Source organism: Oreochromis niloticus, linkage group LG22 (genome assembly GCF_001858045.2).
Source record: "Oreochromis niloticus isolate F11D_XX linkage group LG22, O_niloticus_UMD_NMBU, whole genome shotgun sequence".
NCBI lineage: Eukaryota > Metazoa > Chordata > Actinopteri > Cichliformes > Cichlidae > Oreochromis > Oreochromis niloticus.
In genome coordinates this window covers 3347893-3453420 of record NC_031985.2, presented here as the reverse complement: position 1 = coordinate 3453420, position 105528 = coordinate 3347893, and the positions used below count along the sequence as shown (strand labels likewise).

The following is a 105528-nucleotide window of genomic DNA, read 5'->3' as shown; positions in this document are numbered from 1 at the left end:
GTGTTTTAGCCATTGTTTTCTGTTCTTTAGGTGGTGCTTTTTGTTCGTCCTGCAGTACAGACAGTCGAATGGTGTGATTTTCATGAGTTGTTAATAAGACTGTGGTTTTTATGGCTGCTGCTGTTTTTTCAGCTTTGTCAGCAAAATTGTTTCCCTTTGTAATTTCAGAGTCATCCTTCTGATGTGCTGAACATCAGAAGCATATTGCTAAATGTCGTATCACATGACGAGTTTTCTCCCATGTAAACAGATGTGTGCCATGATAAAATCTTCCTCCACACACTAGAAACAAGAAACTAATTTCAACCCTCTGTTACGTTTTATTATTATTATTTTATACTTATATACTTATTTTATAATCCAGTCATTTTTTCAAATCTAGTATCAATCAACTAATTTGCATATCAGCTCATAATGCGCTAAGTTGATAGGTCAACAGAAATGCACGTTCAAAGAGAATTTCCTTCATACAGTAAATTACTTGTTTTTCATCAATCAAACAGAAAACATTCCACAATTTATTGTATTACCAACTAAATTTATTGTCTGATTACTGCTTGGTCATATCAGACTCTCTGTGTCTTTATTTATTCTTCTCTGTTTTCACAAACGTTTCACCTGTTGTCAAGCTGGAGAGTTAAATGTCAGCGGTGGATAAATTCAGCATTTGATAACAAAACTCTGTTAAGTTTTTCCTGCTTTAACACCAATGAGAAATATAGACGCATGTATAGTGTGTGCTATAGTATAAGCTGTCCTTCATTGCATGTATGTGTGTTAGTAGCTTGCATGCAGGGCCTCTGGGCCTCTCTCACCCAAAAGAGCATTTTCTTAACAGTTGCCTTTCTCTTGTGTGTGTTCAGAAAGGCAAATGTGCTTGTAGCAGTTGTGAGATTATTATGCTGTCATATATTACATTATACCTGTAATCAAAATGAGTGAATCATGATACTGCTGTAGGCCACATCATACTTGTGTAATCAGTATGTAGTTTTAGTTTGCATCACACTTCTGAGTTAAAAGAATGTGAAAATCATTAGATTTATTAGGTTTGTATTATCCTATACTGCTGATTTACTGTGAGTTACACTGTTTCATGACATTTCATACTGCTGAGTTATAAAGACACTATTGTGTTCAGAGAGTCAGGGCCTTTTTTCCCCCTTTTTTTTCATTGTAGAGACAACAGAGCACATTGCACGGGGGCAGATAAACAGGGAGCCAAGGTCATAACTCAGGCTCACTGGGAGTTAGAAAGAATGTGAATGCTTAGTTTTGTGGCTGTGGCGCATTTTGTATGGCTTCTTTTCTTTGTTTAGTAGCTTTCTGCCTTCACCTGAGAGGGTGTGCCCTAAGCATGTGACTTCAGGTCTCCATAATTAGAGTTCATTTAAAGATAAATAAGATGATTTCATTTATTGCTCGCAGATCATGCACTAAATGGTATTTTGCAGTATTAGCTTTCTTCACCACTTAAACAAAACATCACTCTTTGTTTGTTTTATTATTATTATTATTATTACTATTGTTATTATTTTAAATTCTCCTTTCTCAAAAACAAAATGAAATTGTAGTTGTTCTTGGCTGAGAAACACAAAACCTTTTTTTTCTTTTTTTCTTTTTTCCCCCCAAAACAAGAAACTAAGTTAACTTTTCTGCCTTATCACCTAAAACAAAGCAGACAACCAGCTCTCAGCTGGCTCTGGACTTATCATCATCAAGGTCACATGGTGAGAGCTACTTCAGAAGTCAAAGTACTCCTCACTCAAGCAACACGTCAAAAAAAAACAAAAAACAAAAAAACCTCAGCTCACTACACAGAGAACAACAGTAAAGACACAACTGAAAATGCTGTTCTTCTTCGTTCTCCTTGAATTTTAGAATAAACTTCACCTGCATTAGTAAATCATATGCCTAATCATTATGTGTCACTGTGATACACAAGTGTGATCACAAATTTTTTTTTTTCAATTCAACAAAACAAACAAACAAAAAGGCTGCTGCCAAAAACAAATCAGAAGTATGAGGGAAACAAACTGAGCTCACAGACAGCTGCATGTTGCAGCTCCTGCTCTAAAAACTGTGTAACCTGCTCATCAGCTTACAGTGACCACATATTTAATTCAGCTTCTCACTCTTGTAGCTTTAGCTGTTATATACAGGGTTTAGCTTGTTAGTTGTTAGTATAGGTGTGCTCTATATTTCAGCAATGTCTCATCTAGGATGACAGGTTTTCAAGCAGGTCAAGTGCTTCTATGCACTTAAAGAAAATATCTAAACTAATTATTTTCTTCATCTCATATGTCATTGTACTGAAGTTGAGCAAACCTTAAGCTTGATGCAGACTACTTTTAGCAATTATCCACCTCACATCATAACTGACTGAGGTGCCTCTTCATATTAATATTATTTCATTATTAACGCTGTTATCTCTTTATATAACAGCAATAGTATATTACAATATTTATTTATATTTTATTTGTATCCACCAAGGGCTGCAGGTGATCTGCAGTTTCACCCCTTCCCAAGCTGGAGACATTTACCTTTTCACACACTTTCCTTGGCTGAACAATGACACAACCTTAATATACCTCATGCATCTCTCTATTTCATTTAATATGTGTTTGTGTGAATCATCCTGTTCATTCTGGGCATGGTCTTCATCCCAACTATGTGTCATTGTTAATACCAGTTTACAGGTTGTTATCCTTGCTATCATCAACTTGAATACATTACAGTTAAGTTCTAAATCAATTTAGCCTTTTGTTTATTTTTACTTTATTCCTCTTGTATCTATATGTATTCAGTCGGGTCTGTTTCCAGCCCTTTTTAAACTTCTACTTTGATCTTGAATTTTTCACTTGGTGAGGGATTATTATGTTCTTCCTGATCTGAACTATTCTCTTCACGCTGAGCTGCTATCCTGTTCTGAGTCACTGTCTTCTTTGTTTGTTAATGCTTTTACTCTTTTTCGCCTGTCGTCCTCTCCCCTTCTTTTGGATTATTCCTGCTCCGGTTTGTTGTTTTTCTAACCATCCCTCATCAGGTGTTAATTGTGCTTGTTTATTCCCCATTTTTAAAGATTTTGCTGGGCCTTCACTGACACGCTTGACTTCAGAGTGGTTTACTGATACGGCCTTCGACTTCACCCCAGAGGTGAAGCGGTATCAGTTTTATGAGAGTGGGGACCCTGCGATGCGCCCTCTGTTCTTGCACTTGTCTTTATTTATACATAAGAAAAATGAATACATTTGACGTGAGCATGTGCGTATGTGATTGTGTGTGTGTGTGTGAGTGTGTGTGTGTGTATGTGCGAGGTCAGAACTGCTTGTTTGACTTCTTCCTATCGCTGTGAGAAGACTCAGATACAAATAATCAGAACACGTTTTGTGAAGAACAATCAGTCCTGAACAATGAAAATGATCATCATGCAGCATTCTATCACAAGCAAACTTATATCATTAAAAGCTTATACTGACTAAAAAATACAATTTTCTATTGACATTTTCTGTCAGAACAAGCAAGGAAAGCAGTGCTTGCTGATGTAAAGTTCCTCCTTTCTCAGTAAATATGTACATCAGTTCTTTACATTACTGCCATGTTGCGGCAGCAGTTGTGATGAAAGCTCTGCTTGTTTCAGTTTCACAGGAAACTGCAGCTCTCTGTGTCCGTCTCCTGCTAACAGTGACTGCAGCATTGTGGAGAAACCTCTGGTCTTTGACAGTAAACAAACATGTGAGGCAAGCTGCTCCTGGTTTGTCTTCACTGTTCTGAGATCAGTTACAGTCTTTCAACGAGATTCAAAGAGTTTATTGTCATGTGTCACAAGAGAAAAGGCATTTCTCTGTGCAATGAGATTCTTTCTTTGCTGTCCACCCACACGTGCCGATTAATATGTACAATAGAAATAGAACAGATAAATACAACTAGTACAAATGAATAAATGAAGACAGAAAAGAAGACAAAATGTTGAAGGTGAAACAGAGATGTGTGCAAAAGAGCTGTAGCTTAATATGCAGGATGACCTGATGTGCAAAGAATGATTATTACTGTTCAAAAAATAAGTCAGCTGTTCAGGAGTCTGATGGCAGTGGGGACGAAGGAGTTGTTGAGTTGGGATGTTCTGGATTTCACACTTCTGAACCTCCGCCCCAAGGGCAGGAGAGTGACCAGTCTGTGTTGGGGTGTGTGGAGTCTTTGAGGATGGAGGCAGCTCTCCTCTGGATGATGGTAGATGCTCTGCAGAGAGGGCAGCAGGGTCCTGGCGATCACTCTCTGAAGGCGTTGGCTTTGTATGGAAACACAGCTGGGATTAGCAAAAAAATGAGCTTCAGTAATTTATCACATATAATAAAAAAATAGCTTTTTTAGGTGTTTTTGATTTGTATAAATTGGAAACATTATGCATCAATGAGTTGACTAATATATTATAGAGCATCTCTCGAGAAATACCAAGGGCTCAGAGAAGAACTCGAGAAGATGTGGAGGGTGACGGTGACGGTGGTCCCAGTGGTAATCAGAGCACTCGGTGCAGTGACTCCAAAGCTAGGCGAGTGGCTCCAGCAGATCCCGGGAACAACATCGGAGATCTCTGTCCAGAAGAGCGCAGTCCTGGGAACAGCTAAGATACTGCGCAGGACCCTCAAGCTCCCAGGCCTCTGGTAGAGGACCCAAGCTTGAAGGATAAACCGCCTGCAGGGAATTTTTTATACATACATATACATACATAAATATATATATATATATATATATATATATATATATATATGCTATGTATATATATATATATATACATAGCACTGAAGCTGGCACGTTCCCTGAGTTTTTCCAGCAAGATGGTGCACCACCACATTATGGCTGCCAGGTCCCAGCATTCCTAGATGAACAGTTTCCTGGAAAGTGGATTGGTCGTCGTGGGCCAGTTGAATGGCCCCCAAGGTCTCCCGATCTGACCCCCTTAGACTTTTATCTTTGGGGTCATCTGAAGGCAATTGTCTATGGTGTGAAGATACGAGATGTGCAGCACCTGAAACTACGGATACTGGATGCCTGTGCTGGCATTTCTCCTGCGGTGTTGCTATCAGTGTGTGAAGAGTGGGAGAAGAGGGTTGCATTGACAATCCAACACAATGGGCAGCACATTGAACACATTTTATAAGTGGTCAGAAACTTGTAAATAACTCATGAAAGAATAAAGTTACGTTGAAACCAAGCACACCATTGTTTTTCTTGTGACATTACCAATAAGTTTGATGTGTCACATGGCCCTCTTCCTATTGAAAAAACAAAAGTTGTATCCAAGATGGCCGACTTCTAAATGGCCACCATGGTCACCACCCATCTTGAGGAGTTTGCCCCCTCACATATACTAATGTGCCACAAACAGGACTTTAAAATCACCAACCATTCCCATGTTATTACGGTGTATCCATATAAATGGCCCACCCTGTATATATTTATATATATGAAATGAGCACTGTTATCTCCACACAAACCTATATCAGCTGGTTGTTGCTCAAGTGTGCAGAAAGAAAAAAGTATGTTATCTTTTTTCAGAAAACTGAGGGACAGCAGCAGGTAACACTGTGACATTAATGAAATATGTAATGTGATTACAGTAACTGTGCATTGTAACTGTTATTACCACATTATACCCAACAGTGAACATGAATTCTGTCCAAATGTTGCTAAATGTTGAGCTAACACTAGCTTGATGATATGAATGATGGCCTCAGGTCACCTCACCACCTGTGTCCAATAAATGTTGTGTTTTGTTCACATTCTTGTGAGAGGTTTAGTGAGTTTAGAAGCTTAATCTCTTTGTTAACAAAAAGTACACCCAATAAAATCACCCTTTCATAAGCCTTAGACCGTTCCCATGATGGAGCCCTATGACTGTAGGGCAGTCTAAGATAATTAGGAAGGGTAAGCTAAGGTTTAGGACACAAATGATTCTTTCAATTGTGGAGAAAATGTCTCGTGTTTGTTGCCAGTTGAGTCCATGTTCAGCTGAAGCATTGAGGGAAAAGGTGTCTTTTCATTCTTCACCTCAGCTCCCAGATGTGCTTTTAAAAACCTTTTGTTTTTTAATTGGTCCCCAGGGTGCAGCTCCCACCCTCCCACCCTTCTGCTCACCAGGAAACCAATCACAGTGGATCTCACCTGTCCTCTGAGCCTGCTTGTTTACAGGTGTGTGTCCGGGGCGTCACTGGGGACAGACCAGTGATCCGAGGCGGGCAAAGCGATTGGCTGAGAACGAGGTGGAGGCAGGTCTCATGTCAAGGGAAACCAGTCCCAAAACCACGAGACAGGTGGCTGCAGAGACACCTGGAGGGCTGAGAGCGCTCAGGTGGTCCACTGCCTGGAGGAAGAGGCTGAGACTGAGGAGCGTTTTTGTACAAGCAGAGCGGCGTTTGTGGCTTTATGAAGCTGAGCAAACCTCGTCCTTCTTCTTAAAGGGTTTCGAGAGGGTTCGCACAGAGCACGCTCAGTGGAAAACCAACCAGAAGCTTCTGAACAACACAGGTAAGCTCGCTCCATCTCCTCCATCCACCTGCATCGCAAATAAGAGCTGCAGTAATGTTCATTAATTCACATTTCCACCATTTTCTCATTGAATTCATATCTTCTATTGTCCTGTTTTGTCTACTCAGATAATGTTGGTGACAAAAACTGTAAATAAAGGACAAAATAAGCCTTAAAAACATGTGATACATTTCTCAAAGGATGAGTAGAAACGAATAGAAACGAATAGAAACGGCTGACTCGATGTTTGGGACTCTGCTTGCTGGTCGTGACCTTCACTGAGTCTGTTTTTATCGCTCTGATGACGCCTCTTCTGCTTCTCAGTCATGATGTCGCCAGATGACCGAGCCCTCGACGACCTGTTGTACGGCAGCGACCTTGGTGACGCGGTGGAGGGGGCGGAGCTGGGCGGCGGCGCAGAGGAGAGCGCTGCTGCAAATAACGTGAATATTAAATTTAATTATTCAATTATATAAAAATAATATAACATTATTGATAGTAATATTTATTAGTATTATTATTGTATTATTATATTTTTATTCTTATGTTATACAACATTAGTTTTTATATTTTACTTGTATCTACTGTCTACTATGTTTCTTCATGTTGTTGCTGGTTGTGCTGCGCTGACGGCCGATCAGTTAAAAGTTATGATTTCCTTTTGCACACATGGTCTGATTTCACTCGTCTAACAGCTGTTTTCTGACCTTCATACTCCAACATGTGATGATGAGCTCATTCAGACAACTGGATAAAAACACTCCCTGATAGATAAAAACCAAAACACAGCATCTGTATTGCACTGCTCTGGTTTATTTAAAATAAAATACATTAACCAGTAAATAAAGAATATTTCCTTGTTGCTGAATCTGATACAAAAACAGCCATAAACTGGTTACAGCTAAAAATAGTTGGGAGAATATTCAGGTGTTTGTCGGCCTCCTGCTCCGTAACTACGCACATTTTCTCTGATCCAGAATCATGTCTGACATCACTGTTATCAGTAAATATTCACTGACACTGAATCCGTCTGTCAGTCTCAGTCTCCAACAGCTGTGTCCATCCAAGAGCCAATGACGTGTGCCGGATGTGGCGAGCAGGTGCTCGACCGCTTCTTCCTATTGGCTGCGGGGAGGGTGTGGCACAACCCCTGTCTGCGCTGCAGCCAGTGTCAGTGCGAGCTGCAGACGCACCCGTCGCTGTACTGGAGGGACGGAAACATCTACTGCCAGCAGGACTACTGCAGGTCTGCGAGGTCTCGCCTTCCTTTGCTTCCTGTTTTTCACGTTTCTGACTCTGGTGTGGTTTCTCCTCCCGCTCAGGATGTTTGGAGGGGGTCAGTGTGCTCGCTGCTTCCAGCCAATCCCAGCTTCTGATTTGGTCATGAGGTCTGGTGAGCTGACTTTCCATCCTCACTGCTTCTCCTGCCAGGTCAGCCTCGAAGCTTCGTCTTATTATTTTCAGGTTAAAGAATTCTGAATAGATGCAGACAGTCTGTCCGATGTGTTGCAGGAGTGTGACGTGAAATTAATGCCGGGGAACTTGTACTGCATGCAGGGCGCCAACCTCTACTGTCAGTCTCATTATCAGAGTGACGGGGGCGTGCAGTCCCCCCCTGACCTGCAGCCCAAACACCATCTAGATGGTGAGTGTGAAGAACTTCTGGGGCCTTTATGTGCATCTTATTTGTTTTATCTTGTCGAGCTCTCACACTGTATTTGGATTTAAATGTCAAATACTGGGAGTTCAGACCACTTGACTTTCATCACTTTAAATCAGCTCCTAACAGCATTTGGAGATGTTACTCCCAGCTGGGAAGTCCTCCACTCACTTCACACATGACAAAAGCGTATGTGTGATGAGCCCGTTCTCACTCATGGAGCTTTAAGTATTGCAGTCAAAGCTGCTGCTGTGGTTCCACTGTGGGAGCGACGCTCCGGCTTTTATGAAACAATCCTGTCACTCATGGAGTCGTTATGTTTACTGCCAAACAGTGAGAGAAGGAGTGAGAGAAAACCAAGAAAAAACCACATTGATGCAGTGTTTGTGTCACAGCCTGAGCACCAAACCACACTGTGTGCAGAGCAACACAACATTCACCCGCTCACACCAGCAGCTTTTCCTCATCTAAGTGCTTTCTAACATTCACATCGGAGGGAAACCAGCCAGGGATCAAACTACCAACCTCCTGATAGATGAGCTGCTCGTGATGCCAAACCGAGTTAACTGGAGCAGAAATATCATGAAAACATGGCGACGGAAGTTTCACGTCCATGGAGGAAAATGTTGGTGTAGAGTCAGCAACCTTTTTATGTTTGCAGTTTTACGCTCCAGCGACCACCGAAACTAAGATGATGTTTCCAACTAAACGAAATATCCAGTCACATTTCAGGACAGGTTAGATTTGTACCTGGGACGACTTCAATCTGACTACTTACCTGCAGGTCACACAAGCCTTTAACGTCCATTTAAACATCCTCCGGATATTAAAGTCGGTCATCAAACAGCTGAACGTACTAACGACGAGATCTGGACGAGTTCAGGATCAAACATAAGTCAGAATAACAGATTCTTTTTAAAAGCCGGCATTTACACTTCACTGCTCCGTAGTTCGCTGACACAGTCACCATGAGAGCACTACGGAGACCAGGGTGGAGGCCATTATTAATATTTATTATCATGAAACCATCAAACGTGATTTAAAATGCAGTTTAGTGATTATGTAATAAAATGTGAACATTTTCAAATCCTTTTCCCAGTCAAAGTTCATTTTGAATGAAAGTTTTGTTCTGTTTTGTCGGTTGGGGCTAAATTCAGCCCAGGTCTCAGGTGAGGGGGAGGAGTCTGTGAGCAGTCCGGAGCCACGATCGGACGACAGGGCGGCAGGTGGGCGGATCCCCAGGAGGACCAAGCGAATCAGGACGTGCTTCCGCAGCGAGCAGCTCAGAGCGTTGGAGTCATACTTTGCCCAGAAACACAACCCCGACGGTAAAGACTGGACCTGCCTCGCACACAAGACCGGCCTGCCCAAGAGAGTCCTGCAGGTACAAACGTCTGGAAGGACGGGCTCCTTCAAGGCCTCCATTTAAAATGAAACGGCACGCTCTGATTGGCTCAGCAGTGTAAGTCTGCTGTAGGTTTGTGCACAGGCTTCTGGAGCGGGCCTCCAGTGGTCATTAGAGGAAGTGCAGGTTTAGTCACTTCCTGTCTGGTTTCATTTCTCAGCCTTGACGTGGCCGCGGTGTTTTCTTCTGCTGCACACAGATTTATCTCTTTCTGGTTGTTCTTGAGCCTTTTTAGAGACATTTCATAGATTTATGCCATCTTTGAGTTTTTGCATATTTTCATGCAATTTTCATCCTTTTTGTTTGTTTGTTGTTTTTTTGTGTGTCTGCAGCTGTTCTGTTTGCAGAGATGTAAAACAACCACAGAGATGCAGATAGACTGTAATCATGTGCAGGTACACAGCTGTGAAACACTCAGCTGTGTCTTTTAGTCGCAGTGTAGGAGAGGTGGGATGCTTCCACTCACGCGGGCTCTTTGTCCTGAGATGAATGGATGGTGTGGTTTACTGTGGATTGTGGGCTGAGCGAAAAACGTCTTCTTGTCCCTCTCGTTGTCCCTCAGGTGTGGTTTCAGAACGCTCGGGCCAAACTCCGCCGTTCCCTTCTCTCCGATGACTCTCAGGTCAACTCGCCCTCTGCTCCTCCGAGAGCTGCCGCCATGGCAACCAGTCCCTCATCCCCGACCTGCTCCCGCCGGACCGGTCGCAGCCTTTTCCCACCAGCACCATCAACCAGCTGCAGCTGTCCCTGCTCACCTCCCCGCTCAGCGAGCAGGTCATCAGCCACCCCTCCCAGGAGCTGCTGCAAAGCCCCAACTTCTTCCCAGACTACGACTCCCAGAGTGCACCGGGGTGCATGTCCACCCTGGAGGTCCACGGCGACTTTGGGGAGGCAGGAGGTGGAGAAGTTAACGCTGATGCTTTTGGTCCACATTACTGTTAGTCAGTGAAAACACGGTAAACACTTAAATGCTCAGCAGGTAGACGGAGTTCAAACTGTGACGAGCTGTTGGATTTGTGAGGTTGATAATAAATATATTGTTCACACTAAAATCCAGTTTTCATGTTTTTCCTGTGACGTGTTGAGTTGTTTGTCTGTTTATCATGAACCTAAAAGCTTGTTGAGTTCTTGTCGCTGCTCTCACTGATGACAGGCTCATGGTAGGAACAGGACACCAACATGAAACATTATAACACGGTGACCTCGCCTGTACATCAGTTTATGATCTGAAACTGCATATTTTATTTTTACCATTCGTTGGCATCACATCCTGATCACATTCACTGTTTTTCTAATGACCGATCGACTTCTTGGTGTTCCTCGAACTACTTAACGAGTGCATGTGGTGGAAACAGTGACAGACTTTCTTCTTTCAATCATTAAAAGGCCGGAGGTGAAACATTTTTCTCAGAAATCAATTCTCAGGAGATCTGTGGTCACATAATTGGCAGTAATTTGACTCAGAGCGCAGCATCGTTTGGTCTGAGGTCTGGATTCGTCACAGAGATGATTCCTCATCATGAATGACATTCTTTCAGGTGTGTCTGTGTTTCCCCAGCGAGCTGACATTCATAACGAGCGGCGATAAAAGGAAGGAATCCCTCACCGTCCTCAGAAATGTCCTAATGAGTCACCCTCAACAATCAGCGATAATTGTGATGACTCGCTGGGCCTCTGCGATGAAGTGGGTCATCGTTTCTCAGAGGAAAGTATGAAGGTTATCGTGGTCGGCGCTCGCCTTCTCATGCGTCAGAGGGCCGAGTGACCAATGGGTGACGGCGGGGCGGCGGAGGAGAGCGGGCAGTTTTTAAAAAGGTCAGAGGTGGAGATTCTTCGAGGAGATAGAGCAGGTCATCACACACGGAACAAGGTAAGAGACGGCTGCAGGTTTCTGCTGTGTGTCTTCTTCGTTGGTGTTTTCAGGGAATTATTTCCAGATTGATTCAAGAAACAACGTTTCAGTCAGTTTAGAACTTTTCATGCAGGTTACTGAAATTCAGTCAGCTTTAGAGATGATTGATGATTAAAAACAACAAACATGCATCAGAAGATGATTGTGTTAAATATTAGAAATATATCAAAACTATTAAAAGCAAAGGTTAGACTTTATCTTAGTCTCAGACACAAACTGCTGTGAAATATTTCTGTGAGCTGTGAACGAGATCTCTCTCTACTGTGAGCTCACTATGGTATGTCGAAGGCTTTTATTGTGAAAGACAAACGGGAAGAAGCCTTTTTCACATGTGCAAATATAGTTACTTTGTTACTGTACTTAAGTAGAATTTTCAGGTATCTGAACTTTGAGTACTTTTTTTCTGGCTACTTTTTACTTTTACTCCCTACATTTTTAAACAAGATGTATTTTCTACTCCTGATGTTTTACACATCAAACTGATTTGAGCCTAAACAGAAACACATGAGAGGAAATCCTGTTTGTTTGTTAATCACCAGGTAAAATGAGATGAATGAGGAACAACTGTGGGAGCTTTTATTTATCCATATTTAACCACTGCTGGTACTTCAGCATCTAGCTAGCTCTACAGAAGAGGAGTGAGCATGAAGGGAGTGACGATTTTAAAGTGTCAGGTAATTTGAAAGGCAGCGTTTCTATGAGCTCAACAAACATCAGCAAACACACAAACTGTGTGTGTGTTTGTCTCACAGTGTGTTGCAGCTAAAGTCCAGCTGCTTATCTCAGGGGGAGAAAGACAGAGAGCTGAGTTCACTCAGAGATGGAGACAGATGATAAAGGAGAGGAAGGAGAGAGCTTAGAGTTAAAGGAAGGATGCTCATGTTGTTAAATCTGTGTCACATGATGTTTTTCACAGTGTGAAACCTGCTGCTGAACAAACTGAGGCAGGATAACTGTGTCACTTAAAAACTGCAGGGTTAGTTTGCTGTACTGTGATGGAGTCACAGGTTCACAGGCGGAGTCAGCGTCTACCATGTAAAACAGAGCTACTGTTTAGCTTTTTCTCTGCTCGTGTTCTTTTATTAGAATTAAAATTTAAACTGAATTAAAGGTTTTATTTCTACTGATATTATTTTTTTACTTGAGAAGTATAATCAGTACTTTGACTTATACTGCAGTATTTTTAACACTGGTATCTGTACTTCTACTTAAGTACTGAAGATCTGTCCTTTTGCCACGTCTGCTGAACAAATGAAACTCATCAGATTGAAGAAGTTTGTCTAAACTTTGTTTATCTGGTTACTGACAGCACTTCCTGTTTACTGGGCTGAGGCGGATTCAGGGTTTGTGTGTGTGTGATGAGACAAACTGAATAACGTTCACATTTTTTTCTTTTGGTTTTTACTTCAAATGCAGTATTTTTTCCATTTGTTTAACCTCCTAGGACCTGGCGTCCACATGTGTGGACATCACATTTTGGGTTATTTAGACCAAAATATTGAATTTTGCTTTACAAGGGCCTGATACCCACTAACGAGGACATTATACTGCTACTGTTCTATCAAAATTTCAAATGAATATCCTCATATGTGGCTCTTATTTTTCTTAAAAACAAAAATAAGGTAAAAAAAAAAAAAATCTGGTAATTCTTTGTTTTTACATTCATCAGGCCCCAATGTGACCAAATATCAAAGAGAAATTAAAATTGCATGCTGTGGAAGAGTTCGGGTCTTAGGAGGTTAATAATATTTCAGTTCCATTATCATCAGCTGATCAAAGCTAATAAACACAATAACCTGCTGATAAAAGTCTGTTTCTGTTTCCAGATGAGACTTTCTTTTCATCCCGGTGCCTCACACCTCGCCCTCCTTTCCTTCGCCCTCCTCTCCTCCATCCCACGCCCCGTCACATCATACCCCTATCCTCCCACCACCGTCCTGCCCACAGTGGGTGGATCTGAGCTGGAGTCTACCCTCCTGCACCTCCAGGCTGCTCTGGAAGAGCCGGGGGACGTCCGGAGTGAAGCCTGGGCTGAGTGGCCTCGAGACATCCAGCCAGGTGAGGAGAGTGAGGAGGATGACGGGTCGTGGGAAGAAGAAGCTCTGCTGCGGGCCCAGAGAGGAGACCTGATGGTCCGGCCGTTGTCGCCCTTCCCTGAGGGTCACTCTCTGGAGAGCATGCACTACGAGGAGGGGGGAGAGGGGGAGGACGGGTGGAAGAGGAACGATGCTTTGACCTCCATTGCGGGAGGACTCCAAGCTGTCAGTCGTGAGAAGGGAGGGTTTGGTTTCCGCTTTGGGAGGAAAAGATGGACAGACGGGGAGTGGATGGAAGGAGGAGAGGGAGAAGAGAGGAGGACAAGTGGAACCGACGAGGACGGAGTCTCAACAGGGACGAGAGACGAGAGCGATGAAAGAAAGAAAGGCTGATACGCTTCAGAGGTGACTGACAGATTATAGCACACATCATGAACTCTGTAAATGTGACACCTTCTAATTTCATTTTCAGAACAACGTGGCACAAAAGTAAACACATATCTGCATAAATGTGGTAACCTGAGAAACGAGATTTTATCCTATGCTCTTGTTTTCCTTCTGAAACAATACGAAGGCTCATTTTACTGGATGTACAGAACAAGCGCAGCTCGTCGTGTCTAATCTGAAAGTGTAATATAGCATGTACACGGAGCTTCTGTGTTTGTTTGTTGGCTTAAACATGACTCATGAATAAAGAGCTGGGAGGTGCAGCTCTCGGCACAGCTGTAAAGGCTGGACGTTGTCTTGTTTTCACTCTATACTCTTCAGAAGCACCTTTACCTCAGGAATAACTGCACCAGCTCTTCCTGAGAGCAAAAAGGAAACAGCACCACAGCCTGAGTCTTCCTGCTCAGGCCACTCCCTCCAGGTGACATCACCCGCCCTTCATCATCCGACACACGTCACATTTTCAGCTCCCTCCTCTGCTCTGAGAGAACTGCATCTTTGTCCCTTATTGACTTGTTTTTATCTTTAAGTGATGACGTATGAATCCTGCCTCTGGGTACAAACTGCTCTCTGTTTATTAAGGCTGTTGTGTTTTTATGTGTTTTAATGTTTTGTATCTTGTTCTATTTAATCTGAACAAGCCCCTAAAAACAGTCAGTGATCACTGTCGGCCTCTCACAGTTTTATCACCACTGTTCATTTTAAAGCTCAGTTTATAAACCCTTACGATGTAACTACAGCCCAGCCCATGCAGCAGTATATTAATGACTAACCTCGTATTGTGGATGGATTATCTCAGTTGTTCTCCTGACTGACGTTTGGTCCGTTTACAGCATCCTGCCATGCGATTGCATTTGTCTCTAACCATCGGGAACCCTCACATTAACTTTTATCCAGTGGAAAAAAGTCACAACAAAAGTTGCCTCAAGGCGCTTCATAGATACAGAGAAAAACCCAACAATCATATGACCCCCTATGAGCAAGCACTTTGGCGACAGTGGGAAGGAAAAACTCCCTTTTAACAGGAAGAAACCTCCGGCAGAACCAGGCTCAGGGAGGGGCGGGGCCATCTGCTGCGACCGGTTGGGGTGAGAGAAGGAAGACAGGATAAAGACATGCTGTGGAAGAGAGACAGAGATTAATAACAGATATGATTCGATGCAGAGAGGTCTATTAACACATAGTGAGTGAGAAAGGTGACTGGAAAGGAAAAACCCAGTGCATCATGGGAATCCCCGGCAGCCTACGTCTATTGCAGCATAACTAAGGGAGGATTCAGGGTCACCTGGTCCAGCCCTAACTATATGCTTTAGCAAAAAGGAAAGTTTGAAGCCTAATCTTGAAAGTAGAGATAGTGTCTGTCTCCCGAATCCAAACTGGAAGCTGGTTCCACAGAAGAGGGGCCTGAAAACTGAAGGCTCTGCCTCCCATTCTACTTTTAAATACTCTAGGAACAACAAGTAGGCCTGCAGTGTGAGAGCGAAGCGTTCATCCTCCAGCTTCACTGTGTTTATGTTATGCTAACATAGCTGTGTAGCAATCATGTAGCACATCATTATATGAATTCTTTCAGAAATCTCTCAGTCAGAACATGTTTAGGTGGAAGCTAGCGAGCTAACTTCCTGCTAACTTCTAACTCCGTTAAATGTAATAAATTCTGTTTTCATGGATGCCTGGATGTTAAACTTAATTGTTACACCTGATGAAGCAGCAACGCTGATCATTTGGAAGAATTTAGACAGTTTGTAACTCTCAGTGGTGCTGCAGTGATCGTTTGACTTTGGGACCTGAAGCTGAGTTTGGACCTGGGAATGGCTAATGACGTCAGACTCAAGGACCGGATATTGAGCCCAACATAGGGGCATAACAGCATGTTGCCCTGGTAACAGAGTACAGGCGTCCAGTTCAGCCTCCACATTAAGGTGGTGTGAAAGCTCAGCGGGGCAAAGTAGTGATCAATTTTCTGTCAGTGTGTCAAAGATGGCAGACTGTGAGGATAGTGAGGGGAAGGACAGGACTATTCAGACACCAGGGTAATCAGGGAAGTGGAAACAGGAGGGTAACAGGACACAGCTGTAGGCAATCAGGACAATCAGACAGAGGAGGAAGTAGTACAGACTCGGAGTGCCAAACAAACACTGGGAAACTGAACGAGGATTGACTTAGAGGAGAGAATATGACTACAAATATTACTACAGAACAAAAGATTCAAAACACCAAAGTATGAATGAAAATCAGTCACTAACAACAGAACTAAGAACAAAAGCAACACAAGAGCCCATAAACACTGAAGCCCTCAAACACAGGGATGGAGTCAGGGATTGTGACATTAATCAAAGGCTTAAAACATTTCTGCCTTCCTCTCAGCTCACAGTCTCCCTGCTTCCTTTTATTAATTTTTTATTGTTTTTTTTCTCTCAAAGAACTTTATTTAGAACAATAACAATGACAATCTCAAACAGACAAGCGATATATTCAGTCATTCAGAAGGAATGATTCCTTTTTCTTTTCTCCCAATCAGAGGAATACACATCATTGCGCTTCCTTTTCTTACTCACACCGACCAACCCCTCCTTAATGTAACTGCTGTTAGTCGCTGGGTCATTTTTAACCTGCACTTTCTATTTTTGGTTCTCCTAAAATATTAGTTTCACTTACATGCTTGTGAGTACAGACTGTAAATGAGGCCGATGATTTTACAGTACACTGTGCTTCATACGTGACGACTACAACCACACAGAGACACACAGAGACACACAGAGACACACATTAACACACGTTTGCATCAAAAAATGTCAAACCTATAAAAAGAGACATCTGCAGACTGTGGCTACAACATTTCTTATCACACAAGCTCTGATCCACGACATGCGGGATCAATGTGCTGGTTTTTACTTTATAACAAGTCTGGTATACAATAATTCAAACAACAAAGATGAAACTGCAGACTGTAACATTTGAGACTTTTATTTGCTTTTTGCAAAACGAGCGTGAAATCAGAGACGTCTGAAAGTTAGAAACAACAAAACAGCAGAGTTAAAATAAAAGACTCCATCAGACACTGCAGCAGGTTATATATTCACACATAAAAACTAAAGTAAAAATGAAATTTAAAGTTAAAAACAGTATGAGTAAGACGGACGTTGTGTAAGAGAGAAGTGCAAAATGCATCCATAAATATTAAGTTCAATGAATGACTGCAAACACAGCCAGCTCTGACTTAAAGATTTATAATCACTTTAAGTCTTTATTCTAAAAAATATTTTCCAAAATAACTCCGTCTGTAAAATATCTGTAGTGGAGTAAAAAGTAACGACTAGAATGAAGCAGTGTTAAAGAAACGCATCATTAAATACCTCAGAAGATGTTTGGGGCAGAATCTCATCGATTTTACTTTGTTAGTTATAGAAAATAAAAATACAGAAGCATTAAAACTCTAACATTTGTTTAATGCCTCCTAAAATATATTTAAATATTTAACAGTGGAACAAAAAATTAGAAAACACAACAGTAAAGTTATGTTTGTTTATTCATCATCACCTTTATTTATAAAGCACTTTAAAACAACCACAGCTGTATAACAAGTGATCTGAACACAGAACAAAAGTTGGTCCCTTTTCTTTAACAAAAACCCTAAAACAGAAATATTAATGTTCATTACATTTTTCAAATTAAAAGCATTAAATATTAAACACCTGTCAGTCCTGCTTTTATTGACCTCGTCATTATTCTTCATCACACAGTGAAACACAAACTCATACACAGAGTCAGACAGCAGATACTTCAGTTTTATTAAACATGAAATCAGTGTCATTAATTGTGTTTCCTGTTAACATTGTCACCCTCAGCTGCCTCACTCCAGCATTAATGTTGATTCATTCATACTGTTTTCTAACTGCTCACCCTCATGATGGCGTGACGGTTAGCGTTAATGACAACACAGTGACGGTCTGTATGTTAGAAACAAACATCTAATGTGACACATGAAGATGATTAAACTCAGTACCTGTGCCGTCTTTAGTTATCAGTTTAGAAAATACTGGCGGCAACATCCTACATCACCTCGTTCTCGAGTTCTCACAGCCACAAACATGTGCACACGTGGCCCGCCCAACCATGTGATGACAGCACATCATCACCATTTTACAGCTGTGGGTCAAAAATGTGTAAACTTAAAGCACGAGTATATTTGTAGCATCATGTCAGACCAAACATGTTCTCAGGCTCTGAGCTGCTTTAAAAGTGTTTGGTTCAGCCTGTGACCTCCGTTCAACACTGGCGTGTGACTTAAACTCTGATACTGCCCTGAGACGTCAAACGCACTGCAGCTTTAAAAACATCCATCTGCTTCTCCTTTTCAGGGTCGCGGGGGGCGCTGCAGCCTATCTCAGCTGCCATAGAGCGAAAGGCGGAGTACACCCTGGACAGGTCGCCAGTCTGTGGCAGGGCTGACACACATAGAGAAACCATTCGCACTCACATTCACACCTATGGGCAATTTAGGTTAATCAATTAACTTATCCTTACAAACTGCATGTCTTTGGACAGTGGGAGGAACCCACACAAACACAGGGAGAAGCTTCATACAGAAAGACCCCGCCTGAATTGAACTCAGGACCATTTTGCTGTGAGGCAACAGTGCTAACCACAATGCCACCGTGCCGCCAGCTTCAAAAACACAACAAAAGCAGAAAAATCGCATCGAGGTGACTGTTGTTGTGATTTGGTGCTATATAAATAAAAATGAATTGAGTTGACCTGCTCTGCCCCCCAACAGCAAACATGTGTTACATGATTCATGTCATTAAAACACACATTATTATTATTATTATTATTATTATTATTATTATAATATTATTATTTTTCACAGATTAACCCCTTAAAGCTTTCTTCACATCTTTTGGTTTCTGTCACTTCCTCAGCCGGTCCGTCACATTATTGCGTCCCCAGAAACACTGTAGTTGTGCTTTGTTTGCTTCTGCAGTGTTTTCTGTTTTCTGTTTGCTTTTTTTGTTGTTGTTGTTGAAGTTTGACCTCTCAGGGCCACTGTAGATTTGGCTGCAAGGGGCATTAACAATTCTTTAAACCCATCCATTGAATTAAATGGAATCCCATTTAATGCTGATCCATCTGTAAAGTGCAACAAATGTTTCTGTTGTTTCGGTAAATCTGGTCCCACCGAGTCTCGCTGTGCTTCTGTGGAAGCTCTGATCTCCTCTCGCTGCAGGACTCATCCGGCTGGTTCTGATCCATCTGCAGGGACGAACACAGCAGCGTTATTTTACATGTTCAGTTACTGGTAACTAGCAAACCCCATTGACTTTAGCCCAATTTGAGCAGTGATGGGTCTCAGAGTCGGTTCAAGGTAAACAAAAAAGGCTGGAAAAGTTTGAGTTAAAAGAAACAGCTGGAGGAACAGTTTGAAACTCATCAGGTTAACTGGTCAGTGACATGAGCCAGCGTTCTCCTCCTCCTTCACAGGAGAGGTGAAGAAGAGCAGGGTGTCAGGGTGATGGCAGCACGAAGTTTAAAGACTGTGGTGAGACCTGCCACACCTCCAGGGGCATCAGTGCCTCTGGGTGTGGCAGCTGGCACATCTGGAAAAGCTCCATCAGTGCTGACAGGTAGGTAGCAGTTAGAGCATCCACCCAGACGATGTTTTCATGTTTCAGCAGACTGCATCTACTCCTAGGAGAAAGTCCACCTGCAGTCCAGACCTCTGACCAGCTGTGAACATCTGGAACATCATGCAAGCAACAACAGGAGGAAGCAGAGTCAGGACAGCTGCTGTCCTCAGCTCAGAGGAGGCGACAGAGACGGTGATGGTGTCGTGCTATAACTCACTCTGAGCCTCATTCACTAACATGTGCACATGAAACATAAATACACTGTGCAGAAAACAAGCGCACACAAATCTGCCCCTGGATCCATGAAACATGCACACCGCCTCAGTGTGTGCTTCATGTTGTGAGCCTTCACTGTGACTCGTGCACGCTCGGAGGCAGTTACACATCTGAGGGCAGAGAAACAACACATGTAGGTAATAAAACATCTGAGCGTGCGTGCACACTACAGATTACTGCAGGCTGTTAGTGAAGGAGGCCTGACCTCATGTGACTCAGTGCAGAACGATGAGAGAAACTCACTGTTACTCCTGACGAACATCATTCAGCTTCTGTGACTCTGGTGTCGGTGCGCTCCTCCTGCCTGCGAGCACAGACAGACAGCAAGTATTAAAACTCATCTGCTGTGTTTCTGCATGCATGCAGACACACACACACACACACACACACACACACACACACACAGAGTGGGTAAATCAGATGCTTTTGTTTGATGGTCTCATTCTTGGCGCCATCGCCACAATAATCACCCGGTGCTGACACACGGGCTGTTCGTTCCACCTACCATTAATGCGTCTTTTACGCAGGACCAGCAGAATCACGCCGACACCGATGAGCACGAGCAGGAGTGCTGCCACCAGACCAATGACGGCAGATCCATCGTCATCAGGAACAGGTAACATGCTGAGATCTAAACACACAAAACAAGAACATTACTTTACGTTTGGTTCATTACTCTTTACTGATGACTACACTGAGGGAAACAGCGCCCCCTCTGAATGTCAGGTGGTGCACAGTATTACACTGCTGTGGTACTGAGGCAGGCCAGGCTGCATAAACTGACCAATCAGATGACAGGACAGGAACAAACACACACAGTGAACAGCAGAGTCTGTTTGTGTTTCCAGCTCCAGTTAAAATAACATTTTTAAAACCATGACAGTTTCTTACCCCAGCTCTCAGACAAGCTCACATTGGTCGCCTTGTGAAAGACCTCACAGCTGTACGGAGACGTGTCAGACTTTAAAACCTCCACGTACTCTCTCCTCTGGAACGTGTCGTCGTTATTGGGGAGAGGTCCCGAGCTCTTCAGACCATCGTCTGCAGTCAGAACACGTCCGTTCCTTCTGATCCTCATGATGACGTCTTTGGGGTAGAAGCCCGTGGCGAGGCAGGTGAGGACGATGTTTGTCTGCACTCTGGAGTTCTTTGCAAACACGTGCAGCTCAGGTGGAGCTGGAGGAGGACATGGAAAGTGATAAGTGTGTGTGTTACTGCTGCTTGGTTTGAAGTTTATGTGGCGTCTGGCACACTGTGTGTGAGACGAGGCAGACGTGGTGAGGCTCTTAGTTTGATGGTTTTTGTGTGTTTTGGTTCAATTTGTCTCAAAGGTGCGTGACTGGTTTGTGCCGTCTAAGAGACCCAGTGACGGTGGAATATGAGCTCATCCACGCTGACACTGGTTTGTACTTAACAACAGTTTAAACTGAAGTTTGCAGACGAGAATCAAAATCTCAGGTTTAAGTTTTTGAATTGATTTCCACACATGAAGCTGAATGTTATCAGTGATCAATGACATGATTGTGTTTAAACCTGCACAATAATCCATCAGTGAAGGCGTTTCTATAAAACTGACCAACAACACAATAATGATGTGAGGTCATGTTACCACAACTAATTCTATGAAGTCTATTAACAATGTTTAAAAATAACTAAATGATAATATTATTTTATTTTATGATAAACATACATTTCTTTTTGAGCTGCTGTTGTCCATAATTCACAAACTTGCTCAGCCAATCGATGCACTCGTTCTCCAGGTATCCCTTGGTGTACTCTTTCAGCACCTGGACATCGTCCCACTTCCTCTTGGTGGGTTCTGCCTCAGGAGTCGGAGCGACCCAGACTCCGTTTTTATCATCGAAGGACAGGAAGTCGCCTCCGTCGTAGCTGTACATGTCCATGCCTCGGACAAACCTGAGCGTGCCGTCAGAATTTGTTTCACCCTCACAGCCGTGCATCCACTGAAGAACATGGAGGTCTGAAGAAAGAACAGTGACAGAAATGAACAAGGTAACAGAAGAACAGAGATTGAGAGAGGACACCATGATGTTTGGGTCAAGATTAATCATTCACACTGAGAAACAACTTACTGTCTGAGTCATTCTGTCTCATTCGCTCCATCAGGATGCCGATGTTGACCTTGAACCACTGCTGCTTGCTCTTGCGGGACTGTGTGCCTTTATCCCAGTAATCAGCAGGTAAACGCTCTCTCATCCACTGCTGTTTGGGAACCTTTGCCTGATTCTCGCTGTCAAAGTAGTCGATCATCCTGTCGTCCAGCAAACCCATGGCTGTGAACTCGTGGATGCCCGGGAGGCTGACAGGTTTGGAGAGCGCCGTGTAGATGTAATGGAGGGAGTGAGTGTCTGAAAGTCACAGAAGGATATTTAATTAAACACATGTGAGAAGCATCAGCAGATCTGACTCATGTTTTTGAAATAGGCCTCTATTTACTGGGTGTGTTTTATGAAACATAAAAGACTTATCTGTTCACCTCAGCAGTAGGAACAGAAGCCTTACAGTGTTAAAAACAACTTTCCCCACATGCTACACTCCATAATTAACCTTAATTAACCTTATGGAGTGTTTCTGTGCTGTGATGAGCTCTGAAACCTGACTGAAACTCTTCAAATAAGCCATTCCTCTGCAGATGATCTGTTAGCTGTTTGACAACTACTCTTTCAAGGATGTTTGATATGAAAGGAAGGTTGGAGATTGGCCTATAATTAGCTAAGACAGCTGGGTCTAGAGATGCTTTTTGAGTAAAGGTTTAACTATCAGATGATACACAGGGTCTGAGTGTGTTCTGTTTCCAGCAGTGTAACACAGACTCATCTGCACATTAGCATCATAAGAACAACATTTAAACATTTCTGCGTCACTAGATTCATGCATGAACTGACGAGACGCCGCACACTTCATTCAAAGGTGCTGCTGAACACGCTGCACACACACAACAGAACATCTGCACTGAACAATAAAGGAAGCAGTGAAAACTCTTCCTGCTCATTTTAAACCAAACTCTCATCATCTAGCATTAGTTACCATGGTGACGGAGCAGGTCAAACGAGGCACTTTAGTGACCCAGAAAACTGTGACTGAGCTCAGCGTCAGTCGTTGATTATTAACCTTTATAGAGCAGCACTCACACCACATCCTCACACTGATCACAGATCAGTTCTAAAAGTAGAAACAAACTAACAGCAGAGTGTCGTCTCTGTGCTTTTAAAGCTTTAAACTTCTGTTTTTGTGAACCAGACCTTCAGACAGCTGCTTCAGGTGGAGGAGTGAGGTGGTGCCACCACAGAGTGGTGTCTGAGGCAAAGCGGGTGTCATGTTACTGCTACACAAACTGACACCGTGTGCTGCGTCGATCCTGAGTCTGCTCTCTCTTTGTTTAAGCCTCTGTAGAAACCGACACTTCTCATTAAACCGTTGGTGATTTCCTTTTTCACGTTTCCTGCCAGCGAGGCGACGAAACTGCAGCTGTGAACGGAGCCGAGGTACCGATACCGATCAGCCTTCATCTGTATTTTACTCAGACTGTGTGTGTGTGTGTGTGTGTGTGTGTGTGTGTGTGTTCCTCTTGTAGAGAACAGATGTTGAATCCAGCAGTGACAGCTGTTCTTCAGTGTAGAAAGCGTTAAAGCTGACTGTGTGGGCTCCAGTTATCTGTGCACATGATGTTTTTCAAAGACTTCCTTTGTTATTTTTATTTTGAGCTGCTAGTTTTCATGTTTTCGTGGGTAAAGTTGAATCAGTATCAAGTATCAATATCAAGTCAGTCTGAGTTTGTATTTCAAAATAATTGCACTTTGAAATTGTACAGAATTTCAAATGGCTCTTATTTTGAAATCCAAACTCAGACTGAGCTGATAAGGAGCCAAAAACTTTGTGTTTTTATGTGTAATGTTTTCACTTATATTGGTAAATAGACTTCAGTGAACAGGATTTACAGGCGTTATATAACATTTGAAAAATAGTTTTTCAAGTATCTTCATAACTCTGTGTTATTGTACTTACATTATAACCAACCCTGAACTACTGTTATATTCGTTGCACTGTCAGCTGCACAGATTACTCTTAAACATACATTTTTAATGCCAACAAGATTATTTTAAAGGATATATGAAAGTCACTTTGCCAAAAACTGACTGCAGCTTCGACTTTGTGACAGGAATGTTGTTTGTGGCTCAAGGTGACCGGATATCATCATGAGGGAAACAGCTGACATATAAGATATTTATAGCAGTTTAAATAAGAGCAGCACAGCAGCGGTAACACTGTGAGAGTGTTCACTGTCAGTCTGTTTCATCTGTTTCTGCTTAATGTGGACATTTATGTGTTTCTCAGTCTTTTTGTAGTTTGCCACCTTTACCGTGACACACAGTATAAACACGCAGGCTGTGCGCTGTGAAATAATCACGGGTTATTTCCGGGTTCCTGGGCACTTGTTTCCACATCACCGCTCAGAGGAACGGCGTGGGAGTGGGACCCCGCTTTGTTCACGACGTTCAGTCGGGAAATAACGTGAAAATTCAAGTTGAACTGACATCACGAGCGCGGCCGCCGTTACCGTGACGTCATTTCTAGATGTCGGCGTTAAAGTTTGAAGTTACTTCCGGGTCTCTGTATCGATCAGGATGAAAATTAATCTGATCTGAACTTTATCGATGAACAGATCGATAAAAATAAAATATAAATAAGGCGCGAAACCAAACGGACGTGTGCGCGCGTGCAGCTGATGCTGAATGAGTTTCCGTTAACCACGTGTTACCACGCGCACAAAGACTGCTGCTTCTCCACAGTAACCGTCACACGTGTCTCGGTAAAGACTCTGTCCGCCGCCCTCCGGCTCGGTTCCGGTGCCGGTCGGTAGACTCCGGGCTCTCATTGGCTGAGCTGGTGTCTCAGGCTCGTGCCCGGCTCAGGTTCACTCTCTTTGTTTTTCAGTAAAACAAAGCGACCCACAGACACGCGGGACTAACGGCACAGCCTGCTTTAACCCGCCCGGTGTTAGAAACGCGGACTCACCGGCGCTCTCCGTTAGTCCTGGATCCCACAGCAGCAGAAAAGCCACGATGAACATTTTAAATCCTTTTAAAGCCTCAGTTCGCTGATCACACCGAGTTTATCCGAGTTCACGCTGCGTGTCCGACAGAGATGCTCTGAATGAGGCAGCGCAGAGTCACAGCCCACGGGGGAAAGTACCCTCACGTGTGCGGATGACAGAAGTATAACTGAAAGATGAGCTATGTGTGGAACTTGCTGAGTAAAATTAACCTTTGATGTGAAACCCTTTCTGTTTATAACAACACAAGATGAGTTTTATTTTTACATAATTTAAATTTAAATAACTGTGGTTCAAAGAAACTGTTTGTGAAATATATTTTTATTATTGTTTATGACATTTTAAACTCTTCTGTCCAGGTCTGATCTCAGGATGTTGTTTCCATTTCTGTGGGTTTCTGGTAAAGGTTTATTATATTTGATGTAAACCCATGTGATGACTAAAGTATCATTTTAACCACACTCAGTAAGCTCGGGTCAGGATGGAGTGAGGCAGACCAGGTTGAAGCCGTGGAGGTGGAGTCATACTTCCTGCTGTCAGGAGAGGAGGTGGGCCACGTGGCGAGAGCTGGGAGGACAACATCCAGGTTTGAGGAGCCTGAGAAGGAGCAAAGTCCCCCGTGGATGAGCAGTGTCGTGCACGCCCGGACTCTGAAGTCCTGGCTTTGGTTCCCAGCTGTGAAACACGACTCCGACCTGTGAGGAGGATCGTCTTCCCGTGACGGTCGTGGTGCAGAGGGTTTTATTACTTTGGCCTCTGTCAGAGACATCCAGATCATTGCTTCCTCTGGTGCTCTGCCTGATCTGGGAGAATCTGGCTCGACTTATTGAACTGGCTGAAACCAGGAAGCAGCAGCCAACATGAATCATGCTGTGAGCGCAGATTCAGCTGTAGAGCCCTCAGACAGGAGCCCCGCCCTCTGGTCTGTGACCTCAGCTGTTTCCTCTTAAGCCCGGTTGCCTGTTTTCTGTGTGATGTCATCAGAGCAGCTGTTTGGTGGTTGTGGGCAGCACGCTCCTGTTTTCATGTTTCATTAACCAGTTTCAGCTGAAACTGAATTTAGATGTGGAGCTCTCAGACTCGTGTCAGAGGACACACTGACAAACTTCCACAGACCCAGGCTGGAGCTCTGATTGGTCGTCTGCTTTAACCTGTACTACAAAGCTAACACACACATGTAGAAAATAACACGTATGAGAGAGAGTGGAGTCTGAAAGTGATCGCCCACTTTGTCACGGTAGGCTAGCTGACTGTAGCTGAGCATGTGAGCACGTCTCTCTGACCCTGTAATGAACACGTGGATGACAGACTACATAAGACTGTATGTAATTCAGAGACCGAAGAATCTAAAACAGTAAACAGAATACGACAAATATGCCTAAAAATGTTTGATCTTGCTCAAAAGTCAAATAACAAAAACACTGCCAGAACATCTACAGTGTGCCGTGACGCTGTGCTCCTCACCTGGAAGCTCGGCGCTCCAACACCGACGCTTCAGAAAGAGCTCAGTGTTTGTAAAGCTGCTGAGCTGCACGTGTTTAAACGGGGTTTTAACAGGAAGCTGCGACGTTTGGTACATAAGAACAAATCTTTATTTATAAAACACTTTAAAACAACCACAGCTGACCCAAAGCGTTGTACACACTGAATAATAAAATTACATCAGATATAAATAAAAGCCAAATAAAAGAAAAAAGTTAAATAATAAATTTGTTTTTCATGTAATTAAATTAGTTATTAATGAAGTCTCTGTGACGTCAAAAATCAAAGAATAAAAATGTGTTTTAAACGTAGACAGTGAAGGGGCCTCTCTAATGTGCAGGGGTAAGTTATTCCATCATCTAGGAGCCACAACAGAAAAGGCCCCGCCCCCTCTGAGCTTCCTCCTGGATCTCAGTACTTCCAGGAGCAGCTGGTCAGCTGACCTGAGAGGTAGCAGGGTGTGTGAGGATGAAGACGCTCAGAGAGGTAAGGTGGGGCGAGACTGTGAAGGCGTTTAAAAACAAACATGAGAATTTTAAAATGAACTCTGAAGGACACAGGCAGCCAGTGAGGCCAGCACAGGGTTATGTGCTCTCTTACCACTTCCTGTTAGCTCTCAGCTGCAGGCGTGAGAGCAGCGACTGACTGACCCAAACACTGGGTGAGTTACAGTCGTCCAGGTGGGAAGAAATAAAAGCATGGATCGCTGTTTCAAAGTGCTGCCAAGAAAGAAAAGATTTCACTGCTGCCAGTCACCTTAAATGATAAAAACTGGACCACTGCTCTGATTTTAGTCCAACTTAAAACCAAAGTCAGTAACAACAGGTTTAAAATAAACTTCCAGGAGTCCCAAATCTACAGAGGAGGCCTCACAGGGACCACTGGGTCCAAACACCAACACCTCTGTCTTCATTTAAATTTAAAAAGTTGAAAGCGAAACGAGCTTTAATGTCAGAGAGAGGTTTTATGAAGATGCCATCCTTCTGCTTCATTGCCAAATAAATTTGGCAATGAAAAGATGCCATCTCTTCTAAGGAGGAACCCAGAGGCCATAAATACAGTAAAAACAGCAGTGGGCCGAAATCCCTGGACACAGATCCTAATGGCTCCTGTGTTCTCTGGGATCATGGAAGTAAGATCCACCAGCAGCAGCCACCAGGCCCAGGATCCTACAGCAGCTGCTAGGCCCAGGATCCTCCTGCTCCACCAGGCCCGGGATCCTCCAGCAACCGCTGGGCCCAGGCTCCTCTAGCAAGGCACCAACAAGTAAATCGACAGTGACTTCAACGGGCCATCACAAGGTAATACCAATCTCACCATTTTCAAAATGCCGCCTAAAAAAGCAAACCCAGGAGTTGAAGAGGAGTTGGAGGAGATTAGGAAATCGCTTAATTTCATGTCTGATGAACTGAGCAAAGTGGCTAAACAACAAGGTATGCTACATGACCTAATGGATGAAATAAAACAACTAAAAAACTTGATAAAGGAGAAGGACAAGAAAATAGACGACTTGGAACGGCGACTCGAGGACCTTGAACAGTACACAAGAATGGATGACTTAGTCATAAGTGGACTGGAGACGCAACACCGAACCTACGCCAGAGTAACAGCTGGCGGAGGTAAAGACGGTGAAGATGCCCCGGTAGAGGAGCTGCAAACGCTTGAACAGCAAGTGATAAAATTCCTTCAAACGAAGAATGTAAGTATTCAGAGCCATCATATCGCAGCATGCCACACGCTCCCCAGAAAAGACAGTAAAACAAAGCCAGCAATCAGAACTGCTCCCAACAAACACAGATGTTTACATCAGCGCTGTAACAACTTTTACTGTTACAACTGCACATTACTTTTCTCAGCTTATATATACACTAACTTATTGAAAGTTACATGTTTACTTTTTAATGCACGGGTACAATAAACAATCTGCACTTTTCTAATTATTCTAAATATTCTTAACTATTTAAACATCTTTCAGTATCCTGCTATGTTTGCACACTATGTGTACACTAATTTAAACAACTGTACTGTACTCTGCTCTGGTAACTATTGTCCATGATGTAAAGATGTAAATATGTAAAAATTGTGCTTCGGTTCTGTGTCCTGTTCTGTTTGTATATGTGTGTTTTTTTGCTGCTGATACAACCAAATTTCCCCTTGTGGGACAATTAAAGGATTATTCTATTCTATTCTATTATTCTTCGGTTTGTGAGTCGCAAAACAAAGATTGAGTTACTGAAACAGGGTAAGAAGCTAAAAGGGACCGGTGTGTATTTAAATGAACATTTAACGAAAAAGACTGCTGAAATTGCAAGACAGGCACGCAGCCTGAGAAAACAAAATAAGATACAAGCGACATGGACGAGGAACTGCAAAGTAATGATAAGACTAAATGGCAATCCCGAAGAAGCGAAAGTTGTGATGATAAGAGAACTCAAAGACTTAGAGCAATATAAATAATCAGGAATCTGCTATGGAATCTATTGGAAAAGTGACGATTGGATAATGAACAATGGGTATGGAAAGTGTTTCTGGCCTTATGGCTCAAAAAACAATGGGAAAAACAAAACAAAAACAAAAAACACATAAATGACAAGTTTGGACACAGATTATAGGTTTCCATTCAGAGATATTGAAGAGGAAGACTTTGATTATGAGAAGGACTGTCAAGGAGGTTATTTTGCCACACACGCTGAGAAAATGAACTTCAAAACGTTTAACTATGCAGAGCACAACATGCATGACCCTGAAACTAACATTGACCCAGATAATCAGTTCTACAATAACAATAATAGTACTTGTGAGTACTATACAGATGACCAATTTAATATGAATATTAAAATGGCAAATGCATTGTCAGTCATACATTTCAATAGTAGAAGCCTGTATAAAAATTTTTCTAAAATTACAGAATGTTTAAGTAAGTTAAAAAAGTTTAATATAATTGCAATATCAGAAACATGGCTCGATAATGAGAAAGTTAGTGAAATGGGATTGGAAGGATACGAATTATTTACAATGAACAGGGTGAATAAAAAAGGAGGCGGTGTTGCTTTATATGTAGATAAAGTTTTGAAATGTAGTCTGATTGAATGTATGTCAAGCACCATAGATGACGTAATGGAATGTGTTACTATTGAAATCCATGTTGAAAAAGCTAGCAATATAATTATAAGTTGCATCTATAGGACACCAGGATCATGCCTTGACACATTCAATGAAAAACTTGCTGCTATGTTTAGCAACCTAAATGATAAAAAAGTGCAAATAATTTGTGGTGATTTTAATATAGATTTGCTAAACCCAAACGGACATCAGAAAACAACAGATTTCATCAATACAATGTATAGTAACTGCCTTTTCCCTGTAATTATAAAACCAAGTAGAATAACAATTGATACAGCTACATTGATAGATAATATATTCACAAATAAAATTGACCATGAAATAGTAGGTGGACTTCTTATAACTGATATAAGCGATCATCTTCCTGTTTTTGCAATTTTTCAAAATTATTTTGGGATTAAAACTAAAAAAAAGAATCAAACATTTGATATGATACGACATAGAACAACAAGAGCCATCGCTGCCCTCCAGGTGGACTTAAAGGAACACAATTGGAATGAGGTTTTTGCAAATGAAGATCCAAATAGTGCATATGATGCATTCCTATCAACTGTAATTTTACTATATGAAAAACATTGTCCTTTAATGAAAATCACTAGAAAGCATCACAGATCAAATAAGCCATTGATCACAAAGGGGATAGAAGATGCATGTAAAAAGAAAAATAATCTATATAAGAGATTCATAAAACAGAGGACGAAAGATGCTGAGATAAAGTACAAGTTATATAAAAATAGATTAGTAAATATTATAAGAACAAGTAAGAAAGAATATTACCACAAATTATTGGAGCAAAATAGAAGTAACACACAAGAAACATGGAGGATATTAAATAGCATAATCAAAAAGGGCTCAAAAAATAAGAATTATCCAGACTATTTTAAAAAAGATAAAGATATTTTGCTTGATAAAACTAAAGACATTGTAAATGAATTTAATGATTTCTTTGTAAATGTTGGTTTTAATTTAGCAAAAGAAATTCCAGAGTCAAGAAATAATAATGACCTAAATAAACATATTACTCAGAATGTGTCCTCCATGTTTATTGGTGCTGTAACTCATAGAGAAATAATTAACATTGTGAAGACATTTAAAAATAAAAAGTCCACTGACTGTTTTGGTATTGACATGATATTAGTTAAAGTATTATAGAATATATAGTGAAACCTTTCGCATACATTTGTAATCTGTCCTTTTGAACCGTTTCCCTCAAAAATGAAAATAGCAAAAGTTATTCCAATCCATAAAAACGGAGAGAGATGTCAGTTTACCAATTACAGGCCAATATCACTACTCCCACAGTTCTCAAAAATTTTAGAAAAGTTATTTGTTGATAGACTTGATAAATATATTGAGAAGCATAATCTCCTAAGTGGTAACCAATATGGCTTTAGAGTGAAAAGGTCCACTTCGATGGCAGTGATGGAACTTGTGGAAGGGATATCTACTGCAATAGATAATAAGGAATATACTGTTGGTGTTTTTATAGACTTAAAAAAGGCGTTTGATACAATTGATCATTCTATATTAATGAATAAACTAGAGAGATATGGCATAAGAGGGACAGCATATAAGTGGATGAAAAGTTACCTGGATGACAGATATCAATATGTTGAAATCAATAATGTAAAATCTAATCAGTTGAAGGTAACTTGTGGTGTTCCTCAGGGCTCTGTGCTGGGCCCTAAATTATTCATATTATATATAAATGACATATGTAGTGTTTCCAAACTGTTAAAATGTGTATTGTTCGCTGATGATACCACTCTGTATTGCTCAGGTAAAGACCTAGAACAGCTTGTGACTACAGCGGAAAAGGAGTTAAATATATTAAAAAACTGGTTTGATGTAAATAAGTTATCATTAAATATAAAGAAAACAAAATTGATTATTTTTGGCACTAGACAAATGAAAAATGTATCTAAAATCAGGGTTAATGGAATTGAAATTGAAAGAGTGTACGAAAATAAATTTCTTGGAGTGATAATTGATGATAAGCTGAGCTGGAAGTCTCATATAAATCATGTGACAACAAAAATGTCAAAGACCATTGCTATTCTCTACAAAACAAAGCATGTCCTGAACAAAAAATCATTATACACACTTTATTGTTCTCTGTTGCTTCCATATATGACTTATTGTCTGGAGATATGGGGTAATGCATATAAAACAAATACTCTTCCTATTTTCAAGTTACAAAAAAGAGCTATAAGAATTATAAATCAATCAAACTATATAGAACCAACTAACATTTTGTTTATTAATCTGAATACCCTGAAATGTTATGATTTAGTTGAATATAAAATGGCACAGATAATGTATAAAGCACAAAATAACTTGCTTTGCTGCAGTATTCAGAAGCTGTTTAAAGTCAGAGAGAGTCAATATGACTTAAGGGGAACAGATGTCTTTAAAAAAAACAAGATAAGGACAAACATAAAGCAGAGATGTGTTTCTGTTAGAGGAGTTAACCTGTGGAATAGTTATGACAGTGATTTAAAAAGGTGTAGTTCATTTTCCTTGTTTAAAAACATGTTTAAAAATAGAGTATTAGAAAAATATATTAATCAAGAATGAAAAGAGCAAAAATAATAATTCTGAAACTCTTGATTGTTTTGCTTTGATGTAGTTACTTATCTAAGGTGGAGAGTTTTTTGTTTGTTTGTTTGTTTGTTTTTGCTTTGTTTTATTCGTTGCTTCGAGCCCTGTGTACAGGAGCTGCATGCAAAAGATTTTTTGTTAAAAGGGTTGGCGTAATAAGCAAATGCTTCAGCCAATACCTTTTGATTAGCCTTGTCTCATGATTTTTTGCTTTGTGGTAATCTTTATTTTGTATTCTGTATTCACTGAGATATTTAAATGCTAATCAATAAAATCAATCAATCAATCAAAACCCAACAGGCTGAGCCTCGATATGAGCTCTCAGCCTCCGTGATGTCTGCAGATGTACACAACACATGCAAGCAGCTTTTACATAAAAGACTGTAACACATTTTAAACACAGCTGTCCTATTTTACAGCCAGGGTCATTTTCAACACTCAACACTTCATTCAATAATGAAGGAAGAGATTTCAGGATGACAGATTTCTTACAGCAGATATTTCACTGACTGATCACTTTTTGAAATGCTAACACATGAGCACATGTTTTATCATCATGTTTCTTCCCCAAACACCCAAACCAGCACAGACCGAGTACCACACCTGCTTTTCACTCAGTTTGCAGACAGAAACAACACGCTGCTTTATTTCTGATGGCAAATCGATTGTAATGAGGAAACAGTCCAGAGGCTACTGTGGCACATAAAATAACATTTTAAATAATGAATTTAAAATAATAAACATTTTTAAAATACTTCCTCCCACCTGGTTTGACACTGAAACTTGATGAGTGATCAGGCTGCGACTCAAACTCTGAGCTGTGAACAGTTCCTCAGGCTCTGACGTTACGATCCATCTTCTTTAAAAGCATTTTGTCACATTTATATGAAGATGAAGCAGATTTAGCATGTATTTTATTCCTGCTGCTGCACAAACCTGCTGTAAGAGTTTGGTTTGAGTGAAGCATGCTGACAATATGTATTTACAAAGCACCTTTAAAAATGATCCGACTTTTTTACCGAGGAAATCTCTTAAACTTTCTTAGAGCAGGCTCATTCAAATGTCCCTGTGATGGAGGTTCAGCTTAAAGGGGCAGGAACACTTTTTAAAAGCCATGTGTTGGATTCAGAGGAGTCACATGACTCTGGCTGTTAGCTCCAACATCTGTGAGGATGAAAGAAATATTAGTTTATATGCTCAGGTACTCAGAATCATCAGTGTCTGCCTGCTCTGGCATCTTCATGCAGTCTCTTTGATGAATCCTTTTACATCCAAGTTTAAAGTGTGAATACAATCAGAATGCAATGATTACAACGCAACACACTCCTGCTATAAACCAGGAGTAGATTTATACAAACACAACAGTCTAACAGAGATTTGAGTTGACAGCAGATAAATGTTGTCTTCAGACTGACAGATGAGGAAACTCTAAGGTTGTTCATCAGGCCCCTCTTCTGTGGAACCAGCTTCCAGTTTGGATTTGGGAGACAGACACTATCTCTACTTTCAAGATTAGGCTTCAAACTTTCCTTTTTGCTAAAGCATATAGTTAGGGCTGGACCAGGTGACCCTGAATCCTCCCTTAGTTATGCTGCAATAGACGTAGGCTGCCGGGGATTCCCATGATGCATTGAGTTTTTCATTTCAACTGTCGCCAAAGTGACGCTCCGTAAATTATTGTACTAATTATTATTACTTTATTACAACATAACACACCTTGAGGCGACTGCTGTGATTTTCCAGTAGATAAAAACTAAACTGAATTAAACTGTGTTAAACACAGACGTGTGAGTATGAACAGTTAGTAACGAGCTACAGTTATTAACCAGTACACCAAACCTTACCTTTTGTTGAGGTTTTTATACAGAAACAGGAGAACCGCGGCGACACCAACGAGCACGAACGGGACGACCACAGCAGCAACGAGGATGTGAACTGAGCTTCCTTCAGAGTCTGGGAGCAGACGATCGTCTGAAACACACAACACTGTGTTTGTTACTGAGACACAGTTTAATGACACAAATCATGAAATCACCTGTGCAGGTGAGGAACATGTGACCCTTAAAACTGAACAGAGCAGCTTATAAACAGACTAACAGCACTGCTCTCTTTACTGATGACTACACTGAGGGAAACAGCGCCCCCTGTGAATATCAGGTAGTACACGGTATTACACTGCTGTGGTGCTGAGGCAGGCCAGGAGGCATAAACTGACCAATCAGATGACAGGATGGCAGTGCCCAGCCTGTGACACCTGTGCCTGTTTTGTGTGTTAGTAAAGGAAACCATGGATATAACTGACTGTGTTATATCCACATACTGGATACAGCAGAAGGTTTCTTACCCCAGTCCTTCACAGCATGCTCATTGGTCGCCTCGTGTCTGACCTCACAGCTGAACACAGACACATCAGACTTTAAAACCTCCACATTGTCTCTCCTCTGGAAGGTTTCATCGTGATTTGGAAGAAGTCCTGAGCTCATCAGGCCGTCGTCTGCAGTCAGGACACGTCCGTTCCTTCTGATCGTCACTGTGAGCTCCGCTGGGTAGAAGCCTGTGGCGAGGCAGGTCAGCACCACGTTTGTATCCACTGTGGAGCACTTTGCAAACACGTAAACCTCAGGCACAGCTGGAGGAGAAGATGTAATAAACAGCTGTTCATTGGTTAGCTGACATGGATCGTGTCAAGACTTTTCACGTTTGTAGTAAATCAGTATAAACATGTATCAGTGGTTTCTCTGCCAAACAAAGGAGATAGCACAGAAACCCCAAACCTGAGAATTGACAACAGAATTTAAAAAATCTACATTTGATTTGAAGTCAAAATATGACTGAAAGTATTTCCACGTAACAAACTGAAGGTGATAAACACTGAAATTACAGTAACCGTCATGAACTCTGAGTAACTGAAGCCTGCACACTCATCCATCTGTCACTGAAACAGCAGCTATTTCATGTCTCACGTACATTTGAGCTTTTCTTTCCCGTAATTCACAAACTTGCTCAGCCAATCGATGCACTCGTTCTCCAGGTATCCCTTGGTGTACTCTTTCAGGACCGTTTGATTGTCCCACTTCCTCTTGGTGGAAAGTGCCTGTGGAGTCGGAGCGACCCACACTTCGTTTTTACCATCGAAGGACAGGAAGTCGTCTCCGTCGTAGCTGTACATGTCCATGCCTCGGACAAACCTGAGCGTGCCGTCAGGCTGAGTTTCACCCTCACAGCCGTGCATCCACTGAAGAATATGAGGGGCTGAAGGAACAACAGTGACAGAAATGAACAAGATAACAGAATAAAACTCCTCATTCACACTGAGAAACAACTTACTGCCTGAGTCATTCTGTCTCATTCGCTCCATCAGGATGCCGATGTTGACCTTGAACCACTGCTGCTTGCTCTTGCGGGACTGTGTGCCTTTATCCCAGTAATCAGCAGGTAAACGCTCTCTCATCCACTGCTGTTTGGGAACCTTTGCCTGATGCTCGCTGTCAAAGTAGTCGATCATCCTGCCGTCCAGCAAACCCATGGCTGTGAACTCGTGGATGCCCGGGAGGCCGACGGGTTTGGAGAGCGCCGTGTAGATGTAATGGAGGGAGTGAGTGTCTGAAAGTCACAGAAGGATATTTAAACACAGGGGAGAAGGGCAGGTGCCTATGAAGATCCATCCAATCATTTAGGTTAGAATAAGTCAAAAGGTTTATGTTGGCAGGACAGTTTAACATCTGGTCTGTTCACCTCAGCAACAAAGGGTGGCGTTCAAATATGAAACAAACCTTCAGGCCCATGTCCTCAGATGGAGTTTACACTGTCAGCAGAATCCTCACAGACACAGCAAAGGTAAATGGACTGGTTCTTATTATCTGTTTGAGCACTCGAAGCGTATCTTACCCAGGGATAGTTTGTGGTGCAGCGATCAATCACCAGGGTGTTCTGGGCAAACATGTCCTCAGAGGTCTGAACACAATTTAAAGGTTCTGGGAGAGACCAAGGAGGAAGCTGGGTGGGGGTTGTAGGTTTATGTGTTTTCAGTGTTAATATAATGATTATGGATACATTTGAGTGATAGTTTTAATTATGAAGTGTAACAGATAAATGCTTACATGACTTAGTTGTATATTGGGAAGTGTGGAAACATCCCTGGGAGGCTACATATATGCAAGATGTGGCTAAACAAAGCAATCAGGGACATGGTTTCGGTTTGAGTTGCTGCTGGTCGAGGCTGTGAGGGCTCCAGAGATGCTGTGTTACGCTTTGATAAGAAAAAAAAAAAAAAAAAGAAAACCTGGCTGTACTGGATCCTGTCTCAGAGCCATGCTGCTGTCATTGCTGCCAAAGGTGCTTCAACTAAATACTAGATCTGGGCCATATCATACAGTTCACGGTAATACCGGTATAATGTTGGGCAACGACAAGAAAATGAAATATGGCGATAGAATATGGGTAAAACGCGCATGTGCAGTGCCTTTGTTTACATACACACATGGCGGCGACGCAGAATGAGAAGAGCGAAAGTGGATCGTTAAATGAAACAGATGAACCAGAACTGGTTTGTAAAAATGCTGCAACTTCAGTGGTGTGGAACTGGTTTAGCTTTCGTCCGTCAGATACACAACAAAGCACTATTTTTGGTAGCGCATGCTAGCGGGCCGTCGTTATTACCGTGTTGTTTGGAAAATACGGCACACTTAAAATCAATCCTTTGATTTTTCTGAAAATCGACAGTGTCCCTTATAATCCCGTGTGCCTTATGTATGAATTCTGGTTGTGTTTACTGACCTCGAAACGATTTTATGTGGTACACGAAAATCTGTCAAACGTTTCAGTCCGACTTTGCTAAGCTACGAAGCCGCACCGCTTGATGGATTGTCGGAGCATTACGGCTATCGTACGCAGGCGCCTCGCGGAGTGATACGTACTGTGCTTCAACATAATATCACCGTATTGTGTGTGTATAACCTCTTTTTAAGTTTTGTGGATATTATACATGGTTATGCTGAGGATATGTCGGCCAATTTCCACTGGAAATGCCTTTTGGTTAAACTGTCCGCAAGGAATTTGCATTTGCACTGTTAAATTTTTATATAACTTTAATGCACATAAAAAACAGCTGCTTGTTTAAGTAAAAATACATTGATGGGGGTTTTTGCACTAACAAAGTTGTGGAGCTGTAAAGTATTTTGTCTTGTGTCAATTATATCGTCAGTTATATCGTTATCGCAAATTTTCAAATGTATATCGTGATAAATATTTCTGGTCATATCGCCCTGCTCTACTAAGTACTAAATAAAGCATCTGATTACTGATGGAAATGTGATATTTTAGTTTAGTTTTTTTCTTTTTAATGAATTTACAAATATCCTAATAATAGTAAGTGAGGGCAGCAAGGAGGGAGCGAGTGATGAGGGCCTGTCCAAAATAATCCAGCGTGAGCTCCGGTGTCACAAACAGCGAGGCAGTTCAGGAAGGGGGGGTTCGATGTACTTTAGATATCAGGGAGAAGTCTTGGTGACATTTTCATAGCACATGCAACATTCAGGCATGAAGCTAACATACTTTGCTATTATCCACACACACACACACAATAGCAGCCCCTCTCGCTCAGTTTTTGCATTTGCGCTTGCTCGCGCTCTCAACATTTCTGCCCGTGCGCGCTCAACTCTTTCTGTACACCGTTATATTTGTGCCACAAAACCAGCCAATCACAGACTTGGATGCAAAAAAACCTGATTGGCTGTTTTGGTCTCCAATCAGCTCAAAATGACGAAATGCAATATCCCAGAATGCATTTGGTCCAAAACTCAAACGAGGCAGTGGTGGAGGAAGACAGAGTGGCAGAGTTTGAAATATTATTCTTTCTGGGTCATAAAATAAACTTTTAAGATATTTTCATGCGAGAATGTTGCTGTGTAAACTTCAGATATCTGCTCGATTTATCAAGACATCACATATTTGCAAAACAGCTCTAATGTTTTCGGAGATGCCTGTTACCCACCAGCTGACTGCAAAGCTGGACTGGAACTGGCCATTGGGCATACCGGATATTTGCCCAGTGGGCCAATGATGATTTTTCATTTTTATGTTTGTTTGTTTTTGTAACGGTATAAACAATGAAAGGTGATGGATTAGCTAACTGGTCATGATCAACTCTGGGCTGGACCAATTACAATACATCCGTATTGAGGGGGAAAAGGAACGCGATTCGTCCCGGACTTCAGCTAGAATGAAAAAGACACAAAGCTGGAGTTATTCTGTCTTTACGCTGCAGCTGCCTCTTCTTCTCTCATTCTCTCCCCTCCCTCTCCTGTTTCTACTTCAATCATGAAACTGATCAATGATCAGCTGATCGTCTCTCTTGTTTGTTTATCAACCACTTTGCGCCAGAAACAGGAAACCAGCGGATGTTGCGCTAAACAACAGCAGCAGCACGTTCAAGCTTGATAAGCTGTTGTTATAATTTATTTAAAATTAATTTCTAGTATCAGCTGATGTTTGCTGGAGCCACAGCTGTGAAGCTGCTGCTCATGATATCGGTTTGGAAACATGAAGGTGATATAAATCATACATATATACCAACAAGACAGTGTACGTCACTGTCACAACAGCGTTTGTTTTAGTTCAAAGGCTTTATGGTTTTTCCTATAATACCTGGTGGTGCAGTTGGTGATTTTTTGTCAGTTCAGCCTTATATATTATGTTTAACCCGAGTGACCACCCGGTCAGCTGGTGGGTAACAGGCATCTCCGAAAACATTAGAGCAGTTATACAAATATGTGATGTCTCGATAAATCGAGCAGATATCTGAAGTTTACACAGCACCATTCTCGCATGAAAATATCTTAAAAGTTTATTTTATGACCCAGAAAGAGTAATATTTCAAACACCGCCACTCTGTGTTCCTCCACCACTGCCTCGTTTGAGTTTTGGACCAAATGCATTCTGGGATATTGCATTTCGTCATTTCGAGCTGGTTGGAGACCAAAACAGCCAATCAGATTTTTTTGCATCCAAGTCTGTGATTGGCTGGTTTTGTGGCACAAATATAACGGTGTACAGAAAGAGTTGAGCGCGCACGGGCAGAAATGTTGAGAGCGCGAGCAACACGTGGAGAGCGAGCGCAAATGCAAAAACTGAGCGAGAGGGGCTGCTATTGTGTGTGTGTGTGTGTGTGGATAACAGCAAACACTGAAATACAGTTTTTGCACGCAGGAATGAATTTTGTTCACTCAAATTTAGCTTTTCTTCGCTCAAAATAAATTTCTCCTCAAAATACAACACTTGCACCTGCAAATTTTTTTTTACGTGCGCTCAGAATAGTGAAACAACAACAACGACATAAGGGCGCCCTTACTCCCAGCAAATGGGCGATAGAAAACAGATTGGTGCCTATGACATCCCCAAAATGGCTGTCACAACTGGCTGATGTCAGGGCTGCGTGCCAGACACGCCTCCTTTTGCTAAACTCCTTTCCTCGTTAGGAAAAATCCTCACACCAGCCTCTGCTGAAATCCTTAAACTACAGTGTGAAAAAGATGGACTACAAAGGCGCTCGCGGTTTTAGATACGGCGACGTGGACGGATGCACAGGGCGGCATCATGGTGGGGATGGCATCACGGGCATCAGCAAAAAAAAGTTGCTCCTACTCATGCTGCCCTGTGGCGAAAGCTGCTGACACAAACAGCTGCGAGTGTGACGCATCAAGTTCATCAGACTCAAATAAAACCGAACTCAGATTCAGGGGGAAATAAGTTAAAGCAGTGCACGTGGACGTCTGCTCACAGTCACGTGTTAACCATTACTGTCTTGAACTGGTTCTTTACAATAATCTGATCCATGTTTGTCACTTTGTCCTCGTGCATCCAGCCGTCTGTGGGACAGACAGCAGGGAGAGACGCCCACGCTGTCGGGATTTACTGTGACCCACCCACTCTCTCTAAAACACAAACATCGTGTAGAATATAAACTTCATCGCCATCGTCCTACTGCAGCTTAACTTTGACCAACTTTGAGAGCTGTGACTCACCGCGGCTCTGCGTCGGTCCCGGGCACAGCAGCGCAAAAAGTGCCAAAGTGAACATTTTAGATCCAAGCATGATCTCTGCTCGTTATTGAGCTGAAACCAGTTATACGCCAGCGGGACTGTGGACGGAAAACACCCAGAACTCTGCGCTGATGGCCCGGATGGATGTAGGCGGGGTGGATCGTTGAAGACAAGTCTTTCAGCCAATCACAGCGCGAGATCTTTCCCGACTAGCGGGCAGTCACAGACAGATGCATGGACGGGAGGATGTCCGGGACTTCCCGTCTTCCACACAGCAAAATCGCCACTGTGACACTGTGAGTGTTAAATTTAAGACTAGAAAAGTGTCTATATGCATCCACTCTTTTGAGTGTTAAATTAACACTTTTCAAAGTGTTATATTTTTAACAATGAGCTAGTGTTATTTTAACACTGTGCAGAGTTAAAGATTAACACTGAACAGTGTCAACAATATTCTACACTGGTGTTAAGTGTTTCAAAATAACACCGAATAGTGTTGATTTTCTAACACTAGTGTCAGTCAACTCATTAATACTGCCAGATTACAATAAACTCCCATTAATCTGTGATATCTCTACTGCTACAATTAATTAGAATGTATTCACAGCTACAGACACTCTACCTATTAAAATAATACAAGACATTAATGTTCCAAAATACTTTGTATTCAAACAGTACAGACACCACAAGTAAACATAGTGCATAACGTTATACAAAACTACAGTATGGGACAATGTACATTTGGTCATCAGTGCCATTTGAAAATTGCCTATTGTAAGGTCTGTAATACACCACATCATCTACACAGATCAGTGCAAAGGCATCCAATCTATCCACAATAAAAAGGACATTTTATTGCCGCTTGTAACCAGAGAACGTGCAAAAGATAAATGAACATCCAGGCTCCCCACACACTCAAAAAAATGAATGAGGTGGATCGTTCAGTGTATATTTACTTAAAATATATGTTTTTGTTAAGTTAAAATATGTCTTTCTAATAAAGTCTATGTAATTGTGTCTATTATTGTCTGTACAGAATACTAATGTGTTACTTGATGGCATAACATTTATGTTAAGTTAATTAGGATAGATATACTTCGTATATCCACAATATAATGCAAAAACAGTTGTAATAAAACTGCTAAGAACAACAAGGTTTCACGGCTTGGGCCTGCTCATGCGCAAGACTTTAAATGGACTACTTGCACTAGGGCATGTGACGTATTTCCGTTTCCAAATACTACCGCTTGGACGTTTCCGGTATGTTTGTTTATCTATCGGTAGCTACGCTAATGTCACTTCAGAATGAGTATAAAAAGGAAAGTATTTAAAACAGAACATTTTCAAAAACAGGAGAAGAAATACTCCGAGCATTGCTGTGTCCCACTTTGTTCGGCTTCAGCCAAATTTAACGGCATACTAAGTTTTCATGGCTTTCCGACCCATTCCGACTTGAGAAGACAATGGCTGGTAAACATACGCCGGGATCATTTCACGATTACCTCTCACACCAGGGTCTGCAGCAGACACTTTGCCAGTGATCAACTCATAGAGCCAACAACCCTTGATGGTTGAAGGCGGCTTTTTAAAGGGGCTGTACCAACACTTTTTGAGTGGAATGGCTATAAAGTTGAACCACCGCAGCGTAGTGTCTGGGAGAGAACGGAGCGACGTCCTGAACTAGTTCCTGCTGACAATCAAGAAGAGCACAGTCTTACCATAGATCATGACTACTGCTCAGTCCCTGAGCCGTCTGCATTAGACATATCTGCATCAGCTGCAGAAGACCTGTCCAAAGACGTGGAGACTCTGAGGAAGGAAATGCAGGAGTTACGTGTCCAGCGAGAATTTGGGTTACAGCGCTTTGCTGGCTCTGACACTGACATCCGATTCTACACCAGGTACACCTAAGCTCTATTCAAGCTAACTGTTTAAAATATACCAAAGTCACCATCAGTTAAATTTCCAAAGTGTTTCAAGTCTTAATGAAAACAAAATAGATATTTACTTTTTCTCTGCTGATTGTATGTTTCATGTAGATGCTTCAGTATTTAAACGATATGCTATTATACGCTATTATAACAGTGTCTAACAACAAAAGTGACATTAGTTAAGAAAACCTCAACTATAGTTTCGGACGACATAAAACACCGTTTAAGAAAACATGTAATGTAGAGAATTGACATCAAATGAAGGACATAGCGGAGTAACGTGCATTTGTCTTACAAGACATGTTATATAGTTTGCGTGCCCTTGTGCTACATTAGTTTTACTGGGTCCTGGATAAGTTAGATATGTCTGCTTTCATCCTGCCAAGCCCTGCCATCGTAACACAGGAACCGTGAGACCACTGGACAGTTGGTATTTGTATAGGTATACATCGTGTGCAAGATTTTTGGTAACAGATGAAGTATGCCCCTCACAGAGCAAACCTGGGCTTAAGATGAAATATAATATTACAAGGGATGAAATTTAGTGTGCCTGTTTATCTCAGGCTATTGCAAACAACTATATTAACTGCTTATATGTTAACATGCTTATTTTGTGCAATGTGTAAGAAACATTTTTATTGTTTTTTGTTTTATTAAGGGATTAGCTATGGGTTCATGGGATTATTTTTTCATTTGCTTTCTTGGGATTCCTTTACTGTAATCTGAGAGTCATAAATATCGAATAGGATAGCATGAAGTTGTGAGATTTAAAATCCAAAAAGTCGAGGGCGAAAGCCACTGTGACACCATTGTTCTGCTCTATCAGTAATCTGTATTATGTAAAAATGGTCTGTAAATACAGCATGTTTCCTAGCGGAGTTATACAGATCAACATAGTTATAAATTACATTTTGTTAAATCACACACTTAAGTTTTTTTAATGAAATTATTCACGACATATGAGTGGGCAGACAATGGAGGCCGACAGACCTGGTGATAATTGCTTCTATAGAAAGTTAGCACAGCAGTGTCAATCTCTTGCTTTTCTTCTGAGTAGTATTTTATTTAGTTGTAATTCAGTCAATAATTTGCTTCTTGAAATTAATTAATGAATTTCTTGTTTTACTGTATAAATTTCAGATCCTGCCTTTACCTGCTCCCTCCTATACTGATGTGGTGTATGTGGTACTGCTGAGCTTGTATGTGGTATGTGAACTGTTATACTGTTCAAAAGAAAACTGTTTTATAAGTTAATTTTTCTTTAGTGACCCATCCCACACCCCTGTTATTTCTTCTTCAGATCTGAACCATTGTAAAGGTTGCAGTTCAAGGGCCTGAGGTATGAAATTCTTTTCAGATCAGCTGTGATCAATATTTTTTGGCTCTTGATAAATAACAATAAAAGCTGTAATGGCTCCATTAGCATTTTGTGTAAATGTTTGTGTTAAAATTATAGCTTTAATGAGGTCTTTCTACATTAGTTTCAGTTATACAGTATGTATATGTGTACATATAGTATGTATATTTACAGTACAGTATGTTGTGTTTGTTGACATGTTTTCAGGTGGAAGCAGAATTTGTGAGGATTACTACTGCTCCACTTGTTCCAAGGCTTTTTGCACAACTTGACCAATACACTGACCAACTCATAAAAGTCTTCAAGAAAAAAGGAGGCGCTGCAAAAAATTAGACAAACTTTGGCTCCAGCCACACAGGTGCGTTATTCTGTTGGTAGCAAAATATTATGGCTAATAAGATCACTTTCAAATTTAAACAGCTAGTGTATGGTAGCTGCACAGTGTACTTACATTTATATTAAGCAAGACAAAGTTTGGTACTCAAAACTTTGGAAAATTAAAATTACCTAAACATAAGTAAAATCTGATCCCTCAATTTCGGGTTAAACCATAAGTGAATGTTTTTATGTTAAAGATCAGTTTTTGAATGCAAAAAAAAAAAAGGTTATGTTTTTTTTGTCTTTACCTCCATTATGGACATATATAATGTGGTGGAAACCCTGCCCAACAGGTTAACTATTCATGTCCATGTGATGATTAGTTGGTCTTGTGTATATGTCTATCTCTGCAGTGAATATGTCATTCATTTTGCGTATAATGTGAGTTTGTGTCATCCTAAAGTATTTCTGTTTTCTCTTCCTGTATCTCTGCCACTCTCTACAGAAGGAAACTATTGAAAAGGGGAGGGAGTGTGTCCTCAGGGCACTACCTTTTTACCTGAATGAAGACCCAAGCATCCTCTTCAAAGAATACCTGGTTGGTAATTTGAGTGTAGTTTTTATCTGTATTAAACCAAATCTTGAATAACTAATGTTGTCACGTGTTGGAATGTTGTTGTTATTATAATTTGCACGTAACCTGCTAAAATGTTTTTGGGAAGCTTATATAATGTATTGTTGAGTCTGGATGCCATTTTTCTATGTTTTTGTGTCTAAGCTACAGCTACAGCTGTTCAGAGGGAGCTGGAACAAATTACCCTTGCTATCTTCACCATCGAAAGAGCTGACGCCAGCACTCCTCCAGCCGATGTGGGTATAACCATCTAGGGTGTTCTGCATGACCTGGAAAACATGGCCTCTGCATGTGCACTCTTACTGGGTTTGATATATGCACTGAATCACAGTTAACCTCGAGACTGAAAGCTTTCTTTGAAGTACTTCAGAAGCTCTTCCTTCATCTGGATGTCAGCAGACTCTTGACCAAGGTACAGATACTCAAGAATAAACTGAACGAATAAGCCAATCCTTAATTTGGATGATGAATGTTCTGTCAGATGGACAGAAGTTTTTCAGAGGCTAAATGGGAATAAAACGGTAATTTGTTGAAAATAGCAGATGAAGGGAAAACCTACATTTGAGAGAAATTTAGAAAATTTGTAAAAGTTTGTAAACTACTACAATTAGAGAGATTTTACTCTTTACTCTTTACTTTACTCATGCCATAATGTTGGCATGTTTTATTAAAGTTTTATTTGGGATGTTGATATAATTTTGTTTGATTGCTAATGTCAGTGGACTATTTATTATTATTAGTAGTAGTATTATTACATTAATTTGTTTTAATTGTGGCTGTTGAGGTGGACACTTCACTTTGCATTGTTAAAGGAAAGCACTTCGTTGGCATTGTGTTACTGGACTGACCCTAAGCAATCATTGCAAATAGCAACTTTGCTATCCATTTTAGACACTTAAAGAAAAAGCACTCCACAGACCTTACTAGCATCACATGTGCATAACTGAAGTGTCATCTTATCAATGTGTTATGTGGTCTTCAATGTTTTTTTTTTTCTTCTATTTCTGGCAGATACAGACATTTAATTTAAAGTCTTGATGTTGCATCAGTTAGGTTAGAGTTAGGGTTACTAGCTAACCCTAATCCTGCTCTGCTTTTTTAGTATTTTTCACTTACTTGTTTGAAATGAAATAGGAAATAATATGAAATGAAACCTAACCTGAAGAGCTAGTAACCCTAACTCTAGTTGTATCTTTTTATTTAGGAAGATATTTCATTTCATATCATTTCCTATTTCATTTCAAACAAGTAAGTGGATGTAGTAAGTAAGATATTTCAGACATTATTCCGATACAGAGGAGGAGATACTGGAATTATAATTAGTATCTATGCATGCATTTGCAATTTCGTTTGACCTTCCCATTGCTCACAATTTGAATTTGTTCACACTGCAGATGAGGAGACTGCTTCTCAACCTAAAAAGAGAGCTTGTTTGGGGACTGAGACAGCGAAAGATGGCACAGTGTGGCGTGAAGAGCAGGTGGGGACCTGTCTCCCTTTCACCCCAATAGAGGCGTACGCTGCAGATGGAGAGCCAACGGCTAAGGCCAGGAAAAGTATCTTGAGTCGCCTTCAGAGCTTCCTGTGTTTCATCATTCTTGACATGCTTCATAGCATTCAAGAATGGACTATTCAACATGCACAGCAAACGGAGGATGTTCATTGGTTCATGGACCTGTTCAGGAAGAGACTGAACAGGCTGATCCGAAGGGCCAGCTCTGTTCTAGGATGCCCTCTGGACCCAGTGGAGGTGGTGAGTGACAGGAGAATGGTGGCTAAGCTGTCATCCCTGTTGGACAACATCTCCCACCCCATGCAGGAGACTGTGACAGCACTGAGCAGCTCCTTCAGTGGGAGACTGCGGCACCCACGGTGTGGGACGGAGAGATTTCGCAGGTCTTTCCTCCCCACTGCTGTCAGACTCCACAACAAAGACTTTTGCAGCTGATCAAACACACAAACCCACACATGTGCAATAAGACTGCTATATGTGCAATTCTTCTTCTGACGAAGTTGTGTTTTTGTATTTTCCTACTCAGTTGTATATAGTATTTGTATTTCTATTTTATTCTATTGTACATAGTATTTTATTTTATTTTATTTTATTCCAGTGTTTTCTAATTTCTGCTACATAACTTTGCACTTTTGCTGTAACAAAACAAATTTCCCACCTGTGGGACTAATAAAGGCCATCTTATCCTTTACCTCCCTGAACTAATGGCATTTATTTCAATTGTCATCTTGCGGGGGGTTACTAGGGTTCCATCACTACGTGACTGCTGGTCAGCAAACCTGGGAAACCCACAGATCATTGGAACTATGCCGCGTAACCGCTTCCAAGACATCATGCAACACCTACGCTTTGATGACAGGTCCACCCGCAGTGATCGAGCAAAGACTGATAAGTTCGCTGCAATTTCCAGTGTGTGGGGATCATTTGTCACCAACTGCATCACGTGCTACAACCCTGGTCTACATATCACCATTGATGAACAGCTCTTCCCATCAAAGACTCGGTGCTGTTTCCTGCAGTATATTGCAAGTAAACCTGACAAGTTTGGGATCAAGTTTTGGGTGGCCTGCGACCTAAAATCCAAGTACATTTGCAATGTCCTCCCATATCTTGGCAAGGACCCCAATCGTCCCAGTGGGGAGAGACTGTCTGAAAATGTAGTGATGAGGCTGATGGAACCATTCCTAGACAAGGGCAGAAATGTTACCACGGACAATTCCTTCACATCGCTTTCACTTGCGCAAAAACTTCTTAGACGGAAAACCACCATCCTCGGCACAGTCAACAAGATTCGCCGGGAAATTCCTCAATCCGCTAGATACTCAGATCGCAATGAATTCACCAGTCAGGTAGGCTGCAGGTCTTTTGTGGTTCTATGTTTATGTGTTTCATTGTGTGTAAAAGTGCTATGGAAATAACAATTTATCTTATTTCTTAGGTGTTTTCAGCCTCTGCTGCCACGCTGACGGCGTATGCGGCCAAACGGAAGAAGACAGTCTATATTCTTAGCAGCATGCACAGCGTGGTTCAGACTGATAACACCACCAAAAGGAAGCCAAACACTGTCACCCTTTACAACACCACAAAGTGTGGCGTGGATGTGATGGACCAGATGGTGCGGGAGTACACGGTCCGCAGAGGAACACGGCGCTGGCCAGTTGCCGTGTTCTATAACATGATTGACATGGCAGCACTGAATGCACATGTGCTGTATCAAGCATGCACTGGGACGCAGGAAAGACGGGTGGACTTCCTGGTGGAGCTTGCAAGAGAGTTGGCTAACTCTCATATGGCTGGGAAGAAGGCAAGAAAAGAACAGTTGCTTCGGCCACAACCCTCCACACCTAGCCCTGGAAAAAGAGCCACGTGTCAGGTCAAACACAAATGCAAGAACAATCATGCCACTGTGCGATGTGTTCACTGCTACAGATACACACCACCTGGTATGGCAACAGCACCGCTTACAACCGCAAAGCTCTCCAGAGAGTAGTGCGGTGTGCTGAACGGATAATTGGAGGTGAGCTTCCCTCCCTCCAAGACATCTACAGGAAGCGGTGCCTGAGGAAAGCGGGGAGGATCATCAAGGACTCCAGTCACCCCAGCCATAAACTCTTCAGACTACTTCCATCAGGAAGGAGGTTCTGCAGCATCCGGTCCCGTACCAGCAGACTGAGAGACAGCTTTTTCCACCAGGCCATCAGACTGCTGAACACGTCATAGACACCTCACCCTCACTACTGGAACTTCAACATTATGCACTCCATACTGTACATTAATGCCACTGTTTTGCACAATATCCAACTACCAACCTCTGTATATTTTATATTTTATATATCTTATTTTATTGTTTACTCTATTTCATTTGTAAAACATGTATATACACACTCACACACACACACACACACACACACACACAAACACGTAGAAAAACATATCTAGTACACACATTCAGTAATGTATATACCTTTATATATGGTACATATATTTATTACTTTTTAGATTAACCATTTTTATATTTTGCTTGTTGCACGTTATTGTATTTTGCACAACTCTGTTGCTTGTGAAGCTTGCACACAAGAATTTCACTCGCATGTACTGTACCAGTGTACCTGCACATGTGACGTGACAATAAAGGTGATTTGATTTGATTTGATTTGATGTAAATGCAGACTACAGATACCATGGCAGTGCCAGGATTGTGAGTGATTGAAATGTACTCACTCACTTTTTATTATTATCTGTAAATATGTGTACAAATGGTTGTTTTTGTAGAAATTGTTTTTGTTTTGTTTTTTTTGTACTGTTTTTATCAATAAATCTTTTGGAGATTTATTTTCCTGGATTATTGAGAATGCATCAAGACGAACATAAAACGAAGTTCACAGCTTTTAGCAGTTCCCCCTCCCCACACACAAACAAAGAGGCAGTTGGCAGTTCGAAATCAGCAATCATTCACACACCCCCACTCCCCTCCACAATTCTCAGGTAACGACCCAATTTACATATGAATTGATGCTAACAGACTAGCCAAGTTAGCTTCCACTTGGCTGACAGAGGGTTAGAAAAGCCTGGGACTTCTAGTGTTAATCCTAAGTAGTTTATTAAAATTAGATGACTTAAAGATTTTTGCTTTAAACTAACACAATGCAATTTCGTGGAACCTGTTGACAAAATAATTTTAATTAAAGTCAACGTTTCATTTTTTTGAGTCCAGGTCAAACATAAAAGCTTTCCTGGGAACAAACTAAGATGGAAATTCAAATGTCTAAATAACATTGAGCAACTTGTTTGGTGTATCTTGCAAATGTAACACATGAACCTTTCCAGTCAAAGTGCTGTATAGTCTTTGTCTTTAGACTACACTGTGACGAATTCTTGCTCGAATTTCCCTGACCCAAGGACTCTCCTTCGCGCTGCCAACATAAATGCCATACACGGTGGTCTGGATAAATGTCTCGAAGTTGTGCTATGCCTCGTCATAGGACACAGCAGATACATGTGCCTTGAAAAGCTCGTCAAAAGCTGCAACTCCCATCTGCGTCACACAGAGAATGACCTTTTGGATCTAGGAAAATGTAGAAACTCTGGATGATGTTCTTTCTTTCTCCAACACACAGGAGGAATGGCTGCGTGGGGCCAGACCTAAGAAAAGTCTCCAAGCTACCTCTCACCTGAAAAAGAGAAAGAATCAAGTGATTCACATTAAACTAAATGGGAAATCTGATGTTGAGTGGCAGCATTGCTGCCTAAAATTAAGACAATATTAAAATGTTTCACTGCGGGTGTACAATTATTTTTGTTCCAATTTGTACATTTAGTTTTAATAAAAACAATGATGTGTCAGTGCTGCAACACCAAGCCTGTCTGGGATAGATATATCTGCTACACATGGGATCCCCTTGCCATCTTAAAACATCAGCCCTTGATAACCTGAATCTGTTCTCATCAAAAGAGAAATATACGGGAGGCGCTAGTGAGCACCGAATGGAGTAGACGTGTTTCTGTGGAGCTCTTCATACTCTCTTCACATTTTGGACTTTATTGTCTTATTCCTCACAATTCTTGGTTTCACTGAAGAATACTAGTTTCCTAACTCATACAGGATGCCCAAATCAAAAGCTGAAAAAACTAAAAAGCAGGATAAGCCTCCGAACGGGACCGACACCGCTCCCCTTGAACCAGTCAACGAAGCTGAGCTAACCTCGGAGCCTGCTAAAGATGCAGACAATGGTGATAAAAGTTTTTTCAAGGTTCTTTCTGAAATTCAGAAAATAAATATCACGATGACTGAAAGGTTTGACGGTCTTGAAGCGTCTCTGGCTACAGCACAGGCATCTTTGACGAGTATCTGCGGTCGGCTACAGGAGCTTGAAAACGCTAGCTCTGATCATGACCATCGTCTTTCTCTTGTTGAGAAAACATGTTTAAAACTCGTCTAAAAGTATTAGATCTGGAGGGTCGGTCCAGATGGCAGAATATTAAAATTGTTGGTCTGCCCGAAAAAATTGAAAATGGACGTATGGTCGAATTTTTGTCTAAGTTTCCCCCGAAACTTTTGGGAGCGGACAATTTTGACAAGCCTTTGGACATTGACCGAGCACACCGCTTGGGCGGTCGGATCCCCGGGGAAAGAGATCATCCCCGGGTAACTATAGCGCAGATTCATCGCGTTCAAGTGAGAGAGAAGATACTACAGCTTGCCCGTGAGCAGTTTCCCTTGAACTATAATGGTAAGGCGATTCACATCTTCCCTGACTTCCCGACGGAGGTGGTGAAACAGCGGCAGGTCTTCCAGGACGTGCGTAAACGCCTAATGGATGCTGGAGCTCGGTGTAGTTTCTACTATCCAGCGCATTTACAAGTAATGCATGGCTCCATGGTCAAAGTGTTTTCCACGCCACGTGAGGCTGAGGATTTTTTGGGAACTATACAGGAAGGCAGTGACTAATTTACAATCTTTGACATCTCATTCGAAACTCATTGCATCAGGATGTGACTATTTCATTTTTCTCTCAATTATGTTGGCACTGAGGGTATATATATACATATATTTTTTTTTTCTTTTGTGGGGGGAGGTTGGAAAGCTCGTCACCTTGGACCGTTTATTTTGTAATGGTCATGCGGACCCTCTGTGAGTATGCGGGGTTTTTTCTTTGTCTGGGAAAGTGGGATGGGGGGGAAGAGGGTTATGTTTTTTGTGTTGTTGGTATGTTGTACTTATTAATGTTATACAAGGGCAATTCATGTGTACACTGCTATTTATTATTTCTGGAGTGAATCCTAACTCATCATCGCTAAGTGGTGGCATTAGATTTGTGAGCTGGAATGTGCGAGGACTTGAGCATGTGCACAAACGAGCTAAGGTATTTTCTCACTTAAAATCGCTAGCTGCTGATGTTGTGCATCTTCAGGAAACACATATGAAACCCGCTAAAGAGAGGTTGCTCAGGTGCTCCTGGGCTAGTCAGATTTTTCAGTCGACATTCTCCAGTAAAGCCCGTGGAGTGGCTATATTGATCCGTAGAACAGTTCCATTTAGACATGAGTCCACGGTTAGTGACCCGAATGGTCGATTTATCCTGGTGACGGGCCATATTCATGCAACCCACGTTACTTTATTGAATTTATATGGTCCTAATTTTGATAGCCCAGCTTTCTTTCGACAAATATTTATTACCCAATCTCTCCGATACTCATGTAATTTTAGGAGGCGATTTTAATTGTGTACGTGATAAACACTTGGATAGATCCACTCAAACCTCCCAGTTGTTTAACGCTTCGACTGTTCTGAATAATATGTTGAGCTCTACTAACCTAGTTGATGTTTGGAGACTGTGTAACCCTACTGGTAGAGATTACTCTTATTTTTCACAAGTGCACAAATCGTACTCCAGAATAGATTATTTTTTGCTTGATTCTAAATTGATGTCTAAAGTTGTATGCTCAACTTATCACAACATCTTGATCTCGGATCACTCTCCAACCTCTTTAGTCCTGGACTTCTGTGGTACGAAACAACAGGGTAACTGGCGTTTTCACTCGTCACTCCTGTCTGAGACATCCTTTTGCCAATTTATGACAACTAAAATATCAGAATTCTTGGAAACTAGTGATAAACAAGACGTTTCTGATTCGATTTTATGGGAAACATTTAAAGTGGTAATGTGAGGAGAAATTATTTCTTTTGAATCTTCGTTAAAAAAAGAACGACGGAAACGCCTGTTCGAAATAGAAACTGAATTAACACAGTTAGAACAGGACCACAAGGCCTCCTCTTGTCCCTCTTTGTTTCAAGACATCATTAAAAGGAAGTTTGAGTATAACACAATTTTATCTAGTCAAGTAACAGATCAGCTATTTAGGATCAGACAGGAGCATTTTGAGTTTGGAGATGAGCCCCATAAGCTTCTTTCTCAGAAGCTGAGAGGCCTACAGGCCAGTAGGGCTATACACAAAATTAAATCAAGATCAGGCGAAATTTTAATCAGCCCTAAAGCTATTAATGAGCGATTTAGAGAATATTATGAAGAGCTCTATATGTCGAAATCTTGGGGCAATATTTCTGATTGGTTAGGGAAGTTGGATCTCCCGAAAATGAATGACGCTGTACGAGAGGCTTTAAACTCAGATATTACGATTGAAGAAGTTTCGAAAGCTATTAAGTCATTCCCCAATGGAAAGTCCCCAGGCCCAGATGGGTTTGGCATTGAATTGTATAAAAAATATTCTGAAAAGGTGGCCCCGCTTTTATTGAGAATGTTTAAGCATTCTTTCCATATTCAAACATTTCCCTGTACGCTATATGAAGCTAATATTTCTTTGTCATTGAAAGAAGGAAAGGATGAAACAGAATGTTTCTCTTATCGACCTATTGCTTTGTTGAATTTGGATATGAAAATTTTCACTAAAATTTTGGCAAACAGATTAAATGGACATGTTGGATCAATTATCCATCCGGATCAAACTGGGTTTGTCCCCCAGAGGTTTTCCATCTTTAATGTTCGAAGATTGATGAATATTATGTATCATAGGCATTGGGGGGCTTCCAAGATCGCAGTACTGAGCTTAGATGCTGAAAAGGCGTTTGACCAGGTCGAGTGGGCCTATATGCTTCGGGTACTGGAGAAGTTCGGTTTAGGCGAACAGTTTATATCATGGGTTGATAGGGCTGTGCGATATGACCAAAATCTCATATCCCGATATTAAGACATTTATCGTCCGATAACGATATAAATCACAAAAATGTAACATTTTCTGTAAATTCTGTGAATCTCGGGCAGCTCGACTTGCCTGAAGTGTTTCCAGCTGGGCGTCGCGTACCTGGAGTCGAGTGTTTTAACTGATGCATGAAACGATACATTTTTAGACATAGGTTGTAACGGCCGCCGTTTTCTTTGTGAGTATTTATTACACAGCGTGCTGCGGGGAAAAGCCTGTTCTAACGTTTGAGTCTAAGGTTTATTTTTTAGCACCTGACGGCTCTTTTTGCTTCTCATCCGTAAATACTCTGCGGCTGTGTCTGAATTCAGGGGAAGGATGCTTAAAATGCCATATTTGGATGCAATGACGTCACAGCTACACGACAAGGACTGTCCGAATTCAAAGAGCACTCAAAATGTGGCGACAAATGCGTCCTACTTTTCTGCGAATTTGAGGCTTAGCTGTGTCCGAATTCAGAGGAAGGATGCTTCGATGCCATATTTGGAGGCAATGACGTCACGGCGATGCGACGAAGGCTGTCCGAATTCAAAGAGTACTCAAAATGTGGCGACAAATGCGTCCTACTTTGCCCTGAATTCTAAGGATGGTCCGATGTATCCTTCATGTCCTACTATATCCCAGGATTCATTGCGGGTCATAGAGGAGATTTGTTTCTGATAACGATGGTGGTCGCAGCAGGAGAGGAAAACACTTTCAAATGTAAGTATATGAAAATCTGGTTGTACAAAAGTTAAATTGTTATAGCGGTCGTTTTGTTAAGCTTTGGGCATCTGCATAGACATGTTTCTTTTCTTTAAAGTAACCGTAAACCAGCTTGTATCGGGGGTCCCGCGATTTTTCATGTATTGCCGCTTACATACAGCTAATTTTGATTTTTTCGAATTGGTGATATGTTGTGGGGAACAAAGACCAAACGGCTTAATTTATTAAAACGAGGAGAAAACGATCACCTCTTCACTGGGGTGAAGAATTGGGCCACTGTGGCGTGGATGTACAAGAATAAATCCATTTACACATCATATTCATATGAGTGCGGTCCTATTAACCCTCATGCTGTACAGCAGCGGTCCCCCAACCTTTTTGCGCCACAGACCGGTTTATGTCAGACACGGAGCCTTTAAGGTATCGCGGATAAATACAACCACATAAAATGATCCGACCAAGACAAAAACTGTGGTATTTTGTAAATATAATAATAAACGTGAATGTACTGTGTAATTGTGTAACTTTATTAGCAGTGTCCTCCTGAAAATGCGCCAATATTGAGAGTAACATCCTCCTCTCTGCCGCTTAATGCTCTCTGGTCGCTATGGTAACATGTAAATATTTCTTTCAAAATAAGACACACAACTACAACAAGGGAAAGACTCAGGGAAACCGAGTTAACGATAAAACCCCTGAAAACCATCAATTTCACACCGGAGCCTTAACTCTCGTGGCCCGGTACCAAACGACTCACGGACCGCTGCTGTACAGAACCTGTGATGTCCAGACGGTGTTCCTCTGGTGTTCTGCTGTGAAAACCTTTGGGTTTAGGGATTAACATAGTTGCCATGGTGTCCTTTCTTCTCTTATTTGTTGTGTGTGATCAGGACAATTCTGGAGAAGATGGACCTGCAGGGGAAAGTCACCCCCTTGCAGGCCAGAAGACATGAGATAACTTTAAAGAATACAAAGTACGTATGTGTGTTATCAAGAAGATAATTCTCAAGAACACAAGTTAATAAATGTGCAATTACTAAGAGTTGTTGTGGTGTTTTTATTTGCCTGCTGTCATTTTTGATTTCCTCTGCCTTTAGGATTGCAAGTATCCAGGCTCAGGAGAGGGGGTCAGTGGGAAGCCCACTGCTGCTACTTGGCCCTGGTTTGCCCTCATGGATGAGGTGATAGGACAGATGCCTTCCATTAAGCCTCCTGTCCTAATTTCCTCTCTCTCCAGGGCCAAGCGCAGCAGTGGGTGACCAAAACGACAGCGATGACGAAGCGGCTCAGCCACCTACGACAGGGAGAAAGAGGAAAAGAGATGATGAGCTGCTAGACCTCATCAGAGAGGACATGAGGCAGCAAAGAGAGGCTGAGGAGAGGAGAGCAGGGAGAGGACGGACAGACTGTTTTCACTTCTAGAAAGATTAGTTCCCAAATGAGTTATGTATTGAGAAATTTATTTATTTGAATATATTTGTTACATTGTTATATGTGTTGCATTAGTTTAAAGGTTTTATGTTATTAATAAATTGATTCAAACAAACAGTAATTGTCACTGAACTCAATTTGATTTACAGGCATTTGTAACATGTATGAACATAACGCTAACTTTGAACAATATTACTTGGATATTTATTTGATAGCAATAAAGTAAATAACAATAACAATTAAACAAGAATATTTCAAATACACAGTGTGTAAAGATGGAAAAACAATATTTTCAGTTGTTCACACAGGATTAACCTGAGTGACCTGTTACTGGACCGTTTCTTGAACAACTGTAATAGATTACAGGAAGTCTCTGGCAGTGTTGCTGAATCTGCCGGAGCAAGATCAGACGTGGATGGGCTGCTGCAACTGAGACCTGCGGTTTGTCTTTTCTGGTGGGCGAGTGGAGAATCACACAGGGTGGTCTGCAAAGCGAGCTTTAGGATGCTTCCTCCCACTGTCCACTGCATCCTCCATCCACAGGGTTTGCAGGGCTCACTCGGATTTGATGCGCTTTCGCCTGCAGTGTGAACGTAGCCTAAAATCTTTACACAACAGAAACATGACATTTTTGGTCAGCATACAAACACAGATCTTTACTCATGTATGAATCACAACCTTATCATTGGGGAGGGGTTTGTATCTACAGGACTCATGTTTTCCACAGCGATGGACCATGATGCCTCCGTCAGGACAGGGTTGGGAGGCTCAGGCCTTGGGGAGGGGCTCATCAGTGAGGGTCTTTGGCCTTGATTGTCATGGGCCAGCCCTCCTGCCATCCACGCGGGGGACCGTAGGAGGAGGACTTGACAGTTGGAAATTTGTGCTTGTGTCATGGTCATCCTCTCTTTGGTGGGGAAGAGCTGGAGCTGATGCATGAAGCTGAGACACAGATACAGGCTCACCTCAGACTGCAGCTTGTGTTCTGGAAACAGGAGAAGAACGATGGGTCGGGTCTCAGAACTGTCACATTAATCAATCCTAGTTTTTCCAGGAACAAAACAAGTTTATCAACTGATTGTTTATCAGGGACTGACTAAAATACCAAAGAGCAAAGCTTCCTGATTCATGGTGGATGTAAATATTCAGATGGTTTTTCTCAGCTGGCTGGAATAAAAACTTCCTCCTGTGTGACTTTCAGAGACTCCCTCCCTCCATTACATCTACACGGCGCTCTCCAAACCTGTCGGCCTCCTGGGCATCCACCAGTTCACAGCCATGGGTTTGCTGGACGACAAGATGATCGACTACTTTGACAGCGAGAATCCGGTGAAAGTTCCCAGACAGCAGTGGATGAGAGAGCGTTTAATAATAATAATGGATTGCATTTATATAGCACTTTTCGAGACCCTCAAAGCGCTATATAATTCCACTATTCATTTAACTACAGTTAAATGCTACAGTTGTAGCCACAGCTGCCCTGGGGCAGACTGACAGAAGAAGACAAACAGAGCTGGGGATCGAACCGGCAACCTTCCGGTTATAAGATGAGCTTCCCAACCCCCTGAACCACGGTTTACCTGCTGATTAATGGGGAAAAGGCACACAGTCCCGCAACAGTCCCACAAGTTATTCCTGCTTCCTCATCTTGTCTCCTCTAAATCTTCATTTCCTTGTCCTTTGTTTGTCCTCCCTTTATTTCACTCTCCTGCTGTCAGCCCCTCATGTTCTTCAGTGGATGCACAACTGTGAGGGTGAGACACTAGTTTCATCTAGTGACATCTAGTTTCTGTATTTTGATATTTATTATTATTAGACTTCATAGAGGAGGCTTTGTGTGTGATTATGGTTCAATAACATTCAGAAATCCAAGAACCTTCAGTTAAACTTCCAACTTTTCTAAGTTCAGTTCAAATAAATGTAAAAGCTTAAAGTTTCCTGTGAGTTAAATGTTTCCTCCTTTATTTGAACACAACAGTCTCATTATGGCAGCAGTAATGCAGATTTACAGCTCAATAAGTGAAAGAACGCACCACTACCTATCAGCAAAATCAGTAATCAGTCATAAAGTGACTCTTCACTTTTTATCTTCAAACTGTAGTTGTACTACCTCGCTGTGGCCTCCCCACACACGGCAGGTGTTCACCTACAAAAACACCTGGTGGATAAAAAAAGTCACAGAGACGAGATAAACGTGCTCAGTGACATTCAGCTCCAGATGTGAGACTACAGATGTGGACAAGGCTAAGCATCAGGCTAATTAAAAGTCTTACACTCTTATTCTTATACTTTTTATTACAGAAAAAAAAGAGTAAACAGAATAACTTTTTTAAAGAAAGGACACAAACTCTAACATCACCTTTAGTCCTGAAACAATTTTTCAACACAATCTTCAAATATACGATGCTTTACAATCCATCATTATTAAACGCCCACACAATGGAAGACATTTCAGGATTACAAGATGAATTTGAGTCTTACAGCAAATATTTCACTGATTCATCCACAGACAGTTTCATTATGTGGATTGAACCTTTTACTGTAAATTTGTTTAAGTACATTTAGAGTTTGGGGGGGGGGCCAAAAAAAATAACTGAATAAAGACAAAACCTGAGCTCAAACTTAAAATCTAGAATATAATTAAAGCATCTTATCCAATCAATAAAGTAATCCTAGTTCTTAATGAATAAAAGTACAAATTACCTCGGGAACAGAACTTTTCAAATTAAGAGCTTACATGTAAATACAAGAAAATACTGAAACATAACATTTTACACATTTCTGCCCTAAATTTCCCACAGAAAAAGTTTCTGTAATTTGAAAAATGTTTCACTGCAAATGAATTTTGAAGGCACAACAAAACAATAAATGTATTTACACAGACAGACTTTAGTTTTTGTAATCATCCAACAGTTCACTCAATTTGGCCAAAAACTCATAAAAGCCATAAGAAAAAAAAGGAGATTAATCAGTAGATTTTTCCACGACCCCGTGACAATGATCACACCAGAGTATCTAAAATCATTTAATTCTCACGAGCACCTGAGGTCTCACTGTTTGTAAAGGTCTGATTCATTAAGCCAACTTACAGTGAAAGGGTTAAAGCACCAACCCTCACATTACATTTTATGCTTTGTTTAGTATCCAACCATTTTATTTTAACCTCCTAAGACCTGAACTCTTTCATGGCATTTTTAATTTCTCTTTGCTATTTGGGCTGATTGGCACCTGACAAATGTAAAAACAAAGAATTACCCCATTTTTTTTTTTTAACCAGAATTTTGTTTCTAAAAAAAAGAAGATCCACATATGAGGACAGGTTTTAAATTTTGATAGAACAGTGGCAGTATAGTTTTCTCGTATGTGGATATCAGGCCCTTGTAGAGCAAAATTTTGTATTTTGGTCAAGACAACCCAAAATGTGATGTCCACATATGTGGACGCCAGGTCCTAGGAGGTTAAAGCACGTATTTGTGTATTTGTATTCACTTCTAAATATTGTGTGATTTTAATTGTATTTCTTCTACATAAAAACATTATATCCATTAACAGACGTCACACTCTAAAACATTTTCTTCCACCTGCCTGGAGATGTTTCCTGCAGAGGCAGCAGGTGTCACTGCTGAGCTCCACCCACTTTATCAGCTGCAGACTTTAGTGTCTGCTTTGTGTCCAATCTGTATGAAACTACAACAAGTTTGTGTCTCTGATTTTATTCTCACAGGTGCATAAACCAGTGACAATGTTTCAAATATTAATCAATACAAACATGTTTTCAGATTTATGATTTACTCTAAAAGTTTTAAACTTTTCAAAACTGGCTCATATAAATTTTGCTGTCATGAATGTTCAGATTGAAGAAGCATGAACACTTTTAAAACCCATTTCATGAAAAGCTAAAGAACCTCATTTTACCATTGATCCATCAGATTTTTAATCTATAAAGTGCAAAATAAACAATTTATATTTATTATTATTATTATTATTATTATTATTATTATTAATTATGCTCTTGTAGCCTGTATGCCAATAATCTAGTTCATGCGAGTCTTTAAGTGCTCTGATGAAACTTGATGTAGCTGAAGATTCAGGATGACTCCTGGGCCTGAGTGAGTTTGTCAGAATCATCTGCAGGGAGGAACAACAGTATTATTTTACATGTAAAGTAACAGCAGGTTCTCAGTGAGGGATGCACCAACCTCATCATAAAATTACAATTAAAGTCTGAATTTAAATATTGCTTTTTTTTCCCTCTTTCTTTTTTTTTTTTTTTTACTTTAAATCAGTTAAATTTAACAAAGACTTCAAAAATAGAAATCTACTGATTTGATATTTATTAGTAAAATAATAATAATAAGTAAAAGTCCAAAAAACCAACTAAAAAGTTGTGAATCACATTCATTTGACCTCATCTCAATTCACTTGAATCGGTCTTTACAGCTCACTTCTCTTATTTACACTCACACTAGTGTCTTCTTTCAAATAAAGTCTCTAAAGTTTGAAATGGAACGAGAGAAACTGAAAGGGAAAGCATCGTCGTCACCTGAGCTTTATACTGACATCAGCTGAGTGTGAACAAAGTTTGCGATACAATAAAAACTTTTGCAAACAGAAAAAATGTTGCAGACATCAAATATTAGCGGTTTTATTAGCAAATGTTAGCAGCACTACACTGGTTTCTAACACATGGAGCAGAAAACAAAACAGATAAATGAACTGAGTCGATCTATTTGCTAGAATATATGATCTGACTTTTTAAGTCAGTATGACACTGATATCAGACTGGAGCATCCCAAACTGTATGTTAACTTTTTACTATCCTGTGTTAAACTGTAAATGTGTGAGGTGCATCAGAGATACTTACAAGAGACACCAGATTCAGCGCTGCTGGAGTTAGACACTTTGTCAAGGGACTCTGAAGGAGGAAAAAAGTATTCAGCTGCAACATGAGCTTAAAATGTATCAGTCACTACCACAGTACAGAATAATGTGACTTATATTATACAACACAGAGCAGCATGTTAGCTGAGGGAGACTTACTGTTGCTGTCTGTCAGAGGTTCGGTTTCCCCAGGCTTCCCATCTTTAGTATCAGCCTTCTTTTCTTTCTTTTCTACTTCCACTGATACACTTCCTGTAAAGACAACACACATTGTGAGCTACATGAAGCAAAACAGCGTCACACACTGATGTGATGTTTGTGATCATTCTAATTTGAGGGTCGTTCCTTTCATTGTTTACTGCAGTTTCTCAGAGGTTATAGTGATAAGTGGTGGTGCCACGTAGTTAAAGAGTGGGAGAGTGTAGACAGGGGTATATTTGTAGTCATAATTTAAACATAAACGTGGTAAAAACGATTTGACGTTCATAAAAACCTTTTTTGTTTCACTCCAGAAAATAAAAAATATCCACCTACCACAATTTCTATTCATCATTATCAATTAAAAAAATGATCAGTTGAATTTGAATGCAATAATGATTAGCACCAGAAGTATCAGAAAACCCTATCTGAGCTCTGGAAACAGTTTTTCTCCTAACATTCAGAAAGTCACAGAAATAAGGACTTACCCAGTGGAGTAGAACTCCTGGAGTCATCTGTTAACAAACAGACAAAAAATAGTAATTTAAAAACAGAATAAATTACTACAGTTTCAGAGTATTTCATCAGTCAGCAATATGCAAGTGATTAACATGTAGTTAGAACTATAACACTGTAAAGTTTAGCATACATCATTGCCTCTTAATCCCACCCACAATTTACTTATAATAAATATAAAAATCTAATTACCATTTATGCTTTTAAAAGCTCTAAATGTTAGTGGAGGAACCACAAAAACCCCTCTATTCTATAGTGAAAACTGAATCATGAAAACATTTTTTTAGTAAGAGAAAATATAAGGGAGGTTATGAAAGTTGTTGTATACAAAACTAAAAGCTGACTGATGCAGAATCTGTGTGATGAAGACCTCAATATCAGTCAAATTTTAGTTCAAGCAAGGAAAACACACATTATCTCACATGATGATCGACAGGATTTCTCTTTAATGTGACCTTTGAGGTTTTCATGAAGTACATAATAAAACAATCTCACACCTTTGACCCTCATAACACAGGTCATGGATATACGTCCTCATTTTTACAGCTGAAAAAACTTGAGGAGCTGCTGTGTGACATTAGTTTGCATGCATGTTATAGGTTACTAACACGAGTTATTTTATTCATGCAACTAAAATGGTGCAATGATATGGCCAGAAAGCAGAGTGTGTTTTTGCTTTTTATGAATTCCTTTTACCCTGATGGATGTTTTTAATATTCTGTCTGCCCTCTCACGCTTGGACACTGCTAGCATAATGGACAGGGTTTTGACGGGGCTCCCACACAAACGTGAAGCAGGAAAGCAGGATAATCACACCGTGACGCCTCTGCCTTTCTAAATGGAGCGACAGTAACTGCCTGTGTGTATGTAAGCGTGTAAAACCTGCAGACAGTCAGATTAACAGTATTGTGTCTCTATCTGCCAGTCTGCATTTCATCTCATGTAAACAATAACGTGGTGCACAGCGTGACGTGAAAAAGGCACATACCTTTGAAACGCAAGAAAGGAGCTTTAAAAATATCAGTTTTCGGTGAGTCCACACACGTGTGGACGAAAGGCCCAAACCCATAGAAACAGCTGCGTTTTCAAAAATACCTGTGTAGGTGCTGACATAGCGTAAAAGAGTTTGTAGTTTATTTTATTACTGCCTGTAATTTATTGCAGTTTACTTGTATTTGCTTAATTGTTTACTAAATGTTTGAGGTGTGAAATAAACCACAGAGTTTAAAAACTCTGTTGAAAACTCTAAAAATATGGGTGTGTGTGGTTGGAGGATGTGTTTGTGTGACATTTTCTTGTAAAAACAAAGGGGGCCCAGAAAAAAAAGTTTGGGAAGCACTGTTTAATGTTTGTGCACAGCTGCACGACATCACTGTAACTGCTGCTGAAGGTAGAGAGTAGAATAAAGGGCCATCAGCTCCCACTGATGTTTAACCAGCAAACAAACATGAACAACAAACAATGAAAAACACAGATATTATATCAGCAACAGAAAATTACAACACAAATAAAACCTACACATAAAGTAAAATACACGCGCTCAGTATTTCACGGCAGCAGACCAAGAACTCTTGATTGAGGGATATCAGGAGTTTCAGAGTTTAATTAAAACGCAGGGGAACACTGCAAAGGCTGCAAAAGCAAGGAGAGAGGGCTGGCAGAAAGTTGCTGACAAATTAAACTCGTAAGTGATCCATGATATTACATTATATCATGTGATATTATATTATACCACAGTATATTATATTACATCATATCCTCTTTCACATTAGAGCCACAACAGGACCCACTAGAACATGGGAACAAGTAAAAGTGAAATATAAGAATATTCTACAGAATGGTAATATTTATCACTTATATTGCTTTTAGTCTATGACAAGAGACCCTGGAATAATCTGTTTGTTTGTTTATAACAGCAACCAAGAAAAGGGCAGAGCAAATAAAGACAGGTGGTGGTCCTGCACCCCCTCGTCACACCCCTTTTTGTACTGTGACATTTATTGACATTGTGGGGTTTTTTGTGTGTAGTTTGACATAACACTCCATCACTTTTACCTGTTCCCATGCAAGGGGTGACTGAAGCATGCACAGTAAGTCGGGAGTAAGTATATACAGTACAGTAAGTATATATATATATATATATATCTAGAGGGAGAGAGAGAGAGAGAGAAAGGGGGAGGAAGAAAGTAAATAATACCCTCACGGGAGAATCGATATCTCTCTATGAGCACACCGTCGCGCTGAGCTAAAGGATCCCGTCTATCCCGCAATATACGCTAAATTCTGTAAACTCTCCTTATCAATCTTGCACCTTCCTTGCTCGCGTACAAACGGACAGGACATGGCTGCGACAGACTTCCCAAATCCACCTTCGCTTTTATAGTCGTGGTCTCTCATCTTGATTGCACGTAGTAATTTACTATTACTACTCTAAAATATGAATTACATCTGACATGATCTACTACATGTAATAGAATGATTAATAGTACATTTCCCTTTTTTTAGGAAATGACCTGTATGTATCTGTATGAAATCAATGAAAGAATCAAATACTGCATTATCTTTAGTTACATTGATAATATTTATTTATGGTAAAACAGTGGCGAAATATCGCTGTTGCTTTCATATAACTGCAGCGGACATACCTGAGTGGCCGCGATCTAATCCTGTTTACATAAAGTAAGCCTGCTCCCGAGCAGGTTTACGCTTACGGATCTGTTGCTATGACAGCAAGTCCCAGATGAGCTTCGGAGAACCGAACGATCCAAGATCACGCGAAATCGTCAACATTCAAATCCGGCTAACTTACTTAGCGAGGTACGAAGAACGGGCCCCAGGACATTTTGCATGTACTTACATACTGTTTCCAAAACTGTTAAACTTATGGTCAAAACAATAACATAATGCAAAACTGAATAAGACAGCAAAGTTCAACAGCAATATTTTATTGAAACACATTTTAAATCTAAAAATGCAGTTTAACCAGCCACAGCTGATTCTCATTGTAGATGAACATCTACACAGGTCTTACTCCTTCAATTTCATTACAAAAGGAGACAACTGCTGAATAGGTTTGTTTTGTGATGTAAACATGGAGCCAGCCAGAAATGGAGAAGTGGCTGAAAGAGGAAGAAGAGTGGCTGGGAGGGGGCGAGGAATACGTATGCGTGGTGGAAGAAGAATACGAGGAAGATCAAGAGCTGTAGTCGCAGATGAGATCAGAGCTACTGTAATTGATCATGTAGTAAATCATGGTCACTCGATGAGAGAGGCTGGTCAGAGAGTGCAGCCAAATCTGCAACGCTCTACAGTGGCATCTATTGTTAGAGTTTTCCGGCAAACCAACAGGTAACTTGTGTTCTGCAAGGGCATTTGCACATTTCAGACGTAAATAAGCTTTTGTGTAATTGTTGTTGGATTTCTGCTTAGGACTCAACGGTTACCTCACACAGGAGGGAGAGGACGGATGTTCACTGATATGCAGGAAACTGTCATTGTTGATATGGTCATCAGAAACAATGGGATAAAACTCACTGAAATTAGACACAGAGTCTTGGCAGACAACGTTACTTTCGCAAATATTCACAGTGTAAGCATAACAACAATTTCTAGAGTCCTGAAAAAACATCAGGTCAGGATGAAACAGTTGTACACTGTGCCTTTTGAGAGGAACTCTGAACATGTCAAGCAACTCAGGAACCAGTATGTCCAGGTAAGATCACAATAAAATACAGATCTGTTTTTGAACAAAACCAAACACACACAAAGACAATTTTTACAAATTTACTACTGTAACAGCTTATGTTGCCTTGTGGATTTATGTTAGAGAGTCATGGAGATTGAAGGCAGGCAAACACACCACATTTTCATCTTTGTGGATGAGGCAGGTTTCAACTTGGCCAAAGCACGGCAACGAGGGAGGAATGTGATTGGGAAGAGAGCCACAGTGAATGTCCCGGGCCAGAGGGGTGCCAACATCACAATGTGCGTAGCAATATCCACTGATGGACTGCTGTTACACAGACCACTAATTGGGCCATACAACACTGAATGGCTCCTTGCGTTCCTGCATGATCTCTATGGAAGGGTTGTCCTAGGTGAGGAAAGGGATGCGGAGAGAAGGAATCAGCCAACATTTATAATTGTATGGGACAATGTGGCATTTCATCACTCCCGTGCAGTCACCGAGTGGTTTGCAGCCCATCCCAGAATGGAGTCTCTTTTCCTCCCACCTTACTCTCCATTCCTCAACCCCATAGAGGAATTCTTTTCCTCATGGCGGTGGAAGGTTTACGACCATCATCCACATGATCAAATGTCCCTCCTGGATGCAATGAATGCTGGATGCCTGGAGATATCAGCAGAAGATTGCCAGGGATGGATCAGGCATGCCAGAAGATTCTTTCCTAGGTGTATTCAGTTTTCAGTTTTATTTGTCATATGCAAGTTAGCACAGGGTCAACATTGCAATGAAATGTGTTTGACGAGCAGCGGTCACTCAGCAGCATGATACAGTAGGAGAAATTATAATAAAATATAATATAATAAAATAAAAAATAGAAAAATAGTAAAGAGCAAAATATTAGAGAGACATGGTAAAAGAGAAAAGATGACTAAATATATATGTATCTATAAATATATGTACACTAGTGATTAAAAGGAATATGACGAGGGGGGGGCAGATGGGATATTGCACAGGAATGAGCAGCAGAAAATTACAGTATTGCACTTTTTAAATATAAATATCAATAACAATAAAGTGAAGTGACCAGTGCAGATTAAACAGAGTACTTGTGAAGCAGCAAAGTAGCTTCTGAGTGTGTCCTGTGGACTGTGTTGTGTGTGTGTTTAAGTGTTGTGGTTGAGGTGTCGTATGGCTTGATGGTAGAAACTGTTTTTAAGTCTTGTAGTCCGAGCAGACAGACTCCTGTAACGTCTGCAGATGGTAACAAGGAGAACAGCTGATGTGCTGGGTGGCTGTGGTCCTTGATGATGCTGTGTGCTTTACGGAGGCATCGCTGGTGATAAATGTCCTGAATGGCAGGAATCCTCGTGCCAGTGATGTGCTCTGCTGCCTTCACCACCCTCTGTAGTGATTTACGGCTGCTGGCAGAGCAGCTTCCGTACCAAACTGTGATGCAGCTCGTCAGCAAGCTCTCGATTGCACACCTGTAGAAATTTGAGGTGATGTTGGCGTTCATGCTAAACTTCCTCAGCCTCCTCAGGAAGTAAAGCCGCTGGCGAGCTTTCCTGATAGCTGTGTCTGTATGAAGGGTCCAGGAGAAGTCCTCAGTGATGTTGACTCCAAGGAACTTGAAGCTGCTGACCCTTTCGACCTTCTCTGACTGGTCGTTTCCGGTAGTCCACTATCATTTCTCTAGTTTTGCTGATGTTGAGAGTCAGGTTATTTTCCCGGCACCACTCGTACAGCGCCATCACCTCCTCTCTATAGGCCGTCTCGTCGTTGTCTGTGATGAGGCCTATGATGGTTGTGTCATCCGCAAACTTGATGATGGGTTTGTAGCACTCTTTGAATGGAGTGTAACAGTGGTCCAATGTTTGATCACCTCTTGTGGGGAAGGAGATGTGCTGATAGTATTTGGGGAGAACCTTCTTCATGTTGGCTCTGTTGAAGTCTCCCAGCACAATAAAGGCAGCTTCTGGATTTTTGTTCTCAAGTCCAGTGATGATGTCATACAGTTCGTCCATAGCAGTAGCTTTATCAGCGTGTGGAGGAATGTAAACAGCTGAAAGGAGAACTGAGCTGAACTCCCTCGGGAGGTAAAAAGGTCTAACTTTAATGGTCAGCAGCTCGAGGCTCTGAGAGCAGTAAGTTTTTAAGATACACACATCTCCAGCCCACAAAGAGTTAACCATAAAGCACACCCCTCCTCCCCTTTTCTTGCCTGAGTCCTTCGTTCGGTCTCCCTGGTAAACAGTGAATCCATCCGGCGTGATGGCGCAGTCGGGGACGCTGGGCTCCAGCCATGTCTCTGTGAAGGCCAGAACGCAGCAGTTCCTGATGTCTTGTTGGTGTTTGATCCGTGCACGCAGCTCGTCAAGTTTGTTGTCCAGGGACTGGAGATTCGCGAGCAGGATGCTGGGGAGAGGTGGCTTGCTGTTTCTCTGTCGCGTTCGGCACAAAACTCCGGCGCGTTTCCCCCTCTTTGTTTTCCCTCAACGTCGCGCAAGTAAACAAGGGATCCCAGGCAGCAGAGCGTCCACGGAGTCAAAACCCGCTGTAGAGTCCGAACTGGCTGACAAACGTAGCTCCAGAAGCGTTTGTCTGTCATACCGAGTGTATGATCGCGCTGTGCGCACAGAAATAGAAAGCAGTACAAAATAAATAATAACATTTTTGCTGAGATGACTGGGAGCTCTCGTCGGTGCAGCCATCTTACGGCGCAACCGGAAGTCAATGGTTTGGAGGAAGTAATTATTGAAGTTAACTCAGAAAGATCAATTGGAGAAAAAGAGTCTAACTTAACATCGATGGTACTAAAAGTAGCTGTAGATAATATTACATCTGTGGGATGATTATTGGTAATTTTTTCTCTAATAATAAAAAATTTTATTTGCGAAGAAGTTCATGAAGTCATTACTAGTTAACGTTAAAGGGATGGTTGGCTCAGTAGAGCTCTGACTGTTTGTCAGCCTGGCTACAGTGCTGAAGAGAAACCTGGGGTTGTTCTTATTTTCTTCAATCAGTGACGAATAGTAAGATGTTCTGGCTTTGCGGAGGGCTTTCTTATAAAGCAGCAAACTATTTCTCCAGGCTAAATGATGATCCTCTAAATTTGTGACACGCCATTTCCTCTCCAGCTTACGAGTTATCTGCTTTAGGCTACGTGTTTGAGAATTATACCACGGAGTCAGGGACTTCTGATTTGAAGCCTTAGTTTTCACAGGAGCTACAGTATCCAGAGTCGTACGTAGTGAGGAGGTAAAATTATTAACAAGATAATCGACCTCTGTTGGGGTAGCGTTCAGATAGCTGCTCTGCTCTATGTTGGTACAGGGCATTGAAGATGATAACAGTGGGTGGATTATATTCTTAAACTTAGTTACAGCACTTTCAGAAAGACATCTACTGTGATAAAGTCTACTCTCCATTGCTGTGTAATCAATTATTGTAAATGTAAATGTTATCAGGAAATGATCAGACAGCAGAGGGTTTTCAGGAAACACTGTTAAATGTCCAGTTTCTATGCCATATGTTAAAACAAGATCTAGAGTGTGATTAAAGTGGTGGGTGGGTTCTTTTACATTTTGAGAGAAGCCAATTGAGTCTAATAACAGATTAAATGCCATGTTGAGGCTGTCATTTTTAGCATCTACATGGATGTTAAAATCACCCACAATAATTATTTTATCTGAGCTGAGCACTAAATCAGATAAAAAGTCTGAGAAATCAGAGAGAAACTCTGTGTAAGGCCCAGGTGGACGATAGATGATAACAAGTAAGACTGGTTTCTGAGTTTTACAGCTGGGGTGGACGAGGCTAAGCATCAGGCTTTCAAATGAATTAAAAGTCTGTCTTGGTCTTTCGTTAATTAATAGGCTGGTGTGAAAAATTGCTGCCACACCGCCCCCTCGGCCTGTGCTTCGAGGTTTCTGGTAGTTAGAATGACTCGGGGGTGTTGATTCATTTAAACTAACATACTCATCCTGCTGCAACCAGGTTTCTGTAAGGCAGAGTAAATCGATTTGTTGATCAATTATTAAGTCATGTACTAACAGAGACTTGGAGGAGAGAGACCTAATATTTAATAATCCACATTTCACTGTTTTACTCTTTGGTTCAGATGTGGATACTGTATTGTTCTTTCTTTGTGATTTTTTATGTTTAAGTTGTTTGTTGCTGGTTTTTAGTTTGTTTTTTGTCTGTTTGGGAGCTGACACAGTCTCTATGGAGATGGGTTTTTGGGGGGGTAGCAGGAGGAGAGAAGCTGCAGAGAGGCGTGTAAGACTGCAACTCTGCTTCCTGGTCCCAACTCTGGATAGTCATATTTTGGGGGGTTTAATAAATTGGTCCATATTTGTAGAAATGAGAGCTGCTCCATCCAAAGTGGGATGGATGCCGTCTCTCCTAACAAGACCAGGTTTCCTCCAGAAGGTTTGCCAATTATCTATGAAGCCCACATCGTTTCTGGGACACCACTCAGACAGCCAGCAATTTAAGGAGAACATGCGGCTAAACATGTCACTCCTGGTCTGATTGGGGAGGGGACCAGAGAAAACTACAGAGTCCCACATTGTTTTGGCAAAGTTACACATCGATTAAATATTGATTTTAGTGACCTCCGATTGGCGTAACCGGGTGTCATTACTGTGAACGTGAATTATGATTACATTGATGATTATGATGTGCATCCCAGAACAGAGCTGGCCTTCCTGATGAGTTTATCCAACCTCTTCCTCTCAGCTGCCGATAAACCGCTGCTCCAACATACCACACTGTAAAAAATGACAGATGCCACCACAGAGTCATAGAAGGTCTTTAAAAGCGCTCCCTGTACTCCAAATGACCTCAGCCGCCTCAGCAGGTAGAGTCTGCTCTGACCCTTCCTGTAAAGAGCATCAGTGTTGTGGCTCCAGTCCAGTTTATTATTCAGGTGAACACCCAGGTACCTATAAGAGTCCACTATCTCAATGTCCACTCCCTGGATGTTCACCGGTGTCAGTGTGATGGGTTTTCCCTTGGTTTTCCCGGCGTTGATCAGCAGGTGGTTCTGCTGACACCAGTCCACAAAGTCCAGAGTCCACTGTCTGTACTCTGAGTCGTCCTCACCTGTGATGAGGCCGACTATGGCAGAGTCGTCAGAGAACTTCAGTAGGTGGCAGCGTGGGGAGTGGAAAGGGCTCTTTGGATTTAATTAAATGTGTTCAATAAATTGGAAATATCACTATTATTTAACATTAAAACGGTTTACAATTGATTAAATCAAATTTAAAAATATTAATTACACCCATAAGATTAACAATTGTAAGTATATTGAACATAAAACTATGAATTAATTTTTAAAAAGCCCATGTTTTATTTCTTAGAGTGTATAGAAACTTTTATCCAGCTGGTTTTAAATGTTTTATTGAGACTATAGAATCTGTTCATGATAACAGTTTTTGAATGCAATGGAAATTGTGTTTTCACAAAAACACAATGTTTTCACAAAAAATGTCCCCCCCCCCCATTTCTGTGTTTCATTCGGGAGCTGCTCGTAAATTAGAAACAACATTTTGCATTTCTGTTTCTGTTTGTGATTGTTTAAATGGAGGGTTGTATATGAAATTATATTTACGTCGAAAGTAATATAATCCAATATTATTTTATTTTTCACATTTCTGAGCATCTGCGTTTCTTCTCTCCATCGAGGAGAAAGAGGAGGCTAGGGAGGATTCTAAGGTGATCCAGGAGTGTAACTTCATGTCAGTGGTATAATTACTCGCTGAGGCCACTGGAGGGAAGAAAACATACAAACAGGTTAAAATGAACAAAGGTCTTAAATGGATGAAATGTGTTATGAAGTAGTTTAAGTGTGGGGAAACAGAGACTGATGGCAGATGAAAAGATCTCACTCACTGAGTTCTCACTGAGAGCTGCAGATCTAGATGTAATTTGTCACTCGCTCCTCCTCACCTTCTCTTGATGTGTTGGTGTAGCAGGTCTCATTTGCAGGCACTGGGGAGCTGGTGGAGCTCGTTTCCCATCAGGACACTGATAAACCCCTCCATACAATCCATACGTGTCAACTACTTATCAAGCCTGGGTCATGTTGTTGTTGGATTCTACCTGTTGGTTAACAGAGCTTTACCTGCACAGGTCAGTGGTCCATCACTCATTCAAAACCTCATACTAGCATGATAAGAATCAGCTGTTATCCAAACATGCACATCTGTGGACTGTGGAAGGAAGCTCTGAGGTCTTCACAGTTTGCACCTCTGCAGCTGTTTGCAGTCATGGTGAGCAGGAGCACAATGTGCTCCTCTCATCTGTACGAAGAGGAGAAGACTCTGTTTCTGAGATCTATCAGTCAGGAAGATTACAGCAAACATATCTACGGGTTAATTAGCTCTGTTAGCTCACTTTAAACCGTCTGCTTCAGTTCAGGTAAGAAAACATTTCTGATTCATTGATTTGTGCATCTGTTTGTGAATGAAGAGCATTAATGACTCAGCACACCGTCTTATCCTGCAGCACCAGAACCACAGCTGCTGTGGGTGCAGCTGCTGCCGAGTTACTTTTCTCAAAATTTTGAGTTAATAAGTCGAACTTTTGAGAAAATAAGTCGAAATTTCAAGTTATGGGTCCAGAAAAACCAAACACGGAAAAAACAGAAATATATAGAGTCACAGCTGGAACAGGGTAATAACCTAGACACATGTTAAATACCGATTTGAATAAAAACTGTCAGTGTGCAGGTAGAACTGCAGCTCTGCCTGCTTCACATTTCTGTTCAATCAATAAAATAATGACAGTTTCAGTGCTGATGACATGAAAACAAGCAGTCAGGTGGTTCTGTGACAGTGGCTGCAATGTTCCCTCTAATTTTTCACGTGTCTGAGCGAACACACAAACTCCCTGAGCGTCCCTTGGACCACTGTGAGCAACAGCAGACGTGTGCACTGTGGTCACGCCAGCATCGAATCCATCCAAGTTACATGGTTTATTAAAATAATGTCATGGTCCTGAGTCTGAGGACTTGGTGTTTTGTGTTTCTTCATATTATTATATGTTCTTGTTTATTCTGTTTTGTCTTTTGTTTAGGTTTGCTATGTGTTAGTGTTCTTGTTTCATGCCTGCCTGTGTTCCCTCTGTCTGTCCACGGTGTCACTGTGTCTGCTCGTGAGTCTGCCTGTCAAGTTCAGTGTCCTGTTTGGTTCTCTGTGACTGTTAGTTTCCTGTTTTATTGTGAAAGTCTCTGTCTTATGTTAGTGTGTGCAGCTTTGCTCCCCCTGTCTCGTTAGTCCAATCTCTCCCAGCTGTGTCCACCACCTGTGTGTAATCTCCGTGTGTTTCTCTGTGTGTATTTAAGTCGTGTCTTCTGTTATTGTAGTTGCTGGTCCGTCTGTGTATCCACCATGTCCCATTCGCGTGTTCTCCCTACTGTCACCATCTTGTACCGTCGTCCACCTTGCTTCATGTTTGAGTTCCGGTTCGTATTCTGTAGTTTAGTTGTTTCCAGTATAGTTTAGTGTGATCTCTGTTTTCCGTTTTTCCACTTGTGCATTGTGCTCATTAAACCACCCTCACTCCTCCACGACTGCCTGCGATTGGATCCTCCTTTATTTTTCCACACGGCTCACTCCACTCGCCGTGACAAATAATCAAATTACAGTATTTACATTTATGTTAGACTACTTCTAATTAACTGCTTTAGCCCACTTACAATGAAAATGTAAAACAAAAATCTTGTTCATGACCTGTGTAGTATGTTAACATTATTGGAAGTAAAAATAACTTGAACTCCAATTTTGAAAACACAACTTTCTTTCTTTCTTTTTTCTATTTATAAAGCTCTGACTTGTATTATGAGTCTGTGGTCTGGGAGAGAGTCTGTAACTCTCAGTAGTATTATACCTGCAGCATTTTTGCCCCCCCCCCCGCATCCCCCTCCCCTATCCCCCTCCGCGTTCATGTGTGCGCGTGAACGGACTTTGTGCGTGAACGGACTTGTGAGTTCAGAGGTCATATGTGTTTATATGTGTTTAATAGCGTTTTATTTAATGAAACCATTATGTGTTTTAATTAAACTCTTTTTTAAAGGATTGTATAGGTCTCAGAGTTCTGTTATTTAGACATAGATGATTTAATTTAACTAGTTTAGGGGTATTTTGCTTTTTTCTTTAGGGCTCTGAAACACACAGGGGGTAATAGTTTCAAACAGAATACCACAAACAGCAGGCATTCCTTTAGAAATAAACAGGGATTCTTAATTCTGCAACAGTTAGACAGAGGGGGGTTACAGTTAGACCCCCTACAGGCAGCAGAAGAGGTCATCCTTATCAAGAGCATCTCAACTGTACATGGAGTTTTCAATACAAACAGTCTCCTTTATCTTATGTCAGAGGTCCGGCGGTGCCAGGTCCATCGGAGCCATCAAAGCTTTTTCACCTTTTATCATGCCATTACACTTTCTACTGACCATCCTCCAAACAGGTTTCACCTATTGTTTACACCTTTATCTCTGCATCTCAGAGGTCAGCTGAAACAAGCCCCACCTATATAAAAGGCCCTAATCAGCCACACTAACCCTTTACAACGGTCCTTGTGAGCATAACACTTCGTTCATCAGCACGGACAACAACCCTAAGAGCGTTCTTTTTAACATGGACAGCATATATGGTAGGTAAAACAAGACTATTAACGGATTCTTAAATTTATACAACTGTATATCAAAAAATATTCAAACTGTTTTCTCTTCTAAACAAAAGCCTGATTTTTAGGAACTTGGTACACTGGGACACCCCACGCGGCACTTACACAAGGTTTGTGCTTCTTCTTCTCACACAAAACAGCTTGTGCCTCATTGTTTAGAAGCAATCTTACCTGTTTCACACATAGTAACATTTAAATGTGTATTTCTCATTCTTTCTACAGGATCACAAAGCTATATAGGGCAAACAACACCTCTAACTAAGGAATGCAGGATGACGTCGGCATCAACCATGACGAACAGCCAGAACATCGCCCAAGCCACAGAAGCTCTAGGTACGTGTACAGGTGTATGTACCCGATGCCCCTCATCGTAAAAAGCAACGCTGTAAAAACGTCGTAGATGGGTCTAAATTTAAGTTAGAATAGCAAGGCAGTAATAGGTATGTGTATACTGTTAAATATAACAGCGGAGCAGTTATACTTCGCGTAGATTGTGGTGAGGGAGTGTTTGGGGGGAGTCACAAGTCATGTTTGCGCTGTCTTGGACAATGTAGACATCCCAGAGATGCTGTATGTTTCCCAGTGGAACAGTCCAACAGGCCCTGAGCTTTACAGTGCGAGGCTGATCGTTTTAACCGTAGACCCGATGACTTTATTATTCTCAGGGTATGTGATGACAGGGAAAGTCTTGTTGGTGCCAGAGGGGTTGAAAACTGGAGGTTAAATCCTTACCCCCTGAGCATAGAAGAGCCGCACTACATGGTTTAAGGATATCGTTTTTATACAGTGGCGTGTGTGTGTGTGTGTGTGTGTGTGTGTGTGTGTGTGTGTGTGTCTATGCAACAAAATATAAAATCTTTTTTATTGTTCCCATTTTCAGAGCGAGACATGCAAGCGTGGGACCTCTCAGACTCCCCACCGCCTGCGCTGCTAATCCAGACCCCACCACCTCCTCCCCCCTCTCCTCAGCTGCTGCAGGATCCTACAGGATCAGGTCTGTGTGAGGAAACCATTATCAACATCAAGCTTGCAACCCATCACCTGGTGATGTTGGCATTAAACGCCTTTCTACAGGAAACATGCTACGGATGTCGAACAGCCCAACCCAGTCAGGTGCAACACAGTTGTTTGCTCGAACTGCCCGAGTATTACTTTGACACCTACTACGACGATGTGATGCTGAGGCTCAAGACATTCCGATTCATCCCTGCCATTCGCCTGTTTGTACGCTCGTACACAGACGATGGGACTAAAACACAATTCAGCAGGATTGCAGAACACACCATGACTGAACTGAGATCATCACAACATATAGTATGCGCAATTAACGACAATATTGCACAGCTGCTAGAAGCAAGTCATTATGCCCGTCGTGTTAAACCAGCCATGCTTTGCATGATTGGTAACTACTGGGCTGGGAGACACCTGGTTTAATGTATGTTGTTCAGTATTCATTGTCTGTGTGAATGAAATAAAAAGACATGTCAACACCGACACCTTAGTCATTTGCGGTCGACTTTGCTTATACAATAGAGAAAAGCAACAATACAGCGTGTTTCTCTGCTCCAAGACATCAGCGGGCCTTTCACACAGTAAGCATGTCTGTTATACCCAGTGCATAAATGTCTGTATGTCAGTGCTGATTATACAAACCCTGTTTAAAATGTGACGCATATGTTGTCCGAAAACAAATCCTCTAAATTTGCAAAGTTACTGATTTAAAAATATATTTACGAATTTTTAGCTGCATGACAAACATACGATAGACTCTTGAGTGTATTTATTTATATAGCTACATTCACAACGGTATAAACGTGCTAAATAAAAGAGGCCCAAGCACCAAAGCACTCTAATGCAAGCCTCTAAACTGTATGTTGATAAGTGCGTGAAGTGTACCTCTACCTCTACAGCTGAAAACAGTTTGTATCCGCACTCTGAGGCTCTGCTGAATTGTTTTTAATATTGCGCTTTTTCACGAACTGCAGATGATGAATTCCTCTTTATTGGACATAGTGTCCTTAAGCTGTTGTTGCTCATACTTACAGAGTTCCCTAGCTACTTCTTTACTATGTCAGTAAACTTTTCGAAAAGGAAGGTGTTGTAGATTTAAAGAAACATCCTAATTGAAGCAAAGGCAAAAAATCGGAATGAATTTTATGTGACTGTTCATATTAAAGCCAACAACAAGTGAAAATCCAAAACCGACTCCAATGCTTTGTATTAATGATCTGTCTGTCTGTCTGTGTCCTCACAGAAGGAAGGTCACAGCAGGAGCTTTTTCAAACGCGTTTCCAATCAATTTTTACAAGAAGTGTAGCTCATATGATGGTATAAATGTATTATTTGCGATACTTTATATATATGAAACTCTAAAGATTTTGAGTTCATGCAAATTGTGAGAGAACATGTTTTATCATCATAAACACTGTGATATGAAGCATCGTTAAAGTGTCACTTCAGTAATGTTTTTAATAGATGACTTTAAAAGACTAAACTCTAATTTCTGTGGTTTATTTTAAGTTTACAGAATATAACATGTGGTAAGATGATGAGTTTTACTTCTCACAGGTCGTGTTATGTGTATCTATTTATCATGTATGCTACTTTGCTCTGTGGACTGTAAAATGTTTCATTGTATTCATAAAATAAACCAGACTTTCACCGTCTGAATCTTTTACTGTTTTTTCTGCTTTTGTTCACTCCAAGTTTGACAAACCCACAGACATCCAGAGTTAACTCACTAACAATGTGGAGCAGTCTCAGTGTATTTAGCTGCTTTTTCCCTAAACCAACTGAGAGAAACGCTTGCAGGCCTCACTTTGGTCATTTTGAACGCTGAAGGAGATTTGTTCCATAGACACCTTATACTAGTGTTTCCTGCACTTAATCCATCACTATGTTCTATTTAAATCCAGATTTCTTTTATAGTTTGCAGTGAAATTTGTTAAACCGTTGCTTAATGTGACAGAAGTACACGTCACTCTTTACTAACACATTTGTAGATAAGTTTATTGCTGAACCACACAGCTAACAGTCTCACTCACTCTTTAGGTTTTTGAAGTTTTGTGTGTAACGGTTTAGTCTATCAAACTTTACCCTTTTTCTCCCAGTATCACAACAGTCTGACTCCCAAAGTACAGATCAGTAAACAACCAATGATTCTAAAGCCAGAACAGAAAGATACAGTTGGAAGATGAATGATTGCGTTTTTATGATGAATAGTAAAACTACCCCCTCTTCTTCTTCTCTGTGTGTGTGTGTGCCTTAGAAGTCAAATAATACATTAGCCACACTTAAAAAAACAAAAAACATCTGAATTTCATTTAGAACTGAGATTCTAAGTTGTAAGCAGAAATCTTATCCTCAGCCACAAACATGTTTCCCCACTTTCACAATGCTGAGGTGTCAAATCCACAACCCCCAACAGATGCTTTGTTACACGCCGGTGTGAAGGGCAAGCTTTACTTACACAGCCTCACACACAGTAGATTTTTAAAGTTTTTGGGTACACTGGTTTAGCCACAGAATGAACTTATACTTTTGATAAAGATCACTCCACCTGTTTATTTCTTAAGAAATTAAGCTCTTATTTATAAATGTCTACACAATAATAGACACTGTGTGCTCTGTGACATTATAGTCTTCTACTGCTGCTTCCATTGGTTTGCATTTTAAACTCCCAACCTTTCAGGTTGTTATGAACGACTTATATTTCTAACATTTTGTGATATAAAAGTGAACCATGTGGGGTTTTTTAATTTCTGTCTGATGGAAGGACTTAAGACACGAGTTATTTAAACAATTCTAAATGACAGTGTGATGGCCATAGTACTTAGTGCGGGTCAAATATGTTAAGGATAATGTTTATCAATGTAAAATTGCAAAGAACCTTTGGATAGATTATAAAATCTTGTAAACAGTTACCTCAGAACCTGTACTGTCAGCCCTGTGTATGTAAGGTGAAACTTTCCACAGTACTTCCACTTAAGTAACTAAACACATAAAGTCACCCTTTACCAATAATCCACTGCTCCTTGAAAAAAAGTAGCACAAACAGACAACTGACTCAGCAATGATGAGTAGAGCTACCCGAGGCCGAGACTCAAGCGGAAGAAAATTAAAAGTTTTGGTTTTTGCGGCTCGAAAAATTAAAGAAAGTATGTTTAACTAGAAAGCAAAAATTTTAGAAGAAATTTTATGTGTGCCTATGCCGCTGCTAATCACTGTAGTTTGCCATTCATACGGCTACAGAGAGCAAAACTCAGAAGAGCAGCCATTCTCCACCATGAACTATGGTAAAAACAAACACCGCTCACGCTTCACAGATGACAGCTTACAGTTTTGTGTAAAGATGAAGTTACTTCGTACAGCGCCGATTTGCAGACGCTGTGCACACAGGTTCATGAGCAGAAGTCCCATTGTACCACGGCAGACCCGACAATGTTTGCATGAACACGCTTTGAAGCATTAGATTATGGACCACTTTTCACACATGCATTCACTTTTTGTTTTTTGTTATTTTTACACAGTGTTCTGAAATACGAACAATGGTCTACAGCCAATCTTGTGTATTATTATACAAACTTTGGTTGTGAGATTCAGATAAGTATTTAATAAAAGCTAAATATTTTATATGAGAGTAAGAAAGAAAAGTATATCTTTGTGTCCACCTTTCTCTGTTAATGCCCTAGCTGCCCCCCCCCCGGTAAAAGCTTTGCTAGATCCGCCCCTGCACAGTTACCAGCTGTCAGCTACACAAAAAAGGAGCTTGGTCTTTGTCTCTCAGAAACAACTCATAACTTCCCTTCAACTCATTCATGTCACCTAAAGTGTAAACCTGTTTCTCCATCACCAGTTCAGCTCTGATGATTCAGTAAGGACATCTCCTGATTTCATCTTCATGCTCCAGCAAACATCAGCTGATACTAGAAATTAAAATCAAAAGAATTCTAACAACAGCTGATCAAGCTTAAACGTGCTGCTGTTGTTTAGCGCGATAAATAAGAGCGAACAGCCGATCATTGATCAGTTTCATGATTGACGTTTCAACACGCGAGAGAATGACAGAGGAGGCTTCGTAACGACAGAATAAATCATAATGTTTTCTCTGAATGTGGGACGATTCCGTTTGTACGGCACGGCAACTCTATGAACTAACCCTAATGAATAAAATAAAGTCCAACCTCAGTAACTTAGTGCGCACACAGCTGTATATAAACTCCCGTGGCAGTACGATTGTAAAAGGTCAACGAAAATAAATTACACCTAAACTCGGTTTATATCTGACCCAAATAGAGTGCAGTTCATAACTTCTTACCTGAAATTCAGTTCACCTCACGCTCCTGCCTTCGGTTTCCAGCATCATCTGCCCATATAAACGAAAAATAAGTCCAGCTAAAACACATACTGTCGGCAAGCGACCGGGTGCTGACACGAGTTTCACCCGCCTCAATATAAGCCAAGCCTGGGTGCTTTTTCACGAAGGGTCGCTAGCGGTGCTAGCTAACTATGCTAGCGGCGCTAGCTAGCTAGCCGGCTATCAGCAACACATAAGAGAACTGCTGCTAAATAAACTACACCTAAACTCGGTTTATATCTGACCCAAATAGAGTGCAGGTCATAACTTCTTACCTGAAATTCAGTTCACCTCACGTTCCTGCCTTCGCTTTCCCTGATCCACGATTGACCTCCGCGTTAGCAAACACCGGTCGATCGGCGGTCGCGGCATGTCCTTTCTGTCATACACTGGTGGATAGCTGCCCACTGTTGTAGCTCCGCATTATAGCACCACCAAACAACTCAGTTATTTTTTCCACATCCAGCTGTAACTCCGATTCTGTGCGAGCATTTGCGAGAGACCGGGGAGGTGAAAGGAGAGAGAGAGTCCCCTCGCTGTCCATTTGCAGCCAAGTGCGGCAGCTAGCTAGGTAGCCGGCTAGCTGTCAGGCAGGACCGAGGTCGTCAGAGCACTGTCGCTAATAATGGGATGTCTTGATAAAACAAGCAGATATTTGAAGTTTACACACCTACATTCTCGCCTGAAAATATCTTAAAAGTTTATTTTGTGACCTAGAAACACTAATAAAAGACATATAAAACGAAGTGGTGGCCGCCATTGTTTACTCTGCAGAGGTGTGCTATGAATTGTGGGATATGGAGTTTTCCACCAAGCATAGAAGCCATTGTGTTTACCGTAACTATTCAATGGTTCGCGCAACCTTAAAGCCTCCAATGGTTCCTGAAAGCAGCGAGGCTGTGCGCGCCATTGATATTGTCATCATTACGGTATCCAAATAAGGGTAGACAGGCTGTACCACTCCCGGCATACCACTAGAGAAAACCAACACACCACAAATGAAGTTTGAAATTTGTTTCAATGGGACCAAAAGATGGCGCCAACACACCACAAATGAAGTCTGTTTATTTGGCGCCAAAAGATGAATTGGCCTAAATTTGCACTAAAATATTAATATTTAAAAAACTATAAAAGTCATGAACACCAAAAGTCATGACATAATAGTCCAGCTCCAGCCGCACAAAATGATCTAACATATGTAACCCTAATGTCAAAACTGTTCGGCAGAGGAGCGCGGGAAAATTTTCACTAAAATATTAATATTTAAAAAACTATAAAATTCATAAACACCAAAAGTCATAGCACACCATTCCAGATCCGGCCGCACAAAATGAGGTACCATGTATGAAGCTTGTCTCAAAACTGCGGGGCGAGATTCGCTGCAAAATTTCAGGCGGAAACTGGATAATAATAATAATAATAACTAGAAAAATTTGCATTTCCTGCGAAAATGCTGTGTGGATGCCTTGACGCTGAAGCTGTCTGCTGAAAAGCTGAAAAAGATGAAAAGTTGCAAAAAGTTGTTGTGGAGAGACGGACAATTCTGCTGAAATGAGCAGAAGCTGCTGAGAATTGTGCTGATAACAGGTGAAAAGGCTGAAAGTTTTGCAGAAAAGAGGTGGATCAGCAGAATTTCTGCAGAAAAGAGGCAAAGAAGCAGAAACTTGCGCTGAAAAGAGATGAATCAGCAGAGTTTCTGCTGAAAAGAGTTTTTTTTTCTGAAAACAGCCAAAAAAAGCTGGAATTTGTGCTGAAAAGGGGTGAAAAAAATGAAAATTTTGCTGAAAAGGGGTGAAGAAGCTAAAGTATACCAAATCAAAGTATTTGTACCAAAACATAGTGTTTCTGCCATATTGTGGTACTACTACATTACAACATGAATACGGATTAAAGATGAAAGAAACTGGCAACAAATTCCTCCACTACAAACCAGTCCGATACCACTTCTTTGCAGTGTTCACGTTTACTAAGGCACTACCCAAAAGGCGCCACAAGAGGGCACTCCAACACAACAGATGACCTATGTACACTGATGCACTTAGTAACAGTCAGCCTCCTTGAATTGGCAGAAATACTGTGATTTAGTAGTAATACTATAACATAACAGATATACTGTGATGTTGCAGACATAGTATGTTTTTGCACTACTCATTTGTAGTGAAAAAAATAGCAATATAAATTACAGGTCTGTGATAGTGTATAAATTTGTAGTGAAAAAAAATGTTGACCAAGGTGGGATTGAACCCACGACCTTTGCGCTGCAGAGCCGTGTCATTACTGATTGCGCCACCTGGCAAGAGGGCAAGCGCCTGAAAAACAAAGATCAGCAATCAGAAATAGATCGCGGTGAGAGGTGAAAAGCGCCGTTTTTTGGAGTTACAAAACGTCGTGTAACTCAAAAACTAGGAGGGCTATCAGCATCAGCAGTTGCTGAAAACAAGCGAAAAAGCAGAATTATCTGCTAAAAAAGAGGTGTAGACGCGTTTGATGGAGATGGCTTTATGTGTAAGGGTACCCTGAAGAGTGTCAAGAAAGCAGAGTGCATGCAAGTGGGGATGATGTGTAGCAACTGTCACAGGTAGGACTCGAACCTCTGCCACTGGGTCTCACAGTAGCTTCTCAACCCTCTGAGCCAAATGAGGTCTGGTCACAAAGGGGGCGGGTGCCTAAAACACAGAGACTTGAGCAGTCAGAATTAGATCGCGGCGAGAGGCGTAAAACGCCGATTTTTCGGAGTTACAAAACGTCGTGTAACTCAAAAACTAGGTGGGATAGAAGCACAATTCTTGTACTGGGTAAATCAGCAGACTTTGCTGAACTTTGACTGCGATTTTCATAGCTCTTTGTACCCCCGTCGCGGAGATATGACGAGAGAAGAAACGGCTTCATTTTAAGAGTTGGAAAACAAACGTAATTTATGGCCCAACAGTAAGATGACAGTAAAAACTGCTCCAACCGTGACTGGCAGCACTGTCTGAAGATGAATTGGAACAAGCTTCTCATCTTAACTTTGCTTTATTAAAATTATTATGGCACATACAAGTCTTGCAAATAAGCACACAGGGAAAGCTTGAGCTTGTAATTCCACCCCAAGCTGGTAGGAGAAGCTTTTTATTAAACACTTGCTTGTTCTACAATGTGCTTCAAGGGTCAATAACAGCATAACAGAACTCACTTATGGTACTGCATTCTTCCTTCCTATAAAACAATAACTGTCAGTGACTTTGTACCATAGTATAAACACAACATTCAAGACAACAGTTAAAAGTAACGTAACCATAAACAATGAAACAAGAACATCTAAACAGCAGCACATGTCCCAAGGCATGATGGGAGAGGACTAGCTGTTCCCCCAACACGCCACATTATTTATGATTTATGATTTGGCAGAAACACTGGGACTTGGTATGATTTACATGAAATACTTTGATTTAGCAGAAAAACTATAATCTAGGAGAAAGCACCTCAGCATAGCAGAAATTCTATGAGCAGAATTACTAGGATTTAGCACAAATGCTATGATTTGTCTCAAAAACCTTTATTTTGCAGTTATATTGTGATTTGGCAGAAATACTGTGCTTTGGAGCAAATACCAAAATTTGGCAGAAATACTATGAGCAGTAATAATATAACGTAGCAGAAATACAAATATTTTGTGGAAATACTATGATACTATGAAAAGCTAAAAACGATGAAAAGTTGCAAAAAGTTGTATGGTGGTGAAAAAGAAAATGCCCCACTGAACAGGATTCGAACCTGGCCCTCCTGGTCTCAAGGTGGCTATTCATTTCCCTGAGCCAAAGTCATTCTTACAAAGAAGAGGTGGAGAGACGGACAATTCTGCTGAAATGAGCAGAAGCTGCTGAGAATTGTGCTGATAAGAGGTCAAAAGGCTGAAAGTTTTGCAGAAAAGAGGTGAATCAGCAGAATTTTTGCAGAAAAGAGGCAAAGAAGCAGAAACTTGCGCTGAAAAGAGATGAATCAGCAGAGTTTCTGCTGAAAAGAGGGTTTTTTTCTGAAAACAGCCGAAAAAGCTGGAATTTGTGCTGAAAAGGGGTGAAAAAAATGAAAATTTTGCTGAAAAGGGGTGAAGAAGCTAAAGTATACCAAATCAAAGTATTTGTGCCAAAACATAGTGTTTCTGCCATATTGTGGTACTACTACATTACAACATGAATACGGATTAAAGACGAAAGAAACTGGCAACAAATTCCTCCACTACAAACCAGTCTGATACCACTTCTTTGCAGTGTTCACGTTTACTAAGGCACTACCCAAAAGGCGCCACAAGAGGGCACTCCAACACAACAGATGACCTATGTACACTGATGCACATAGTAACAGTCAGCCTCCTTGAATTGGCAGAAATAATGTGATTTAGTAGTAATACTATAACATAACAGATATACTGTGATGTTGCAGACATAGTATGTTTTTGCACTACTCATTTGTAGTGAAAAAAATTAGCAATATAAATTACAGGTCTGTGAAAGTGTATAAATTTGTAGTGAAAAAAAATGTTGACCAAGGTGGGATTGAACCCATGACCTTTGAGCTGCAGAGCCGTGTCATTACTGATTGCACCACCTGGAAAGGGGGCGGGTGGCTGAAAAACAAAGACATCAGCAATCAGAAATAAAAGAGATTTCTGTTGAAAACACCTGAAAAAGCTGGGATTTGTGCTGAAAAGGGGTGAAGAAGCTAAAGTATACCAAATCAAAGTATTTGTGCCAAAACATAGTATTTCTGCCATATTGTGGTATTTGTGCCACAAAAGTTACTACATTACAACATGAATACGGATTAAAGATGAAAGAAACTGGCAACAAATTCCTCCACTACAAACCAGTCTGATACCACTTCTTTGCAGTGTTCACGTTTACTAAGGCACTACCCAAAAGACGCCACAAGAGGGCACTCCAACACAACAGATGACCTATGTACACTGATGCACTTAGTAACAGTCAGCCTCCTACTTAGCCATTACGTAATACAGCGATATTACAGTGTACAAATTCACATAAATTTGCAGGGGGAAAAAAACAAAGCAGGAACAAGCCCAAAACAATAAAATAACTGGGCTGCCATAGCTATTGCTAACTAGCACATACGCTAAAGGTAACTAAAACCAATACCAACCAATGTTTTTGCAGAAACACTGTAATTTCACTCAAATACTATGAAATAGCAGTAATACTATGATTTTGCAGAAATACTATGTCTTTGCAGAAACACTGTAATTTCACTCAAATACTATGAAATAGCAGTAATACTATGATTTGGCAGAAATACTATGTTTCAGTACAAATACTATGACAAAGCAGAAATACTATGACTTAGAAGTAATACTATAACAAAAGGGATTCCTCAAAATACTATGAAATTGCAGTAATTATATGATTTGGCAGAAATACTGTACTTCGTACAAATACAATGCTTTGGTACAAATACTATATTTTGATTTGAATACTATGATTTGGCACGAATAGTATGATTTAGTACAAATACTACGAATTGGCAGAAATACTGTGACTTAGTAGTAATACTATAACATAACAGATATACTATGATTTTGCAGACAGTCTATGTTTTTGCACAACTAGCACAATATGGCAGAAATACTATGATTTGGCACAAGTACTATGATTTAGTACAAATACTACGATTTGGCAATAATACTGGGTTTTAGCACAACTACTGAGATTTGGGTGAAATACTATGATTTAGAAGAAATACTATGACTTCGTACAAATACAATGTTTTGGTTCAAATAATATGATTTGCAAAAAATACTATGATTTGGCACAAGTACCATGATTTAGTACAAATACTACAGTTTCGCTCAAATACTATGAAATTGCAGTGATACTATGATTTTGAAGGAATACTATGATTTGGTAGAAATACTATGCCTTAGTAGTAATACTATAACATAGCAGATATAATGTGATTTTGCAGACATAGTATGTTTTTGCACAAATACTACGATTTCGCTCAAATACTATGGAATTGCAGTAATACTATGATTTGGAATACTATGATTTGGTAGGAATACTACGCCTTAGTAGTAATACTATAACATAACAGATATACTATGATTTAGCAGAAATACTATGTTTTAACATAAATAATATCTTTTGACAGAAATTTCTGCTAAAAGGTACTATTTCTGCTTTTTAGCAGAAATACTGTAATTTTGCATAAACACTATGATTTGGGATAAATACTATGATTTGGCAGATATACTATATTCAGCAAATATACTATAACATAACAGACATTCCTCCACTTAGTAGTAATCTCATAACATAAAATAAATATTATGGTTCTGCCCCAAAACCATGATTTGGCACAAATACCATGATTTTTCAAAAATACTATGATTTAGCAGAAATACTATGATTGAGCAGAAGTACTAAGATGTAGTAGAAGTACTTTGATTTAGCACAAATACTATTATGGAGGAGTAATACTTTAACATGGGAGAAATATTGATACTCACACACACATACACAGAGAGCAAAGTGTGCAGAGGCTGTTGAGAGTCTGTGCTTGGTATATCTAGGTCAGCTAAATTGGCTGCACCTGCTGTAATCAGCCCTTACACACAGACACAGAGAGAGCTATGGGTTTTCTTCAGTGTATTTCTCACATTCAGGATTCCTCTCGAACAAATGGCCATAATTTGATAACCGTAGGAGATAGAACGGTCATTCTGACACCGTTTTGTTCAGAAGAGATGGGGGAATCTGCAGGTCTTCATAATTCAGAGATAAAATATAAATTATTAAAGATATATGACTTGTAATACACTGTAACTGAGTAGAGGCGAAGCAAAACTGCCTTGACTTGCCCTCAAACAACGTTTTGTAACTCTTAATCTATATGGAGCATCAAAATCATTCTTTCACCGTAAGAAACAGCAGGCTTTGGTGAACAGTCATGGAAATTTTCAGGTCTCTGTTTAAATCCATCAAAAAGATATGACGAGAGAAAAAAGTGCCTCATTTCCAGAGTTTGAAATCTGAAGAAATCTGAGCGAGGGACAAATTTCCTACCCTCAAACAAGTGTAATTCATGGCCAAATGGTAATAGGTGAGGAAAAAAATTCTTGAATTGTGAGCATCAGGGATGTCTGAAGATATATTGGCACAAGCGTCATGTCTCAACTTTGTTTCGTTAAGGAGATATGACGATTTGAAAATGCCTCTCATTAGAGAATTCAAGCGCTGATTTTGAAGAAACTCTCCATTGAGTTTCTATGGAGAGTTTTGAGACTTTATGTTACTCTGAGGAGATTTGCAAAAAATCTATAAGTCCCACAACAATGATAGTGACATTTTCTGAAAGCCAGCAAAAATACCTACGTTTTGATGTATAATTTGTGGGGGTTGAGTGGAAATTGAGCGAGTAGCAAGAAGTTGTTCAGACATGAAGAGAAAATTCAGAAAGGACGAGTGCACACTCTGAGTTAATTGCATAGCAACCATAACAACGCATGTATTTTCTGAAAAATCACAATTTTGCAACTGAAAACTTAAAGAGGTATAAAATTTAAACGGTAGAAGATCTGAAAAAGCTGAATCAGACAGGAATAGCCCAATAGTCTGAGAACATTTTAAAGTTTGAATGGAGTTTCTAGGTGAAAGTATGACAAAGTAGTTAAGTTTCAAAAACAAGCAAGTTTTAGCAGAATTGTTTCCATTCATTTCAATGGGACAAATTAAAGGAAAAAAGTGTAATATTTAAAAAAGTATAAGAGTAATAAACACCAAAAGTCATAGCACACATTAGCAGAAATAGCAGAACAGTTTAGAGTTTGAAGTGAGAAAATCGGCTGAAAACTGAGGAAGTAGTTAAACGGCAAAAAACGTACGGAAGTCCTAAGAATAATAATAAAGAATAAAGAGAAACAGGAACTCAATAGTGTGGAAGCCCTTTGAGGGCATCCACACAATAACTAGAAAGCGAAAATTTCAGAAGAAATTTTATGTGTGCCTATGCCGCTGCTAATCACTGTAGTTTGCCATTCATACGGCTACAGAGAGCAAAACTCAGAAGAGCAGCCATTCTCCACCATGAACTATGGTAAAAACAAACACCGCTCACGCTTCACAGATGACAGCTTACAGTTTTGTGTAAAGATGAAGTTACTTTGTACAGCGCCGATTTGCAGACGCTGTGCACACAGGTTCATGAGCAGAAGTCCCATTGTACCACGGCAGACCCGACAATGTTTGCATGAACACGCTTTGAAGCATTACATTATAGACCACTTTTCACACATGCATTCACTTTTTGTTTTTTGTTATTTTTACACAGTGTTCTGAATTATGAACAATGGTCTACAGCCAATCCTGTGTATTATTATACAAACTTTGGTTGTGAGATTCAGATAACTATTTAATAAAAGCTAAATATTTTATATGAGAGTAAGAAAGAAAAGTATATCTTTGTGTCCACCTTTCTCTGTTAATGCCGTAGCTCCCCCCCCTTAAAAGCTTTGCTAGATCCGCCCCTGCACAGTTACCAGCTGTCAGCTACACAAAAAAGGAGCTTGGTCTTTGTCTCTCAGAAACAACTCATAACTTCCCTTCAACTCATTCATGTCACCTAAAGTGTAAACCTGTTTCTCCATCACCAGTTCAGCTCTGATGATTCAGTAAGGACATCTCCTGATTTCATCTTCATGCTCCAGCAAACATCAGCTGATACTAGAAATTAAAATCAAAAGAATTCTAACAACAGCTGATCAAGCTTAAACGTGCTGCTGTTGTTTAGCGCGATAAATAAGAGCGAACAGCCGATCATTGATCAGTTTCATGATTGACGTTTCAACACGCGAGAGAATGACAGGGGAGGCTTCGTAACGACAGAATAAATCATAATGTTTTCTCTGAATGTGGGACGATTCCGTTTGTACAGCACGGCAACTCTATGAACTAACCCTAATGAATAAAATAAAGTCCAACGTCAGTAACTTAGTGTGCACACAGCTGTATATAAACTCCCGTGGCAGTACGATTGTAAAAGGTCAACGAAAATAAATTACACCTAAACTCGGTTTATATCTGACCCAAACAGAGTGCAGTTCATAACTTCTTACCTGAAATTCAGTTCACCTCACGCTCCTGCCTTCGGTTTCCAGCATCATCGGCCCATATAAACGAAAAATAAGTCCAGCTAAAACACATACTGTCGGCGAGCGACCGGGTGCTGACACGAGTTTCACCCGCCTCAATATAAGCCAAGCCTGGGTGCTTTTTCACGAAGGGTCGCTAGCGGCGCGAGCTAACTATGCTAGCGGCGCTAGCTAGCTAGCCGGCTATCAGCAACACATAAGAGAACTGCTGCTAAATAAACTACACCTAAACTCGGTTTATATCTGACCCAAATAGAGTGCAGGTCATAACTTCTTACCTGAAATTCAGTTCACCTCACGCTCCTGCCTTCGCTTTCCCTGATCCACGATTGACCTCCGCGTTAGCAAACACCGGTCGATCGGCGGTCGCGGCATGTCCTTTCTGTCATACACCGGTGGATAGCTGCCCACTGTTGTAGCTCCGCATTATAGCACCACCAAACAACTCAGTTATTTTTTCCACATCCAGTTGTAACTCCGATTCTGTGCAAGCATTTGCGAGAGACCGGGGAGGTGAAAGGAGAGAGAGAGTCCCCTTGCTGTCCATTTGCAGCCAAGTGCGGCAGCTAGCTAGGTAGCCGGCTAGCTGTCAGGCAGGACCGAGGTCGTCAAAGCATTGTCGCTAATATGGGATGTCTTGATAAAACAAGCAGATATTTGAAGTTTACACACCTACATTCTCGCCTGAAAATATCTTAAAAGTTGATTTTGTGACCTAGAAACACTAATAAAAGACATATAAAACGAAGTGGTGGCCGCCATTGTTTAACTCGGCAGAGGTGTGCTATGAATTGTGGGATATTGAGTTTTCCACCAAGCATTACCGTAACTTTTGAATGATTTGCGCAACCTTAAAAATTCCAATGGCTCCTGAAAGCAGCGACGCTGTGCGCACCGTTGAAATTGTCATCATTACGGTAATCCAAATAAGGGTAGACAGGCTGTACCACTCCCGGCATACCACTAGAGAGAGCCAACACACCACAAATGAAGTCTGTTTATTTGGCGCCAAAAGATGAATTGGCCTAAATTTGCACTAAAATATTAATATTTAAAAAACTATAAAAGTCATGAACACCAAAAGTCATGACATAATAGTCCAGCTCCAGCCGCACAAAATGATCTAACATATGTAACCCTAATGTCAAAACTGTTCGGCAGAGGAGCGCGGGAAAATTTTCACTAAAATATTAATATTTAAAAAACTATAAAATTCATAAAGACCAAAAGTCATAGCACACCATTCCAGATCCGGCCGCACAAAATGAGGTAACATATATGAAGCTTGTCTCAAAACTGCGGGGCGAGATTCGCTGCAAAATTTCAGGCGGAAACTGGAGAACAATAATAATAATAACTAGAAAGCGAAAATTTCAGAAGAAATTTTAAGTGTGCCTATGCCGCTGCTAATCACTGTAGTTTGCCATTCATACGGCTACAGAGAGCAAAACTCAGCAGAGCAGCCATTCTCCACCATGAATTATGATAAAAACAAACACCGCTCGCGCCTCACAGATGACAGCTTACAGTTTTGGGTAAAGATGAGGTGACTTCGTACAGCCCCGATTTGCAGACGTTGTGCACAGAGGTTCATGAGCAGAAGTCCCATTGTATCACGGCAGACCCCGACAATGTTTGCATGAACATGCTTTGAAGCATTACGTTATGGACCACTTTTCACACATGGTTGGTGTACCCACACAGGCAGCTGTAGCTTTTCAACTCATAGCCCAACACACACCCAAAAAACAGCCGAGAGAGCACAGACTTTACACCCGTGGGTCCACCTCCCCTGCAGCGGCACTGCAGACCACGCCCCGACACACACATCAAACACATAAAATAAATATTCATGCACTTTCGCATTCACTTTTTGTTTTTTGTTATTTTTACACAGTGTTCTGAATGATGAACAATGGTCTACAGCCAATCTTGTGTATTATTATACAAACTTTGGTTGTAAGATTCAGATAAGTATTTAATAAAAGCTAAATATTTTATATGAGAGTAAGAAAGAAAAGTATATCTTTATGTCCACCTTTCTCTGTTAATGCCCTACCTGGCCCCCTGGCAAAAGCTTTGCTAGATCCGCCCCTGCACAGTTACCAGCTGTCAGCTACACAAAAAAAGGAGCTTGGTGTTTACAGGGAGTGCAGAATTATTAGGCAAATGAGTATTTTGTCCACATCATCCTCTTCATGCATGTTGTCTTACTCCAAGCTGTATAGGCTCGAAAGCCTACTACCAATTAAGCATATTAGGTGATGTGCATCTCTGTAATGAGAAGGGGTGTGGTCTAATGACATCAACACCCTATATCAGGTGTGCATAATTATTAGGCAACTTCCTTTCCTTTGGCAAAATGGGTCAAAAGAAGGACTTGACAGGCTCAGAAAAGTCAAAAATAGTGAGATATCTTGCAGAGGGATGCAGCAGTCTTAAAATTGCAAAGCTTCTGAAGCGTGATCATCGAACAATCAAGCGTTTCATTCAAAATAGTCAACAGGGTCGCAAGAAGCGTGTGGAAAAACCAAGGCGCAAAATAACTGCCCATGAACTGAGAAAAGTCAAGCGTGCAGCTGCCAAGATGCCACTTGCCACCAGTTTGGCCATATTTCAGAGCTGCAACATCACTGGAGTGCCCAAAAGCACAAGGTGTGCAATACTCAGAGACATGGCCAAGGTAAGAAAGGCTGAAAGACGACCACCACTGAACAAGACACACAAGCTGAAACGTCAAGACTGGGCCAAGAAATATCTCAAGACTGATTTTTCTAAGGTTTTATGGACTGATGAAATGAGAGTGAGTCTTGATGGGCCAGATGGATGGGCCCGTGGCTGGATTGGTAAAGGGCAGAGAGCTCCAGTCCGACTCAGACGCCAGCAAGGTGGAGGTGGAGTACTGGTTTGGGCCGGTATCATCAAAGATGAGCTTGTGGGGCCTTTTCGGGTTGAGGATGGAGTCAAGCTCAACTCCCAGTCCTACTGCCAGTTTCTGGAAGACACCTTCTTCAAGCAGTGGTACAGGAAGAAGTCTGCATCCTTCAAGAAAAACATGATTTTCATGCAGGACAATGCTCCATCACACGCGTCCAAGTACTCCACAGCGTGGCTGGCAAGAAAGGGTATAAAAGAAGAAAAACTAATGACATGGCCTCCTTGTTCACCTGATCTGAACCCCATTGAGAACCTGTGGTCCATCATCAAATGTGAGATTTACAAGGAGGGAAAACAGTACACCTCTCTGAACAGTGTCTGGGAGGCTGTGGTTGCTGCTGCACGCAATGTTGATGGTGAACAGATCAAAACACTGACAGAATCCATGGATGGCAGGCTTTTGAGTGTCCTTGCAAAGAAAGGTGGCTATATTGGTCGCTGATTTGTTTTTGTTTTGTTTTTGAATGTCAGAAATGTATATTTGTGAATGTGGAGATGTTATATTGGTTTCACTGGTAAAAATAAATCATTGAAATGGGTATATATTTGTTTTTTGTTAAGTTGCCTAATAATTATGCACAGTAATAGTCACCTGCACACACAGATATCCCCCTAAAATAGCTAAAACTAAACACAAACTAAAAACTACTTCCGAAAACATTCAGCTTTGATATTAATGTGTTTTTTGGGTTCATTGAGAACATGGTTGTTGTTCAATAATAAAATTATTCCTCAAAAATACAACTTGCCTAATAATTCTGCACTCCCTGTATGAGAGTAAGAAAGAAAAGTATATCTTTGTGTCCACCTTTCTCTGTTAACGCCCTACCTGGCCCCCTGGCAAAAGCTTTGCTAGATCCGCCCCTGCACAGTTACCAGCTGTCAGCTAAATAAAAAAAGGAGCTTGGTGTTTATTTCTCTCAGAAACAGTTCATAACTTCCCTTCAACTCATTCATGTCACCTAAAAAAAAGGTAAACCTGTTTCTCCATCACCAGTTCAGCTCTGATGATTCAGTAAGGTCATCTCCTGGTTTCGACCAGCCGCTTCTACAGCTGTGGCTCCAGCAAACATCAGCTGATACTAGAAATTAAAATCAAATGAATTCTAACAACAGCTGATCAAGCTTAAACGTGCTGCTGTTGTTTAGCGCGATAAACAAACAAGAGAGAAAAGCCGATCATTGATCAGTTTCATGACTGAAGTTTGAACAGGCGAGAGAATGACAGGGGAGGCTGTCATAAACTCCATCGTGCTAGCTACCACGCAGTACGAGTTATTATAACTGATTGTAAAAAGTCAGCACAACAAAAATAAACTACACCTAAACTCGGTTTATATCTGACCCAAATAGAGTGCAGGTCATAACTTCTTACCTGAAATTCAGTTCACCTCACGCTCCGACCGGCAGCCGCCTGCTTCTCCTGCCTTCGGTTTCCCTGATCCACGATCTACCACCGGTCGATCGGCGGTCGCCTCGCCGCCTCGTTCCCCGCATGTTCTTTCTGACACACACCGGTGGATAGCTGCCCTCGGTTGTAGCTCCGCGTCAGCGACTACCAAACAACTCAGTTATTTTTCCACATCGACCAGCATCTGGACAATCCACCGCCTTTCACTGTTTGTACCGTTACTAAAAAAAAACCCTCATCGGCTCATAAAAACGAAAAATAAGTCCAGCTATGACCCTGAGTCAAAAAGACAGCCAGCTCGGGTTAGCTAGCTACCTGTCTAGCTCTTTGCAGGCACCGAAAACATCAGAGCTAATATGGGATGTCTTGGTAACACGAGCAGATATTTGAAGTTTACATCTGGCCAATCCACCACCTTTCACTGTTTATACCATTACTAAAATGAATAAATAAATAAATCATCGGTCCATATAAACGAAAAATAAGTCCAGCTAAAACACATACTGTCGGCGAGCGACCGGGTGCTGACACGAGTTTCACCCGCCTCAATATAAGCCAAGCCTGGGTGCTTTTTCACGAAGGGTCGCTAGCGGTGCTAGCTAACTATGCTACCGGCACTAGCTAGCTAGCCGGCTATCAGCAACACATAAGAGAACTGCTGCTAAATAAACTACACCTAAACTCGGTTTATATCTGTCAGGAGTTTTCCTGAATTGCAACCCAGGTCGGAATAAAAAGGCTCAGACAGGTTTACGTGTACACGGTCGAGGGAGACTCGCCCCGCTGCAGTAAAAAGGAAGAGTCTTTATTCAGAGTGCACATACAGGAAGAGAGAAAATAGGACTGCAGGCTTCCTGTGTAACTTCCCCATTTAGGAGTCTGCACAGAGTTGCAGAGGTTAAGCTGAATAAGAAAGAGCAAACACATTTAGATAATGAAATGTACTTTTAAGCATAACATAATAAAAATCCTAAAATCCTAAGAAATCCCTTAACATTCCCCCCTGTCGTTTGATCTTTCCTTCTATATATGTACATAGCAACCACTAACAGTGCATCAGTCTATGGCCACTTGCAGACATCTTTAGCCAAGACATCATAAAATAGCGGGTTCTGTGAGTATGTTATATCCAAGTGTCTGTCTCATTATCATCTTCATCATTCTGTGATAGGGTGATGTAAGCATGAATTGAAGCAGTTACCATTTTTGATACCATGTTCTTCAAACAAGGTATGACACATGAAGTGAAAAGACACAATAACAGTATTATAACACCAACAAAACAAGTCCTTTAATCAGCAGGGACTTCCAAGAGCCACGTAAGCCAGTCTTGTTGTTGTGCATCCTGAAGTTGTCTGAGTATTTTCAGAGCATCAGTCATGTTCGGTGAGTGCACATTATCTGGAATGTATGTGCAACATGTGTTGTTAAAGAGGACACCTTTCTCCTTTCTCGGCGAGAATTATGTCCAATGCTACCCTGTGTTGCATTACTGCAATGCACAGAGCGTCAATCTCTTGATCCCGTTCGTCGTTGAATTTACATGAAGCATTCAGAACCTTTTGTCTTTCAGTCCAAAGTTTGAATTCCTCTGGGACATCGGAACCCCATATGGAATCATGCTGCTTGAGGTCTGGGGTGCTTCGTCTTTTCCTTGTTGTTGACGTTGAAGTTGACGTGGCGTCCATGGTTATCTTGAAAGTGTTGAAAAAACATACTGTCTGTCAGTGTATATATTTATATCTTGGCCTGCGTGTGTGAGGATGTCAACGGTTTCGCTTCTACAACTCTATCTGCTGTGGTTACTGCATAGCCTACACAGTTCAACGACACCAGCCTGTGGGGTGCTGTGAAGGTCAGCGCGTGACACAGCATACAGCAATTCTGATGTGTGACAGTGTGAGCAAAATGCCTATATAGGAAAGTTGTCTGGCATGTGTCGAACTTCTGAGGTAGGAAAAACCTTGCATTGCTTACAGTTCATAGCTCACAGCTCTAAAACTAGGCATCAGCAAACAAACAAAAATAAAACAAATTGCCTATGGCCTAAGGCTTTGCGTTCATATTAATTGAGTGTAAGCTGCTTTCTTCATTGCAAGTGTTTATTGCCATAAGGTTTAATTCATGCATCATATCACTGAGTTCTAAGTTCAAATTATCTCTTCTGACCCTTTCCAAAAATAATTTCACATATAACAATTTGAGTATGTGTTGTCTATTCATTCTATTCATAGAGTCTATTCATAGAGTTCTGTTTCTCTCTGTGGGCTGTCTTGACAGACCACAGGCACACATATATATTTATATACATATTTCCTGTTTCTGCAGACTAATCGAACTCTTTTGTTTCTCTTTGTATTCATAGTCTATAAACCCTCTTTAATTCTGCTAAATCTTGATCTAAAACCAATACACCTTTATGTCACGCTCACACTCCTGAATGGAGCCCTTTCAGACATCAGGTATCATCACACACACTCAAACTTCCACTTGTTCACACACTCTACTATGAACCTTTGTAGTGTTATTATTACTCATGTTTTATTATTTTTGTACAAATCACACCCAATCACTCAAACCCTACTACTCACAGCATTTACACAGTTAGAATCACTCAAAATATGCTTTCATACGAGTATTTCAGACATGCTTTTCAAGATATATAGAGGTCACTCACTGTACATCCACAGTAATGTATTCAAACTCTAACTACAATTGTAGTGAGCAAAACCAGCATCTCCATGCGCGTCACCGCTCCTCATTAGCTTGGTAGTGTCCACATATTTAATTCAGCTTCTCATTAGTTGTTAGTATAGGTCTTCATCTTAACAAAGTCTCATCTAAGATGACAGGTTTATGAGCAGGTCAAGTGTCTCTATGCACCTGATTAGTGTAGTTATTTCCTTATTTCCTTCATCTCATATATCATTGTACTGAGTTTGAGCAAACCTTAAGCTTGAATCAGACTACTTTTAACAATCTTCCACCTCGCATCATAACTGACTTAATAAGAGGTGCCCCTTCTTATTAATAGTATGTCATTGTTAATGTTATCATTGTATTGTTTTTCCTTTTTTATAACAGCAATAGTATATTACAATACACTACTTCACTACTAATATACAATAGTATATTAGTTTATATTTTATTATGTATCCATCACGGGTCTGTGCGAATCTGCAGCTTCACACCTTCCCAAGCTGGAGACATTTGCTTTTCCTTGGCTGAACAATGACACAGCCGTAATATACCTTATGCATCTCTCTTTTTATTTGATATATTTTCGTGTGAATTATCTGGTTTCATGCATTCTATTCATTCTAGGCACGGTCGTCATGCCAACTATGTTTCATTGTTAATACCAGTTTACAGGTTGTTAACCTTCCTATGATCTCCTATTATCATGCTTATCACTAGATAAGCTCTACTTTAAGTTAAGTTAACCCTAATTTAACGTTTTGTTTATTCCACTTCATTCCACTTTCCATGCTTTAAAATATTACAGCTCTTGTGTACTCTTTGTTTTCTTTTTAGCTTCCTTTTCAGTATTTATTTCTGCTTGGAGGGTTTCTTATAATTTAGTCAATGCATTTTCCCTCCCACGTGGGACATTTAGGTTTTCTTTGGATTTCTCCATCTATATGCACTAATTTGTCCGGCACCTGGACATTTTTTCTCTAACCACTGCTCGTCAGCAGTGCGTTTTGAAGCTTCATTACCCATTTTAATCCTTTTAATTTTAATACTTTACAACTACACAACTGCGGCACCTTCTCTGGCATGAGAATAGAGAGTGGTAGTTGACACGGCCTTCTACTTTCAAGCTATTCTTGAAAGCGGTGTCACCTTTACGTGATAAAACACGACCTGTTTCTCTCTTTTCACCAGTACTTGGGTGGCCAACAGCAAACAAAATAGTGGAATAGTTCAGCCTCCTTGTTGTGCTGTAAAATCAACTTATTCCACCAACAAAAATAAAACAACGACAACACCTTTTCAACGCGTACTACGTCTTACGGACCAGGTTTATCTAAAATAGCTTCCAGCCCCTTCCAGGCGAGCGTTTACTTCTAGAAACCCTACTAAAATAGCTTCCAGCCACTTTTTCAGGCGAGCGTTTACATTTAGAAATCCCCCTAAAATAGCTTCCAGCCCCTTTTTCAGGCGAGCGTTTACTTTTAGGAATGCTACCAACCCCTCTGGGCGAGCCTAGACGTTTTACGCGAGGTGTCTGAGTGTTAATATTCACCTGGTTGCTGCCGGTCTCTCAGGTTTACCTCATCGACCCCCACCGCCGTGGACCACTTATAAGAACGCTGGCCAGAACCCGAATTCACGTCTCTGGACTTTATCCTGTACCTGGACAGGAGCTGTCGACAGACTTCAGCGGGGGCTTCTCACGACGTCAGGGCTCGATGAGGCTTTCCTGTGGGGTCACACAAAAGTGCTGTGTCCCATCCGGCTCGAAGGACCAAGAAATGTCAGGAGTTTTCCTGAATTGCAACCCAGGTCGGAATAAAAAGGCTCAGACAGGTTTACGTGTACACGGTCGAGGGAGACTCGCCCCGCTGCAGTAAAAAGGAAGAGTCTTTATTCAGAGTGCACATACAGGAAGAGAGAAAATAGGACTGCAGGCTTCCTGTGTAACTTCCCCATTTAGGAGTCTGCACAGAGTTGCAGAGGTTAAGCTGAATAAGAAAGAGCAAACACATTTAGATAATGAAATGTACTTTTAAGCATAACATAATAAAAATCCTAAAATCCTAAGAAATCCCTTAACAATATCTGACCCAAATAGAGTGCAGGTCATAACTTCTTACCTGAAATTCAGTTCACCTCACGCTCCTGCCTTCGCTTTCCCTGATCCACGATTGACCACCGCGTTAGCAATCGCCTGCCCGGCCTCATATGTCTCGTTGGCGGCATGTCCTTTCTGTCACACACCGGTGGGTAGCTGCCCTCTGTTGTAGCTCCACCACCAAACAACTCAGTTATTTTTTCCACATCCAGCTGTAACTCCGATTCTATGCGAGCATTTGCGAGAGACCAGGGAGGTGAAACGACAGAGAGAGTCCCCTCGCTATCCATTTGCAGCCAAGTGCGGCAGCTAGCTAGGTAGCCAGCTAGGTAGCCGGCTAGCTGTCAGGCAGGACCGACGTAGTCAGAGCACTGTCGCTAAATATGGGATGTCTTGATAAAACAAGCAGATATTTGAAGTTTACACACCTACATTCTCGCCTGAAAATATCTTAAAAGCTTATTTTGTGACCTAGAAACACGAATAAAAGACATATAAAACGAAGTGGTGGCCGCCATTGTTCACTCTGTAGAGGCGTGCTATGAATTGTGGGATATTGAGTTTTCCACCAAGCATTACCATAACTTTTGAATGATTTGCGCAACCTTAAAAATTCCAATGGCTCCTGAAAGCAGCGACGCTGTGCGCACCGTTGAAATTGTCATCATTACGGTAATCCAAATAAGGGTACACAGGCTGTACCACTCCCGGCATACCACTAGAGAGAGCCAAGACACCACAAATGAAGTCTGTTTATTTGGCGCCAAAAGATGAATTGGCCTAAATTTGCACTAAAATATTAATATTTAAAAAACTATAAAAGTTATAAACACCAAAAGTCATAACATAATAGTCCAGCTCCAGCCGCACAAAATGATCTAACATATGTAACCCTAATGTCAAAACTGTTTGGCAGAGGAGCGCGGGAAAATTTTCACTAAAATATTAATATTTAAAAAACTATAAAATTCATAAACACCAAAAGTCATAGCACACCATTCCAGATCCGGCCGCACAAAATGAGGTAACATATATGAAGCTTGTCTCAAAACTGCGAGGCGAGATTCGCTGCAAAATTTCAGGCAAAATTTCAGGCGGAAACTGGAGAATAATAATAACAACTAGAAAGCGAAAATTTCAGAAGAAATTTTAAGTGTGCCTATGCTACTGCCGGATCAGATGTACGAACACATCAGGATGTATGCGGTTTGAGCAAAAAACTGCTGAGTTTTAAGCAGAGAGTCATCAGCTGTTCCTGTGCTCAGCTGTTAGGGCCGGTTGCTATAGCAACTCCTGTGAGTGGCAGGAGGGGATGGGACACACACACACACACACACACACACACTGCATTTGGGGTCAGACAGAGAGATGGGCAAACAGGAATTAAGCTCTGAAACAAATGCTTGCCAAGAGAAAACTATAGGTCCGATCGCAAAAATTTTTTCACCGTGAGTGGCAGGAACTTCCAGACTACAACATATTAAAATTTCATGCCTGTAGAGTGTATAATACTGACGTGGTGACAGTGTAAAGACACCCTTCGATGTTAAGTTTGAGCTGAAAATTGAGAGCAGTTTTAGAATGGTCGTCTATGGGGGACAGAGAGGGAGGAGGCTGCGTTTTGAAGGCATTTGTGAGAAAACCGTAAATCTGATCTTGATAAGAAACACATTGGATGAAAGAAGACAACGATAGCTACGTTTTGATGTATAAATTATCGATGTAGGGCAAACGTTTTGGGTGGGACAGGACGAGAAAGACAAATTTTTTCAATTATTCTCCACACTCTGGTTTTTTGGCAGTTGACAGTTGGGCGAACATTCCGTGAAAATGCCAATTTTCCTAAAACTTAAACTTCTCTTGTGAAACAACCGTAAAAGGTATCGCAACGAGGATTTGGACAATAAAAGTCCAAAATCTTGTGACCCATTTAAAGTTTAAATGACGTTTCTACGACAAAGAATGGCCGAGCGGTAGGCCTTCAAAGTGGCCTGGGTTGGCGCCTTTTTTCGGGCCCTTCCCAATCGAAATGAATGGGGAAAAATGGGGTCTTTTTTGGGGAATTTCGGGAAAACTGTGCGACGAATCCCTACCAAAAGTCATAGCACCCTATTCCCGATCGAGCCACACGAAACGGTGTAACATACGTGGGGGTCGTCTCAAAGCTGCGGGCCGTGAAAAAGTTCGTAATTTTAGGCTGAAGAAAAATAAGAAGAAGAACTAGAAAGCGAAAATTTCCGAAGAAATTTTAAGTGTGCCTATGCTACTGCCGGATCGGTTGTCCAAAGTCATCAGGATGTATGTATTTAGAGCAAAAAACTGCTGAGTTTTAAGCAGAGAGTCATCAGCTGTTCCTGCACTCAGCTGTTAGGGCCTGTTGCTATAGTAACTCCTGTGAGTGGCAGGAGGGGATGGGACACACACACACACACACACACACACACACACACACACACACTCTGCAGTTGGGGTCAGACAGAGAGATGGGCAAACAGGAATTAAGCTCTGAAACAAATGCTTGCCAAGAGAAAACTGTAGCTCCGATCGCAATAATTCTTTCACCGTGAGTGGCAGGAACTTCCAGACTACAACATATTAAATTTTCATGCCTGTAGAGTGTATTATACTGACGTGGTGACAGTGTAAAGACACCCTTCGATGTTAGGTTTGAGCTGAAAATTGAGAGCAGTTTTAGAATGGTCGTCTATGGGGGACAGAGAGGGAGGAGGCTGCGCTTTGATGGCATTTGTGAGAAAACCGTGAATCTGATCTTGATAAGAGAAACATTGGATGAAAGAAGACAACGATAGCTACGTTTTGATGTATAAATTATTGATGTGGGGTAAACGGTTTGGATGGGACAGGAAGAGAAAGACAAATTTTTTCAATTATTCCCCACACTCTGGTTTTTCGGCAGTTGACAGTGCGGCGAACATTCCGTGAAAATCTCAATTTTCCTAAAACTTAAACTGCTCTTGTGAAACAACTGTAAGAGATATCGCAACGAGGATTTGGACAATAAAAGTCCAAAATCTTGTGACCCGTTTAAAGTTTAAATGACGTTTCTACGACAAAGTATGGCCGAGCGGTAGGCCTTCAAAGTGGCCTGGGTTGGCGTGTTTTTTTTTGGGCCCTTCCCAATCGAAATGCATGGGGAAAAATTGGGTCTTTTTTGGGGAATTTCGGGAAAACCGTGCGACGAATCCCTACCGAAAGTCATAGCACCCTATTCCCGATCAAGCCGCACGAAACGGTGTGACATACGTGGGGGTCATCTCAAAACTGCGGGCCGTGAAAAAGTTCATAATTTCAGGCGGAAGAAAAATAATAATAACTAGAAAGGGAAAATTTCAGAAGAAATTTTATGTGTGCCTATGCCGCTGGTAATCACTGTAGTTTGCCATTCATACGGCTACAGAGAGCAAAACTCAGAAGAGCAGCCATTCTCCACCATGAACTATGGTAAAAACAAACACCGCTCACGCTTCACAGATGACAGCTTACAGTTTTGTGTAAAGATGAAGTTACTTTGTACAGCGCCGATTTGCAGACGCTGTGCACACAGGTTCATGAGCAGAAGTCCCATTGTACCACGGCAGACCCGACAATGTTTGCATGAACACACTTTGAAGCATTACATTATAGACCACTTTTCACACATGCATTCACTTTTTGTTTTTTGTTATTTTTACACAGTGTTCTGAATTATGAACAATGGTCTACAGCCAATCCTGTGTATTATTATACAAACTTTGGTTGTGAGATTCAGATAACTATTTAATAAAAGCTAAATATTTTATATGAGAGTAAGAAAGAAAAGTATATCTTTGTGTCCACCTTTCTCTGTTAATGCCCTAGCTCCCCCCCCCCTAAAAGCTTTGCTAGATCCGCCCCTGCACAGTTACCAGCTGTCAGCTACACAAAAAAGGAGCTTGGTCTTTGTCTCTCAGAAACAACTCATAACTTCCCTTCAACTCATTCATGTCACCTAAAGTGTAAACCTGTTTCTCCATCACCAGTTCAGCTCTGATGATTCAGTAAGGACATCTCCTGATTTCATCTTCATGCTCCAGCAAACATCAGCTGATACTAGAAATTAAAATCAAAAGAATTCTAACAACAGCTGATCAAGCTTAAACGTGCTGCTGTTGTTTAGCGCGATAAATAAGAGCGAACAGCCGATCATTGATCAGTTTCATGATTGACGTTTCAACACGCGAGAGAATGACAGGGGAGGCTTCGTAACGACAGAATAAATCATAATGTTTTCTCTGAATGTGGGACGATTCCGTTTGTACGGCACGGCAACTCTATGAACTAACCCTAATGAATAAAATAAAGTCCAACGTCAGTAACTTAGTACGCACACAGCTGTATATAAACTCCCGTGGCATTACGATTGTAAAAGGTCAACGAAAATAAATTACACCTAAACTCGGTTTATATCTGACCCAAATAGAGAGCGACCGGGTGCTGACACGAGTTTCACCCGCCTCAATATAAGCCAAGCCTGGGTGCTTTTTCACGAAGGGTTGCTAGCGGCGCGAGCTAACTATGCTAGCGGCGCTAGCTAGCTAGCCGGCTATCAGCAACACATAAGAGAACTGCTGCTAAATAAACTACACCTAAACTCGGTTTATATCTGACCCAAATAGAGAGCGACCGGGTGCTGACACGAGTTTCACCCGCCTCAATATAAGCCAAGCCTGGGTGCTTTTTCACGAAGGGTTGCTAGCGGCGCGAGCTAACTATGCTAGCGGCGCTAGCTAGCTAGCCGGCTATCAGCAACACATAAGAGAACTGCTGCTAAATAAACTACACCTAAACTCGGTTTATATCTGACCCAAATAGAGTGCAGTTCATAACTTCTTACCTGAAATTCAGTTCACCTCACGCTCCTGCCTTCGCTTTCCCTGATCCATGATTGACCACCGCGTTAGCAATCGCCTGCCCGGCCTCATATGTCTCGTTGGCGGCATGTCCTTTCTGTCACACACCGGTGGGTAGCTGCCCTCTGTTGTAGCTCCACCACCAAACAACTCAGTTATTTTTTCCACATCCAGCTGTAACTCCGATTCTATGCGAGCATTTGCGAGAGACCAGGGAGGTGAAACGACAGAGAGAGTCCCCTCGCTATCCATTTGCAGCCAAGTGCGGCAGCTAGCTAGGTAGCCAGCTAGGTAGCCGGCTAGCTGTCAGGCAGGACCGACGTAGTCAGAGCACTGTCGCTAAATATGGGATGTCTTGATAAAACAAGCAGATATTTGAAGTTTACACACCTACATTCTCGCCTGAAAATATCTTAAAAGCTTATTTTGTGACCTAGAAACACGAATAAAAGACATATAAAACGAAGTGGTGGCCGCCATTGTTCACTCTGTAGAGGCGTGCTATGAATTGTGGGATATTGAGTTTTCCACCAAGCATTACCGTAACTTTTGAATGATTTGCGCAACCTTAAAAATTCCAAGGGCTCCTGAAAGCAGCGACGCTGTGCGCACCGTTGAAATTGTCATCATTACGGTAATCCAAATAAGGGTACACAGGCTGTACCACTCCCGGCATACCACTAGAGAGAGCCAACACACCACAAATGAAGTCTGTTTATTTGGCGCCAAAAGATGAATTGGCCTAAATTTGCACTAAAATATTAATATTTAAAAAACTATAAAAGTTATAAACACCAAAAGTCATAACATAATAGTCCAGCTCCAGCCGCACAAAATGATCTAACATATGTAACCCTAATGTCAAAACTGTTTGGCAGAGGAGCGCGGGAAAATTTTCACTAAAATATTAATATTTAAAAAACTATAAAATTCATAAACACCAAAAGTCATAGCACACCATTCCAGATCCGGCCGCACAAAATGAGGTAACATATATGAAGCTTGTCTCAAAACTGCGAGGCGAGATTCGCTGCAAAATTTCAGGCGGAAACTGGAGAATAATAATAACTAGAACGCGAAAATTTCAGAAGAAATTTTATGTGTGCCTATGCCGCTGCTAATCACTGTAGTTTGCCATTCATACGGCTACAGAGAGCAAAACTCAGAAGGGCAGCCATTCTCCACCATGAACTATGGTAAAAACAAACACCGCTCACGCTTCACAGATGACAGCTTACAGTTTTGTGTAAAGATGAAGTTACTTTGTACAGCGCCGATTTGCAGACGCTGTGCACACAGGTTCATGAGCAGAAGTCCCATTGTATCACGGCAGACCCCGACAATGTTTGCATGAACATGCTTTGAAGCATTACGTTATGGACCACTTTTCACACATGGTTGGTGTACCCCACACAGGCAGCTGTAGCTTTTCAACTCATAGCCCCACACACACCCAAAAACAGCCAAGAGAGCACAGACTTTACACCCGTGGGTCCACCTCCCTGCAGCGGCACTGCAGACCACGCCCCGACACACACATCAAACACATAAAATAAATATTTATGCACTTTCGCATTCACTTTTTGTTTTTTGTTATTTTTACACAATGTTCTAAATGATGAACAATGGTCTACAGCCAATCTTGTGTATTATTATACAAACTTTGGTTGTAAGATTCAGATAAGTGTTTAATAAAAGCTAAATATTTTATATGAGAGTAAGGAAGAAAAGTATATCTTTATGTCCACCTTTCTCTGTTAATGCCCTACCTGGCCCCTGGCAAAAGCTTTGCTAGATCCGCCCCTGCACAGTTACCAGCTGTCAGCTACACAAAAAAAGGAGCTTGGTGTATATTTGTCTCTCAGAAACAGTTCATAACTTCCCTTCAACTCATTCATGTCACCTAAGGGTAAACCTGTTTCTCCATCACCAGTTCAGCTCTGATGATTCAGTAAGGACATCTCCTGATTTCATCTTCATGCTCCAGCAAACATCAGCTGATACTAGAAATTAAAATCAAAAGAATTCTAACAACAGCTGATCAAGCTTAAACGTGCTGCTGTTGTTTAGCGCGATAAACAAACAAGACAGAAAAGCCGATCATTGATCAGTTTCATGACTGAAGTTTCAACAGGCGAGAGAATGACAGGGGAGGCTGTCATAAAGTTCAACATCGGTAACATCGGTAACTTAGCGCGCACACAGCTGTATACAAACTCCGTAGTGCTAGCTAGCACGCAGTACGAGTTATTGTAAGTGATTGAAAAAGTCAGCACAACGAAAATAAACTACACCTAAACTCGGTTTATATCTGACCCAAATAGAGTGCAGGTCATAACTTCTTACCTGAAATTCAGTTCACCTCACGCTCCTGCCTTCGCTTTCCCTGATCCACGATTGACCTCCGCGTTAGCAAACACCGGTCGATCGGCGGTACCCTCACCGCCTTGTATGTCTCGTTCGCGGCATGTCCTTTCTGTCACACACCGGTGGATAGCTGCCCTCTGTTGTAGCTCCACCACCAAACAACTCAGTTATTTTTCCACATCGACCAGCATCATCGGCCCATATAAACGAAAAATAAGTCCAGCTAAGACACAGACCCTTGCCGAGCGATCGGGCGATTAAACAATTTTAGCCACCTCACTATCAGCCAAGCCTGGGTGGTTTTTAACGAAGGGTCGCTAGCCGCGCTAGCTAGCTAAGCTAGCGGCGCTAGCTAGCTAGCCAGCCGGCTATCAGCAACACGTAAGAGAACTGTTGCTAAATAAACTACACCTAAACTCGGTTTATATCTGACCAAATAGAGTGCAGGTCATAACTTCTTACCTGAAATTCAGTTCACCTCACGCTCCTGCCTTCGCTTTCCCTGATCCACGATTGACCTCCGCGTTAGCAAACACCGGACGATCGGCGGTAGCCTCACCGCCTTGTATGTCTCGTTCGCGGCATGTCCTTTCTGTCACACACCGGTGGATAGCTGCCCTCTGTTGTAGCTCCACCACCAAACAACTCAGTTATTTTTTCCACATCGACCAGCATCATCGGCCCATATAAACGAAAATAAGTCCAGCTAAGACACAGACCCTTGCCGAGCGATCGGGCGATTAAACAAATTTTAGCCACCTCACTATCAGCCAAGCCTGGGTGGTTTTTCACGAAGGGTCGCTAGCCGTTTTATGTGTGCTAGCTAGCTAAGCTAGCGGCGCTAGCTAGCTAGCCAGCCGGCTATCAGCAACACGTAAGAGAACTGTTGCTAAATAAACTACACCTAAACTCGGTTTATATCTGACCCAAATAGAGTGCAGGTCATAACTTCTTACCTGAAATTCAGTTCACCTCACGCTCCTGCCTTCGCTTTCCCTGATCCACGATTGACCTCCGCGTTAGCAACACCGGACGATCGGCGGTAGCCTCACCGCCTTGTATGTCTCGTTCGCGGCATGTCCTTTCTGTCACACACCGGTGGATAGCTGCCCTCTGTTGTAGCTCCACCACCAAACAACTCAGTTATTTTTCCACATCGACCAGCATCATCGGCCCATATAAACGAAAAATAAGTCCAGCTAAGACACAGACCCTTGCCGAGCGATCAGGCGATTAAACATATTTTAGCCACCTCACTATCAGCCAAGCCTGGGTGGTTTTTCACGAAGGGGCGCTAGCTAGCTAAGCTAGCTAGCCGGCTATCAGCAACACTTAAGAGAATT

General features: G+C 41.2%; 5 protein-coding genes and 3 long non-coding RNA genes across 13 annotated transcripts; 5 read left to right on the top strand and 3 right to left on the bottom strand.

The window, feature by feature from the left end:
• The first annotated feature begins 6255 nt into the window (after positions 1-6255).
• Positions 6256-10630, top strand: LOC100704844 (LIM/homeobox protein Lhx9). Its single transcript, XM_013266690.3, has 7 exons — positions 6256-6525; positions 6850-6968; positions 7563-7771; positions 7848-7956; positions 8038-8170; positions 9343-9569; positions 10153-10630. The coding sequence occupies exons 1-7, from the start codon at positions 6276-6278 to the stop codon at positions 10537-10539; spliced, it is 1434 nt and encodes a 477-aa protein (XP_013122144.3). The 5' UTR covers positions 6256-6275; the 3' UTR covers positions 10540-10630.
• Positions 10631-11358: 728 nt separating this feature from the next.
• Positions 11359-14558, top strand: qrfp (pyroglutamylated RFamide peptide). Its single transcript, XM_005464322.4, has 2 exons — positions 11359-11460; positions 13329-14558. The coding sequence occupies exons 1-2, from the start codon at positions 11359-11361 to the stop codon at positions 13929-13931; spliced, it is 705 nt and encodes a 234-aa protein (XP_005464379.3). The 3' UTR covers positions 13932-14558.
• Positions 14559-17693: 3135 nt separating this feature from the next.
• On the bottom strand, positions 17694-25108 carry LOC100704575 (H-2 class I histocompatibility antigen, L-D alpha chain). Of its 5 annotated transcripts, none has more exons than XM_005464317.4 (7): positions 24926-25108; positions 21982-22257; positions 21579-21869; positions 20780-21064; positions 20394-20519; positions 20132-20192; positions 17694-19238 (listed from the first exon to the last, which is right to left on the bottom strand). In XM_005464317.4, the coding sequence occupies exons 1-6, from the start codon at positions 24978-24980 to the stop codon at positions 20134-20136; spliced, it is 1092 nt and encodes a 363-aa protein (XP_005464374.1). In that variant the 5' UTR covers positions 24981-25108; the 3' UTR covers positions 17694-19238; positions 20132-20133. The 5 variants fall into 5 exon arrangements, with proteins under 5 accessions (XP_005464374.1, XP_025757819.1, XP_025757817.1 ...); XM_025902032.1 differs by having other exon boundaries at positions 17753-19998; positions 20094-20192; XM_025902033.1 differs by having other exon boundaries at positions 17753-19998.
• Positions 22607-26913, top strand: LOC112843419 (uncharacterized). 2 transcript variants are annotated; one of them, XR_003215738.1, is made up of 2 exons: positions 22607-23394; positions 25429-26913. It is a non-coding gene; the product is annotated as an uncharacterized LOC112843419 (long non-coding RNA). The 2 variants fall into 2 exon arrangements; XR_003215739.1 differs by lacking the exon at positions 22607-23394 and adding an exon at positions 25017-25125.
• Positions 26914-32782: 5869 nt separating this feature from the next.
• Positions 32783-40377, bottom strand: LOC100704307 (H-2 class I histocompatibility antigen, Q10 alpha chain). The gene is made up of 6 exons (XM_005464315.4): positions 40190-40377; positions 35496-35771; positions 35136-35420; positions 34513-34797; positions 34013-34139; positions 32783-33332 (listed from the first exon to the last, which is right to left on the bottom strand). Exons 1-6 carry the CDS (start codon positions 40257-40259, stop codon positions 33320-33322), a joined length of 1056 nt encoding a protein of 351 aa, XP_005464372.1. The 5' UTR covers positions 40260-40377; the 3' UTR covers positions 32783-33319.
• A 2741-nt stretch (positions 40378-43118) lies between these two features.
• Positions 43119-43767, top strand: LOC102077814 (uncharacterized). Its single transcript, XR_267960.3, has 3 exons — positions 43119-43344; positions 43439-43477; positions 43703-43767. It is a non-coding gene; the product is annotated as an uncharacterized LOC102077814 (long non-coding RNA).
• A 15031-nt stretch (positions 43768-58798) lies between these two features.
• Positions 58799-61140, bottom strand: LOC106097092 (uncharacterized). Its single transcript, XR_001223425.3, has 4 exons — positions 60882-61140; positions 60355-60447; positions 60179-60229; positions 58799-59442 (listed from the first exon to the last, which is right to left on the bottom strand). It is a non-coding gene; the product is annotated as an uncharacterized LOC106097092 (long non-coding RNA).
• A 2824-nt stretch (positions 61141-63964) lies between these two features.
• Positions 63965-66141, top strand: LOC109196391 (uncharacterized). The gene is made up of 4 exons (XM_025902518.1): positions 63965-64257; positions 64339-64621; positions 64736-65335; positions 66085-66141. Exons 1-4 carry the CDS (start codon positions 64001-64003, stop codon positions 66139-66141), a joined length of 1197 nt encoding a protein of 398 aa, XP_025758303.1. The 5' UTR covers positions 63965-64000.
• Positions 66142-105528: the final 39387 nt, after the last annotated feature.

Excerpts from the sequence above, each read along its gene's own strand:
- qrfp (XM_005464322.4), top strand. The coding sequence starts at position 11,359 with ATGGGTGACGGCGGGGCGGCGGAGGAGAGCGGGCAGTTTTTAAAAAGG. Across the intron at positions 11,461-13,328 it reads GTCATCACACACGGAACAAG|ATGAGACTTTCTTTTCATCC; the intron begins GTAAGAGACGGC and ends TTCTGTTTCCAG.
- LOC100704575 (XM_005464317.4), bottom strand. The coding sequence starts at position 24,980 with ATGTTCATCGTGGCTTTTCTGCTGCTGTGGGATCCAGGACTAACGGAG. Across the intron at positions 21,065-21,578 it reads ACAGCAGCTCAAAAAGAAAT|CTCCACCTGAGCTGCACGTG; the intron begins GTATGTTTATCA and ends GTCCTCCTCCAG. Across the intron at positions 20,520-20,779 it reads GAGCTTGTCTGAGAGCTGGG|ATCTCAGCATGTTACCTGTT; the intron begins GTAAGAAACTGT and ends TTGTGTGTTTAG.
- LOC100704844 (XM_013266690.3), top strand. The coding sequence starts at position 6,276 with ATGTCAAGGGAAACCAGTCCCAAAACCACGAGACAGGTGGCTGCAGAG. Across the intron at positions 6,969-7,562 it reads AGAGCGCTGCTGCAAATAAC|TCTCAGTCTCCAACAGCTGT; the intron begins GTGAATATTAAA and ends TCCGTCTGTCAG. Across the intron at positions 9,570-10,152 it reads TGCCCAAGAGAGTCCTGCAG|GTGTGGTTTCAGAACGCTCG; the intron begins GTACAAACGTCT and ends GTTGTCCCTCAG.
- LOC109196391 (XM_025902518.1), top strand. The coding sequence starts at position 64,001 with ATGGAGCCAGCCAGAAATGGAGAAGTGGCTGAAAGAGGAAGAAGAGTG. Across the intron at positions 64,258-64,338 it reads GTTTTCCGGCAAACCAACAG|GACTCAACGGTTACCTCACA; the intron begins GTAACTTGTGTT and ends ATTTCTGCTTAG. Across the intron at positions 64,622-64,735 it reads TCAGGAACCAGTATGTCCAG|AGAGTCATGGAGATTGAAGG; the intron begins GTAAGATCACAA and ends GATTTATGTTAG.
- LOC100704307 (XM_005464315.4), bottom strand. The coding sequence starts at position 40,259 with ATGCTTGGATCTAAAATGTTCACTTTGGCACTTTTTGCGCTGCTGTGC. Across the intron at positions 35,772-40,189 it reads GGGACCGACGCAGAGCCGCG|ACACTCACTCCCTCCATTAC; the intron begins GTGAGTCACAGC and ends TGTGACTTTCAG. Across the intron at positions 34,798-35,135 it reads CGGGAAAGAAAAGCTCAAAT|CTGTGCCTGAGGTTTACGTG; the intron begins GTACGTGAGACA and ends CTTCTCCTCCAG.